At 40.6% G+C, this 121,896-nt stretch overlaps 7 protein-coding genes and 1 long non-coding RNA gene across 23 annotated transcripts in view; 3 read left to right on the forward strand and 5 right to left on the reverse strand.

The window, feature by feature from the left end:
- LOC308395826 (uncharacterized protein) overlaps positions 1-3,569 on the reverse strand; it is an 8,887-nt gene extending 5,318 nt beyond the window's left edge. Inside the window, exon 1 of the mRNA XM_080880814.1 lies at positions 3,463-3,569. The gene's annotated coding sequence lies outside the window, so the exon portion shown is untranslated. The remainder of the gene's footprint in view (positions 1-3,462) is intronic.
- Positions 3,570-4,317: 748 nt separating this feature from the next.
- On the forward strand, positions 4,318-6,344 carry LOC308395819. Its single transcript, XR_013971475.1, has 3 exons — positions 4,318-4,441; positions 5,361-5,453; positions 5,584-6,344. It is a non-coding gene; the product is annotated as an uncharacterized lncRNA (long non-coding RNA).
- A 31,932-nt stretch (positions 6,345-38,276) lies between these two features.
- Positions 38,277-40,442, reverse strand: LOC308394994 (uncharacterized protein). The gene is made up of 6 exons (XM_080879647.1): positions 40,220-40,442; positions 39,296-39,438; positions 39,118-39,179; positions 38,891-39,004; positions 38,645-38,743; positions 38,277-38,549 (listed from the first exon to the last, which is right to left on the reverse strand). Exons 1-6 carry the CDS (start codon positions 40,322-40,324, stop codon positions 38,422-38,424), a joined length of 651 nt encoding a protein of 216 aa, XP_080735773.1. The 5' UTR covers positions 40,325-40,442; the 3' UTR covers positions 38,277-38,421.
- A 1,301-nt stretch (positions 40,443-41,743) lies between these two features.
- LOC308395296 (uncharacterized protein) lies at positions 41,744-48,744 on the forward strand. 2 transcript variants are annotated; one of them, XM_080880087.1, is made up of 5 exons: positions 41,744-41,867; positions 46,610-46,706; positions 47,080-47,190; positions 47,639-47,805; positions 48,138-48,744. In XM_080880087.1, the coding sequence occupies exons 2-5, from the start codon at positions 46,617-46,619 to the stop codon at positions 48,727-48,729; spliced, it is 960 nt and encodes a 319-aa protein (XP_080736213.1). In that variant the 5' UTR covers positions 41,744-41,867; positions 46,610-46,616; the 3' UTR covers positions 48,730-48,744. The 2 variants fall into 2 exon arrangements, with proteins under 2 accessions (XP_080736213.1, XP_080736212.1); XM_080880086.1 differs by lacking the exon at positions 41,744-41,867 and having other exon boundaries at positions 46,350-46,706.
- A 5,262-nt stretch (positions 48,745-54,006) lies between these two features.
- On the reverse strand, positions 54,007-58,536 carry LOC308396327 (uncharacterized protein). Of its 3 annotated transcripts, none has more exons than XR_013971546.1 (11): positions 58,393-58,536; positions 56,783-56,808; positions 56,419-56,504; positions 56,238-56,270; positions 56,052-56,141; positions 55,569-55,640; positions 55,372-55,460; positions 55,157-55,245; positions 54,773-54,875; positions 54,641-54,693; positions 54,007-54,534 (listed from the first exon to the last, which is right to left on the reverse strand). XR_013971546.1 is itself a non-coding variant. In XM_080881537.1 (11 exons), exons 2-11 carry the CDS (start codon positions 56,787-56,789, stop codon positions 54,436-54,438), a joined length of 735 nt encoding a protein of 244 aa, XP_080737663.1. In that variant the 5' UTR covers positions 56,790-56,808; positions 58,393-58,536; the 3' UTR covers positions 54,007-54,435. The 3 variants fall into 3 exon arrangements, 2 of the variants coding, with proteins under 2 accessions (XP_080737663.1, XP_080737662.1); XM_080881537.1 differs by having other exon boundaries at positions 55,157-55,259; XM_080881536.1 differs by lacking the exons at positions 56,783-56,808; positions 58,393-58,536 and having other exon boundaries at positions 55,157-55,259; positions 56,419-56,775.
- A 466-nt stretch (positions 58,537-59,002) lies between these two features.
- fip1l1b (FIP1 like 1b) lies at positions 59,003-71,155 on the reverse strand. 6 transcript variants are annotated; one of them, XM_080879256.1, is made up of 16 exons: positions 70,879-71,155; positions 70,458-70,512; positions 68,502-68,568; positions 68,281-68,393; positions 67,520-67,584; positions 67,291-67,401; positions 66,239-66,369; positions 65,454-65,572; positions 64,981-65,034; positions 63,513-63,612; positions 62,629-62,785; positions 62,442-62,523; positions 61,813-61,865; positions 61,474-61,663; positions 61,015-61,161; positions 59,003-59,660 (listed from the first exon to the last, which is right to left on the reverse strand). In XM_080879256.1, the coding sequence occupies exons 1-16, from the start codon at positions 70,955-70,957 to the stop codon at positions 59,519-59,521; spliced, it is 1,665 nt and encodes a 554-aa protein (XP_080735382.1). In that variant the 5' UTR covers positions 70,958-71,155; the 3' UTR covers positions 59,003-59,518. The 6 variants fall into 6 exon arrangements, with proteins under 6 accessions (XP_080735382.1, XP_080735381.1, XP_080735379.1 ...); XM_080879255.1 differs by having other exon boundaries at positions 61,813-61,868; XM_080879253.1 differs by having other exon boundaries at positions 59,003-59,663; positions 61,813-61,868.
- A 12,032-nt stretch (positions 71,156-83,187) lies between these two features.
- On the forward strand, positions 83,188-102,765 carry kitb (KIT proto-oncogene, receptor tyrosine kinase b). 3 transcript variants are annotated; one of them, XM_080879999.1, is made up of 21 exons: positions 83,188-83,389; positions 86,145-86,420; positions 86,524-86,808; positions 88,542-88,681; positions 89,814-89,982; positions 90,144-90,333; positions 90,427-90,542; positions 90,812-90,926; positions 91,794-91,981; positions 92,433-92,539; positions 93,259-93,385; positions 93,484-93,588; positions 94,513-94,623; positions 95,198-95,336; positions 95,428-95,495; positions 95,637-95,728; positions 97,930-98,052; positions 98,441-98,552; positions 98,767-98,866; positions 99,509-99,614; positions 99,779-102,765. In XM_080879999.1, exons 1-21 carry the CDS (start codon positions 83,335-83,337, stop codon positions 99,920-99,922), a joined length of 2,868 nt encoding a protein of 955 aa, XP_080736125.1. In that variant the 5' UTR covers positions 83,188-83,334; the 3' UTR covers positions 99,923-102,765. The 3 variants fall into 3 exon arrangements, with proteins under 3 accessions (XP_080736125.1, XP_080736126.1, XP_080736127.1); XM_080880000.1 differs by having other exon boundaries at positions 95,431-95,495; XM_080880001.1 differs by having other exon boundaries at positions 99,762-99,917.
- A 2,503-nt stretch (positions 102,766-105,268) lies between these two features.
- On the reverse strand, positions 105,269-121,329 carry clockb (clock circadian regulator b). Of its 6 annotated transcripts, none has more exons than XM_080879925.1 (24): positions 121,101-121,329; positions 119,175-119,266; positions 118,694-118,835; positions 118,311-118,399; positions 117,708-117,767; positions 117,256-117,404; positions 116,539-116,630; positions 116,256-116,345; positions 115,946-116,066; positions 115,482-115,595; positions 115,084-115,202; positions 114,889-114,971; positions 113,890-113,996; positions 113,642-113,789; positions 113,365-113,440; positions 112,877-113,021; positions 112,611-112,714; positions 110,805-110,930; positions 110,426-110,584; positions 109,571-109,771; positions 108,677-108,882; positions 108,431-108,563; positions 107,714-107,848; positions 105,269-107,446 (listed from the first exon to the last, which is right to left on the reverse strand). In XM_080879925.1, exons 4-24 carry the CDS (start codon positions 118,325-118,327, stop codon positions 107,186-107,188), a joined length of 2,646 nt encoding a protein of 881 aa, XP_080736051.1. In that variant the 5' UTR covers positions 118,328-118,399; positions 118,694-118,835; positions 119,175-119,266; positions 121,101-121,329; the 3' UTR covers positions 105,269-107,185. The 6 variants fall into 6 exon arrangements, with proteins under 6 accessions (XP_080736051.1, XP_080736048.1, XP_080736049.1 ...); XM_080879922.1 differs by having other exon boundaries at positions 118,694-118,838; XM_080879923.1 differs by having other exon boundaries at positions 121,061-121,329.
- Between the last annotated feature and the right edge of the window lie 567 nt (positions 121,330-121,896).

A 121,896-nucleotide genomic window follows, 5' to 3' on the forward strand; every position in this document is an offset into this window, starting at 1 on the left:
CTTCAGATAATTCTTTTCACTCCCCTGTCTGAAAACTGGTGGGGAGCAGCTGGTTCTGGATGCTTTATGGTGAAATTATGTTCTGTCCTGCCCCAACAGTGCTCACTGGAACCTTCAGTAATTTAGAAATTCTGCTGTAACCAATGCCATCAATTTGTTTTGCAACAATAAGATTATGAAGGTCATGATATGTTTTTTGTGTGACACCTTCTTCTTCTTGTAAGTATTATTGGCAGTTGGCAAACAACTGCATGGTGCATTTCCACCACCACTGGTATGGAGTGTGGACAGGATTAAAAATAAATAAATAAAATTAAAAAAAATTTTTTTAAAAGCAACCTACTTCATATCCTTCCAAAGAATATTCCTTCTCTCAAAAACTGAAACAAAGCCTGATAACTTTTATTCCCCGACTCCTTTTGTAATAACTTAATAAGATCCAATTTCATGTTAATGTTACTGAGACTTCGAACCAGTTGTGTCCTCTCTACCTTCCGACACTGCAAAATAACATGCTCCAAAGTTTCCTCCTCTCCACAACAATCACATTTCCCTGAATTATGTTTCCCTATCAAGAATAGTATAGAATTCAATCCTGTATGTCCAAATCTCAGTCTTGACACCACCACCTCCTCTCGCCTACTCCTTCCTGTGGCTCTCCTTACTCCCACCCCCCTTTGAATTTTATATAACCACCTTCCCCACCTTTCTTCTTACCACTGTTTCTGCCATCTACCCCTCATTTCTAGCTTAATAATACTCTTAACTTCCACCTGACCAAAACTCACTGCCAGATCAACTATCCTATGATTAGTGGCTTCTTTTGCTAACCTATCCTCTGCTTCATTCCCCCTTACCCCATAGTGAGCTGGGACCCATACAAACACTACTGACAGACAGATATGTATTCTGAAAAGAGTTTGCTGAATCTCTATTAAAATATCTGATCTACCTTCCGAATGACCTTTCTGTAGACTGACCAAGGCTGCTCTTGAATCTGAACAAATAATTGCTTTCAACGGCCTCAACTCTTCCACCCATTGAACCGCTAATAGAATTGCTATCATTTCTCCTGTAAACACAGACAATCCATCATTAATCCTCTTCCTAATTACTACTGCTACCCCCACATGACTTAGCTGGATTCTTTGAAGCATCTGTATATACTTGCACATACCCACAATACTGTTCAGTGTAACCGTGAACTGAATTTGAGTGTAGACCGCCTGCCCTATCCTGACTCTTCTGGTGCAATAAAGCAAAATCTACAGTTGCTTCAGGAAGTATCCATGGAGTGATTGCAGGCCACGGCACTCGCTGGCATATGTCTAACTGATCTAATTTAAGTTCTCTAGCTCTTCCCCCACCACCCATCCAAAGCTCTTTAACTTCCTCCTGCCTTTCTCCCAGCAAGGTTTAAGTACTTCTAGTGTAGGGTGATCCTTCCGCTGACCCTGTAAGTTTGCCCAATAAATCAATCTAAGCTGTTCCCTCCTCAGCCCTAGTGTCATTTTCTCCATCTCCACCTGCAAAGTTATTTATTATTTATATAAATGATATTTGTAAGGCATCTGATATATTAAAATTAGTATTATTTGCAGATGACACAAATATTTTTTGTTCTGGGGGGAATCTAAAGGAGCTGCTGGATACAATTACTTCAGAAATGTGCAAAATTAAAAAATGGTTTAACAGGAACAAACTATCGCTAAATCTAAGTAAAACTAAAATTATCTTATTTGGGAATTCCCTTAGAAATGCACAAGTGCAGATTCATGTAGATGGTGTGGAAATTGAAAGAGTACTTGAACATAAGTTTCTTGGTGTGATTATAGATGATAAATTAAACTGGAAGTCTCATATAAATCATATACATAACAAAATTTCAAGAAGTGTCTCAATCTTGAGTAAAGTAAAACACATTCTGGACCACAAATCACTCCACATTCTCTATTGTTCCCTGATTGCACCGTATTTGAATTACTGTGCAGAGGTTTGGGGCAATACTTACAAATGTTCGCTATCATCAATCTTTATATTACAAAAAAGGGCCATAAGGATAATCCATAAAACTGGTTGCAGAGATCATACAAATCCACTATTCTTAAAATCAAAAATTCTAAAATTCACAGATCTGGTTCATTTTCTCACAGCACAAATTATATATAAAGCAATAAATAACCTGCTTCCTGACAATATTCTAAAAATGTTTTCTAAAAGGGAACGGGGATACAATTTGAGGGGGGAATTAAATTTAAAACATCCTCGTATCCGTACAACATTAAAAAGTTTTTGCATCTCTGTGTGTGGAGTGAAGCTGTGGAACAGACTAAGTAAAGATATGAAGCAATGTCCAAGCATGGCGCAGTTTAAAAAGCGGTTTAAGGATATGGTTTTTACAGGGTACAGGGAAAAGGTAGAGATTTGATAGGGTGTTCTTGTCTAATATTTTCATGTGTGTGCGCATGCACGGGTTTGTTGGTATGGGTATATATGTATGTGTATATGTATGTATGTATGTATATATATATATATATATATATAAATATATATATATATATATATATATGGGTATGTGTGTGTATGTATGTATGTATGTATGTATATATATATATATATGTGTATGTGTATATATATATATATATATATATATATATATATATATATATATATATATTAAATATATATAAAATTGTAGGTTGTGTATCCTTCAGGTGTTAATGGGGTTATTGAAAATGTGTATATGTGCGTATGTGTGTATATACGTAGGTATGGATAGATAGAAACATATATGTGTATATATTAAAAAAAAAAAAAAAAAAAAATTACACATAACATATAATGTAATTACAAGGAGGTATTTCTGTAGTCTATTGATACTAGATAGTGGAAAAGGGGTGGGATTAAATAAGCTTATGCTTCTTCCTGCTCCTTTTTTAACATGGACGTTATTTGGAGTTGTGGTTGCTCGTTTTCCTTTTGTTTGCTTTGTTCATTTGTCTCTTTTAATTCTATTTTTTTTTTATACTTTTTCAACATGTTCAAAATAAAGATTCAATCAATCAATCAATCAATCAAAGTTACAGTAGGAGTTTGTGTGACACCTTGGTAATGAGACATCTTTTTATAGGCCATCAGTTAGAATAGAACCAACTGATATTAATTTGCACTAGGGGGCAGGATTGCTTTCTAATTGCTGATAGATTTCAGCTGGTGTCATGACGTTCCATGCCTTTTTGCAACTTCCTTTCTTCATGTGTTCAATAGTTTTCCTTGTGTCATCTTATTATAACACATAGCTTAATTTATGGACATTGATGATTTTACTTCTTTGTATGTGTGGACTGGATGGGTGGTTACCCACATCTGGTGTAAATTTCATGTAAATTTGGTGACATGTTCAAAACTTATTTTACTCAGCGGAAAGTGATAAGTGAAAGGTGAGATAAGAGAGAGTCTGACCTGATTTCCGTGGATTTCACGAGGCTGGATTAGATTCTCACAGCTTGTCACAGGAGCTGAGTGTCCAAGAGACAGAAGACCGAGCACAGCTACAGCAACGTGAACAAACTCCATCATGGCTCATCTGCTGATAGTGTGGGTTCAGACTTTGAAGTGTGTTTTAGACATACGAGACTCAGCCCAGTTTAGGTGACGTATTGCTCAATTGTTTACTTATGTGTTGTAATCGTACTTAAAAGAACATAACAGACATATTTACTCTGTGGCAGTACAGTCAGGGGGGTTATTTAAATGTGTTGCGGCAATGCCACCTAAGGGATTTTCACCCCTAGGAAATAAAAAGATTGAAAATGTAACAAATTAAATTAAAAGCTACCTGGATTTGAAAACACATCCTGGCAAGAGAGATGGATTCAATGATAAAAAGAACACTTTATTGAAAGTAATACAATAAAAAGTTAAATGGAATGGAAAGACTGTCTTTCAGCCTAATAGTGTCCTCAAATCAGTGCCAAGAAATGTCTTGATGAATGCTCAATCATCCAGGTAAGTAAATCCCAAAACGTTGATTCTGTTCATCTGGACATGTTTTTATAAATAAAGGAACTGACCTCACAGCCCATTGCTCATTCAGTGGCACTCTAAAATGACACACTGATGTTGGTAGCATTATGTAAATGCTTCATGTTAAAACTAATGCCACCAATTGATTTTTAACTTTAAACACAAGTATGTTGTTTTGAATTTAATTAACAACATAATATTTCAATACAACAAAATGCAGTAAATTAAATCCAATGTAAAAAGTTCATTTAAAATGAAGAGCACTTTAATTTAAAGAGGATTGTCCTAATAGGCTCTCCGTACTTCTGAGTTTGCACATGTGCAGTGTGGAAGTTTGATCATCCGCCATTTTCAACTGAGACTTGCATATGCTTAGCATCCTGGATTGAATCCATCGCCATCTGAGGATTATTTGGTAAGTTCAACAATTTAAGGATGACAAATTTGATTAATGTATACTAACTGATACACATCTGACACTTTCGGGAATACTTTTGCATTTTTTTTTTTTTAAACAAATGATGCCTGGCAAATTTTTTAACACTCTAGCTTGTATACCTCTCTCACATGTTAGAAGTATGAAAACATTTAACAAATATTGTTGAACCTGCTTCGGTGTAATTTTCCAAAATCTTTTGCGATTCTTGTTAAGATGAGACTTACCTACTAAGACCGACAGTTTTAAAATTACTCCCAACATCTACCGCACCTGCTCCCTGACATCAGTAATGACCACTGGGAGCGCCAGCGATCCTGTAGTTTGAAGAATGAAATGAATGTGTAGTGTATTTTAGAAATGTGCATCAATTAAGTTGCTACATTGTTTGAAAGAATTCGACTCCATGTTGATTTCTGGTTTAGTGTCAGAAATCTTCACTGAAGAAGCTTCACTTTTCTTTCCAAGCTCCTTAGACTACGATGACCTGGGGATGACTGTGAACCTTCACAGACTTATTGTTATCCACAAAATGTCATGATAGGATTTTAAGTCCATATTGCCCAGTTCTAATCTTCTATTTAATTTTAATATTTTTAGGGGCACAATTATTAAATATATTGAACAATCTAGAATTGATTAAAGCAAAAATGAAAGCTTTCACGTAATGTCAAAATTGAAAAGCTTCGATTTTTGGGTTCATATATTTGTTAATCTGACACAGAGGAGTCAGTGCCTTACCAATCATGAACCTCACTGCACATCACTGATGTGAGTTATGAAACATTGCTTAATCACATATCTGCTATGTGTTAATATTTTTGACTTTGTTTTGTAAAGAGGTTGAAAGGAACCAAAATAGGAAACTTCTCTCATATTGAGTTCTTATCTCCACCAGAATCCCAGCGTTGATGTTTGACAGGAATGCATTCTGAAAGCTGTCTGTGTCTACTTAAATGAAAAGCCAGATGACCTGTTCAAGGAATTCTTGGTAATTTAAAAAAGGAAAACGATCAGTTATTTTCCTTTTTTAAATTTGGGATTGGAAATGGAAGGTGGACTTACTTGTCCATATGTATATGTACGCAATTAACTTATCTTTTTTTTATTTTTATTTAAAGGATGTGGATCTTGGTGCAAGCAGAGAAACAGAGCAGCTGACTTTGGGAGTCTATGTTGTCAGACATGAGAGCAAACTCTGCAGATACACCTGAGGACATTGGTGTCATCATAGAATGATGCACTGTGCTGCAAGCTCTTAGTGATGTGGCAAAGGGTTGTGCCCTCCTGCTTGGACTAATCTATAGTCTAAATCTGAGCTACCCAAAGCACCTGAAATACACATTTGAATTTCTTCAGAAGGTGCTGATGGAGTTGGATGGGAACAACCTATCCATGAAGGTGCAGGTTCTGAAAAACAAACTGCTTGAGTGAAACAGCCTGCAGTGAACTATAGAGGACACTGAACTTTAAGGTTCTCGAACCCTTCTCCTTGCACTTCATAAACTGTTCAGTTTGAATTGCCACAAGAACTTCTGCAAGGCCTTTCACTTTTCTGCGTTCTTTGTTCTTGAACCTTTACCAACATCCAACTACACTGAAAAAGACTGCTCCTAACTTTGGACTTCAGTTTAAGTTTTGAAGCAAAGGTTATTTTTCTAAATATGGACAAAAATGACACACAAGTCATTTCTACCTGCTGTTTGCAGGGCTGTATTGTGGGCTTTTCATTGTAGCCCAATCAAGTTTAAATTAAGTCATGTTAATGTTAAAAATGTTGGAATCACAACACTTTCCAGTTTTAATCATTTCAGTTTAACATGACATTCTGTATCTTGTCTTCCTGCACCTAAAATGCACTTGAATATATGTAAAGATTGTTTGGGGGGAAAAGATCTAGAAGCATTTGAATTGCTCAAAGTGTGCTTCAACAAGTTTTACACAAAGTGTTATTAAAGTTAGGTTAACTGAATAAACTTGTGTTCGATTTATTTAATTTACAAACTTAAATAGACTAAGTTGCAATTCTGTTAAAGTGATTTAATCCTATAGTTTCAGTAGAGCGTGTTTTGGGTGAGTAGATTTATCAGATTTACTTAAAATTTGTTGTTCAAATTAAATATATCATACATTTTATATTTCACTAACCCAGTTGTGTGGAACCGGTTGACATAACTGGGTGGAGTAAATACAACATGTTATTTCTCAAAGTAAGTACAGCTTGTTTTGGTTGAGTAGGTTTTATTTAGTCTTCTCAATTTAAATCAACAAGGTTAGTTATATCAACATTATGATATTCAGCTAATACAACATGATTCTTTTGATTTGCATTTAATTATCCAAATCTTATCAGATGTACTTAAAATTTCTTGTTCAAATTAAATGTATCATACATTTTATATTTCACTAACCCAGTTGTGTGAAACCGGTTGACATAACTGGGTGGAGTAAATACAACATTTTATTTCTTAGAGTGTAGTTTCATGCAAATGTGTTTATAAGCAGGGGTGCACATAAGTGGTCCGCAGGTGCGCATTCGCTGTCAAAATAAAAGACATGCACCAGATAAGAAGTTGCAACGTGCGTTTGCGTACATAAGATGTTCTGGAGGAGGACAGTCATTTGTTCAGAACTCTTAAAGATGTCGAAGAAGCAAGCTCCGTAAGCAATTACTTTGGTGTTACTCCACCAAAGTAATTGCAAAGTAATTGTGGTTCGAACTCATTCTGACATTTCTTTGGAGGTGGAGGAACACCAAGGAATAAGTCTGAATTAGTGGGCCTGCTGAAGCGCAGACCCAACATTATTTGGTCATTCGAGCCGGAGTCCAACAAATGGCTTTCCACCGAGGAGGGGGAGACGACACACCGAAATTGTGAAATTTGCACAAAGCAGATGAAAAAGTGAGTGTGAATGTGCCTGACGTCAGTGTGTGTGCGCGCTCCAGAGGAGTGTGAAAGTGTGTGAAGCAGTCTCCAGCTGGGAAGAGGGTGACTCTGCAGGTCACCAACTACCCTAGTGGACGCAAAAGAAATAAAATTTGTGTTGTTGATGAAAATAAGCAACAATAATATGAAGAGTGTTTGGTGTCTCTCAGCCTAAAAACAACTACCATCTCACTTTCAGTTCACTTTCAAACCAGAGAGAGGAGATGTGTGTTGTTTAAGTAGTGATGAGAATGTCCCTCAGACAGGTGAAGAGCAGACCTGGATCAATTTTCCACATGCAGCAGTTGGAAGAAAATTATAGGTTAAAAATCATTAGAAACACTCAGGCCGAGTTTTGGCCAAATTGTGTTAACAGCTTAACTCCCATGTGTTTGTCACCTGAGAAAGCAAGCTCCCTGAAGACAAGAAATGCAGTTGCAAAGAGCAACAACATGGCAGTCCAAGACACAACAGCAGAGTCCTGAGCAGAGAGACCCAGCAAGCAGCAGTATGTGCAAACGGCATCAGAGAGAGAAAAACCATCACTTTGACTGGATGGAGTGCGTTTCCAGCAAGCTGCAACTTCACTGTGTGTGAAGAGGACCTGTGAAAAGACTGTCTGAGTTGACATTTGCCACATTTGGAGTTAAATGGCAATGAAAGAGACAGTGGGAGAATACACAGGACGAAGCTGAAAAGAAGAACTACCATTGGACTGTTGAAGTGGGAGAGGAGAGCAGGTGAGGACATAGAGGAATGCTGTTGTTTAGAGTGGGAAATCAAATTTGGGTTAGCAAACCTGGGAAAAGGGAAACTGACTGCTGTAAGTGGGTAAACTGAGAAGGAGTCTGGACCACAAAATGAGAGAGGTACATAAAATCACACAAACAGAAAATGCATTAACCCTACTAACACATATATACCGGTACACATAGAATGAAACTCATGAAGACCAGACAACATCTTAAGCATGTGTTTCTGTTTATCATCTTGTCCAGTTCACTTAGTAAGATGAAAAGTGATACATAGACTAGTGGACTAGTATTGTTTTGGGGAAAGATGACTGCATTATAGCTGGGGGGAAAACAGAATGCTGATGAGAGATGAGATGAGATAGCCTTTATTTGTCAGTTGCAGGTCTTTTGCCCACAACCGAGATGACAGACCTTGCAGACCGTACATACAATACACAAACATCACATTGGGGAGACAGGTCAGGCTAGGTAGCGAGGAAAAAAACATTGAAATGTGTAACACAAAAGGATAATACAGGAATGCACAGATATCAACACACCATAGCACAATAAACACAGACAAGCAACATGGGAAAGAGTTCCAGTGTGTACATCTGATCTGGGACCGCTGCTATCTTTCGACTGCGCCTCCAGCTGACCCGATGTCCACATCAGAGGGGAGGTAAGCGTTGGAGGTGGCATTGGATCCGGGGTAGGGAGGGTGATGCGTCGGTGAGTGCTTATCAGTATCAGTATATGTATGTGTGTGCGTCTCCATAGTTCAGCTGAGACAGTGTCCTTCGCCCTGCCAGGCTAAGTAAACAGTCTTCCAGCCAACCCAGGTGGCCTTGCATGGAATGGGAAGGAACAGACTCAACAGTCATTATCAGGGTGTTGTTGTTCAGCTCCGGCCTTGCAGCTGGCGCCAAAGGGGTATCAGCATAAGTGATGGTATTTTTTACTTTAGTGCAAACAGCTCATATGAATTTCAAAGCAGTTCTACAGTCCAACACTGGTCTCTCAATCTCCCGTTGGAGAGCCGCGGGCTTCGCCATACTTGCGTTCTGTGATGTTGTCATTTCTTTTTTTTCTTTTTTTCTTTTTTTTTTTTTTTTGCCTGTCCCGTTTGGCTCTTTTGCCATCAGAATTGTTGTCTAAAGGCAAAGAAAGATGCCCTACGGATTTACTTTACCAAATTGACCATCCCAGCCTTGCCGTAATGGTCCATTTGATTCACCTTTTATTGTTTATTTTATTTTCACTTACTGAATACGGGACAGACTTGACTGGGGGAAAGAAGGGGAGAAAGTAGGAGGGAAAGAGAAACAGCTGAGAAGAGGGACGGGGGAGAAGGGCAAAAGACAAAAACCAACAGAATGGGCAGAGAAAAAAAATGCATATATCAATCACCTGGGTCACCTGCTGAGAAAGAAAAAAGAAAACAAGCAGAAGAGAACAAGAGTAATAGAATAAACAACATCACAATGATATATGGGAATATGACAGTAAATACTAAATATTAAACATTATTGTGCAGCACATAAGATCAACAGAACACAGTGTGCTTTGAGGTAGGAGCCAAAAAGGGTGTAGTTTGTGGGTGTGATCACCCGTGTGTACACCTGTGAGCATGGACGCGCTTGTTTTTTGTTTTTTAAAAGGTTCCTTCATGTAATAATCTGCTAGAGGGTGTGGGGGGGCCACAGCCCCGTCCTTCAGGGCATGAAGCAGGTATGGAGGAGATCAAAACTCCAGACATCCAGAGGCCCCCAGAACACAAGAGACCAAGAAAGACCAACAGAGGGGCAGCTGCGCCACTGTCCCAGAAAGAGCTGAGGAGAGTCCCAGATGAGGGCTCACCCAGCAGCCGCGGAGCAGAAGCCAGGGGGAGTTGCAGTGACGCGCCCGTGAGCTCCGCCGGCAGCCAGCCGCGCCTGAGTGACCGAGCCCCAGGCCGAGAGGCCGGGGGCACCCTACCTCCGAAGTGGCCCGAGCGAGCCCCAGGCTCCAGGCCCCGACAAGCGGCCGCCAAGGAGTGAGCCGGTGTGTACCTGGACGCCCACCCCCGGACACAAAGAACCACCAACGCACCGATGTCCGAGGGGGACCGCCACTGGCAGGGGAAGTGGTGGTAGGGGGAGATAGGCCTCCATACCTTGGAGGGCCTGAGATGTCCCCAGAGAGGTGGCGCCTGACACCCAACCTGACATATAGACACAGACATACAGGCACACACAGATACAAACATCCATTCCCACCCTCATGCTCTCATATGCACTTACTCCACACTCAACCAACGTGGAGACAGACATAAAGAGACGCTGTACACACGATCACACTCCCCAAGCGTACTCTACAAACCGGGTCTAGGTGCCCTTGCCCCTGGAGGGGGGAACTGCACCCAGACCCAGGTGGTGTTACCCTTTTCCCTACGGTGGGGGGAGGTAGACCGCCCCGACTCTGCAGCAGCAGGAAGGCCCCACACTCCAGACCGCAGTCGGACGGCCAACTCCTCCTCCTAGCCCCCCCGCTCCAGCAGGTCGCAGAGAATGGGGGTGAGAGAAGACTCCAAACCTCCCTCCACCCGCTCATTGTAGTGTTGATGCATGTGTGTTCTAAGGTGCATTTAAAACCCAGGAGGGCATGGAGCTACCTGCCAGAGAGCAGCAGGTAAGCGCATGGTCCCTCCTGCTAGCCCTCAATGTCTACGTGTATTTAAAATTGAGAGGTGGGCAACGATGCCAGGGGTGGGGTGTACACCCTGATGGTACTTTGGACTCCGTGTATTGTGCCCACCCCCAAGATCCTATATGTATGTGTAATGAGAGTGTGAGTAATGTGAATATCTAAGTTGTGGGATAAAATTGAGGCAGAGGCAGCCAGAAGGGGACAGAGGGGGGGGTAGCCTCCTCTGCACCCTGGTGACATACCCCTACTCCAAGGTCCTGCATGTGTGGGTGGTTGTGGTGGAGCGGGAAGAGGGAGGCAGCTGGAGATGGGGAGGGAAGGAAGGGAGGGGCAAGTGACCCTTCCCTGGGGCCAGCTCCCCCGCTGACCCCAGTAGGTACCCCCATACTCCGCGACCCGCCAGGGATAGGGGGCCCAGGCCCATCCAGACCGGGGCCCAGCGCAGCAGCGCCTCCCGGCCCCACAGAGCCCGGGACAGTCCTCCCAACCCCACCACAGAGAAAACTGCACCCACCCCACCATCCACTCATCTTCCAGACTACATAAGACAATAAACACCCAGGCTGAGATCTTCCTCCACCTCTCCTGTATCTCCCCCTCCTGCAGAGGGAGCTCCTGAAGAGAGGAAAGCTCCTCCACCAGTTGAAGAGCCCCCCAGGTGGCTCGATGCACCGGCGGCACCCCGCTCCAGGGCTGGGCCCCCATGCACCCACCCGCCCACAACCCCGGCAACACACCAACCAGGACCCAAGCCCCCGAGGCCCGGTCCGGGTCCCAGCCCAGAGACGGAGCGCCCCCAGAACCTCACGCCCATCCCGGACCCACCCAGGGGCAGCCAGGCTACCAGGTCAGTAACCCACGTCCGTCAGCACAGACCCTCCCCTAGCCCCGCTGCACGCAGCCGCGAGGAAACAGTCACCTGAGAGCCAACAGAGCCCCTAACCGGACATGACCGCTACCCCGGGTTGAGCCCCCCAAGGAAGATGCCTCCGGGGAACCCCCCGACGCCCTAAGCCTGTCCCTACCCCCACACCAATCACAACAGTGAAGGCGGGACCAGACTATGACCCCCCACCCCCACTAGGTGATGGAGCTGATCAAAGGAGCCCAGAGCAATTGATCTGATGTGGTGGTAGAGGCTGTATCAAGACTAATGTAATCTAATAGATAATTTCTATATTGGTTAGAATTAAGATTATTTTTATTTTTCCAGTTCATGAGGACTGTTTTCTTGGCTATGCATAGGGCAGTGAAAACCATATGGGCGATATTCTTTTTTGAAGTGACATTATCTAAACTGCCCAACAAACACACTAAGGGGGAAGTTGGAATGTTACATTTCAGACACTTCGATAAGTCTTCACATATCTCGCGCCAAAACTTCTGAACTGGTGGACAGAACCAAAGAGCGTGGATATAATTGTCCGGTGAATTGGTTTGGCAGTGTGAGCAGTTGTTGGTAGACGTAAAGCCCATCTTGAACATCCGATGACCTGTATAGTGCACTCTATGTAATATTTTGTATTGAATTAATTGAAGACTGGGATTTCTAATTAGATTAAAGGTTTTTAAGCAAACCTGAGACCAGAAGTTTTGGTCTAAGTTAACTGATAAATCCGCTTCCCATTTTGCAATAGGAAGTGATATTGATTCATCTGTTTTAGAAAGCATTCTGTATATTTTGGATAGTAATTTGGGGGTTTTAAGAGTAAGAAATTGAACCACACTTGGTGGTGTTTGTAGTTCAACTTGACCCAGTTTAAATTTCTTTTTTACTATGGATTTAATTTGTTGATATTCTAAAAATCTTTTCTTGTTGATCCCATATTGTGTAACTAGTCCGTCAAATGAAATAAATTCTGTTCCTTCTAGTATATGTTCTAAATATTTGATTCCTTTACCACTCCAATCTGAAAAGTTTATCATATTATTGTTTTGTAATATGTCAGGGTTGTTCCAGATAGGTGTACGTTTGCATGGGATTAATGAAGACGCTGTCAATTTTAGAAACTCCCACCATGCTGTCAGAGAAGCACTGATGTTGATGCTTTTAAAGCATTCATGTCGTTGGATGTTTGAGCTGATAAATGGTAGGTCTGAGATCTCTAGATTATTGCAAAGTGCTTGTTCTACATCTAGCCAAGGTTCATCTAAGAGGGTATGTTTTAGCCATCCTGAGCCCACAGGAGGAGGAGAGGAGGTAAGTGACGGAAGTGACGGACAACGTAAGCGACTCATGTTGTAACTGACGTCAGACGCCGGAGATTTTGGCGGAAAATTAAAGCAAATGGTAGTTTAGATTTGAACAAATTCATTTAAGCTTCAGCATTACCAAATACACTTATCAATTGTCTTATAACTAACACTATTTGTCTAAATAATCTCCAACACCCTGGAGAACAACGAGGAGAGTTTAGAGACTCTCCAAGATTATATTGATCAGTGCTTTCAGGATCTCGTGATGAAGAAGACCCCGTGTGCAGCTTCCCCGGCCAAACCTGAGACGCCGTCGTCGAAAAGACAACGCCCGGCAGATTCCCCCGGCTCAACATCGCCAGCCGGCAAAGATATTGCCGACATATTGGAGTCAATCGACAAGCGATTGTCCAGTTTCGACGCAAGGCTGTCCTTGGTGGAGATTCTTAACCGAGAATTTAAATGCTTGCGAGAATCCCTGGAGTACAGCCAGCAGCAGGTGGAAACGCTTGCTGCTGAAAATGCCACGCTAAGTGAGTCGGTGAAATGTCTCACAGATAATGTTACCCAGCTCAATAGAGAAAATAAAAAAATAAAAGAAACTGTTATCGATCTACAAGCTCGTAGCATGCGTGATAATCTTGTATTTTCTGGTATTCCAGAAGCCGCTGGAGAGGACGCGGAGACCACGGTAAAAAGCTTCATCAAAACCCACCTGAAGCTGCCGGAGGACACTGTGAAGAACATCGTCTTCGATCGGGTACATCGCCTCGGCCCCATTCGGGCTACGACAGGGAGACCACGTCCTATCGTGGCCAAATTTGGCTACTTCAAACAAAAGCAACACGTGAAAAGCCGCGGCAGGGAATTAAAAGGAACGGACTTCAGCGTGAACGACCAGTTCCCCAAAGAGATCTTGGAACGACGCAGGGTCCTCTTCCCAATCCGACGCGGCTTCATCCAGAAGGGCTCCCGCGCTGTCATCGCTGTGGACCGGCTGTACGTGGACGGACAGCTCCACCGTGACCCCAACATCACTCCGTGGCTGTATTAACCTCACACCAGATAAGAATCAGCTACACCATTTCCCTATCCACACACACTAACTTGCATTAACATCTGTTTAACTTACCAGTATCAAATCGCATCTTAAAGTGTGATTTCATAGCAGAATTAACACCGTCACTCTCCGTCAGTGATTTAATTGGAATGTTTACGTTTTGTTTTGTTTTTTTTCTTCTCGTTTTTTTTTCTCCTCTCTTCCCCCCCCCTCTTGGTTTTATGCTGCTCACCCCTGTCCTTGGTTTCTTTCTTTATTCCTTTCACTGCCTCGATCACCTGCTTCAACACTCATCCACAAACATTCTTTATTTCGACACATACGCACCATGCGCTCAACGGCAGCACATTTACATCAGTCAGACAGCGCACACAGTCGTTTAGGATACACACACTTAAGCCAAGCCTACTCATATTAGTAACTATGCATACACAAAGTCAGACCCACGGAGCATCTCGCCACACATTTTTTCTCTCTCTCCTTCTCTTTATGTATGAACAAGTGACGTATTCTCTCCACCTGGCTAAGCGACGCACACAGCATACATCCCTAGTTATACACAAACATCTATGGGTACACTGAGGTTCATTACATGGAATATAAATGGAGCTGGCTCCAGAGTAAAGAGGTTAAAAATATTTAACCAACTCAAAAAACTACAGGCAGATGTTGTCCTTTTACAAGAGACCCACAGACCTCTTAGAGGTTCGAATGAACTTAAAACACCTGAGTTTCCTAATGTGTTCTCAGCTTGTTATAATTCTAGACAAAGGGGAGTAGCAATTTTAATACATAAAAATATTAATTTCACAGTACTCGATACAGTTATAGATCCAGAGGGCAGATTCTTAATTATTAAACTATCTATACTTGATAAAAAGCTATGTATTGCAAGTGTATATGGTCCAAATGTTGATGATCCCTCATTCTTTCACGGTTTTTTCAGTGCACTCTCTGAACACTTAGATGGCACACTTGTTCTTGGAGGCGACCTCAACCTTGGACTAAATGAAGACATGGATAGGCTCAATACAGCGGGAACTCAGCGTAATTGGCAGTCCACAAATATAATCAAACAGTATATGAGCGACTTTGGTCTTTGCGATGCATGGCGCTCCCTTCACCCCACCAGTAAGGAATATACTTTTTTCTCACATGTCCATCACTCCTACTCTCGTCTGGATTATTTTTTGGTCAGCAGCTCACTGCTGAACGACATTTCAGACACTGAGATTCATCCTATAGTTGTCAGCGATCATGGTCCTGTATCTTTAACACTAATGCACAAGAATAATACTACGCCAAGAAAAAACTGGAGATTTAATATATCACTACTTAAAGATGAAGACTTTATTAAATATTTTAAAAAAGAGTGGACTTCATATTTGGACTATAATGACACTCCCGAAACATCAGCTTCTGTTCTATGGGAAGCAGGGAAAGCTGTGATGAGAGGTAAAATAATTTCTTTCTCATCACATAAAAAGAAAAAAGAAAACAAAAATATTCAGGAATTAGAAAAAAACATCAAATCACTAGAAGAAGCCTACGCGTCCCACCAAGATCAGGAAACATTGAACAAAATACGCAAAACAAAACTAGAATTAAATGAGATAATTGATAAAAAAAACAAAATTCTTAGTACAAAGACTACGCCTACAAAATTATGAACATGGTAATAAATCCGGTCAATTTCTAACAAACCAGCTAAAAATAAATAAAGAAAAAACAACTATATGTGCTGTTCAAGATTCATCTGGGAACACAATATATGATCCGATACAAATAAACAACATTTTCAGGGATTTCTATAAAACGTTGTATTCACCACAAATAAACCCATCTAAAAAAGAAATTGATCAGTTTTTGGACAACATAACTCTTCCAAAATTATTGGACACTCAAGCAATGGCACTGGATTCACCACTGACACCAGGTGAACTCCAAGAAGCCCTGATAAGTATGCCCAATAATAAGGCTCCAGGTCCAGACGGCTTTCCTGCAGAATTCTACAAAGAATTCTGGTCGATTCTAGCACCAGTTTTCTACAGAACGTTGTTGGAAATTAAAGAAAAGGGCAGACTTCCATCAAATATGAATTCTGCAAACATTAATCTCCTGCTAAAACCAGGCAAAGACCCTGTATATCCCTCAAGCTATCGTCCAATATCCCTTATAAACATAGACCTTAAAATAATCTGCAAAGCTCTCTCAAAGAGACTGGAGAAAATAACCCCCCTCTTAATTCATCCTGACCAAACTGGTTTCATAAAAGGTAGGCACTCATCAACAAATACACGTAGATTACTTAATTTGATAGACTACTCATACAGTAAAAACCTAGAAACTACAATATTCTCTTTAGACGCAGAAAAAGCATTCGACAGAGTTAACTGGAAATTTCTATTTGCAACTTTACACAAATTTGGTTTTGGATCCTCTTTCATAAACTGGTTAAAAATATTATATAATTCCCCAACAGCTTGTGTTAGAACAAATGACCAGACATCCTCCAGCTTCTGTCTCTTGAGGGGCACCAGGCAGGGATGCCCACTCTCCCCTTCACTGTTTGCAATTTTTATTGAACCACTAGCAGCAGCAATTAGACAGAATTCAGTAATTAAGGGCATAAAATGCAAGAACATGGAACATAAAATCAGCCTTTATGCGGATGATGTGTTACTCTTTCTCCAAAATTCACAAACCAATATCTCTGGGGTGATTGAATTGATAAACTCTTTTGCAAGAATATCAGATTACTCAATTAACTGGTCAAAATCTACAGTTCTACCGATTAATTGCTCCCTCCATAATTCCTCTTCTACACCACTGCAATCGGGAAATATAAAATATTTAGGTATTAATGTTTCTCCCAAGCTTGCAGATCTAACTAAATTAAACCATATCCCACTTTTAAAGAAGGTAGAAGATGATCTGGCTAGATGGAAATGTCTACCCATATCACTCATGGGAAGGGTTGCCGCTATAAAAATGATGGTCTTACCAAAAATAAATTATTTATTCTCAATGATCCCAACTAAACCGCCACAAGATTGGTTCAGATCTCTAGATTCATGTATGTCCAAATTCCTTTGGAAAAATAAACCCCCACGTATAAGCTTAAAAACACTACAAAAGACCAAGGATAAAGGAGGACTAGAACTGCCTAACTTTCAGCACTACTTCTTAGCCAACAGGCTTCAGTTTATCTCAGGATGTTGTCATTTCTTGTGCTCAAGGAGCCAATTTCTGAGAACTCACGGCAGTGTGCCTCCTCGAGATGTCATCCAATTTTGCGCCCAGAGATGTTATTCCAGGCTAACGCTTCCGAGATGTATCCAGTCTGCAGTCAGAGATCTTATTCTGAGTATTCACAGCAGCCGTAGCCTCTCCAAGATCTCATCCGTGCTGACTCAATGAGCCCATTTTGAGAAACTCACGCTTCTCCCATCGTTTCAATCCCAGCAGGCAGCCTTGTGGGGGTTTGAACAGCCGGTTCCGCTTTCTTAATTCTTCGATAAGTCAGGGCCAAGCCAGCTCCGATCCGCCAGAACCCTGTTACCATGGTTCCGAATAGGTAGATATCTTCAGCACTCAGGCTCACCCGAGCCCAAACTTCTCATTGAAAAGGGGTGTCAATTGCATTTAGGGACCAGTTGAGCCAATCCATAATTCCTCTTTTAGGTTTTAGAGAACAGAGTGTGAGAGAAGTTAATTTGCTTAAAATCACAAAAACAATCGATTAATAGTAACTTAAAGTTATTACAATACAATTGGATCATGCAAACATATGTAACACCGGTGAAATTGAATAAATATAATAACAGAATTCCAGATACATGTTTTAAATGTGGAGAAGCCCGTGGAACATTTTTCCACTGTATATGGGAATGCAGAATTGTCCGTGCATTTTGGCAGGAGGTGATGAACAAAATAAACCAAATTTTGAATAAAAAGATTGCTTTAGATGTAGAAATGTTGCTATTACAAGTGTATTCTAAAAATCTTAAACTAAGAGCCCATCAAATTAAGTTTATGGATTATTGTACATTACAGGCAAAACGTATGATTGCATTAAATTGGAAAACATCAGATCCTCCTGCTATTGGTGCTTGGATAAATTCTTTGGCACAGTGTATGGCAATGGAAAGGATAACGTACTTTCTCAAAAACAAGTTAACATATTTTGATGAAATTTGGAAGCCATTTAAAAACTTTATAAAAGAAGTAAACATCGGACAACTCCTGCAGGAGTGTGGATGAGGAGAAAATTGTTTAGTATGTGCTAGCTATTTCTATTGTCTACTTTTTTTCTCTCCTTTCTTTTTTGTTTCCTTGAATATGTATAAATGCCACATATTGTACAAATGTATACATATTCTATGTGGGGTTTTTTTTGTTTTTGTTTTTTTTGTTGTAGGTTTGGAAGAGAGCAGGGTGGGAGGTGAGGGCGGGGAAAAAGGGTTCCTATTACAGCAGCATATAATTGGGAAAACAAACCTTTGTATGTTGTTGCAAAAAGCAATAAAATTTATATTTAAAAAAAACTTACAGGATTTGTCTTCTAGGATGCAGGCTCCAGGTGGAGCTGGGAGTTAAACAAGCTTAACATTTAACCGCTGGCTGATGTTTTTTCTTTAACGCAGGGTTAAAGCCAAGCCAGCTCCGATCCGCCAGAACCCTGTTACCATGGTTCCGAATAGGTAGATATCTTCAGCACTCAGGCTCACCCGAGCCCAAACTTCTCGTTGAGAAAGGGGTGTCAATTGCATTTAGGGACCAGTTGAGCCAATCCATAATTCCTCTTTTAGGTTTTAGAGAACAGACTGTGAGAGAATGTTCCAGGGAAAATACAAAAAAAAAACACGAGACTAGACAAGGACATAAGCAGGGAAGATAAGGGAGAGGAGAAAAAGTGCGTCCGCCTCCTCCGACAGCCAAAGAAGAAGAGGGGTGAAATATGAGTCACTGTATTCCATTACAGTTACCGTTTAAAAAGGCAGGCCTCGAGCAGCAGAGTTCTGAATGAGCTGTAGTTGTCTGATTGATTTTTTAGGTAGACCTGTAAAGATGCTGTTACAGTAATCAAGCCTACTAAAGATGAATGCATGGACTAGTTTTTCCAGGTCCTGTTGAGACATCAGATCTTTTATCCTTGAAATATTCTTGAGGTGATAGTAAGCTGATTTTGTTATTGTCTTAATGTGTTTTTCTAAGTTTGGGTCTGCATCCATCACTACACCCAAATTTCTCGCCTGGTTTGTGGTTTTTAGGTGTTTAGATTGAAGTTCTCTGGTGACCTGTAATTGTTTTTCTTTGGCTTCAAATTACTTCAGTTTTGTTTTTGTTTAGCTGGAGAAAATTGTGGCACAACCAGTCATTAATTTTCTCAATGCATTTACCAAGAGCCTGTACAGGGCCTCGGTCTCCTGGTGACATTGTGATATATACTTGTGTGTCATCTGCATAGCTGTGGTAGTTTATTTTGTTGTTCTTTATAATCTGTGCCAGTGGGAGCATGTAAATGTTAAACAGAAGAGGTCCCAAGATGGAACCTTGGGGAACTCCACATGTGATACTTGTCTGCTCAGATGTGAAGTTACCTATTGATACAAAGTATTTCCTGTTTTCTAAGTATGTTTTGAACCAGTTTAGTACAGTTCCTGAGAGACCTGCCCAGTTTTCTAGAAGTTTGAGTAATATGTTGTGGTAAACTGTATCAAATGCTGCACTGAGATCCAGTAAAACTAAGACTGATATTTTTCCACTGTCTGTATTCAGACATATGTCATTAAACACTTTGGTCAGAGCGGTTTCAGTGCTGTGGTTCTGTCTAAAACCTGACTGGAAGGCATAATAACAGTTGTTCTGTGTTAAGAAGTAACTGAGCTGTTGAGAAACTGCTTTTTCAATTATCTTACTTAAAAATGGGAGATTTGAGATCGGCCTGTAGTTGTTCATTTGTGTCTTGTCAAGATTGTCCTTTTTCAGTATAGGTTTAAGTACAGCAGTTTTTAGTGGTTCTGGAAACACACCTGACATTAAACAATAGGTGACAATCCGTAACAGGTCTGACTCCAAAGTCTTTGAGACCTTTTTGAAAAAACTTGTTGGCAGGACATCTAAACAGCAAGAGGAGGAGTTCAGTTGACCTAAGATGTCCTCCAGGTCTTTGCTGTTAATAGGGTGAAACTGTTTCATGGTGTTTAAACAGTTTTTCAGTGGACATGGTACATATCCTGAATCTGCTGTTGATGTACCAATTGCTTGTCTAATCTTTTGGATTTTGTCTGTGAAGAATTTGGTAAAGTCGTTGCAGGCCATGGTCGAATGAAGTTCAGCTGCGACTGGCACAGGAGGGTTTGTTAGCCTGTCAACTGTAGCAAATAAGACCCGAGCATTATGACTGTTTTTGGTGATGATGTCAGAGAAGTAGGACCTCCTCAACAGGAGGATGACAGAGGCCAGAGTGAGAGACTTTACACATGAGTGTGTGGGCCCTGCAAATTTAACCTTTTAGCTGTAATTTTTCTGGGTTGCTGGGTTTATGCGTGCAGGAAACTGTGTTTACAGGCTATACAGGGAGTGCAGAATTATTAGGCAAGTTGTATTTTTGAGGAATAATTTTATTATTGAACAACAACCATGTTCTCAATGAACCCAAAAAACTCATTAATACCAAAGCTGAATGTTTTTGGAAGTAGTTTTTAGTTTGTTTTTAGTTTTAGCTATTTTAGGGGGATATCTGTGTGTGCAGGTGACTATTACTGTGCATAATTATTAGGCAACTTAACAAAAAACAAATATATACCCATTTCAATGATTTATTTTTACCAGTGACACCAATATAACATCTCCACATTCACAAATATACATTTCTGACATTCAAAAACAAAACAAAAACAAATCAGCGACCAATATAGCCACCTTTCTTTGCAAGGACACTCAAAAGCCTGCCATCCATGGATTCTGTCAGTGTTTTGATCTGTTCACCATCAACATTGCGTGCAGCAGCAACCACAGCCTCCCAGACACTGTTCAGAGAGGTGTACTGTTTTCCCTCCTTGTAAATCTCACATTTGATGATGGACCACAGGTTCTCAATGGGGTTCAGATCAGGTGAACAAGGAGGCCATGTCATTAGTTTTTCTTCTTTTATACCCTTTCTTGCCAGCCACGCTGTGGAGTACTTGGACACGTGTGATGGAGCATTGTCCTGCATGAAAATCATGTTTTTCTTGAAGGATGCAGACTTCTTCCTGTACCACTGCTTGAAGAAGGTGTCTTCCAGAAACTGGCAGTAGGACTGGGAGTTGAGCTTGACTCGATCCTCAACCTGAAAAGGCCCCACAAGCTCATCTTTGATGATACCAGCCCAAACCAGTACTCCACCTCCACCTTGCTGGCGTCTGAGTTGGGCTGGAGCTCTCTACCCTTACCAATCCAGCCACGGGCCCATCCATCTGGCCCATCAAGACTCACTCTCATTTCATCAGTCCATAAAACCTTAGAAAAATCAGTCTTGAGATATTTCTTGGCCCAGTCTTGACGTTTCAGCTTGTAGGTCTTGTTCAGTGGTGGTCGTCTTTCAGCCTTTCTTACCTTGGCCATGTCTCTGAGTATTGCACACCTTGTGCTTTTGGGCACTCCAGTGATGTTGCAGCTCTGAAATATGGCTAAACTGGTGGCAAGTGGCATCTTGGAAGCTGCACGCTTGACTTTTCTCAGTTCATGGGCAGTTATTTTGCGCCTTGGTTTTTCCACACGCTTCTTGCGACCCTGTTGACTATTTTGAATGAAACGCTTGATTGTTCGATGATCACGCTTCAGAAGCTTTGCAATTTTGAGACTGCTGCATCCCTCTGCAAGATATCTCACTATTTTTGACTTTTCTGTGCCTGTCAAGTCCTTCTTTTGACCCATTTTGCCAAAGGAAAGGAAGTTGCCTAATAATTATGCACACCTGATCAGAGGTGGGACCAAGTCATTGTTTTGCAAGTCTCAAGTAAGTCTCAAGTCTTTATCCTCAAGTCAAGTCTCAAATAATGTCAGGCAAGTCAGAGTCGAGTCTCAAGTCACTGGTGTAAAAGTCCGAGTAAAGTCACAAGTCTGAAATTTTGAATTTCAAGTCCTTTCGAGTCTTTAAAAAAAAAAAAACGAAAAAAGAATGTTGCAGTTATGCTAAATGTAAATATTAGACCATGTAATTTTTAAATCTGTGTTTTTCTCAACACATGACAAAATAGTGAACTTGCAGCTCAATTAAACCTAGCTCCAAGAATAATTTTCACCGACAGTTCTGAGATAAGCTGCATGTTATTCTTGGATGCGGTTGTAGGACCGGTGTTGTGCCAAAAAGTGATTGTCTGCCAAAAACTGATTTCCGGTATTTGCCAAAATTGATTGCTCGTATTTAAACTGCTATAAGTAACTTGTTGGGCTATAATACACTCAACAAAAATATAAACGCAACACCTTTGTTACTGCTCCCATTCCCCATGGGATGGACGTAGAGACCTAAAATTCATTCCAGATACACAATATAACCATCCCTCCCAAACAGTGGTCACAAATCAGTCCAAATGTGTGGTAGTGGGCACATCTGCTATATTGAGATAATCCATCCCACCTCACAGGTGTGCCACATCAGGATGCTGATCTGACATCATGAGTAGTGCACAGGTGTACCTCAGACTGCCCACAACAAAAGGCCACCCTGGAATGTGCAGTTTTGTCTCACAGCAAAATGCCACAGATGCCACAAGCAATGAGGGAGCGTGCAATTGGCATGCTGACAGCAGGAATGTCAACCAGATCTGTCGCCCGTGCATTGAATGTTCATTTCTCAACCATAAGCCGTCTCCACAGGCGTTTCAGAGAATATGGCAGCACATCCAACCGGCCTCACAACCGCAGACCTCGTGTAACCACACCAGCCCAGGACCTCCACATCCAGCAGGTTCACCTCCAAGATCGTCTGAGACCAGCCACCCAGACAGCTGCTGGAACAATTGGTTTGCACAACCAAACAATTTCTGCACAAACTGTCAGAAACCGTCTCAGGGACGCTCAACTGCATGCCCGTTGTCCTCATCGGGGTCTTGACCTGACTCCAGCTCGTCGCCGTAACAGACTTGTGTGGGCAAATGCTCACATTCGATGGCGTCTGGCACGTTGGAGAGGTGTGCGCTTCACGGATGAATCATGGTTCACATTGTTCAGGGCAGATGGCAGCTGAGAATGTCCCAGTTCTTGCATGGCCAGCATACTCATCAGACATGTCACCCATTGAGCATGTTCGGGATGTGCTTGACCGGCGTATACGACAGCGTGTACCAGTTCCCACGAATATCCAACAACCTCGCACAGCCATTGAAGTGGAGTGGACCAACATTCCACAGGCCACAATTGACAATCTGATAGACTCCATGCGACGATGTGTTGCACTGCATGAGGCAAATGGTGGTCACACCAGATACTGACCGGTTCTGGGTCCCCAGACCCCCAATAGCGCAAAAAACTGCACATTCCAGGGTGGCCTTTTGTTGTGGGCAGTCTGAGGTACACCTGTGCACTACTCATGATGTCAGATCAGCATCCTGATGTGGCACACCTGTGAGGTGGGATGGATTATCTCAATATAGCAGATGTTCCCACTACCACACAATTGGACTGATTTGTGACCACTGTTTGGGAGGGATGGTTATATTGTGTATCTGGAATGAATTTTAGGTCTCTACGTCCATCCCATGGGGAATGGGAGCAGTAACAAAGGTGTTGCGTTTATATTTTTGTTGAGTGTATATGAAACAGATGTCAAATGCATCCCTCGTGGATGACATATAGTCATCTTGAGCCACAAACAACATCCGTGTAACAAGGTAGAAGCCACAATCAGTTTTTGGTAGTGACTTTTATATAACCTTTATTTTTGCAGTTAAAAACAATCTCATTAACATTAAAAATGTCTTTTGTAAGAGTAAGTTGGCCAAGAGGACAGCAGAAATGGCAGCAAATATTACAATAGTTCTTTAAAAATATTTTAAGTAGGGATAAAGGACCGGATTGGTTATAATGTAAGTACAATAACACAGAGTTGTGAAGATACTTGAAAAACTGATAATTTTTTAATTCTCTATATAACCCCTTTGTAAACCCTGTTCACCGAAGTCTATTTACGAACATACATAAAGATATTACACATAAAAAAAATACACGGAAACATTGGAAATCACTTTTTGGCAGACACTCACTTTTTGGCACAACACCGGCTTTAAAATCGCATGACAAAAATATCATACACATAAAAAAAAAACTGCATCACCAACGTAGCCTGGACAACATTTGCTAGTTAGATGAAGTCAGCTATCTCATCGTAGCATGTTTATTTGCATATTTATAATTATACGGTTCTTGGAGTGAGTGCATACACTCATGAAGTTTAGTAACTTCAGGTCACTGCAACAAGCCCAGGTACAGTTTACCGACGGATGGGTGCAGGACCTTGAAATGCACCGTGTAGAAAGTAAAGACCATCGTACGTATCATAAGTTTACCAGTCTCACAAATCGTCTTCATAAATACACATTCGTTAACTGTTTATTAATAGGACCTTTGAGCTCAACGGTAATTAATTAGTAGTGGAAATAATTTCGGGTACGCATCACAGAAATGTAGCAGTGACAATAATATTGTATGTTGTAATCGCACTGGGCAATTAGTGATACAAAAAACCTGTTTTATCCTGTGAATAAAAGTATGTGTTTTTGTCAATGTACCATAATAACAGAAGCGAAACGCAATATTGTGTCAGGACAATTCACTGTTTATACACAATAAACAAAGGAGCATAGTGCGACAATTTCTGTTCAGCGCCAGACTTGCTTGTAACCTATATCACCAATTATGTTAAGAAAAATGACGCATTAACTACAACAGCAGACTGACCTTTGTGGAAATGCTTGGAGCAGACTAACATGTGAGCTGGAGTGTTCTGGGACGTTATATTTGGTCTTTGAATGGCTGCAATCCAGTCCATCCGTCACCTCTTTGTTACTTCGGAAACACGGCTTGAACAATTTCTTTTCAACGACGTAATCCGATAACAACCGATCTCTTTACCCGTCGGCTTCCCGTGGCTGTCATGCGACCGGCTATTGCAGTTAATAATACAACAGCTTCTTGCCATTTTTTGTGTTTCTTTTTATCGCTGTGTAACTGATTTCAATTGAAAGCCTGCGTGCGCTAGTACCTCTTGCCACGAGTTCCCAGAATCCTTTGCGGTTCTACCCCGGAATGACGTCACATTTTCAATCTCTATATAATATACATGTTAAATTTTATATTTGGGGTGAAATATCAAGTCTTTTCAAGTAAACAGGTTCAAGTCCAATTCAAGTCCCAAGTCTTAGAACGTTTTTTCAAGTCAAGTCTAAAGTCATAAAATTAATGACTCGAGTCTGACTCGAGTCCAAGTCATGTGACTCGAGTCCACACCTCTGCACCTGATATAGGGTGTTGATGTCATTAGACCACACCCCTTCTCATTACAGAGATGCACATCACCTAATATGCTTAATTGGTAGTAGGCTTTCGAGCCTATACAGCTTGGAGTAAGACAACATGCATGAAGAGGATGATGTGGACAAAATACTCATTTGCCTAATAATTCTGCACTCCCTGTATGTTGATTAGGCTATTACGCTGTGTTATTGGGAAAATGGTGAATATTACAGTGGGAAAATGAGCATACAGTGTGAGACACATATTGTGTTAAAACCAGTATTGCTTCTTTTACAGCAGAGTGTTAACTTTATGACCTTTTACAGCACCTCTGGAGTCTGTTGATCTAGGTTTGACCTCCAAGATGCTACTGCTAACATTTGTTTTCTCTCTAAGAGTGCTTGTAAAGGATTCAGCACAGACAGACAAGTGACAGAAGAAAAGCAAGAGATACAGTGATTACAGAATGGTTTAAAGTTGGGCTCATTATTTGACCACTATTGAGCTCATAGACATAAATTAAGTGGAGTGACAAACTTAAGGAAAGTCACTGATTACAATGTGGAATGAACACGTGGGATGATCCATGATTTGAGGCGAATTACGGTGATAGTAGTGGTTTAATGATTTGGAGAAAACTGCATTGATACTTGTCTCTATGGTGCTGAATACTTTATTACTCTTATGATACAGTTGTTTGCAAATGTGAAGTTTGTTTCAACTTACAGGATTTGTCTTCTAGGATACAGGCTCCAGGTGGAGCTGGGAGTTAAACAATCTTAACATTTAACCGCTGGCTGATGTTTTTTCTTTAACGCAGGGTTACAGGTTTGGAGTAGAGCTACTCTAAGGGACAAGCCCTGGGGAATTTTTAAAAGAGAATGTGCAACTTTCTCGTGCATGTCTCATTGAGTTTAGTTGACATATGGAAAGGACCATGTGGCAAAAGAGGGTTTTCTGGAGAGCTGTCATGTTTGAAATTGCAAGTGTCGTGAGGTGAAGTGACTGAGGAGATCGTCCACAAGATGGAAGCTGAGGCCAGGAGAGAGGTTTCAAGAGGACCAGTGAGGAGCAGAGATCACCTCCAGCACAGCTGACAACCCACAGAGGGCTGTGCCACTTGATCAAGACTGGATTGTGGACAACAGTGAAATCCAAAAGAAAGACATTGGACGTTGACGTTGAGGAAGACAAGTACGGTGTAAGACTTGCTCTGCCCGAAATCTTCAGCAGCGTTGGAACGGGAAACTGAAGGATGAAGGGCGTGTGCTAAGCTCCAATCGACAGTGCACAGAGGGATTTCAGCGATGGAATTGTGATTCTGTGAACAGCACAGACACCAGGAGACTGGGAATGACTGACAGGAGTTTCCGAAGGATGAATGACCACTTAATGTTGCGTCACTGTGACATGCGTACTTTGGCACTCTGAAGAGGGTCTTCCTGTGTTTCATTCGCATCATGAATACTTCTTCAAGCAGGCTGAAATTTTGAGCCATGGGCCTGCCATGACTCAACAGGAGGGAGAAGAGCATAACAGCCATAAAACAAAATAACTGGATCCAGTTTCCTTCTCAAAAAAGATTTTCTGCAGAGATGAAAGGAGGAGTTGTAAATGCAGATGATCTGCCAGGTGGCTTTGTTCCCCAAACAGGAAGAATGCTTGAAGTGAGAAGATTTGGGGGTTGATGGTTGATGGACCAGGGTCTGCTCCTGCACACCAAATCTGGAACTACTGTCCATCATGTGTCGTCCTTTTTATCTACCTCGGGAATTTACATCGGTCATTATAAGTGCCGTTTATATTCCACCACAAGCGGACACGGTCACCGCCTTATGCGAGCTGCATGAGGCACTCACACAGCACCAGACACAACACCGGGACGCTGCGCTTATTGTGACGGGGGACTTTAATAGCGCCAACCTCAAACGCGCAGCGCCGAACTTTTATCAACACATCACCTGCCCCACCAGAGGTGAAAGGACACTGGACCACTGCTACACTACGGTCAAGGACGGCTACAAGGCACAACCCCGCCCTCCGTTTGGCAAATCTGATCACGCTGCCATCTTCCTCATGCCAAAATACAAACAAAGGCTGAAACAGGAAGTTCCGGTTCAGAGGAAGATCGCGCGCTGGACGGATCAATCGGTGGCCGCGTTACAGGACGCACTCGATGACGCAGACTGGGGCATGTTCAGAAACAGCTCCGATGATGATGTCAACGTGTTTACGGAAGCGGTTGTGGGATTCATCGGGAAACTAGCGGATGATACCATGGAGACAAAGACTATCACAACGTTTCCCAACCAGAAGCCGTGGGTGGATAAAACCATCCGCGACGCTCTGAGATCCCGCACCGCTGCCTACAACACAGGACTCACGACGGGGGACATGGACCCGTACAAAGCCACGTCATATAACGTGCGGAGGGCGGTGAAAGAGGCGAAGCAGCGCTACGGGAGGAAACTAGAGTCACAACTCCAACAGAGTGACTCTAGGAGCCTGTGGCGGGGACTAAGGACAATAACGGACTATAAAGCACCAACAACCGGTATGACGAACGCGGCCGTGACTCTGGCAGACGAGCTGAACACTTTCTATGCTCGCTTCGAGGCTGCAGCTAAGGACTCCAACGATGCTAGTGCTAGCGGCGCTAACGGCTGCAGACAGGAAGATACTGCCAGCACCGGAAACGTGCTCGTCATCTCCGAGCATGAAGTAAGGAGAGCCTTCAAGAGAGTGAACACCAGGAAAGCAGCAGGACCAGACGGCATCCCAGGTCGTATCCTAAGAGACTGCGCATACCAGCTAGCTCCTGTGTTCACTGAGATATTCAACATCTCTTTATCTCAGTCGGTGATCCCCACATGCTTTAAAGAGTCCATCATTGTTCCTGTCCCGAAGAAACCCCACCCTGCTTCTCTCAATGACTATCGCCCTGTAGCCCTCACCTCAGTAGTGATGAAGTGCTTTGAACGCCTGGTCAGAGACTTCATCATTTCTTCACTACCAGACACACTGGACCCATTACAGTTTGCTTACCGTCCAAATCGTTCCACAGACGATGCCATCTCTCATCTCCTCCACACATCACTTACTCACTTGGACACTAGAAGGGGGAATTATGTTAAAATGCTCTTCATAGACTACAGCTCTGCATTTAATACCATAATTCCCTCCACACTCACCACCAAGCTGGAGCATCTGGGACTCAGCTCATCTATGTGTCAGTGGATCTCCACCTTCCTAACTGGCAGACCACAGGCAGTAAGGATGGGCGGACATGTCTCAGCCTCCACCACTCTCAGCACTGGAGCCCCCCAGGGGTGTGTTCTGAGCCCCCTGCTGTACTCTCTGTACACATATGACTGTGTGGCCACTACCAGCTCCACCACCATCATCAAGTTTGCTGACGACACCGTCGTGGTGGGCCTGATCTCTGATAACAACGAGACGGCCTACGTGAAGGAGATTAGGAATCTGGAGAACTGGTGCCAGAGGAACAACCTCCTTCTAAACGTCAGTAAGACAAAGGAGCTGATAGTGGACTTCAGCACTAAGCAGGAGAGGAACTACCAGACCCCTGTCATCAACGAGTGTTCACATCACGCAGGACCTGTCATGGTCCTGTCACATCAACACCGTGGTGAAAAAGGCCCGTCAGCGTCTCTACCACCTCAGACGCTTGAGAGACTTCCAACTGCCCTCCAAGGTGCTCAGGAACTTTTACTCGTGCACCATAGAGAGCATCCTGACGGGAAACATCTTAACCTGGTTCGGGAACAGCACCATGCAGGACAGACGAGCTCTACAGAGGGTTGTGCAATCAGCTGAGCGCACCATCCGCTCCGAGCTCCCTGACCTGCACTCAATCTACAGCCGGCGGTGCTGGACCAAGGCCAGGAAGATCGCGAAGGACCTCAGCCATCCCAACAACAGACTGTTCTCTCTGCTGAGGTCAGGAAAGCGATTCCGCTCCCTGAAGACCAACACAGAGAGACTGAGGAGGAGCTTCTTCCCGCAGGCGATACGGTCTCTCAATCACACCACCACACAGTACTGACCCACACATATAGTTCTTACACACACACTGGACATTCTGGACATTGTTTTTCACTTCATCACTTAAATCACTTTAAGCATATTTGCACTGCACAAGACATAATGTGGATTGCACAACACTGGTCACTATATTCTTCATTTCCAGTTAATACTTGTACAGCTGCTGTTATTGTGTATATATTTATTTATATTTCTTCATACATTCTTATATAGTTCTATATTGTGTATTGTGTATTTTGTTGTACAGTTATTTTATTTTCAACTTTAATTTATATATTTTATCTTATTCTTTCCCAGTTAAATTTACCCTTCATTCTAATTTGTGTTGTACAGTTATTTCATTTTTAACCTTAATTTATATTTTATCTTATTCATAGCCTTTTCCTTTTTTGTTTTCTTTAGGTCACGAGCAGTTGTCCAAGCATTTCACTACATATCGTACTGTGTATGACTGTGTACGTGACAAATAAAATTTGAATTTGAATTTGAATGGAGACCATAAAAAAAATGGGGCTGCTGATCAGGCCCAAAGCTTTGAAGATAGCCGGAAGCTGTATGGACAAACAACAAAACCAACTGGTGTGTTTGAATGCTCATTTCTACATACATTTAGACAAGGAAACATCTGGAAGAGACACTTATGGAGCACTGCTGGTCATGATGTCGGTTTGGTTATCTGGTGAGAGGGAAACATGAAGATGAAACCAGGAGATGTCCTTACTGAATCATCAGAGCTGAACAGGTGATGGAGAAACAAGTTTACCTTTTAGGTGACATGAATGAGTTAAAGGGAAGTTATGAACTGTTTATGAGAGACAAATAATACCAGGATGCTTTTCTAAGTAGCAGACAGCTGGTAACTGTGCAGGGGCGGGTCTAGCAGAGTGTTGCCAGGGGGCCAGGTAGGGCATTAACAGGGAAAGGTGGGCACAAAGAAATACTTTTCTTTCTTATTCTCATTTAAAATGTCTGGCTTTTAAAAAATAATTATCTGGATCTTAAAACAAATGATTGATAGATTGATAAATATATACCATCAAAACTATGTACATCACTGTCACAACAGCATTTGTTTTCATTCAAAGGCTTTATGATTTTTCCTATAATGGCGGGCCGGTCTATAGTCAAAATGCCTGGGCCGATTTTTTGTCCCAGTCCAGCCCTGTCGTTACTTACCCTGAACAGCGTTTCGTGGAGTGGAGCTAGCTGTGATAGCGTTAGCATTTGCTAACGTCAACACTGTGCGGTTGTGATGAGAACTTGGACCAGGATCCGCTTCATCTCCAGTACACTGCTGCAATACTCTCTCAAACTGAGGTGAAGACGTACAATCTAAGCGGTTAGCAAACTTGTCTCCTGCAGCCATGTCCTTCACAAGAATTGACACACCTGTAACGTTATTCGCGCCCAGTGTTTTGCATTTGTCGGTGCCTTAACTTTATTTTGAGCTGCATACTGCCACCGGCTGCATAGGAGACGCATTGCACCATTGAACCTAAATCGACACTTCATGAGCTATTACTTATGTCTGAGTAAAGGAGCAACCAATCACACAACTGGCTCCGCCCTGTCTCTCTTGATTGACAGACAAAGTCATTCTGCTGAAAAGTCGCATTATGAAATAAATAGACCATTGAGAAAAACGGGATTTTGAAATAAAGACTGACTTTGAAAAAAGGACATTTTGGAATAAAAACGGCTGGAAATAAATAAAATGCCTCAGCGATAATCTCTGTTATTGGGAAAGATAATGGCCATGAAATAATATTTCACAATAATAAGTAAATTTATAAAGCAGAACGTAATATATTTCACAATAATGAGCATTTTTTTCAAAATGTGTTCCATTATTTCACAATATCATTCTCACATTACATATCTGTGTCTTATTTATTCACATAGTTATTTATTTCATCATGACCTATTTATTTATTTAATTTTGAACACTTTGGAGTTCCATAGTTGATACCCTTTTCCAAGTCCATGATAGCAGGTGGTTGTAGGTTCAGACACTCTGCCTGCTTTGTAAACTCCTTCAGCTCAGCAGCAGACAACCTAACTCTCCTACCTGAGAGACAGAAAAAGTGTTAGCACTGGGGGCTCATGTGAGGGCACTACGATGGCACAGAAGTATTTAAGTTATCAAGAATAAAATTATATCGGGGACAATTTTCAAACGTTACTGCATCCATTTGTAATCAGCAATATTTTGTAAGGTATTTTAGTACAATTATGTACAGTGAAAAAATATTTGGCTTCTTTCTGATTTCTTAGTTTTTTGCATATTTGTCACATTTAAACGTTTCAGATCATCGACCGCATCTGAATATTAATCAAAGAAACATAATTACAAAATGCAAATACAAAATGCCGTTTTTAAATTATGGTTTTACTTTGTTAAGAGAAAAAGGCATGCACAGGTCCTGTGGGGAAAAAGCAATTCCAACCCAACTTTCTCACAGCAATGTACATCTTGATACTTTTTTTTTTTCTTTTCTCATTGAGTTTAAAATTTTGCCTTTTACTGTTATTTGGTTGTCCTCATCCTGACGACAGTATTTGGAACCTTCAGTTATTTATTTAATGGCCTGGAAAAGTGGAAACGACTGTTAATCATTGTTTTAATGTTGTTAATGTTGTTGTAATTTGGAAATTAGTCACCAGCATCTCTTTCAGCTTTCATAAATTAAATGCATGAAGTTGGACCATAAGAAAAATTACTGAGTACTTCAACATTACAGTATTTAGCTGTGTCATTGTTTTTACTCAGGAGCTGAAGAGCTCTGACTGTGGTTCTTCCGATGGTGTTATTTGAGTAGATAACAAGGCAGTCAGGGCAGCCAGTATTCAGCAGGACAGCAGAAATTTGGTAAGTGTGCACTGTGGACATGTGCAAATACACACCAATCGATATATACTGAAAGTGTTGTGGCAACGCTCGGCACCAAGTCTAAATCCGATCATCCAAATGTTTGTTCCCTCAGTAATACTCACCCAGAGTGAGAGTGTTGTTAACCAAAGTTATGTTGGTTTTCAATGTTAAGCACATGCCCATCCTTTTAGAAGATAAAATTAGAGAGATTTTTACATTATTATTTGAAAACAGTGTCAGTTCAGGCGAAACATGAATTACACATCCAGTCTTTCAGGAGGTCTCACCACTCGACCAGATCTGGTAATAGTCCCTGTTGGTCTGAGGTGGCTCCTATTTCTCCTCAGAAAACCCCTGTCTGTCTCTACCACATATGATCTGGGAGCACTGGCAGGTCCAACTACTGCTCCGGTAGTTCCTTCAGTGGTAATCCACACTTTCTGTCCTGACGATAGTTCCAGAAGCGGTCTGACTCTATGCCTGCGGTTGTAGTGTTTTGCCTGCTCACGCCTCCCCTCCTCATCTTTTTTGCGAAAAGCCTGTAGGTCAGGCCACTTTGGCACTAGCTTTGCCACAGCTTGTGGCAGCGTGGTCCGCAGGTGTCTCCCCATAAGCAACTGCGCCGGCGAGAGCCCATGTTCCAGTGGGGTGGCCCTGTACGCTAGCAGTGCTCTGGTGTAGTCACAGTCCTTTTTCCACAAGTCTTTAATAGTACGAACAGCGCGTTCTGCCTCCCCGTTGGCTTGGGGGTAGCTGGGGCTGCTCGTTTCATGTGTGAACTGGTACTCTTTGGCAAAGTGCTTCAACTGTTCTGATGAAAATTGCGGCCCGTTATCCGATACCACAGTCTCGGCAATACCATGTCTTGCAAAGGCTTCTTTTACAGCATTAATAGTGACCTCTGCAGTTGTGTGTCTCAGTTCAGCTATCTCAATGTACCTTGAGAAAAAATCAATAATCAGCAGGAAGTGTTTCTTTGAACAGATCCATGCCGACTTTTTGCCACGGGCGGTCGGGAACAGGAGTTGCCAGCATTGGTTCACGGCACTGTAACCTATGTTTTTGACATGTTTCGCACCTGTCTACCATTTGACGTATTTGGGTTCAGATGCCCGGACACCACACCGACTCTTTTGCTCTGGCCCTGCATTTTGAAACGCCCTGGTGGCCTTCATGCAAAACGTGACAAAACCTCCGCTCTCATTTGAGGTGGTATCACAAGTCTCTCCCCTTTCATGAGAAGACCATGGACTAGATTGAAGTCCATTCTGTATTCCCAGTACCCCTTTAACTCTGGATCTAGTTTACCTTTTTCTGGCCAGCCTGTCGCACATTGATTCACCACCCTTCTACACAGGTCATCCATTTCCTGCGCCAACTTAATCTCCTCCAGCCTTTTATCTGTTGCTGGGAGATGGGAAACTACACCGTCCACGAAAACCTCCACCTCTTTTTCCAGCTGAAGATCCCCAGCAGAAGGAGGCCCCGCCAGCGGTGCTCGTGAGAGAGCATCAGCAGTGACGAGGTTCTTCCCTGGAACATGGACAATGGTGAAAGTAAAGCGCAGCAGCCTGAGGCGGAATCTCAGGATGCGTGGAGGCAGGTCGTCCAGGCCTCTTGTGCTCAGAAGAGGGACCAGGAATTTGTGATCTGTGATTAGAGTGAACTGTAAGCCCATGAGGTAAGATGACAGTCGTTCACACGCCCACGTTACAGCGAGCACCTCCTTTTCTATCTGCGCGTAGCGTTTCTCTGTGTCTGTGAGACCTCTTGAGATATATGTGACCGGTCGCCAGGAGTTGTCAGACTGTTTCTGAGTGAGAACAGCCCCGATACCGTATGGCGATGCATCTGCAGCGACTCGTGTATCTGCTGAGTTGGAGTACTGAGTGAGCACTTCTGGAGAGCTTAATATCCCTTTTAGTCTCCTAAATGCTGTTTCCTGTGGCTCCGCCCATATCCACTCGTTTCTGTCTTTTAGCAGTTCCTTTAATGGTGTGATGATTGTGGCTAGTTGTGGCATAAACTTCGCAAGATAGTTGGCCATGCCCATGAGACGGCGCACATCTTCCACACTCTGAGGCTGCGGCAGCTGCTGGATTGCTGTTATCTTGTTGGGATCAGCCTCAATGCCTTTTGCTGACACTTTGCGTCCCACAAAGATTATTTGACTTTTAGCAAACTCACACTTCTCATTCAGAGCGAGACCCTCCTTCTGAAACATTTGGCGCACACAGTGCAACCTCTGGTCGTGCTCCTGCCTGTCTCTGCCATATACAAGCACATCATTGGCGTGACAAATCACCCCTTCAAAATCTTCCAGCATCTGTAACATTCGCCTTTGGAAATGTTCCGGCGCCGATGCAATGCCAAAAGGAAGGCGGTTGAACTGAAACCTTCCAAAAGGCGTGATGAAGGTAGTGAGTGGCCTTGACTCTGGCGTGAGTGGAATTTGCCAGAATCCAGACCAGGCGTCGAGCTTTGTGAACACTTTAGCATCTTTCATCATCGCTAGTGTTTGATCTACTGCTGGGAGGATGTGTCTTTCTCTTTTGACTACTGTGTTCAGGGGGGTGTGAGGTCCACACATATTCTGGGGGGCTTTCCTGCTGGTCTGGGGACCACTACCATGCCAGAACACCACTCTGTAGGCTCAGTGACTTTGGAGATAACACCCATTTCTTCCATTCTGTGCAGTTCATTTCTCACTGCATCTCTGAGGGGAAGAGGAACGCGTCTTGGGGCAGATAGGGCTATTGGTACAGCTCCTTGCTCTATCTCAATGTGATAAGGCTCCCTCAGCACGCCGAAATCTTTAAAAACGTCTGGGTATGCTGCCCTGAAATCTGTCACCGATTCCGTTACTGTGCTTACTCTGTACACAAGACCCAGAGCCTCACACGCTGGCCTGCTTAGCAGTGGCTGTACTAGACCTGACACAAGGTAGACGTCTTCAGAAACACTGCGCCCTTTCACTGCTAGCTGTGCCTCGAAGCAGCCTTTAACATTGAGTGGGTTACTGCCCAGCCCTAGTAACTTCTTTCTGGGTCTCTGCAGCTTACCATCCCTGTCTGGACTGTACAAACCCTCTGGAATAAATGTAACATCCGCCCCTGTGTCAAGTTTAAAATATACATTTTCCCCATTTAACTTGACCTTTTGCACCCAGGGCTGTGACCTCCCAGTCTCTACTTCACCCAAGAACACACAATCCTCGCTGTCTGTATCTTTCTGATTTTCTGTCACTTTGCGTAGCGCTGTAGCTTCGCTACTGCGACAGACCGCAGCAAAGTGCCCTTTTTTCTGACATTTTCGACACTGTACCTCTTTGGCTGGACATTCTGTCCATGAGTGTTTGTTCTTGCGACCACATTCCTTTACGCTTTGCTTGATTGGGTTTTGTTCTTTCTTCTGCCACGTCTGCGTTTTCCCGCGTGTTGTATTTGTCCGTATTGTGTCCATGTTCAGTGTTTTCTCCACTGCCGCGCTGCTGTGAAGTATTGATTGTTGTTTCTTTACCGTTTCGCTCTGCCTAACTTTCTCAATGGCTTTAGCAAGAGTCAACTCTGAGTCCATTTGCAGCAGCTCCCTTATGAGTTTGTCTTTGAGTGCTCCAAATGCACAGTTTTCTGCAAGGTTGTGCACAGCAGTGATGAACGACTCTGTACTTTCCCCATCCTGTTGCCGTCTGGAGTTAAACTGTGCTCTTTCAAAAATTACGTTGTGTTTTCCTACGTAATGTTTGTCAAATGCCTCTTTGACAGTAGCATATTTCTTTTTATCTGCATCGCACAGTGGTAAAACTGCCAAAACATCAGCAGCAGCGTCTCCCATAGCATACAGGAGTGCGTTAACTTGATACTCGTCTGATTTGTTATCAAGAGCGGTTGCAATGCGAAATCTTTCGAACCTTCTGATCCACTTTGGCCATTCGGCAGGATGAGAAAAGTCAAATGTTTCTGGGGGTGTTATTTGTACCGTGGTCGCCATCGTGACGTGTGGATCCCTGGCTTCCTCGCGTTCAGAATCCAAGCTTTCCGACCTCGTCTCCTCCCTCCGACATGTGAGGCTCGTGCTCGACCGCGCCCTGTTGCTAGCGCCGGTCACAGCCTCGGCTGCGCTTCACCTGCATGCCGGTCTTGTTCGGGTTACCGATGCGAAAACTTCTCTCGAAGTTAACTGCACCGTACTGTACTCGGGGGGAAAAAAAAAACTGTGGAGACCGCCGTTCGCACTTCTGACACCACGTATAAATGATGACACTGGACGCAGCGTGTTCGGGTGATGTTTTCCAACTTTTCTCGTAACCCCGGAAGCTCCCCCCACACACAGCCTTATGGGAACAGTAGTCTACCGCTACAATTCTCACAGCTTGTCACAGGAGCTGAGCACCCAAGAGGGAGAAGGCTGAGAACAGCGACAGCAACATGAATCATCTTGGCTCATCTGCTGATGGGTTCAGACTTTGAAGTGTGTTCTCTAGTTATGAGGCTCAGCCCAGTTTAGGTGATGTATTCGTCTGTTTTTGTGTCGTAATCTGAGGAAAGGAAGATGACAGAAAAACTGCATCAACCTAAGTAGTGAAAAAATGCTGAAGTATTGTGCCAGCAATCCATAATGACACTAGCCACCTCCCTTACACTATTTCTATTGAATTGAACTAAAATGCTTTCCTGGTAATTCAGTTTTTTTAATATAGTGCCAATTCACAGCAACAATTAACTAAAGGCGCTTTATATTGAAAGGTAAAGACCCTTACTTCCAGCAGAAACATGCTCATCAGGTAATAGTCATGTGCTGCGAACAGTTAGGTGTGAGGGGAAAAAAGCAAACAGCAGAGTGTGACAGGTCAAAGGCAAGGAGAAAGATCCAGATCCAAGAAGAACTACTACCTATCACTGCCTACTGCAGCATAATGGAGGGTTCAGGGTCATGTGATCCAGCCCTAACTATAAGCTTTATCCAAAATACAAATTTTAAGACTAATCTTAAAAGTAGAGAGAGTGTCTGTCCCTCAAATCCAAACTGGGAACTTTTTCCACAGAAGAGGGGCCTGCTTTGCATTCTAGGAACTCTGGGAACCACAAGTAAGCCTGCAGTCTGAAAGTGAAGTGCTCTCACAAGGAACTGTGAGGTCTTAAAGATATGAGAAGGCGGATTTTAAATTTGATTCTGAATTTAAAAGAAAGCAAATTGCTACAGCATTCTGGATTGACCAAAGGTTTTCCGAGGGGGTTTTAGAGCAACTTGATAATACTAATTCACAAAAATCATGTCCTTAACTTCTCTTAGCAAGGGGATGTCTACGTTATTTCAGACTGGATGACCCATAGAGTAAGATGATCTTTGGTATTTTGCTGGCACGGAGTAAAAATGGTCACTAGAAATTAATACATTTCTCCATATATGCTCATTAATACACGTCAGGCAGAAAAATTGTCTCACTTTCTAATTAAAGACTTTGATTTTAAAACCACTTACTGTGGACTGCAATATTGTATTCTGAATTCACTAAGAGGTACATTGATGTTACAGACTTCCTACAGATAGTTTTTAATCCAAGTGTCAAGTGACATGGTTTTCAAGGTTTTGTTCATCATAGCAAACCTTAGGTTTCATATGATGAACTGTCAGCAACTAAAAGAGAGACCAAAAATAAAAACAAGCAAAAATAAATAAATAAAACCAAAATAACATGTGAACAGGGAAAGAAAAGGAAAACAAAAAATAATGAACTATTAAAACAGACAAAATTTCATAATTTCCTCACTTTTAATGGTTGTTTTGACATAGTTTGTTTTCTGCTTTGTGTTCTAACACGTATAACTTGGTCTAAATATGTTTTACAGATGTGAAAAAAACTGGCCAATCTCTCAGATTTAAAGGGACATTTAGCAGAGATTAAAAGTGCTAAACTACCAGTTCACAAACACATCAAAAAGAACATCCAGGACTCTCGCAACTCGATGTGCCATCTTGTTTTCTAATAAGCTGTTGAGGATACTGAGCCCCTCTGAGGGCGGGAGGTTGTCAGGGCAGATTTCTGTGTATGCAAAGAATACAAATAAAAAAACAAACAAACAACTTTTATGACATAATAGTGACACAGTTTGTTGAGAAATGTGCTGAAACTCTCACCGTTGTTTGGGTCCATCATAATGGGTGATGACATCCGGAGACATTCTGCTTCTTTCTTTAACGTCTCCACAACGTCAGGAGAGACACTCATTTTCCTGCCTGGAAATAAAGAGCAAAAAAAAAAAGGGGGGGGGGGGGGGGGTAGCTAAAGGTTTTTCTACAGATTTTCATGCTTCAAAAAACAATAGTAAGAAGAAAAAAGAGTTCTGGATTCACACATGGCATAGTGGGATGTGTGTTTCTTACTGAATAGAAGAAGGCTGGTAAAAGTATCTTTCCCAGAGATGACTTCTTCATAAGCAAGCACACAGTCAGAGCAGCCAGTTGGCAGGTAGACCTCCTTTAGGTAAAAAGGCTCCTCTGTATAAAACAAACAAAAAAACAAACAGTTTCGTGAGATTGAAAATCACAAGAAACTACATGATTGCAGGTTTCCTCTGCATGTAAAACCTCCGTGGCCATTCTTTACTCACTGATTAACATTGTGCTGTTTTCAAAGACCACATCATACGTCATGCTCGAACAGTCACCATTTCTGTGAGGAAGAAAATAAAAGCATCAGAGCTCCAGAGATATCAAAATAAACATAGAAAATAAATATGTATAAATGACTTCAGCTATTGTGTTAAAATTGCTTAAGGGAGCATTTACATTCTCTGAGTCTGCAGGATATTGAGGACGTTACTGTTGGCAGTTGTAGTAATATTCACCCAGGCGCTGGTCAGCAGGAAGGCCAGGGAACGGCTTCCCGGGAGGTCAGAGCTTCCCCCAACATACATCCATTTTCCCAATATCTGGAGCACACAGGCACAAGTTGAATTAAGTATGTTTAAAATACAAAACCCTATATTTTATTCAGAACAAAACATCAAAAAACATCAAAAAACTTGTTTAAATTGATTGGGTATAGAAAGAGCATCTTAGGTAGAGTTTGAGAGACACAAAGATGGAACTGTGGAACTATTTCAGAATAAAGGTCTGCCTGCAGTCCAGAGCTTTCACCAGTTGGAAACATTTTGATGTCTACAAACTGTTGTTAAATGAAAGGGGGATGCTGCAGAGTGGTAAACAGGAGCTCGTCCCAACTTTTTTGAGATGTTTCTGCCAGAAAATTTGAAATGAGCCAATATGTTTCTTTAAATAGGACATTTATTCACTTTAAACATTTTATGTGTTTTCTGTGTTCTATTGTGAATAGCATCCCAGCAGTCACATCACAAAAGGTGGGGTAAACCCTGGAAAGGTGACCAGTTTGTCGCAGGGCTAATATAGAGAGACAACCGTTTATACCCACATGTACACCTACAGCCAATTTACAATCAGCACTGCATGTCTTTAGACTGTGGGAGGAAGCCGGAGTACTTCGAGAGCGCCCGTGTAAACACGTTGAGAACATGGAAACTCCACACAGACCAACCAGCCAGGTGCTGGATGCAATCCCAGGACTTCACTACCCCTAAATTTCAATATGAAGTCTTTAATTGTATTGTAATTCTGACAATGGATTGGTTTTTTTTCTAAATTTTCTCCCTCCAAGAGCCAATATCAGGACAAGTTTGCTCCAAAGCAACTTACCTCATCCGTGTTGACAGTTATTGGGTTTATCAGAGTGTCACAGCTGCTCACGGGAGCTGAGCGTCCCACCGAGAGCAGACTCAGCAACAGAACAACACACTTCATTTTTTAAATGTCTCCTTTGTGCTTTTCAAGATTTCCTCCTTCTTCTTTTGTTACTGCCTCCCTGTTTGCCTCCAAGCTCTATTTTGACTTCACAGCCTCACAGATTTCTCTGGATGCAGGATTTATTCACTTGTGCTGTTAACCTTTGCAGCAAAGGCAAACAGCAGGGGATGATCGAAGGAAGACTTTGACCTCTTTGAGGAATATCGATCCAATCACATGCAACAGGGAGCATTGTGTGGGCTGTAATAAAGTGCATTTGATGTTTTCTTTATTCACTGAGATAATCTTCCCCGATTAGTCACTGATACTCATGGATACATGAGATCACAAATTTATCCTTTTATGTTAGTAAAATTAGGACTATTGCAAGTGTTACTCGGGTATCTGTAACACCCTCTATTTGCATTCAACTGACTCTAAGGTAACTGAAAACAGGGAAGTTTATTGTTGTCAGAACTCATAGGGTAGTCATCTCTAATTGGACCCATAACAAATGACAAATTAAAGAAAAAAAATGTGACTCCTTCATCCAAATACAGACTCTATAAAAGCACAAACCTTTAGCAGTTTGCAGCATTCAGGACAAAAACACCAAAGAGGAAAGACATCAGCAATGATCTTAGAGATGCAACTGTTGATGCACATCGATCTAGGAAGGGTTATTCATTTCCAAACAATTTTAAGTATTCTACAAAAAACAAGATTATTCACAAAAAAGCAGTGGATATCCTGGCAAATTCAGTTAAGGGTCAGAGAAAATGCAAAAAACCCAAGAGCTACAGGCCTTAGCATACCAAATGTTAAAGTTCATATAGGTATAATTAGAAAATGGACAAACAAGTATGGCTTGTTTGAAATGGTTACCAGCAGAAAGCTTTTGTCTTAGGTTTGCAACAAACCAGAAGACTTCAGAGACAATGTGAGATAAGATCAAAGTAGAGAGGTTTGCAACCCAACAGTTTAAAAGTAAATTCAGAAAAAAAATGTCACATTTTGAAGAGTCGTTTTAAGATGCGGAAAATGCTTGGAAAGACAAAAAGAACACAATGTTTTCATTCAATATTTTAGCTCCTGGACACAAGATGCTTCCAACTTAACTGACAAGCCCAGTCTTAAATTGATAATGAGGGGATTTTAATATTTGAAGGCTTTCTGGTGTAAAACTCTGTACATATATTATTCTACACCACATCTCAAGGGTTGGTGTCCTTGATCTAACACAGCTGATTTAAATGGCTAAATGACCTCCTCAACATGTCTTGAAGTTCCTCAGAGGCCTGGTAATAAACGGACGATCTGATTTCCTCGTGTCAGCGTTGTTCCCACATCATCATAATTAATGTTGTTCCAGGTTCAACATTGCAAGTGACCAATCACCTTCTTGTGACGTCATTCCTTTGCGACTTCGAAATACCCGCCTTCGAGTATTTCGAAATACAAGTGAAGAAGCGAGAAACCGCCGCCTGTCCGCCGAATTTGAAGTCAATTCGCCTGTCCGCCGAATTTGAAGTCAATTTAGGATACTTTCCTTTAATAAACGGTAAGCATTATACATATGTTCCTCACTTGGCTTGCTGTTTGTTTGCTAGCGATAGGCTACTTGACGACAGCATTAGCTAACCAGTGTTCTCTAGACCAGCGTTCCCCAACTTTTTGGGTGTTTCGTGGCCCGGGGGTTGGGTCAGGCAAAATTGCAGTAGCTTCCCTGATCATTTTACAAACATAAGTGAAGAGAATCTGGACTAAAAGGCCTAGACTTATGGTTGTGTACGGTGGCCCCTAGAGAGAAAGCACGTACAAACTCCAAAACACATGCAAATTCCAAAACACATGCAAACTCCAAAACACTTGCAAACTAAAGAACACATGCAAACTCCAAAACACGTACAAACTCCAAAACACTTGCAAAATCCAAAACACTTGCAAATTCCAAAACACATGCACATTCCAAAACACGTACAAACTCCAAAACACTTGCAAAATCCAAAACACTTGCAAACTAAAAAACACATGCAAATTCCAAAACACGTACAAATTCCAAAACACTTGCAAAATCCAAAACACAACGGAAGTGCTCCAGGACGCTAGGGGCAGTGTTGAGCTCGATTTGCAAAATAAACGGCAAGTTTGTCTGTATGGGACGGTCTAGTCTCCGTCGCGCTTCCCAGGTTGCCTAGCAACCATGATACTAACCGCTGGAAACGTGTCATACAACTTGGTTTGACAGAAATGAAGGAGAACATATTTTGTTCATTTGTTTGTTTGTTTCTACAAGAGCTTTGTGTGATTTGATAAGTATCTGAGGCTGAGACCACAGGACAGTAAAACATGATTTTTGGGCTTCATTTCTGTACTGAACAGTTATTTCAAGATTAATTAGTAAATAAGAATTAGCTGATGTTGTTCATGAGACTAAAGTCATATCACTTTGGTAATGTAAATATAATATGGCCAATATTCTAGTTATTATATTAATCATTATTAGTTATTACAGCAGTGAACATGAACTCTGTGTCAAATACTGAGCTTCAGTACAGATTCAAGTTGCAGCTATTTATATGTCTTATCACCTTAAATCTTCACTCAAAGACAAGTATCTTTGACAGTGCATATATACGTGTATCATATATAAGAGACAAATGTTGTTCCTTCATGTTGGCATTACTAAATTTGGCTCATTGCTTACATATATTTATAAAAAGAAAATGTACAAGCTGTGATAACTGTTTCTGATAAAATGAAGAGTAGACTGATATATGAAATATTCCTTTATTGGGTGAGAAAATCAGACCATGTCATAACTGCTTTAAGTCATACAGAATAGATATCAGAGCCTTAAACAGGCTGACTTCTGCTAAATGGGTCAAACTGGGCAGAAAGTCTACAAACACATAACATCCTTATAGAATATGATGTAACACTATAGATCAACTTACCTCAGAATATATAACGCATATAAACAATTACAGCAATATGATGCAACAAACACAGCAGTGCTACTGATCCAAAATACTCAAAGCTTCATAGAACTGGAACAAACATTTATTTTTAGCTCCATTCTGCTGCTGATACAGACTTTAGGTTTCTGAACATCAAACTTGTTGCTGCCTTTCATAGTGTGTAACTTGAAGGCCCTGAGTACTTTCTCCCGCATTGAAAACACTGGAATGATAAAATTATTTGAACATTACCTAATAAGACTGATTCAGGACAGACAATTAGTTATTTTAAACTTTTCTAGCAGTCCTTCACAAACAGGGAACAGTCTGTCTATTCTCTCCATCTGTCAGCTGCTGCTGGTGGATCATCAGGGGTGCAAAGCCTCACAGATGATGTGCAGCAGTGGGTCCCTCAGTCTGTCCTCACTCTGGACACTTGCAGTTGTCACACATGGAAATCAAATGTGTGATAAGCTGCAGGATTCAAACACAAGTGTGACTTATAAACACATGTTCATACTTTTATTCCACAATCAGAGAGAAAGAAACAGAGAGAGAGTGCAGGACAGACAGATAGGTGACAGTCTCAGGTGTATACACTGCTACAAAACAGCACAAAAGAAGGAGGATTTAGTGTTTGTGTTATTACGAAACAAGAGGAGTTCCCAGATGGTACAGTGAACACATGTGTGACTCCTGCGATTAAAGCATCTTTCTTTCAGCTTAACAAGTGAACCGTCAGCTCGTTCAAACACACGTTAAAGTCCGTTTGGCTCGACACCACCGAACAGAGGCAGCAATATAACATAGCTAACATTAACAGTGCAGTGAATCTTCCTTGTGCTGTGATATTCAGGACTGCAAACCGAGCAGCATCACTGACTTTCAGCTTGTTGTGTTTGTGGATATATGACTGACTTTAATTATCCACAAAATCATCACAATCTCTGTAAGATTAAGGTCGACTATATATATATTTTTTAAAGTAAAGGCTTTAAAACCAAGTTAATTCTGAAAGTACAGACATGACTAATGTCACATAACTTTCCCGACATGTGGCCAACAATAATGGTTTAATGTTCTTCATTAAAAAAATATTTGCGCATAAATAAGTGACATAATATTCAGTACTTACTTCTGAAAGTTTACTCTTCCTCCGCTCCGCTTCCACCGTTTTTTTTCGGCAAAATTATCCACACCACCACCGCACTATGAAGTCTGGGATATGTTGGGCCATGAAGGCTACACCGACCCATCCTTAAAATTCAGGGAAATTATGGACGCATTTGAGGGCCGCATTTCGAGCAGCCTTTGAATTGGGAAAGCCTTCTCTTGTCGCTGTGACGTAATCGGCCTTAAAATGCGGCCTTTAAGGCTGCAAACCCCAAATCCGGTCATTGGTACTTCCTGGCTTGTGTAGTTACTAGGTAACAAAAGCTCAACACTGCCCCTAGCGTCCTGGAGCACTTCCGTTGTGTTTTGGAATTTGCATGTGTTTTTGAGTTCGCAAGTGTTTTGGAATTTGTACGTGTTTTGGAATTTGCACGTGTTTTGGAATTTGCACGTGTTTTTTAGTTTGCAAGTGTTTTGGAGTTTGTACGTGTTTTGGAGTTTGCATGTGTTTTTTAGTTTGCAAGTGTTTTGGAGTTTGCATGTGTTTTGGAATTTGCATGTGTTTTGGAGTTTGCAAGTGTTTTGGAGTTTGTACGTGCTTTGTCTCTAGGGGCCACCGTAGGGTCCATAGCTGTGACACTGGACACGAGTTCTTGATTCTATGGAGATTAACAGTAATCCAGAAATTTACAAATTTGTCCTGGTACATTGCGTAAATGTTGTCCCAGGGACATTGCGTAAATGTTGTCCCTGGGACATCGCGTAAATGTTGTCCCAGGGACATCGTGTAAATGTTGTCCCTGGGACATCGTGTAAATGTTGGCCCTGGGACATCGTGTAAATGTTGGCCCTGGGACATCATGTTAAAGTTGCCATATGAAAGTTTAGCTTCTTTTAGCCCCTGTTTGTTTTATATATATATATATTTTTTTTTTCTTTTTTTTTTTTTAATATTATATTTAATATTTACATTGTATTGCAAAAAACCCCAAAACAAGTTAAAATTAATTAATGAATATTGACTACTTAAACCTTCGTTATTTTTCCACCAGAAATGGACGATATAATTAGAAGAAGTGTTCTGAATGACGAAAAAAAAAGAACTGGAAAAGACACACAACTTTGTGTGCATGTGTCACAATGCCAGGAGGACCCATTCAGTGTTGTGTTAGAAAAATTGAACTCATTAACCCTTCATGGACATTATAAATGTTTAAATGTTGCCTCAGGTAAAGACAGGAAAAGAGACTATTACAAATTCAACTGCATCAGAGCTGGGGAAAAAAGTCGAAACAGCTACAGAGCAGTGGGCTGTAAGGCCTATGTTTCATTTAAAGTACTCAAATGTTGGAAAGACCACACAGTCATCGTGCAGCGTACATATGATAAGCATGATGGGCATGATCCTTCGGACCCAAAAGACGCACATTTCAACAATATTTCCAGTGATTTGAGGAGGAAGATTGAGGAACTGCTTTCCCTTGGAACTAAGCCAGCCATCATACTAACCGAATGTCATAAATGGGCCAAAGAACATGGACACAGAGATCTTCACAACAGAGAGCATTTTGTCACACCACGTGACATTGACAGTGTTAGAACCTGCATGATGAGGAAGAAGCACTTTAACTGTGGAGACAGTCAAAGTGTACATACCTTACTTAATGGAAAACATCAAGAACATGTTCTCTTCTATCAACCATACACATCTGACCAAGAACTAATGATTGTTTTGCAGACACCTGTAATGAAATCAAACATGGAGAACTATGCAAAACAGTTAGTATTTGTTGACACCACGCACTGCGTTAACCAGTATTCATTTACCTTATTCACACTTGTTGTAAGAGATGATCATGGGCATGGAGTCCCTGTGGCCTATGCTATTGTCAGCAACGAAAGTCAGAAAACCCTGGAAACTGTTCTTGGAATAGTTTGTGAGCATTTCCCAACTTCCCCGAGGTAAATAATACATTGACAGCTATTAATTTTGAAATAATTCCTTTTCAAAAAAGTTATAACATGCCAGAATCTAATGCTATAGCTGCAGCATGGGCTGCAAAAAACTTTCCTTTCCAGTTGTTAAAGTTATTCCTATAGGCTGTATGCAGTATTTTATATATCTACTTGTGAGTTGAAATGTTTAATTTGGCATTGAAGTGGTGCTTTGAGATAGCAAAAACATTTTCATACTGTTTAATCTCATTTAGTGTTTTCTTTTTTTCTGTAGAGCATTTATGGTTGACAAAGACTTTGCGGAAATAAATGCTTTGCAGAAGGTTTTTCCAGAGTCAGCTATCCTTCTATGCTGGTACCATGTCTTGCAGGTAAACCACATTGTTTTCTTTTCACGTTGTCTAAGATGCACCTGAAACACATTTTTACAACAGGGTCCTATTGTTATGATTTGCCTCATTGTGATATTCACCTACTCAGGTTAATGAATATAAAGGGATAAAATGTTGAGTAACTTTGTCCATTCATTTAAGACCACAGTGCACTCATCTTCTGGTGGCTGCTTCCCAAAGCTCTTTTTGACATTTAAAAATATGTTTGCCTGGTTGATTTCTGTAATGCACAGGTCCTCTTGTCCAGTGAGTGACAAAGTTATTTTTGGACGTCAGCTTTCTTTTATGCTTTTTGTACAGCTGCTCCTCTGTCTCTCTCTCCAGATTAACTTTTTTTCTCTTACATTCACAGGCTGTTAATCGATGGCTTTCAAAATCAGAGTCCGGGGTCCATGGGCTTTCTAACACCCAAAAGAGAAATGAAATCATTTCTTTCTTTTGTAAGCTGAAAGCTTGCACATCTGTAAGTGTAATTTGTCTATTTCACATTTTGATTTCTTGATTACACTAAGAGCATAATAACTTTCAGTTGCTAAAAAAAGTTACAGAGAGATACAAAATAGATTTTTGAAACAATTTCTAAAACTGGCTTCTTATCTTGCTTATCAAAACAAGTACTTAAGCTGTGCAGACCATCATTGTGTCACCCACTGTGCAGTAGAACTTGTGAGTGGGATTCTTTCACAGACAGATGCTGAAACCAAATATGCTTATAGGTTTAGTGTTCCTTCTTAGCCATTGTAAGGGAAGAAATAATTGCTTCTTAATACAAAAACACGACCTATTATTAATAACTTAAAATTCTTAATGTTATTCAATAAAAGGAAAAGGGCTTCAATACATAATATTAAAGATTTCAATAGGTCTGTTAAATGGATTGAAATATATTCTGTTGCATCCAATTCTCTTAGGAGGACGACTTTAAAGCCACATCAGCAGAGTTCTGCCAGACATTTAAGCAATACCCTTTGGTGTGCCAGTATTTTCAGAAGCACTGGGAAGGCATTGGCCACATGTGGTGTGACTATGGCCGTCGCTTCAGTCACGCTCGTTCTGAAACAAACAATGTGATTGAAAGGTATGATTTATTATTTTGACCTCATTCGATTGTATTGCTGAAAAAAAGATATTATGCTTTAATCCAAGAGGCTAAACTGAGTAGGTTCTTCATGTCATTGCCAGAACAGGTTTTAGGCAAATCCTTTAAATTCTAGCAGCGTTTTTTATGTTATCACAACAAAAAACAGAGTAGGTGGATTTGCCTAAATCAGCTAAACCGGCACAGAGCATTCCTTTATAAAAGACGTGTGCAATAGGTATTCCAATTTTTTAAAAAATAATACAGTCTTGATTAAAACTTTAAATTCCTTCAATTACAGTTACTAATCATTTCAAATAACTGTTTTTCAGATTTTTCCACCGCCTGAAATACCAGTTTTTATCTGGCTACAAGAATAGGCGTCTGGATGATCTGATTGAAGTGCTCCTAGGGAAGGCCGACGACTACTTCTCAGTCATAAAAACCCTGCAAGATGTGGGCCGCATGAAAAACAGGTTTGCTGACACCTTGTCTCAAGTTTCAGACTCTGCTTCAAGACTGATGGAAAGTGGTTGGGCTCTTAAAATTACAGTCAAGAACAGCCATGGAGTTAATGCATATCAAGTCCCATCTGAGTCAAGAGAAGACATAGTGTATGAAGTCTGCCCTGTTGAGTCCTACTGCAACTGTACATATGGCTTACGAGGACTTCTTTGCAAGCATCTAGTGTTACTTGCAAAATTAGCAGAGGTTGACAATGACATCTATCCAAACATGGAAACAGACATTTCTACCTTGGCAAGAATTGCAGTGAAAGAAAGGCATTACTTTGTACACTGTGAGGACTTGAAAGTGATAAAAATGCCAAGTTTGTTTGGAAATCTGTGTTTTTTTGCATCGGCTGAAACACTTCAGTGCACTTGTTGTACGTTCTCTCACTATAACACATGTGCTTGCTTGTAGCCATTTTAAACAAATGAAAAACTCTCTGAAAAGTCCTCTATCAACTTTGAATGACACTCCTGTAGTTGAAAGCACAGACAAAAAATGCACAGAAGATGCGGTTGGAAAACTAAACGCTGTTTTAGACACAGTTAAACAGTGGGCATTCATTCCAGAGGGTATTACTGCAATAATAGATGAACTGCATACAAATGTCTTAAAAACAAAACAAGTAGGCAAAAGTATATGCCAGTACGAAATAAAGACGACAGATAATGCACGCAAAATTAGGCCATTGTATTCTAGCAAGAAACGTTCGGCCAGCATCGACATTCCAACAGTCTGTGAAAATGAATGTGAACAGTCGATAACCACTGAAAGAGAGACATCCTCTGGAGAAAATGAAAACCTTTTGGAATACAAAACAAAAAAGAGAAGAGTTAAAGCAAAGTATATGCACAAGTAGACTTTTGTGTGACATTTCAAAGGGACTGCATCCATTACTTCTGTTTATTGAAACCTAAAGCTGAATAGCTGTCTTAACTTTCTGCCAAGGAACAGATGAAAAGAAATTGTTTGCTCTCTCAAGCAGTTGTTATTTATGTGTGTTATTCATTACTTTGGCTTGGTTGCTGTTTTTGATACAAATTCATCTGTGCCCATTGTAATATTTTCATATGTTACTATTTTTATATTGCTATGCATTATAAATAAAGGATTACTTATTACTATTAAAGGTCTGCATTTGTAATTGTTGGTATTATTTATAAAATATGCGCTCTTAAGTTTTTTCCTCCATAAAACGATACCTGTCACTTTTTGGACATAGAGTATCAGCTGTTGAGAACCCCCGGCTCATACAAAATAGAAGTAAGAGGTTTCAACATCCAGCCTTTTTATGATTAAATACAAAGTGTAATAACAGAGTTATTGGGGTGTGATTTTGTCTTAAGTATAAGTTTAATAGTAATGAGTAAGAAAATATAGCCAGAATAATGGAATGAGACTAACACCTGACCTCACACTGAGATTTGGTATGAAGTGGCATGTTTGTGCTAATCAGAGGAGGAGCCAGACATTTGAAACACCCGGGGCTTAGCCCTAAAGGGTAGTATGCATGTGGGATTTTTTTATTTTTTTTTATTTTTTTGGGGGGGGGGGGGGGGGTGTAGAAATGACTGAAAGATTAATAGGCTCTGTTTTGAGTTTTGTTCAAAAAAGAATGACTTCATATAGGGAAATATATATATCACACATGCAGGACACCTTAAACTAGTTTTTTAATTAAGCAGCAAGACAGAACGAAGTCGGGGCTGTATCAAGACACAGGGACTAAACCCCAATTCAACCAGACGCAGAACTGATCCAGAATTAAAACAGGACTACAACAGTTCAAAAGCAGGACTACTGAGGACTTAACCAAGACATAACCACAATCAGAACTAGATGATAGTAGCACTAAAAATCATCATAGACCTGCACTACACTTATTTATTTAATTCTACCAAAGTACAATATTTAGATTGAGAAAAGTTTATATAATTATTTAGCCTTGTTGTGCAAACAAGCCTGCAGAACTTAATAAATATAGAATTTGAAAAATAGCAAACCTAAAAAGAAACACTAGGTACGAGATACATGAGTACCTATGATACAGTGATACTTTTAGTAAGCAACCATTTGACTAACATGTGTGTCTCACCTGCTCTTGTTCATCTCTGTTCTGTCCTCATTCTCCATCTCAATCTCTGCTCCTCTCTCTCTGTTCCTCTCTCTCTCTCTTTGTGCTGACAATCATCAAATATACAGTTGAAACCAGATATTTACAAACTCTTCAGATCAAAACACAAACACTTTTTTAATTGTAACATCAAATCAGACTAAATGTTTATTTTTTTAGATTGATAAATATAAAAACATATTTGTTAACTTTAAGAGTAAAGAGAGAAACTGTCTGTGTTTTTTAATTGCAAATGGCACCAAATTGTATTCAAACTGAGCCACACTTATGGAGCTCCACGATTCTTTTCCTGGTGTTTTGGTTGACATCTCTTGATTTTCCCATGTCACAGAAACAGGCTCTGTGTTTTGCCTTATATGCATCCACAGCTGTGCCACCAATTTACTCACATGGACTCTACTAACCTATCAGAAGCTTCTTCAGCTCAGAATGGAATCCTCTGGAGTTTTCTTATTAATTAACAATAAACTTAGTGTATATGTACTCCTAAATTTAATGAAAGTGATAAAAAATAGACAGCTCTGTCTCTCTTTATTCTGACATTTAACTAATTCAAAAGATATTTCAATATTTATCTAAAACAAAAGTTTACTCTAAATTGATGTTGTACAGTAAAAATGTTTTATGTTTTCTCCCTAAAGTGTATGTAAATATCTGGTTACAAATGTGAATATCCTGCTGTGTACTGAAATCCCTCTTGTTTTGCATAGAAATATACTGAACAACATACAAAGCACAATATATAAAATAACATTTACCTGAGTTTTTTCTTTGAAAGAAGCCTCTAATGTCCATTCTTATATTTCAGTACATAACTGAAACCGATTTAGTCGGGGAGGGTAAGAACTGAAAATATGAAATAAACACACGTAAGCTAAGAATCTCTAAAAAATAGCATTTGTTCGGCTTTTCATTTCGCCATTTGTTGATTCACTTGAAGAGCAAGTAAAATAATATTGGTCAAGTGATCAGTTTCATATCAATCTTTCGTGATGCACCGTCATATTTACATTATTTGTACGGTACGAATGATTTGCTTTGGTACCTGCTCAAACTTAAGCTCTCCTTAGTATGGCTGGCTCCGTCTCTCCAACAGCGCACTCACGGGCAGCAGCTCTCCCCGCCCCCTCGCTCAGTCGCTTAGTGCCTGAGCTTGGATCATACCAATATCAGGGGGGGATTCACGCACAGTCGTAAATTCCCACAGTGTGCACTATGTGCTTCGAATATTGTGTGTACTTTTTGTTTTATACAGTTGTCAGCCAGGCATCTAACTATGAAAAAATTACACTCCAAAATACCCCGGGCTTCTGACAAAACAACCCGGGCTTAAGCCCCGTAAGCCACCCCCACGCTCCGCCCCTGGTGCTAATGCTGACATTGGAGCTCAGAGTTCCTCCGTGTGTATATATTTGTGAACGTTAACTTGGCTAATGTCCAAGGGTTTGACTGCTTTCCTGTTGGATTGTATCACAAAGAACAGGGATAAGAGCACCAGTGGCCGTGCGCACCCTCATCTCTCTCCTTCACCCGATCATTAGTGTTGGAAACCGGCATTAGCTCAGAGTAGATTAGACTTCAGTATAGTGCAAGTGATTTGATTTTATGATTATTTGATTCAGTTTTTTCTGTGTTCAAGCTCATTTACTTTAATAAAATATGTTGAATTCAAACAAATAAACTGTGGACATTACCCTTTTAAACCTTTCTGAAACAAGACAGGTAAAAACCAGCGTATAAAAGTTTACATAGGTATAAATAGCTCTAACACTTTACTCCAGCCTGGCGTCCACACATGTGGACATCACATTTTGGGTTATTTAGACCAAAATACTAAATCTTGATCAACAAGTGCCTGATATACAGTTACGAGGACATTATACTGCAACTGTTCTATCGAAATTTCAAATGAATGTCCTCATATGTGGCTCTCATTTTTCTCAGAAACAAAAATTAGGTAAAAAAAAAAACCAAAAAAAAAAAAACCTGGTAATTCTTTCTTTTTACATTCATCGGGTTCCAATCGGCCCAAATATCAAAGAGAAATTAAAAATGCATGCCATGGAAGATTTCGGGTCTTAGGGGGTTAAAATGACCAGACCCCTCTGGCCTGTTTTCCAGGCCACTAAATTAAACCCAGTCAATTACACAGAATAAAAACCTACGAGGTCCACTAATAGTCCAAAAGTCCAAATCTTTAATAGAAAAGACAGGCAGAACTCAAACAAACAATAATCCAAACGAGGAGCATATACACACACTGGAAAGTAAATAATTATAAGTTATTAAATCAGACTAATTAAATACAGTAAAACTAATAAGGGAAGACGAACACACGGGAAATAAAAATAACAGTGTAAACATACCAAAACTCAAAATAAAACAGGAAAGCTACTACAAACCGAGTGTGACACAATTACATTCATATTGAAACATATGTGATAATTTTCTTTCTTTGTAGCATTTTTAAGATATGTGCTAGAACAGTCATTATGCTGTTTGGATTAGGAACCAATCATTTTTGCCAAATAGTTAACACAAACTTAGAACAACAATGAACAATTTTCAAGATTCTGATTTACAGAACAAACAAAAGTCACAAAAGGTTTCATTATTTAAGAGACAAGATCAAGTTTTTCCACACAGGAATGAAATGACAGAATCCAGTGCAGCGGGGCCAAAGGTGTGTGTCAGCAAACTGAAGGTTGAGGAATCAGTCAGCTCATGTTTAAGATTGTGTTGGATTTTGAGAAGAGTCTGTCTGTTATTAGAAAGTAAGATTAACAATGTTACACCAATAACCCAAATACGGGGAAATGACAAATAATACCAAAAAAGATACAACTTTCATATTGTTTTACTAACTTAGTCATATCAGCACTTGAATGGTCGATGCCTTTACAGACCATGTCTGTTGTGACATCGCAGGCCAATCTTCCGGCAAACCCGAGGGCTAGCTCCCCAGCCTCCTCTTCACTCAGAACACTAAACACTGTTACTTTAGTTTTGGCCTTCTTAGGCCTGTCAAGAATCATTGCGGGCAGTTTGGCTTTACGGCCCTAAAAAAGAAAAAGTGCAAACACCAAAAGAGCAGAGAGAGACACACACACACACACGCGCACAAAGTTAAATGCTTTTGTTTACATGGTGTAATTGTGTATATGTTGCAGCAAATGCACAATTTCCAGCCACATTGTCACTTCATTGATACGAGTAACCCGGATTTATTTCAGGTGACATCAAAATCACGAAATGTATACCTACCCCAATCAAACCTCTGAAAACATGAACTGACATGTTCTCTGCGTTGATTCTGCGCTTGATCTCGTCTTCTGTTATTGTGTAGGTTTTCTTTTTTGAGCTTGGTACAGATAAGCGACCATGCACTCTGTAAACTGTACTAGTTCCTTCTGAATCAGTTTGGAATTCTGTATCTGCATCGATCCTGTCAACATCATCAGCAGCAGCATTATCTGTACTCAGACTTGTGCCGTATACTTCTGCTTCTTTTTCGTTGTCTTCAGTCTGTGTACCTTCATCTCTTTCAGTCTGTGTACCTTCATCTCTTTCAGTCTGTGTACCTTCATCTCTGACTGTCAGTCTTCCTATCTCACTGTTACTTGTCGATTTGCTGCAGATGTTCTCTCCCTTAGGAACTTTTCCTTTGTCATTCGCTGCCTGATGCTTTCCCTGATGACATTCTTCACTGGCTACTTCTATTGCTCCTCCTGTATAGCCACCTACTATGGTGCACAACTCCTTTCCCTCTGCTGTGCTGCACTGTGCTGTTACATAAAGAAGAATGATATAAACAGCACTATATCAATTTAATTGTGAAGAGAAATCCCCACAATACGACACAGTTATGTCTAAAATAGTTTTGTGTAAAAAATGGATCTTGAAACGTCCACTTTAATTACACAGTCCTGGTGTGCAAAGGCAAAATTATGAAAAAAAATTTCACTTTAAACATTTTTGGACATTGTTTAGTTATATTGTGACTTACTCTCACAGAAGATACAGATGCCACAAACAGACTTTGAACAATGCATGTGCTTGTATGCACCACATTTCTGGCACTGCACCTGTGAATTAAAAAAAAAAAAGAAGAAGAAATAAACAAACAAAAAACAAATGAACAAAGTCCATTATATAAACAATCTATATGGCTAAGGACATGTCATAGTGTACCCGGTCTTTGGCTGCAATCACACACCAGCACTGACTGCACTTCCTAGTTCGATCTGCAAAATATAATTTGTTTAAGTACAAGTTACATTTTCCAATGTTAGAGAAAAAGAAGGCAGCTAATTGTATCTTTACCTATTGAGGAAAATAAGTAGTGGCAAAGTCGGGACCTGAGCTTTGTGATTTCAGTGTTGTACTCCTCCACTTGTGTTTTACCGTCAATGACAGATTGGGCAAACTAATAATTGACGAAGAAGAAGAAAAAAAAAAAAAAAAAAAAAAAAAAAGAACAAAAAGAATTAGATTAACAAAGAAATGTTTGTTTGTTTTTAACCCCCCCGAGGAGAAAAAAACAAAAACAAAAAAAAAACAGAGCAACCAAAGCAAAGCATTACTGCTGAAATGGTTCAATCTACAAAAAAAATTGAGATTTTACCATCCTGCCTCTAAGGCTTTAAAAACTGAATAGGCAAAAATGTAAACATTACTTATATAGGTTAAAGCTATAGTTTTCAGTACCATTATGACATGCACTCCACATGAGTTCCCATCCTGTTGATGTGGGTGGCTCACATGTGACAAGGTCCACTCTCCAGCGCAGCCTCTTGCTGAAGCAAATGAGCTGAGAGATCGCAGTTATTACAAATAAAAAGCATATAGAGAAATCAATAACCACGTTCGGTAATGATTTCAATTAAATTAAATATGTTATGTTAAATATGTTAATTAATTACCTCCAGTTTTTCAACACCGCACTTTTTCTGACCTCCGACTCGCCAAATGAATTCATATAGACTATGGTCCTCTTGGGTATGTCACAAAACTGTTTTGTAAAAAGATGGATATGGTAGGCTTGGGCCTTGAGCTTTCCTAATGAGGGACACTGAAAAGTATCATGCACTAGAGAGAGTGCAAAATCTGTGCAACTTACAAACAAGGTCCAGTGGCTGCCGTTTTCCAGACAGGCTCCAATCAATTTCTCATACATCTGAAAGATGTTTTTCTGGAAATAAAAAGAATGTGACAAGTATGTTTTTCTGTCAAGAATGACACTGCAAAACTGCGAAAGCTTGTCAGGTGAGACTTGTAATTAATTCTGCAGATACACAAACATATAGAAAGTGTCATTTTTTGTTTACATTAATTAATTTCTATAGTGTGTACAAAACAAATCAAGACCACAGACTCAACACGCACCACTCAATTTTTGGTGTTCTTTATCAGTTGGCCAAGACAGAAATGTTTTAATCTGTGTGCATTGCTTTTGAGCAAGTCTTTACACAGAAAAGGTTTCAGAAAGGTATTTTTCAGGTTCTTCTGACAAGGCTTCAATTTTGGAAAATGCTGTTTGTTTATAGTGGCAACTTATAAACCCTTTGTGATAAGAACATAGTTACCACAGTCCAAGTCATACCTTCAAAAAGTATGCACTTTGTGCTCTTGTGGACCCATCCAAAATTTTTCCAGTGATTTGGCTTGGTATTGGATAAATGTGAGGGAAATTCTATAAAAATAACATAAATACACCTATGTTTTCAAATACATTACAAAAAACGTAAACATGCTATGTCATTATGATCAAACAAGCTTTTCAACATACCTCACACTGCAAATAGATTAGGCCATCTATTACCTTATAAAACAAATAAATAAATACATATAAATAAAAACAGAACTAAGGAATACGATTCATTAAGTAAATTGTACAATAAAGTGTATTTAAAGCAGAATTTAACATTAGTTTTATGACAACATAAAAGGATTTTTATGTCAAGAGGTACCTCATCTGAAATGTTAGTCTGGTCAAACAGGGATTTCAAACTTGAAATACCAATAGAGTTTGGTCCAGCTACTCCCACAAGGTAATCTGTGAGAAAGCATATGCTGTAGTCAACAGATATCATTTTCTTTTTGCATGCTGCAACCATCATCCATTTCAGTCTTCTAGGAGCTTTGTCTGGTTGTAGTTCTTTTTTCTCCTCCTCTCCCCTCATCTATTAATTAAATTGTTTTCTGACCTTCCTAACTGTTTCCGACCTGTCTTCCCAATGTGATGTTTAAGCAATATATGTATGGTCAGAATCACATTGCATGTGATAATAAAAGGCTTGATTGGTTGATTATTCAACATGAGTTGACATTTACCTGACATTGTGAAGGAGTCACAGTTTCTGTAAGGGTGTAAGAACATAACATGTGGATTTGTTACACTTCTTTTTCACAAGTTAATAACAATCAATAATTTTCATTCCATTATTAACAAGCTATCACGCGATGTCGTCCCAGGGACAACATCTACGCGATGTCGTCCCAGGGACAACATCTACGCGATGTCGTCCCAGGGACAACATCTACGCGATGTCGTCCCAGGGACAACATCTACGCGATGTCGTCCCAGGGACAACATCTACGCGATGTCGTCCCAGGGACAACATCTACGCGATGTCGTCCCAGGGACAACATCTACGCGATGTACCAGGACAAATTTGTAAATTTCTGGATTACTGTTAATCTCCATAGAATCAAGAACTCGTGTCCAGTTTCACAGCTATGGACCAGTTAATTATGTCTGTGAAGGTTCTCAGTCATCCAGGTCATCGTAGTCAAAGGAGCTTGCAAAGAAAAGCGTCTGGACTTCTTTAAGTTGCTTGAAGACGTTTCACCTCTCATCCGAGAAGCTTCTTCAGTTCTAAGGTCAAATGGTGGAGAGTCTCAGATGTAAACCTAGTGGGAGTGACCCCCCACAGAGGGACAAAAGGACCCCCTGATGATCCTCTAATCGCCTGAGCCAAGGTGGGAAACTGGGCGTGGGTCCCAATCAGCCAGAGTTTCGGGTGTGTTCATTGTGAAACCTGGCCTCACCTATTCATGCGAATTCCTGAGGTCAGATGGCCCAGGATGTGAGTGGGCGTTGAGGCGTCTGGGAAGGGATCTCAAAACTGGATTATAGATGGCAGAGAGTTGGTGTCGTAAACCCCCGCCTCTGTTCAAAGATGGTCGCTCACAGTGGACATAGATGGCTTCTTTCACTCCTCTTTCAAACCATCTGTCCTACAGCGAGGAATGCTCAGACCTCTACATTGGAGAGACCAAACAGCCACTTCACAAGCGCATGGCACAACACAGAAGAGCCACCTCCACAGGACAAGACTCAGCAGTCCATCTGCATCTTAAGGATAAAGGACACTCTTTCGAGGATGCCAATGTTCACATTTTGGACAGATGGTTTGAAAGAGGAGTGAAAGAAGCCATCTATGTCCACTGTGAGCGACCATCTTTGAACAGAGGCGGAGGTTTACGACACCAACTGTCTGCCATCTATAATCCAGTTTTGAGATCCCTTCCCAGACTCCCACTAGGTTTATATCTGGGACTCTCCACCATTTGACCTTAGAACTGAAGAAGCTTCTCGGATGAGAGGTGAAACGTCTTCAAGCAACTTAAAGAAGTCCAGACGCTTTTCTTTGCAAGCTCCTTTGACCAGTTAATTATGTTTCCAGGTGATAGTTTGATTCATAGATTCAGCACACAACCATAAGTCTAGGCCTTTTAGTCCAGATTCTCTTCACTTGTGTTTGTAAAATGATCAGGGAAGCTACTGCAATTTTGCCTGACCCAACCCCCGGGCCACGAAACACCCAAAAAGTTGGGGAACGCTGGTCTAGAGAACACTGGTTAGCTAATGCTGTCGTCAAGTAGCCTATCGCTAGCAAACAAACAGCAAGCCAAGTGAGGAACATATGTATAATGCTTACCGTTTATTAAAGGAAGGTATCCTAAATTGACTTCAAATTCGGCGGACAGGCGAATTGACTTCAAATTTGGCGGACAGGCGGCGGTTTCTCGCTTCTTCACTTGTATTTCGAAATACTCGAAGGCGGGTATTTCGAAGTCGCAAAGGAATGACGTCACAAGAAGGTGATTGGTCACTTGCAATGTTGAACCTGGAACAACATTAATTATGATGATGTGGGAACAACGCTGACACGAGGAAATCAGATCGTCCGTAATGGACTAATCACTTGATTCAGGTGTGTTGACCCAGGACATTTATGATGCAGTCCGTCAGAAGAAAGATGTCTAAAGGCCCAAGTCTGGATTCAGGTGATGGATGAACTGAGGGACTACTCCAAAGTTCATCGTTACATAAATAAGCATTATTTTTAGACTGAATCACGCAAAGTTTTTTATATAAAAAAAAAGTCCAGGAATAAAAATATAGAAAAGTGTGTATGAAGTCCTCTTTAATTAATCTGAAAAGAACCATACATATTTTCTACTTCATAAATTTGTGAGCTAAAGATGCATAATGGGGAGACTATAAAATTAAAAATGACAAACATTATTAGGCTCTGGAGAAATGAAAACAGTAGACAAGTATTTATTCCAAGAAAGTCACAAAAAGACATCTTATCAAAAAGTGTTTAATTGAACTTAACTGACAGCTTTCTAAGGAAGTCTTCATTGGGGACAAGAACAAATGGACAACATACAAACAACAGAAGAAGAGCAAATTCTGCTGATCATAGCGACTATACAGTGAAATCTTTGAGCCTGATTTACAGCAGTGCTCTGAAAGAAGGGGCAGAGAGAAAAATGAGGTGGTTAAAGACCAAATGATGTTTTGCCTGATCAGATGGAAAAGATGGGTTAGGAGAATGACCATTCCTCCTTCACCTCCTCCTTTGCTCCATTTATTCTGAAGTGATGGTGAGGGTGAATGACAGCAGGGTGGAGGAGAATGGAGACTGATGGAGAGGAGAGTGACAGGTCCATCTGTCACTCAGCCACTTTCTGGTTTTCTTGGTCTCTCGTTCATTTTCTCCCTTTCTGGTCAGCATGGAGACAAATGAAGGGATGAAAGATGGGAAGTGGTCATCGCTACTCCATGGCTTCCTGATTCTCTTGGTCTGCGCTGATCTCCTCGCTGGCCTCTTTGCCCTCCTTGCTCCTCTTGCTCTTCTTGTGTTTGTGCCGTCTGTGGCTGTCCCCCTCCTCACTGTCGTGCCTCCTCCTGCTACTGCTGCTAATGAAAGGTGAAGAGAACAGGAGAGAGAAAAAATGATCGGAAGAGAAGGGCAGGTGTAAGGAGATGGGAAGGAAGAGGAGGTGAAAAAGAGACACGGACAAAAAAAGGTTGAGATCAATACAGATGAAAGGTGAGAAGAAGAGAAATAGAGAAGAGAGGGCAAAGACAACGGAGAATGAAGAGAGGAACCGTGGGTTAGACAGGGCGGAGAGGTGGAAAGAAAATAAAGTATTAAAAACCTTCATATTTTCAGGGTTTGTCAGTTGAGCAATTTTGTTCCTCTGATATTTCGATCCTCATATCACACATATGACATTTTTAATGACGTCAGTAAATTGTCTGAAAATTCTTGGGGGGGATTGTTGTTGCTGTAAACTGTGACTTCAGTTTACAACTGACTTTTTAATTGTTTAAAAACACTGAATCTCAACGTTTTAGAAGGACAGATCTCGATAAAACTAACACTTCGTGAGCTGCTACTGCTTTTAGTTTAAACTCTACTTTCATATGGAACAACTGAAAATTCGTAAAAGCTAAAATATTTCTGTTTAACTCACATGTTTACATTTCATTTCACAGCATAAGCTTAGCTCTAGAACACCAACGCTACGTGATTAAAAGTCCAATCATCTTGGAACCCTGTGTGTGTTGTCTACGCAATAACAGCCAATATTTTAGGGCTTCTGGTTTAGTTCAAGTTCAAGTTCCTTTATTTGTCACATGCATAGTTATACAAGTATAACACACAGTGAAATGTAGCCTGACACGCTCCTCGACATGTGCAAAAATTGGGGGGGGGGGGGGGGGGGGGGGGTGTAGAGGAAGAACATTATATATATACAGACATATAGTGTATATACACTGGGTGAATGTGCAGTAGTAGCAGCAAGCAGGTGAATTCTGTACATTAATATGAATAGACATCTGACTTGTTGGTGTGTATCAGGACTAATACTTCCTGTTCCTCCCAGTGATCAGTGTTTAAGGATACAGATATTATTCATTAGTTCTAAAAATAAAAAATTGCAATAGAGTTTATTTAATGCAATCCCTTTTTTGCCTGCTCATATATGATTGCCCTGAACAGGAAACCACAGAACCTCCAGAATCAAAATTTGTTGTCTGCAGAAATGCATGAATATTTACATAAAGTATCCATTTATAGTATTCACAGGAGTTAAACTAAGCCCAATAAATAAAACAGAGAGCAACTTTCATCAGCGTTAACTATGTGACAGGCTTTCACTTTTAAAAGACCAGAAAACTAACCAAATAAATAAAATGTTCCAGTTTGGCAAATAAACTAGTTACACAACAGGGGTGAAAGAAAAACTCTGTGTTCATTTACCTGCGTGAGGATTTGTGGCGCCCCTCTTCTTTCTCTCTGTGCCGCCTCTCTCTGTGTCTTTCCTCTTTCTCCCGGCTTGCACGGTCACGGTGGCGTTCTGCGTAACCACGCTCTTGATAATCACGGTACCGATACCGCTCCTCGTCGCTGTAGAAGACGAAAAGGAAAGAAGAATTTACTTCATTTACATATAAAACAACTCAGTCTCTGTTTAAAGCAGCGTCTTAACATCGATTGTTCACTTTTCTTTTATTACTCTTAATTTGCTCGCGGTAACATTTGTGATGAGTTTGACGACCGCGTGACGACTATATGTATGATCACTGATACACCAATACCCACGAACAGCTGAAAAGAAACTGCTCAAATTATTTGTTTATCCCTTTCTGTGGCTTTACAGATGCCATTCAAATCCCCCAGCAGCCCATTCACTACTCTGTTTTTGTCCCGCTGGTGTACCTGGTGTAGCTCATAGCTGAAGGGCTGTGCTCCCTCTCTCGTTCCCGCTCATGTGTCCTCTCTCTGGGTCTTTCTCTGTCCTTGTCTCTTTTGTCATCTCGGCGGGAATAATAGTCCCAAGGTTTGGAGTTATCTATCATCGGAGGCCAAGGAGGAGGCACACCTCCAACCATGGGGGGAGGGTAAGCACCTGAAAACAAATAAGAGGGAAAGCTGGAGTTCATTTAAATAAAAATATGTAACGACAAATGGTGATGGTGCAAATGTATGCATCAACATGCATTTTCGTAACGTTTGCCACATCTGTCACTGACAGCACCAGATTACATTGGTCTGTACCTTGAGGAAACGGATACGGAGGAACAGAGCGTCCATCATAACCTCCTGGATGGCTGCTTCGAAAACACACAGAAACGAAACATTACTTCAGTGTGTATGTGTGTGCGCGTGTTGTCCTTTTCACTGACGCAACGATTACTGTTCATATAGTCATATAGCATCCAATGGCATTGTTATGTTTCATTATATAGTCATCATACCTTTTCTCAAGTTTTAGAACTGAATGAAAACACATTAAAAAACATGAGGCTGTGTTTCCTTAGACATTAACCCAAGGTTGCACAGCTTGAATAACTATGTGTGTGTGTTTAAACTTTGCACCAAAAAAAGAAAAAAAAGAAAGAAAAAGGCCAAAACAAACCTTTTATATAATACCTATACAGTGTCACTGAATTGCAGGTCAGTGCCCCAGTGCACGTTTGGGGTAGTACAAAGAAGTAAATGGACTTAAAGTGTGTGCACAGGTGTAAAATGCAGCTGAAAACACTTGTGAATACATGTCTATATTTATGTTATGTCAAGTTGTTTTCAAGCTATACATTATGATGTTGCACTAGCTTTAAAAACATCCATATTTAAAGTGCTAGAGTTGAACTGCAACTGTGTGTATGTGTGTACAGACGCATTACCTGTCCATAGTGGGGATGATAGAAGGAGGAGGCCCACTAGTTGGTGGAGGAAAACTAGGAGGAGGGACAGTAATGGGCAACCCTACAAAGAAACAGAAGGAGTGAAGAGAGTAAACATGCTGAAAATATTGCATAACAATAATAATGATAATAATGATAATAACGATAAACAGTAAACTGAACTTACTGGGTGGGGGGATGAGTGGAGGTGCAGTACTGACGTTTGGTGGCGGAGGGAGAAATGGCGGTGGGGGAATGTTTGGAGGAAGTGGTCCGGGAGGGAAGAATGTGGGAATCTTAGCAGGAGCAGGTTCAGCCTCTGATGTCGAGTGCTCAGAGATCACCTGCACAACAACAGAGAGGTGAGGAGGAACACAGAGAGAGCAAACATCACACAGTTTTAATGTCTGTCGACATACTAAAAACAGCTGACTGATGCTATCAGAAGTTGAGTTTGCCATACTGTGTAACCACAAAGCCTTCTAAAATCCTGAGGCGTAACCCAGTGTACACCTCACTAGAAACATGTCAGGTGGACAAAGTGCCGAACTACTGTCAGTACTGTCGATTCCTCCCCTTTGCATTTCCAGTTACTTTTTCCCTGCTGTTTTTGAGTTCATCAGTGAGAGAATAACAATCACTGCTCAGTATAAGGAATACGATTCATAGAAGGACTCACAAATGTCAGCAAATTCCTAGAGGGAGATTGCTGAAACCATCCTAATGGATGTGAGGGAACATACAAAGAAGAAAAAATGTTTGCCTCTAAAAATGAAAAACAAAACCCACAACAAAGAGTGGGAATCCATGAAGGAAAAAAAGTCCAAGCATTTTATTTGTTTCTATCGGCTGGGTGTGCATATAAAACACTGGGGCGCGACCACAAGATAATTAACACACCAGCACGAGCATAAATGCCAACAACAATGCTGGCCACTTATGTAGGTTACATCATAAGCTACAAAAAGACTCCCCACAGAAATCTAAATCAGGCCTTATGTTCACTGTGAAAGACGCATAAACAAACTATAACTGGAGGTTTTTCTTGCGAGTTTCTGTTTTTGCTTGTACCTGAATATTGTTGCCCTCTAGATTATGTCGGCGACGACCCTCAACTCTGCTGATAGTTGCCAACTGTCCACCAATCACATCGATTGTGCCGCTCGATTTCCTAAAAAAAAATAATAATAAATTAAAAAAAAAAAAAAAAAAAAAGGACAATTTTTTAAAAATTTACATTATGGTACCGAGCAGGATCCAAAGAAAATGGGCTCCAGCTACTTTCAAATGTACTACAGTCAAAAATAATGAGCAAATAAATTACAAGCCAAATTCACCAAAAAGTGTCAGTTTCTGTCTGGTAATTTAGTAAACCAGGGGTACGTATGGTTATTTATGCTGTTTTACCAGCATACATAACGACAGTACTCATTAACTATGGCAAAAACAACAACACTGAGATAAAGGCTACTTACCATGAATACTCACACTTTCTTCTTAAATTTAGAGATAAACACTATTAATTTAATTTTTACGTTAAATTATAAGTAAATTTGAATTTGCCAAGAAGTGATGTAGGACTTTTAGAGCATTACAACACAACAAAATTTGGCACAATTATTGTTTTATTTCGATTATCTTGTTTTGATAAATCAGCAGAAGCCATCACTCTAACTGAAATTAAAATTCAATTAGCTGCAGAGCCACCATGACACCATCATATCTGCAACAATCAGCCAAAGTTTAGATCTAAAACAATTTGTAACTTTCTTTTTACGCTTGGTTAAATCAGCCTTTTGGGTCTCAGATAAAAACTATAACACCATTAAAGAACACACTTAAGAAAATAGCGGTTTAAAAAGAGAAGCCATCTTTAAATGGATTTTCCACCTATTTGTGTTGAAAGTATTTGTCATTTTTATTAGCTTTAACCTCCTAAGACCCGAACTCTTCCATGCATGCATTTTCAATTTCTCTTTGCTATTTGGGCTGATTGGGACCCGATGAATGTAAAACAAAGAATTACCTGATTTTTGTTTATGACAAAAATGAGATCCACAAATGAGGACACTTGTTTTAAATTTTGATAGAACAGTGGCAAGATAATGTCCCCGTAAGTGGATATCAGGCCCTTGTAGAGCACAATTTAGTATTTTTGTCTAGACAACCCAAAATGTGATGTCCACATACACCAGGTCCTAGGAGGTTTAGTTTAATTTTATATTTTAAAGTTAGTTTCTGATACTGTTACAATACAACTAAAATAAATATCATTATTAATGAAACTAATAACTTTTTTAATATGATATGAGAACCTCACATAGTTAACTGGCCTGCTGTTAGCATTTCTTCTCTTTTGCTTAAGCTGTAAAGCTGCAAAGACACATGCAAGTCAACTACACAAACAGAAAGAAACAAGAATGAAAATCAAGCTGTCTTTGAGGCTTCAAAAGCACCCAGAGAAGCCCATTCCTTAAACATCTATGCATTTCCCATCAGGCCCCCTTAACCTCGGAGGGACAAGGCCATGCCCACTTACGTATAATAAGACATGTCCTGAGGAGGCGGGCCAGTCCACTGAGGGGGAGAGATCCTACCATTTTGAGACAAAGGACAGGGGTAATGAGAGTAACACACATAATAAAAACCATGGGAAGGCGCCTCATTTTAACCACAGGCACACTGGTGATTATTCTGGAAGTGGCCCAGTGTGTTTGTGTCTCCTTATGACCCAAGATGGTGCCTGCGAATGTTGGATTTAAAAACTGTTAACACAATAAACTGATGAAATTTTTACTTTCTTGTACCAAAACCATCAACAATTTACTCCTCGTCCTTCCGTTAAAGATGGCCAGTTAACTGTATGTGGTTGTTTTAAGCATCTTCATCCAACCCTCCCTAGCCTCATAACTGGATTATGTATTTCACTGTGCGCTTAACCTCTACTGAAAAACTGTAAGTGTGTTTCTCTACCAAATATTAAACATGTGAATGTAGAGGCAGGAGTCTTACCTGGTGACCTGACTGACAGCAGACTTATACAAGCTGACAGGAGATGTGAAGTCTGGCTTTGAGGTGTGAACTGGCAAACTGGGTATGTCTTTTTCATTACCAGTTCTGCCCTGCTGAACCTGGAAAAGAGCCACACAAAAAAATTCATGCATCTTCTGAAGGAGAACAAGGGTGCTGATTTTAAAGTAGATACGGTCAAGCAATGGTCATGCAGCAGTACACGAAATTCTAAATTTGTCATCGTGGTTTTGAAGTCACTGTGTAGCTGCATGTTTTTGGAAACACATTGGCTATATTTTTTACAATTAAAATTCAGATGCTGGTAGATTTCCAGGAAAATACCTAGATACAAAAATAACATGACATAAATGTCTTTATTCTTTCCCCTGTAGGTCAACTGACATCAAAGCATGTCACTGACTCTGGTTGCTACCACATTGCTAATCGCTTCCTGTGTGAACACCCTGTAGAACCTGCCTCCTAAAAATGCAAGCCTTTACTCATTTAGCCACATTACCACATGCTCTGTGTTGGTGGTTAACTGAAGACAAAAGCTAAAACATGTAGTGAGGTCAGACAGCTTTCCCCTTTAAGTTACGTAGCCCTGTGACCTGTATGGAACAGCTATGAAACATTTAGCCGTTAGATCTGCTAACGTTTAGGCATTTACACGTTGTATAAAGTCAAATAAAATGCTCAAAAAGAAACTGAGGGTTGGTGGAAGCAGGAGCTGAAGTACAAAAACAAACAAAGACAGAGCCAGCAGTGGTGCAGTGATATCTTACAGTGATCTTGCTTGTCACTGAGCCAACTGTAGAGACCTCCAGGCCCATACGCAGCCTCTTCTGTTTTTCACAGTAAGCCTTCCATGTGTCTTCATTGAAGCCATAGTTGAAGTAGTCTGACAGATCGGCTCCTACATAGAAAAAAAACAAAAAAACCAAAAACATGCACATTTTATGAAATTCTGTAAAAAAAATCAGATGTGCTCTGATTTTCTTTTCTTCTTTTTTTACTGAGGAGCAAATATGGATTTACAGATTTAGCTAAGACTGGATCCATGATGTCAACCTTGCAATTTTCAAAAAGGAAGGAATAGCAACCAGTTTAAAAAATTAATACCATATTTCTGTTGACTAACAATTATGGACTATGGAATGGAATTAGAGACACATGGTCATATTTGTGTACTAAACAGCAAACATCCTGCAACTTGCACACTGTGGTGTCTAAAATATTAAGAAAATCTCTACTACAGACTTGATGCAAAAGATAAAAGGAGCAGTGACTTCTGCTTGTCACAGACCGTGACATTAAGCAGATACAAAATGTAGACAATGGTCTGCAGAGCTGTGCATAGGACTAATGCACAACCACGCTAGTCATTTTAGGCTCTGAGTGCCTCCACCATGTAGCGTTTTGTTAAGGCTGGCAATACTTGGAAGACCAACCATGAGTCGTACAGCTACAGAAAGTGGAAAGATGATGGCTCCATAGACAAACACCACAGCAGGCTACTGTTTACAATCTTTTCATAGATTCACCTACGGAAATCTTGCAAGTTTTAATTCTTCTACCTAGATCTCGTAGACTCAATAGAAGATTTTTTGGGAAGGGGGAACACTAGAGTAAAAAAAAAAAAAATTGTGTGTTTGATTTCTAACACAATAAAAAGCATTTAAAAAGAGAGAGATCGGTAGTAAAAATGAAATTTGTAAGACATTTATTTTTTCTCCATATGATATAAAATGCTTATTTACTCACTTTTGGAGGCAGCCTCTGGCTTTTAAATATTTTGTCTATAAAAGCAAAGACACAGACACAAGCACACACGCACCTGGTTTCCTCCATGGTTTCTCTTCAAAAGACTCCATGTCCACCTCTAGCACTGGAACACCGTTAATGTTTCCAGGTGCATCGAGATCCACTCCCTTCAGCTTTGCGGAAACTGAAAATAAACAATACAACAAGTTACAAGATGACATTACAGTAATGAAACAGGCAAACTGTCTTTATTGTATGTTTTTATTCAGGAAAAAAGAGATTAAGCCAGTAGAGAACGACACCTTGTCCATAAGGTCTGGAGCCTGTTGATTTGATGTTGAGGTTGACAGGTGGGGCTCCATAAGTTCTGGGAGGAAAGCAACAGTATTAAGACTCTGAATGAAACATCCCAACATAAACTTCAAATTACAATTACCATATTCACATTACCCTTTCAGTTTTTCAGCAAATTCATTTATTTAGCTGTTGATAGCTCACTTGAACTTATGTGTTCACTGAAGCATCCTGTTTTATAAGTGGATCAAAAAGTCCATTAACTCCGTCATGTCAAAGCATTAAGAAGCTTGTAGTACAAACAGCTAGTGTTGACTCACTCATTAGGATCCCATATCAAGTCATTATGACATTTGAGATTCTTCCTGGCAGATCCTCTCAGGAGGAGCTTACAGATCTCTTCACAAATGTTCAATTGGGATCTCTGTTTATTTCAGAGACTCAAGGACAGTCAGAATTTTCCTGAAGCGACTCCACGTTCGTAGTTTCCTTACATTTACTGTGGCACTGATAGTCTAAAGTTGCTGCATTGTGAGGTTTGCTTCGAGGTTCTTTTTGAAATATTTATTTGTTAAATTCTAAATAGTTTTCCTGCTCCTGAGAAGCACCCCACAGAGCACGATGCTGACACCACCACGCTACATCACAAGGAAGGTACAAGCAAGGTGATGAGCCATCTCCGAATCAGAAACCTCACCCAGCAGCTTTTATATAAACCAGCCACAAACTGTAAAAATATGTACAACAACACAATTTGCCTCAAACGTACGTGTACTGTGGCGCTCCGGTTTTTATGTCTCCAATCGTGACACGGACATCATCGTCGTCATCATCGCTGTCGCTGTCGCTCTCCACATCCTCGCCTGCAGCCTCACCTGTGGCCTGAAAATCCAGAAGTAAAAACAACACAAGAAACATTCATTGAGTTGGAAATAAGTTTGTAATAAAAACAAACAAAAATTATTGAAACTGTGCATGTAAGCTACACACCTCAGAGGCAACTCCATTTCCTGTAGTGTGCGCAGCAGCATCATCTGTTGAAGCATCAGCAGGGGCACTGAAAAAAAACATTAGACACAACAGACCAAATATAAAATTTATTCTCAGTCCAAAGTTTCTGGGTCCAAAATCTCACAAAGTTTTTCACCTGGGTGGAGATCTGGTGACTGTGAAGGCCACAACACCTGATTTACATCATTTTCATACTCTTTAAACTATTCAGTCATCAGAGTACTGACATCCTAACAGAGGCCATTCTAATAAGGAAGAAATTTTTAATCAAAGGATAACTTATTATCACTATACTATACACTATATTTACTTGCAGTGACCCTTATCTTAAAGAAAACAAGTATTAGAAAAACAAAACATGCCACCAAAATGTCACTTAAAACAAAGCTGCCACAGCATGACCTCACTGTAGAGTTCAAGGTGTTACATTTTGTCCTATTATCTATCTGTATGTAAAAAAGAAAAAAAAAATAGGAGAAAATTGTTTCAAAAGACTATTCGTTTGTTTTTAAGTCTCCCTTAGTAGCTTTTAATTAAACTAGATATGTACACATACTCATGTGATCTGCTGCCTTTTTGTTTTGGTTTTTTTTAATATGTTTAACCACTTTTGTTATTCAAATTTAAGCACATAATGTAACTGTAAGATGTCTGTATGTTAGGTGGAGCCCAAGTGATGATATAGCAGTAAGCCAAAATTATTTTTGGCCTGTCACAGATATGTTCGATAAATCTGTCTAAGGCTGGGTATAATTTAATAATGGTGTCATTATAAAGCATTCACTATGAGCCAGAGGTACCTTTACTAAACAAGATTAGATTAAATTACACTAATTTTATTCTTTGTGCTGCTGCTGTAACAGAGTTTCCCCCTGTAGGATCAATGAATCTATGACAGCAGCAATAGTGCCATCAGCATCTGCAGCACATGTAGCAGAGTATAAATGAAGAGATGATGTGTAGCTTTAACGACTGACAAACAACATCCTCATAATTTTCTCTTTTCAATAATATTCTAACATACTAGATGTAAAGCAATCTAATCAGCCAATCACATAGCAGTAAATGCATCTAGCATGTGATTTTAGTTTGGGAGCATGACATGGCTGATTTCAGAAATCCACTGGGATTTTCCCATACAACCATTTCTAGGGTTTACAGAGAATGGACTTGGGAAAATAAAGAAAGAAAAACTATCCAGTTCTCTCAATGCCAAAGGTCAAAGGTAAATGGTCAGGTTGATTCAAGCTGAGGACAGCAGCAGTAGATCATATAACCAAATAACCAACCAAAGAATTGGTTTCTGCTGCAACATTCAGATGGTAGGCACGAATATCATGACAGCATTGACAAATCCTGCCTTGTAGCTGCCACTTAGCATTGTTAGTGATGTAATGGAGTGGGAGATATTTTTAGTTTGGCTCCCATAACACCAACTGAGCATTATTTAAACACCATATCCTACCTGAGGTTCTCAGGTAGGATACAGCCTACCTATATCTCATCAGATTCTCATGGATGTACAGCGATTCATCAGTAACAACTGTGTGATGTCATGAAGTCAACATGGACCAAAATCTCAGATGAAATCATCCATCACTTTGCTGAATCTACGCCACAAAGAATTAAAGCAGTTCTGACAGCAAAAGGCGGTCCAACCCAGTTACTTGCAAGGTGCAGCTAATAAAGTGACCTCTGAGTGTCTATTAATAGTGCCTTTTGTCCCTCCCCAGGGATACAGCATCAGCTGAAATCCACCTCAATAAATCTAAAAATTATTAAAAATTTAAATACTCCTAGAGTTCGTGAGAAGTGATAGCTGTACTGAACTATATTACCTTTGCTAGTTACTTTGCCAACGCTCGTTGACCCTGAAATGTGTTACACACAGAGGGTTTTTGTTTTAAATCCAGGCTAAGATTGAATTATAGTTACCTGACAGCAGCGTTCAGCTTGGCTTCCTCATCCTCGTCTTTGCTCTCCGACTCATCTGGAATAGAAATTAAAAGCAACTGAGTTCATTTATCGTTATCTAATATATATTTAACTAAAGTTTTGTTTTAAAACTAACAAGGTGAGCTGCAGAAAATACATACGCCACTTCATAGTCCAGTTAAAAGTTATAACAAGCCAGAGTAACACTCAAATGATTTGACTCGAGCGGTGCAGCCACAACAGGCCGACCAAAAACCCGCTGCTAGCTTAGCTTCCAGGCTAACGCTCGTGATTAACGGGATAGCGCACAGTGATATCTGTTGGTTAGCAGTTAATTAGGAACATAGCGAGAGAGATCGTGTTCCACGTCTCTGTCGGTTCGAAGGAACCGTTTCTGCGGACGTCAGGTGGTTGTTTTTACCTCCATACAGCCATTCCTCCTCCTCGTCTCCGGCGCTGGCATCAGTGGTGGCTGTTTTGTCCGCTTCCTCCGCAGACATGTTCAACTTACACGGAGAGCTAAACCAGCAGCGGCTTCAACAGCTACAAGCTTCAATAAAGCTCACAGGTCCAAAAATAACAGTACAACTTCTCCCTTTATCGGGGAAACGTGGTTATGTACATAAATTATGTCTTCATAGGTTCATTTCCAACCTTTGCGAGTCGGAGTGAACCCGGAAGAGATTGGTGGCACCCCGCTAATGTCAAGAGTGATAGGAGAAAACACAGCGCCCCCAGCGGGCAGAATAAAGGCTCCTTTTTTTTATGTCGCTTTTTTTTTAAATACGTGAACAGTGAAAGAAAATCTAAAATTCAGTAACAGGAATGATGGCGGTTTAACTTTCAGGAGAATTAAATAAAACGTTATTTTGTGCTGTGACAATTAGTTCGATTATTTTTCAAAGTAACCACCAAATGTATGACCAAAAGTGCTTCTTCAATCTCTTTTCCAGCTCTGCTTTTCTTTTAGGAGAAAGTAAAACTTTGCTATGATAAACTTTATTACTCAGTACAACCTGAAGGGCATTTAAAGCTCTTCTGCAGATGTTGGCTGCCTTTTTATTCTGTTCTCCGAGGTTTGGGTTCTGGGGAGGCCAATCCATGACTGATCATGATCCTTCTGTGTTTTTGAATCCAGGTATACTGTTACTGCGTTGGCACTGTACTTGGGAGCATCGTTATTATGAGAAATGAAGCCGATGCCAGTCAGACAGACAGAGCCTCCATCATGTTTTATAGTTGGCCCTAGAGACTCACTGCTGTACGCTCTCTCCTGACCTCCTCTGTACATAGTGAGAATTCCAATCAAAATTTTCAAATTTGGATTCATCACTCCAAAAGATCTGTTGCCACTAATTTTCAGTCCAGTTCTCATGTAATCTGGCATACCCCAGCCTTTTGTCCCTGTTTCTCTTCCCTTCCTTCACTAAGAAAGGCTTCTTGCTATCCGCCCTTCCACTGAGAACATTTCTGAAGAGGCCAGATGCAACTCTTAGCTCCTGGGTCTGTTCTTTGTGAGATTTTCTTCTAGTTCTTAAGGACATGGCGTTCGGATACTGTTCATCTGCTGTAGAGAGTTTTTTAGGCCTGCCACTTATTCCACTTATTATTTTTTTACTGTTTTATTCCAGTTTCCTCAAATGGTTTTAATGGATACCCTGCACATATCCTGAGTTATGTCAAGTTTTTCGCTCCACAGTCTAGACTCTCGTGGTGGTGAAGATAAGATGGAGGCTTGGATGAGTGGTTTGCATAAGGCGGAATTGGGGAGGAGGTGGGTTGCATGAAGGAGTCTGCAAGGAAGAATGAAAGATGCCCAGTGCGATGTAAAGTACATAGAGTGGAGGCTGATTGGTAGAAAGATGACTGGACTAAAGCAATGATGTCAGCATTGAGTTTTACAGCGTGGGAAAATGGAAGTGATGTAAAGAATAGACTGACAGCCAACCACGTAGGAAAGCAGACAGATGAGTCAATACTAATCTTCCTTATTGAACTTACATACTTGCGCTTCATAAATGGGAACAAATTTTGTGGTTTTTGACAGGCTTCAAGTTACCAAAGTGCCAAAGCATACGGCTTATTATCTGATCTTAGCTTCTCTGTGAAGATTTCGTTATGTGTTGACAACACATTTACCTGATAAAGGTCAGACACAAAGACTGGACTGAATATTGGTGAAAAAGCAGCCAATGTCCACAGAACCCCCCCCCCCCCCCCCCCCCCCCCCCCCCGGAAAGCGCAGTGGTGAACAAAAATATTGAACAACACCACTTTAAAGAATAAGAAGAAAGTCTGGCACCTTGGAAGCAAACATTTACAAAACTTGGGTTGGCATAAGACTTGTGCAATGTGCTTTACATTTTTCATCTTATTAAAGAAAGTATAAGTGTTGTTATTGATTGAAACCCTGGTAGCAAATTTTCTCATATTCCTATCTCCACAAGCATTGGGGAAAATGAAGCCCCTCGGGGCCTCACCACATGCGAAGCATAGCAGAGCAGGATAAGCACATGTCCAGATGATTTAAAAAAAAACACTGTGTACTCCATTTAGCTGAGCGAGTTTCAAGCTCCTTGTCCTGCACGAAGGCTCAGTGTCACGTCTTACCATGGTGCTTTCATCGTTCATTAAATTAGCTCCCCCCTGCACTTATGCTGTAAATGATCAAAGTGCCTGATCTGTTTAAGAAAGTTGTGTCTGAGTCTGAAGGCAGTACAGCCAATGGCCTGGGGCACACACTGTACCTGATGTAAAAGGCCATGTAGACGCTTCAGCCTCCCATTTGTTTGCATTACCGCCTGGTAAATTGACATAAATAAATCTGCTTTTGTTTTTAGTATATCATGGGATGCCACACTTAATATAGTGTAATGTGTTTTCAGCTGAACTATTCAGTCCTTCGAAATGTTTTGATGTTTCTCATAATCTGTTGGCTTCTGTCTATCCATGGAAAAATGTGTAGCCAGAGGTAAAGGTGGTACTGGCTTCCACTGAAATATGTTTAGACCTTTATTATTTTGAAGATTTGAATATATAAGCCAACTAATGTATTACACAGTTTTATTATAAATAAAGTTATACACTTCTAAGGATACCTTTTACCTACAAAAAGCCAGGTAAGCACCCCTGAATATATTTTACAAAAGTGCATGGACATGTAGATATTCTTTGTGAAGATGAGCACTCTTCCATTTGTAGAACAGCCTCCACTCTTTTGGAAATGTTTCTGCAAGACTGTAGAATCTCACTGCAGGAGTTTGCTTCCATTCAGACATTCAGCAAGGCTGAATGTTCAGCTTATACTACTTGGATATGCTGCAAAAATGAATAAAGATAGCAGCTATACCAAAGTATTTCAAAGACTATTCTGGACAGTAAGTTGTTCATGCATTTCCCTGCATCTAGCTGGCTTTGATAGAAGTGAAACTTCACTGGACAAGGTAATCATAAAAAACTAAAACACAAAGAAGTTGTGAGGGCAAAATTGCAGCTTTTCCAAGGACAATGCTAGTTTTACAGCTAAGCCATCTCTGGAACAGCAGTAGAAGCAACTAAGTACATTTCCTTATGCAGACTACTTCAATAAAGCACAATTTTAACGTTATTATTTCTTAGTTTTGGACTATTTTATCTGTATTCTTTATTTTTTGGTTTATAGCAAGTAAGTTGTTACTAATGCAAATTATAAGCAATAAATAAATGATGTTAAACAATGTTATGTGTAAGCCAGAGGTTCTAAAAACACAAGAGCTATTCACCAAAGCCAATGTACTATATTGTAATTTTAAGAAAAGTAAACCAGATTCACAACAAAATTTATTGAGGTATTTCTCTGGTCGCTATCCACTTCTCCACCAGGTTTCATGAAGTTCAGCTGGGTGGTTTTTGTGTAATCTTGCCGACAAACAAATGTCACTAGAAACATACCTCCACATCAGCTCCTTCCTTAGAAAAGGAATAAAGACTTAAACTTTGCCTCTCTCAAAGAGCTTTTATAAGTTTATAACCTCAAGAAGCAGCTGCAGACTCATCAGCAGCAAAATGACTTCTCATGATTGCTGTTGTGGTTGTTTGCACAAGAAGTTGCCTGCTAATGCAAAGAAAACTCTTAATGCATTTATGGCCTCTGACCAGTTAAGTGGAGCCACTTTAGCTTTGTCAGTAAAGGACAAGGAAATCTGTGGATTCTCTCACTCTCCCTCAGTTTTTACAGTGGAAATTACACAGAGGCGTGGCCTGAGTTCTGACACTCACTGGTTTATCTGAGGCTGAAATGAAATTAATTTTTATGTAGTGCGTGCTCTCTCTCACAGGGAGAGTGAAAAATGGGATGGTAACACTATAGTTGTGATTATATTGATTTTTTTCCCCCCATACCGTATGTGAGAACCACACAGGGGTTCATATCACGGGAATCTACTGTATCACATCATATGTGTGGGCTTTTGTGTGGCTCCCCCAAGTTTACGGTGTATTCACACACACACCACACAAACACACACACACACACGTACAGGGACTAATGGTCTCAAACTTAAACTGATCATGGAAATTGCATTTATTTCATTCACTCTCTCTCCCTCTCATGCGTCTCTCTTCCAGTCTGTTACTCCTCTGTGTTTTCTGATCACATTCCCTCCCTTTGTTTCCTTTATACCCCCACCTACTTTTCACGCTCTTTTCTCCCTTTTCTCTTTTCCCTTCCATTTACTCAAGAGCTATTTCAAGTCAAATTTACTTAACTGAGATGACCGTAATTAGATAAAGTCTTGCAAAGCATCTTTTGAGACGAAAAGACAACAAAGCAGCTTTTAAACTAGAAAAGCACATCTTCCCCGAGGTTCAGTGCCAGGGTCCTGTTTCTTGAGAGAAAGGATACAGATCTAACAGTCTGCTCCTCTGCCATCTGTTCATTAACTTTAGCTTAGTGGTTTTTGTGTAATCTTGCTGATAGACAGTGTTAATCACATACCACCAACTTAATTCTCACCTTGCCACTCTCAAGGTAAACCCTGCTTCAGCATTTACAGGTGCCATCAAAGACCTGGGCCTTTTTTTCTTACAGACTTACAAACTTATTCTGGTAACCGGGCATGGATCTCTGTGTTTTTCTGCTTAAGTAGCTGCCCCTGTGACCCGATAAACTTACAAACTGGACTTTATTATGCAGCCAGAGGAGGAGGAGTCAGCACTTAGACACTTTGCATTTCAGCTTCTACCTACAGTCTGTGCATACAGCAACCATGCACAGAGATCTGCAGAATATAATGAAAATTAAAGACAAAAAATTTTTTTTGCAAACAGAGCAGGAACGTGATTTAAAATAAAATGTGGTTGAACTCTCGGATGCAATGGCAAAGGTCAAAACCACAGTGGAAGGAGATAAAAGCGGTTTGGAGGGAGTTCAGTTTGCTGTGTTGTTGCCTGTTTTTCCTGCGGGCAGTGATCTGCTTTGACACACTGTGCAGCTTCTCTTCGCCTGTTTTTTTCTCTGCCTTCTCTCTCCTCTCTCTCTGTCTTGTTCCTGTCTGCTTTTCATCCTCTTGCACCTTGTTTATCTTTATTTCCCTTTCTCCCCTTCACCCTATGTGCCACCCTGTCTCTCTCTGAGTTTCCTCCCTCCCTGCATCCATACCTCTCTCCTTACGGTGGATTAGAGAGGCTTACAGCCTAGTCGATCCTAATCGGGTTTATCCAAGCAGAGGGCGATCGTTGGGCTATCAGTAATTACACACGCTGATATTAGCTTCCCCTGATATGCACCCTGGCACATTTTCAATCCACATCATCTCTTTGGATCAAACAAATGGTTATATCAACAGTATGATGCAATGCCAGCTTAACATGGCATTTTTTCCTTCTTTGTTTTGCAATACAAAGATCCATCTGTTCTTTAATTACGGACATTTCATTCAAGCCAAGGCCTTGCAAAATAAAAGATCTGAGATTGTTTTAAACTGTTTTAAAGCCATTGCGGGGGGGAGGGGGGCGGTATGAGAAGGGGAAAAAAACGCTTGGACACTGCTAGCACACAAATGCAAAGCAGGAGATGAAGCATACACTGTTCCAAAATAGAGTAATGTCAAACTATCTTACTGTATATTTTACAGTTTTGTACTGTCTTTCTAGAATATCATGAAATTTACATAAGTAGACTGTGATTTTACATGTCAAAGGTAAAATTACATAACATCACTGTACATATAGTAAAACACAATTTACTTGTTTTTTAAATATATTTTTTTGTACATATGCATATTTAGATTGTAAAAATACATTCAGAAATGTATCATAATTTCACAAATATTTGTCTGTTATGTGAGGGAATGATCTGTTAAATCCAAATGTAATATTATGGAAAAATATATAAAATGATCGAAAATTAATGAGAACAATCAATAATTAAAGAAGTATTTGAATTATAATTGTGCTGAAAATTTCATGTCATCTAGGTCTGATTCAATAATTCATAGGTAACAAGTGAAAATATAATTAATAGGAATAAAAACTAAAAAAAAAAAACAACATTGCACGGCCACGCTGTGCTAATTATATATTTTAAAAAATAAATGTAGAGGTAGGAATTGCAATTAATATAAATCTCAAAGTATTCACAACATTCCTGAACAGAAATAGGCCTCTGCACCTGGGTGAGGGTGTGGCCATGAAAACAATGTGACATGCCATTGGATGTTGGGACACATAATAACATGACGCTAAGCATCGGCCAATGAATGTGAACTAACAACCACAAGGTCGCGGGTATGGCAGCACTGTAGGAAAAAATCCTAATATAAAAGTATTTTACTGTGCATTTTACAGTTTTGTTCTTCTAGAATATCATTAAAGTTACGTAAATAGACTGTGATTTCACATTTCAAATGTAAATTAACATTAAATCACTGTAATGTAATAAAACATAATTTTCATGATTATTAAATGTATCTGTCTGTACATATGCATATTTAGATTGTTAAAATACATTGACAAATGTATCATGATTGAAAGATTGAACTGTTGAATTCAAATTTGATGCTATGGAAAAGTATATAACGTGATTCCTATAAGCTTGTGTTACATCACATAAGTATTATTATCATTGCTATTTAGAGCGATCGTGGCTCAAGAGTTGGCAATTCGCCTTGTGATCAGAAGGTTGCCAGTTCGAGCCCCGGCTCGGACACTCTCGGTATTGTGTCCGTGGTCAAGACTCTTCACCTACTGGTGATGGCCAGAGGGGCCAATGGTGCGATATGGCATGCAATCCATTATTATTTAACTGTATATTTCTGTACATTTCCGTATTATGATTCATATTGCCACATTCATTGACCTTGTTTATAGGTAATTTCATTGTTTGATCACGTTAAAATGTTCCTAATTTAATGTCTAAAAGCACTTGGAAAAGGCAGAATCCCATGTAAAATTAGTGCAACAAACTCTATTTTCATTACTGGAAATGACTGTATTTTCATGAGAAAGTTATTTTCTGTTATTTTACGGTAGTATTTTGGCGCCCCAGCTGCCGGAATATTACCGTTTTTTTAAGATGTTTTTTGTAACAGTGTAGCTGAATATGTTTCCAAACCAACTTCATTCTAAGCCAAAGACGAGAAAATATGGTGAAGCATATCTGCCCTTTGGTTTCACCTGCACAAGTGCCAAGGTAGGTCTCCCCTGACGCAGGGAAATTGTTTTTCCCTGCGTCAGGAGCACGCGCTGGGCTCTTGGTTTTTAGTTCACAAACACTTGTTGTAATGACTAACTACTCCTGACATTTTGGAGATGTTAGGTCTTTATACAGTAAAGTTACAGTGGGATACAAATAACATCAGGCTGTTCCTGCCACGATTTGTTCCCCCAGTTCAAATCACAGACTAACAGTATCCTACAGTTGTTTATGTTTTTGAACCCATTTTGCACAGAGAGGCAAGACTAAGAAGTCTATGCTGCAGTTCTAGTGATTGTTCCAGTATTTATTTGGAAGATATTTGGCACTAATTGTTGTTTAGAATGTTGTCATTATCTATCTTTGAGACAGAGTACGGTTGTCCACCAGTGCACTGTGCACTGATGGAATGATACAGAACTTTGCTACTCAAACTTAGCAGTCAAAGTGCTTTTTACTACAAGCCACATTCATTAGTGCTTTCTAACAAACAGAGAATAAAGTTGCACTGCAATGGATGGATTGTGGGCACTTTGGAGTTCACTATCTTGTCCAAGGCCAAGGAGGAACCAGGGATCAAACCACCAATTTTCTGATTGGTAGATGCCTACCTCTATCTCCTGAACCACAGCACCACAATGCATACAGCAAGATTGCTTTGATTTTAGTCACTATATAATGAACAAATGCACAGACTAAAAATTCAAACATTAATTAAAGACACGATGTATGTGCAGAAAACTGGGAGTGACTGACTTCGTATATAGTCCAGACCAATACACAACCTCTCCTATTTTTCCACACACACAACAGATATGGCTATGATATCAATTGCATTCAAGGATTTAAGGGTTGTACTGCCGTGCAGAGATGCTCTCTGACAGCTGCACACACCAAGGACAAGTGGTTCTTCACATTACCCCAGCAGCATGTTTTCTGTCTTAGTGAGTACAAAAAGGTCCACGAGTGTTTCAGTGCACATTTCTTTATGCAGCCACAACTACAAGGGCACCCACTGAGCATGCTTCCTCCAAGCTGTCTCCATGTGAACTAGAAAGCAGTAAAACAAAAACAAGTGAGTATAATCCTGGTCTTGTGCTACTCTCTGCATGGAGAACTCGTGTGTAATTTTAGTGCAGTGGCTGTGCAGACAAATATATGGTGACCATAAAATTCAGGGTACACAAACATCCTCGTGAACAACCTCTGAAGACAAAACTTATTTAGATGGACAAAGTTTAACAAAGGCTTAATTCACCACCAAAATACTTTTTTAAAAACATGATGCTACCTATTCATAGTTATAGTGTTTACTCAATGTCATAACCAAGGAAAATCATCTAAACTGTAAAATACATCAGTGTATCCAATCAGTTATATGAAAATAAATCTAAGACAGTGTTTTCTTCTTAAAAGTGTTTTTTAAATACTCTTAAATGTGTCTTTTTGATTATTTTTTTACTTAGCTTTTTGTCTGATCTGTTCAGTGGTCATAATTGATATACAAAACACCACAATTGAACCATGGATGGACACTTAACAACCACACAGAGGGGGTAAAAACAAAATGGACACAGATATCAGGTTTATAATGCCCAGTCAGCAGACAGAGAAGAGTGTTGGATTGCATTGGAAAAAAAGATTATACTGAGCTTTTAGTCCATCATCAGAAGGAGAAATGATGAGGTATTCTTTGGGCTTAAATGTCTGCGTGTGTGTGTGTGTGTGTGTGTGTGTGTGTGTGTGTGTGTGTGTGTGTGTGTGTGTGTGTGTGTGTGTGTGTGTGTGTGTGTGTGTGTGTGCCCGTTTGCCTGTTTGTGCCAACAGGCAAAGGTGTACATAGACACCTGCCTGAGGGCGTGAAGATAGCTCCATTTGTAGGTGATTGAGTTTGGGCGAAGGTGTGTGTTTGTGTATGTGTGTGTGTGCGCACCATGTTTGCATATATTTGTGGGGACCAAAAATTGGAAGTTTACTATACTTGTGGGGACCAGCAGCCCTTATGGGGACAAAATGCCCATCCCCATGAGTTTGAAGGCATTTTTGAGACTCAAAATGTGGTTTTAGTGTCAGGGTTACAATTAGTGGGAAAGCATTATGTCAATGAAGGTCCTCACTAAGATAGCTGAACGTGTGTGTGTGTGTGTGTGTGTGTGTGTGTGTGTGTGTGTGTGTGTGTGTGTGTGTGTGTGTGTGTGTGTGTGTGTGTGTGTGTGTGTGTTCACTAAAAAGAAGAGAGAGAGAGCGAGAGAGAGGCAGGGGGAAAGGTGAAAGAGAAAGAAGGAGGAGAGAGAAGAATGTATCACGTAATCTAATCTAAGTGGCTATTTTTCTTGTATAAAACCTGGGCTGCCCTCAATGAGACCGCTGTCCTCATCTGTCTAAAAGCAGTGAGTGAGTCATGCTGTAGGGCTATACACACTCACAACACACACACACATACACGCCAAGTCACAGTGAGTCAGCCCAGATCTGCTATAGATGCTCACCTCAATAATGAATAATGAAATAGGGAAAGGCATATAAACTGCTCAAATAACATGTGAACACAGTGGATAGTAGACATATGGATGATCCTGATGGACGCACACACAGGCACACAGTGACATCTTCACAGAGCACATGAGCAGCTGGACTATGGGCAGGTGAACAGGTGGATTGTACACCAGCACCTTGAGGTTTGTGTTTGTCCACAGGTGGAGAACATTCAACCGAAGGTCGTCACTGCAAGCTGGATGGAGTCGTCTCGAAAACAAAGGTTTTGTCAGCATTTCAGGGGATTTCAGTTTCCAGTTTCTAGTCAATGAATCAAAAGTTCCGGCCAACAGTTGGATAGCTTAGCTTCTAACAGAGCCTAGAATTAGCAGGACTATAGATAACCAAATGCATCCATTTCCGACTGCTGCTGGTCTACTGCCCATTCCCATTCTCCCACTCCATCCCCACTCCCCACAGGCTGCAGGTCTCAGACTGATCATTCATCGTCCCAGATTTGAACTACCCCCTAACCCCATCTGACACAACAAATGTATGACTGCTGCTGGTCTTCTGCTCTGGCCCTTCTTCATACATGTCAGGAAAGGCTGCACAACCAAATGGATTTGCCCTGCAGTGATTTTTCTGCCTTAATAATATTCAACTGATACCACCATCACTAGTCGCATTTTCCAGAAACATATAACACAAACAGATAAATCATTTCTTTAAAAAGTCTATAAAAAGCAATGTTATGCCTCTGTTCCAGTTTGTTTAGCCTCATCCCGCCATCATGTGCTATAAAAGGCACAAACAGCTGCAGGGAGATGCAGTGAGGTTAGAGATAATCATGTGTATAAGAATTTAACACAAACAATCCCAGTGTCTTCTCAAATATTACACCAGGAAACACGCACACGTACAGAAAAAAACATAATATTCAATAATTTCCCTTGTGGGATCAATAAAGTATCTATCTATTGATTTAAGAGGCACGTGAAACCAACACATAACCACACACACTTAAACACGCAGAGCTAGCCGAAAGGCATAAAACAAATTAAACACCTATTTATGGTCTCTCAGCCACCAGGAGGCCCTAAAAACAAATTAGAAGGGCAAATTTCTTTTCAGCATTCCCTGCTAAATGTTTTGTGATACCATTGAATAAAATGAGCCTCATTTACCCTTTTAGGCTTTGTTCTTGCAAAAAACTCACATTTATTTATGATGAGCGTAGATACATTTAATGTCCAGATGTGAGGAGCAAGATTTCCAGGACTTTCACTGTTTTAGATGATGCTTTTGGGGTTTAGGGGGTTTGTGTTTACACGTTGTTTTTTAAAATGAAACCCAAAATGAAGACCACACGATTCCAGGAAAAGCTCAAATTTCATTCCCCCCCCCCCCCCCCCCCCCCAAAAAAAGCGCACACAGAACAAACTGTTCAGGTGGAAGCAATAAAACCCAATAATTGTGCTTGAAAGTGTGAAAGTGGGGGGAAAGACAAAGATAGGCAGCAAAACTACAAAAGGCACACAGAGAAAGTAAGAGAGGAAGCGACTAGAAGCGAGGCTTAACGGGGAGTAAGAACAGGAGCAGAAACTGCGCCAAAATCCAAAAACCACGACCATGACTTGAACATCTGTCAATAAGACTTCTTCTGCACAAGAAAGGCACATTTTAAGGTGCATCGTGCAAATCTCAGATTATAACAAAACGAAGTGAATGCACTTGATGATGTCTACAAACTTAAAGAGATTTTCTAAGAATAAGGTCACATTTTATAAATCTGTGTTAGAATAGTCAGGAGACCACACGAGCCTTCAAGCAATTCATGCTTGCTGTAATCATTCCTGCTGTTCTCGAGCATTAAAAGATCAGTTATTTCTAATGATGTTGGTGGTAAACAGTGTGTATAATTACAGCGCCCATTAACTCAGACCTGTGTCTGTGTTCCTACTGGCATCTAAAGATCTAATGTGGAAAAGTGACCATGTCAACCTCCGTCATATTCTGGTTAAAAACGTTTGCCTGACCTTGCACATTGCCAAATTAAGATTGTTTATTGGCTCTTTCTGGGCTATAGAGTTGATTAAATCTGGGAAAAGTGAAACCGCCATAATGCTGATTAGAGTTGGGAAATGTGACACTATGAAGTGCATCACAAACTGAAAGAGCTCCTGCGGGGAAACTCCTGCCAAGCGAGAGCTGTCATCACAACAGGACACGCTGGCCCAGTCGAAGTGTGAGGACAGGCTGCCGCCATAATAATACTTTATTACAATGTCTGTAATATAAAAAAGAATCACGTTATTTAACAGAACAGTTGATCCTCTGTATCCCTGCACCACCAGGACTTTTATTGATGGAAAATTTACTTATTCTTCCAAACGACTGAGTGAAGATGATTTTTATGGTTTGTTTGTTTTTTCAGTAATAACAGACTCATCACCTTGGCCAGACTCCAACCAATGCGGGACAGCAAGGAGTGGCAATGATCCAGAGCAGGGGGGAGGGAGAGAGGCGATGCACTGTGTCTTTAAGCTCCAATGAAATCCATCAGGGGGAGCCAGGCTGCTGGATCATTGTGTCCGTGCGCTCATTACGTTGGAGGAACCTGTGCCGCGTTATCACGCTGGACGAGGTCTCGTTGTTTTAGACACAGGATGGTTTTGTCTGCGCTTGAAACGCATGGGGTAGAGTGAAAGACTTGAAAATCACCCGACAATGAGGTTCCGCTGGGTTCTTTGTGCCTCGTATTTTATTTTGCTGCCACTAACCGGTAAGAAAACCACTTGCGATGTTATTTCAGCGCGGCGTGTGGATATCTTTTTTTTTCTTAGTGTTGACTTTATTGCTTTGTTGTGTTTTTTTTCTCCCAACTCTTTGAGTGGGTAGTTTCAAATATTCTTACGTTTTATTGCTGTTATAGTGGTGGAATTTCTATGACGGCATCCTTAATGCTTTTCACCCTATGGTAATAATTCAAATCATTTATTTCTGTACTTTGTTCGTGCATTATTTTAGAGTCAGTGCTTCTTCGGGTCTTATTCCGTCTCCCACTTGTGCGACATGTGCTGCTGTCACCATTAAAGAGTCTTTTTTTGCCTATATCTTAGAGTATAGACGTAAACAGCCGAGGAAAAACAGCGTGTATCTTTGCGCATGTTTAGCGCAACCTCCTGTCCGTTTTCTGTTTTTCCGGACTGTTTCAAGTCAGTCATTTAGTGCTAAAGGTAAATGTAAAGCTCTTGCCAACCCGCCAGCTTAAGTCTACAAATCATTTGTATGCATAACTGTTTAGTGGTGCGCTGGAAATACCTTTGGCGGGCAACAAGTGTGTGTGTGTTTGTGTGTTTGTGTGTCCCTGTGTGTGCCTGAGTGTTTTGTTTGAAGAGAATTAATTATTTATTCTACCCAAACGAAGAGGATAAGGTTGAGCATCCTACCAGAACAGCAAAAGAAACAAAGAAGAAGAAAGAGGAGAAGAAGAAGAAGGGGGAAAAAAAGATACGCATCTTCTACCACAAAGCACCCGCAGCATCTTGACATCTAACAGCTCTGGATGTTAGGATCAAAGCTTCGTGTTTAGTCACATAACTGCCTCGGGTTTTGTTTTGTTTTTTTGTTTTTTACTACTGAAACCGTTCGCTTGTTCAAATAGTTCAAATCACTGGTTGCCAAACTCATATTCTGAGAGATGCAGCATTAAAAACATGCCCTCACACCCCGCGCAAACACAGATGTGGATATTTTGGAAGGGAGGGGGGATTCACATCCTTCTCCTTTTTGCTTTCTGAGCTCTGCTTCAGCCTGGAGGCACAACAGTCACATGAAAATCCTGTTTTTGAAATGGCTCTTATCATGTGCAAATCTAAATGGGGGAAAAGGAGAGAAAGAAAGTGGGAGGAAGACTGGTGGAGCTTAAACTAAAATGTCAGCTGGGTTTACTCATCTTAAGGGAATAGGTTTAGGGACCTTGATGCATGATTACTCAGCGGCTGTATAACTCATAATTATTGATTCTCCAATTGAGCTGTCGTGGTTAGATAGCACTCTCTCTTCAGGGAGTCTCTGTCAATCATGCCATCCTGTTTAACCACCACACTGGGCACTCTGATCTTAAACGATCAATCAACAGAAAAATAACAGCAATTATTTTGATATTTTCAGTCCTAGTCAAGCCAGGATACTGTGCTGCTTTCTTACAGCATTTCAGCTATGAGGAATTGTTTGCTTTTTAGTCTCATGTGGTAGTATTTTTAGATCTCTGGAGTGGCAGTCTGCTAACACAACAAACAGAAAATGCTGTTTTTTGTTACAACATGTACTTCAGGATTTCTGACTCCTGGTAGCTATTTTCACAATTTTCTGACCCTTTAGAAACCAAGCTACGAATGGAATAATCAGAAAAATAAAATCTACATCAGCTTTAATCTGTACACCTGCTCACCTGCTTGTTAATGCAGATACCTAATTAAGTAATCACTTGGCAGCAGCTCACTGCATTTTGCCGTGTAGCAGCGATTGAGACAATCTACTTAATTTGAAACAGAGTATGAGAATGGGGAAGGACAGCGGTGTAAGTGATTTGGACCTGGCGTGGTTGTTGGTGCCAGGCGGTCTGGTCTGAGTGTTTCAGAAACTGCTGATCTACTGGAATTTTCTCTGCGAATGCCTTGTTGATGCCAGAGGTCAGATGAAAATGGCCAGACTGCTTTGAGCTAAGGGAACAGTAAGTCACATAACTGTTTGTTAGAACTCTCGTATGCAGAAGATCGTCTCCGATTGCATAAGATATTAAACCTTGAAGCAGAGGGACTACAGCAGAAGACCACGCCGGGTGCCATTGCTGTCAGCTAAGAACAGGAAACTGTGGCTACAATCCACAGGCTAATTAAACTTGACATTAGAAGATTAGTAAAATGTTGTTGGGTCCGATCAGTATAAATGTCTGCAGCAAAATTCAGATTGCAGAATTTTACATAAAACAGCATGAATGCATACATCCATCCCGCCTTGTATCAATAGTTATGACAGCAGTGCACCCGTCTTCTAATTGCTGCTCCTATAAAGCTAAAGCAATCTCAAACTGTTCACTGTTCACTGTACTTAAATGGCCTCCATAGTCACCAGATAGCAATCCAATAGAGCACCTTTGGGATTTGGTGGAACAGCAAATTTATACCATGCATGTGTAGCTGACAAATCTGTGATGCTATCATTTCAACATGGACCAGAATCTCTGAGGAACGCTTCCAGCGCCTTGCTGAATCTGTACCAAAAGCAATGAAAGCAGTTTTAAATGAGGCTATATGTTGAAAAAAATGTTTCGATTAAGAACAACATCTCCGCTATGTCTTCACTGGGTTTTTTTCTTCAGAGGTTGTATTTAATTATATTATTATTATATTAATACACCAGAAAGCAGCAGCATTTCTTTCCCTTCTGGTGTGGATTTTTATCCAAGCCGAACCCATTCAAAATTAGCAACAGGTCCAACATCCATCATCCTTAATGTTCTTCCTCTCTACCAGTGTGGTCAGAGCCACTCATCTCCCCCGGTGGGCCTCACATCGTAGTTCCCAAGAAGGGGAAGCTAGAGCTGCGCTGCTATGACAATGCCACAACGTCTGGCGCCCCGCCCAGGTTAAGGTGGTACAGGGACAAGTCTCGCAAGCTGGATGGAGAGGTGCAGGAGGGCAACGTGGCTTTCGTCAGGCTATCAGCCGCCCAGCTTAACCACATGGGTCGCTATATATGTGTGAATAACATCACACTGGAACAGAGCTCTATCTACGTATACGTGAAAGGTGGGTGTTTAACGGGGGGGGGGGGGGGGGGGGGGGGGGGGGCATTTGGATGTTTGTCTTCACAACATTAATCCAAATCTTTACCTGTCTGTCATCTCCCTAGACCCCTACAATGCTTTCCTGCACATCATGATAAACATCAAACTGGTGCGAGAAGGCGATAGCTGCACCATTCCCTGCCTTGTTACTGACCCCGAGGTCACCCACCTGGGTTTGGAGACCTGTGATGGACGACCTCTGCCCTCTGGTATGAGTTATAAGAGTGACCTTCAGGAAGGCATCACCATCAACAACATTCAGAAGGAATACGATGGCTGCTACGTATGTGTGGGACTTCTTCACGGAGTCAAAGTGATGTCAAGTAAATACAATCTGGAAGTACGACTCGGTAAGTAAAAGTCAAAAAGCGATATGTATTATTCGTGTTTCTTGAAATTACCATTCATGTTAATGAGAGATTAGTCACTTTTGTCCAGAGTAATTAATTACTGGTGATATATTTCCTTCAGTGTGCATATATAGAAAATATAAGGTCTTGTTACAGAACAGAGCAGGCATCAGTGACAACAGGCAGGAGCCTAATTAAGTCAGACACAGCTTGAACAAGAGGACTGAGGAAGGAAGTGGGATTCAGAGCAGCTGGAAGATGTCCAGCAGCTGCCTGATGTATGGAAGAGTACCAGCTGAGCCATCAGCTGATGTGGGCTGGCACTCAGATGTTGTTGTTGTTATCACCTAATCTATCCGGGTTGTGATCGGAGCTTGATTTTTGCAGCGTGACTAAATGAACACCATGTTTAAGTTGTTTCATGGGTGTTAATGAAGCTAAATGTGGAGGAAGAAAACAATGGGTTTACTGCCACATTCATATTTCTCTTCATACCTGAAATACAAAAACATCCATCTATGAGCAGCTGCTGAGAGCACAGAAGCATCTTTAGAGGAACTGTTTGAATTAGGAAAAGGGAAAACTGCAAAGTCACTAGCAGGCGAGGCGATGGTGAAGTGGAAAAACGTCCATACTTTACCCGTAATTAGTAATTGGAAGTTAAAACCACAGCATTTGCTTTCACTGATGCCTCTAAAAGCATAATGGCATGTCATTAGTTCTGCAGGAATTTGGTTTGATGCAAAATGAAGGATTTTAATTTATGAAATTCATAGCTGCCTAGACTTTGGCAGCTATTGACATTTTGCTCAATATCACCAATAAGCGAAATTGTAGCATCGTAAAAAGCCAAAGCATGAGCAGATGCAATATGCATTCATCCTATGGGAAATCCATCCAGTCTTGGTTAAGACTGGAACATGATAGCGGACCAACACTGGCAAATGCAGAGCAGCTAGCATGGCTAATAATAGACAGTCCAAAAGCCTTCTGTTCACTTTCTTTTTTAGCCACAAAGAGATATTACATTTTTACGAGCTACGTGCATCTTAATAAAATAAAATCGATCATAGATACAATTTAAGTTTGTGCTTCTGTCCTCTGCATTACATCAGCACTCTTTATGCGGACCAGCTGAGGGGCAGTACGGCATGGTGTCCTTTTGAATGATGGGAAGAGGGAGAAAGCGAGAAGTACGTTGAGGAAGGGAGGAGCCGAGGGATTTGATTCCCCCAGTGAACAAAGCTCTGTAACAGAGCATGAAGGCTGTGTTTGGGTTAAATAGAATTAGTCCAGCACAAACACAGCAACCGAAGCGGCGTCTGCAGGCATTTAATGCTGGAAATTAATCGTCCTGCCTACGTGGGGACAAGTGTCTGCATTTGGTCATGCTGCTCACGTCAGTATAAAGCTGCACAGTACAAACCGCATTGGGGTATTTTATTATGGCGTTTAAATAAGCAATTTACTTATTTTTATTACATTTTAGCACAAAACCACCACATTTTTTGTTTCAGGTCAGATGAAAAGCCGCCGTTTGGGATTCATGATTTCAGATCATACCAGTCCAGAGTTATTACAGTGCAGCAGAATGATTTCAGGCTCACATATGTCGTGCTGTTAGAAGTGTCTGTGTGACAATGCACAGGTGAAAAAAATGATATGATGCTGGTTTAGATGAACTCACAAATACAGCAGTTTGCTACAGTTGCTTTTTGAATCCCTTGATTCAGTGCCAGAGTTACGCCCAGTGATCACGCTGTCCCAGAAAGACAAAGTCATCTTGAGGACAGGAGAGCAGTTCGAGCTTACCTGCAGCTCCTCCAATGTCAACGCAGACGTCATTCTCAAGTGGGACTTCCCGTCAACAGCGGTGAGAATGATTAAGGGATTTATTTGCAGTTCTTTGTCAGGGATGTTTGGCTGCCTACTTGTCAAACAGTTTGCAACGTCCTTTAGAAATGATTTAATTTTGCACAAAGCTAACATGGAGAAAAGTGAGCTCATATCCCAAGTAATGCTTTAGAGACTTTTTCGTTCAAGAAACATGTTTCCAAAAGATTTGTGATGCTGTTTAACATGTAAACAAAAAGCAGAACTATATTTTCTGTGAAAAATTATACCCAATATTTTAATATTGAAAAAAAAGTTTGAAAAAAGACAAAAAAAAAGGAGAGAAATTCGTAAAAGTTTTGGAAACAGGTTGTAACTTCGCCTACTTTCAAGGTGCACGGTGAAGGGCAAACATGTGAAGAGGCTGATGGTCCAGCAACATTTGAAGCATGAAGAGCAACTTTCTGGTTCTGCCAGCATATTTCAGCAGCCTGTTCCCGTCATCACTGACAAAGGGTATAGGCTGAAGTAACAAAGTTGCTCTTCATACTGCAAGTGTTGCTGGAGGTTTGACCTTTGACGTGCAGAGGAGTGTCCAGACGGGGGGCTGGGGTGGCAGCTTGTGAATAGCAAATAGTTACATTGTGCTTTTTATTCATATTTGGCACAAATTCCACACTTTGGTTGTTACTTACAATTTCTTAGTTACCAGTATAGACATTTTATATACTAGTATGTGCCACTGCTACAGTATTGTTTGATCTGTGATTTTAACCCATTGTTAGGTGGTTGCTAGGCAACATGATGGCATCATGATGTGCTAAATGCAAAATTGAGCCTTGTGGATATAAATGAGATGCTACTGTCATTAAATTAAAATGATACTATTATTTGAAGTGTTGCAGGCGCATAAATGTTACACATAGGTCATTTTAACTCCTTGGTAGGTGATGTCATAACATCTGATCTAGATAAGAAACTTAAGAAGGCTAAGACGTCACTGTGTACTGAGCTTGGTCGCTCAACTTTTGATCATAGGGAGGAGGTGCTGACAGCCAGACTTTGTATGTTACAGTAAGACTACAGTTGCTGGATTATGTAGAAAACAACAGATCTGTGTCATGTTACACCTGTAAAGCATGCTTCTTTGCCTCCTCTTTGCCACTTTGCAGCATCCTTTTGAAACACAAACCTCACACATCCTGTCCGGGGGTTTGGGTTACGAGCGTTCAACCTCACTCTTGATCCCAGCTGTTAACCAATCAGACTCAGGGACTTACCGTTGCCATGCTCACAACGAAAGAGGCCGCAGTGACGAAGCGATGGAGCTCAAAGTTTACGGTAAGAATTGGGGGCTTTGTATTTATACTCAAAAATATATTTTCAAGTTGCCCCAGTAATGTTATAGTTATTTCTGAGGCCACACATACCTGGATGTGTGCAGAATGTTATCAACCTTTTGTTCATAAAACATATTAAACTTACACATTTCTGCTCTTCAGATCAGGGGTTCATTAAAATGTTAGTAAGTCAAAGTCCAGTCCAGGAAGAGGTTAAAGAGGGAGAGAGCCTGAGCCTAAAAGTTGAATTCGATGCCTATCCTGCACCAAGCTTCATGTCCTGGTCTTACAATGGGAAGATTCTCCACAACACCACAGAGCACGTCATCACTCTCCACCGAAACAAATACAGGTACAGTTAGTTAAAAGTGAGTACTTCAAGTAACCAGTACGCTAGTATGTCACTGTGGGTTAAAGGATTTTACAAATACACTTGTTCTATCAGATACAGCAGCAAGCTGAGACTAGTGAGGGTTCTTGGCTCCGAGGGCGGGATCTACAACTTCTCAGCCAGTCACAAAGACGCATCTGTCGATCACTCGTTTCATGTGTATGTCAACAGTAAGTAGCTCTCACATTTGTTCCTTTGGGTTGTATACTTAGAACACAGTTAGTAGCTGAAATAACAATCTGTACAGAAGAGTAGCTAGATAAATCAGAGTTTTACAAACTTTTCGCCTGCATTGATTTTAGTTAAAGGAAACCTCATTTTGATCAGCTGGTACTTTTCTGTAGTAATACCACAGGTAGCCAGTATACTGGGAGTCAACAGGAGATGCTTTGTACATGTGCTGTATGCTTCATATACGACTTTCTTTTTTCTCCGTAAGGTAAGCCTGTCATTACAGCTCAGGAAGGGCCTGTTGATGGACAAGTGCGGTGCATTGCTGCAGGATACCCCGTCCCTAAGATCAGCTGGTACTTCTGTGAGCTGCCGCGCACAAGGTATCCCGAAAACGCAGCTTATATCAAGATCTTACAAAAGAGGATTAGGCCCACTGAAATTAAAATCATAATTCTGAAAAAATGATCATGAAACAGGAAATCAGTTTGCCTTTGAAATTTGATTTATTAGTAACATATTATTAAGTAAATATCTAACCAAGCCTTCAAGTACATTGTGCTTTATTAAGCACTAAAACTTTATGCCTTTTAATAAAAGTTTTAAAGCTTTTCCTATCCTAACAAACCATATGCACACTATATTTCACATATTTCCGTTCTCAGGTTAGCGACTAAGATACAAATAGTGATTTGGCCCCACTGACGAGAAGCAGCTGTATTAAAGGTCCACATGAAGATATGTATATGTAAAAAAAAAAAAAAAGAAAGAAAGAAAAGAAAACAACAACAATTGGCTACAAATATAAATGGCTAGGTTTTAGGATCGTAGGAACAGAAAGGATCATTTTATTCTATTAGAACAGAAGTAATGGAGACGATTGCTAGAAGGAGCTGCAGAAACAGCACCCGGTTTCCACTGGGTGATCTACATCAGCGACACCACCTCTGATGTGTTTGTTGGCTGGTTCATCTGTAACTCAGATGCAGAACTGTGCTCTAGTTTCACATCTATTAGACTTAAAATTGCTTTAATTTTTCCATCTTTTTAAATTTGTTTTAGACAATTTAGCAATTGATGGAAAAGCTTTTAACGCACTTACAGTAAGGAGCTGTAAGTTTAGTATGTCTTATTTTTCCTACCTCTCCTACTGGAGTGGATCCAAAGGCACTGAATCAATAAATTGATTTGTAAAGGCTGAAACCTGCTCTTGCACGGAGTGATCGTAAGCAACCTTAATGTCTCAACAGGTGCTCACAATTGCCCAATGCCACCCAGTGGGAGACCTCAGAGGTCACTGTCCTTTCAGAGTCAACCTTTGGTAGGAGTCAAGTGGAAAGCCGACTGAATGTCAGCAAAGAGTTCACTCAGTACCACACACTGGAGTGTGTCGCTTCTACAGAGGAGGCAGAGGCCTACACCCTGTTCTCCATCAGTGGTAAGACACTGTACGGACCGCAAATAGAGCTGCAAGGAGAGTAACACAGGTGAAGCGTCAGTGTCTGCGTGGTGGGGATTTGTCTTATATAGCGCGCCACAAATACGTTGTGCAAGAATTCAAAAAGACACACAAACCCATTGACCCTTTGTCTGCACAGGCCAGGTGTGTGGTTACTGGGTACAGATTGAATGAGATTAGTGTATGCTGACTATGCAAGCTGGGATTATATGGCGCAGACTCACTAATCCTTGTCACACAAACAAACACCACTGCTGCAGCTGTCTGTTTTAACGGTAGAGGATGTCACTCCGTGTGTGTGTGTGTGTGTGTGTGTGTGTGTGTGTGTGTGTGTGTGTGTGTGTGTGTGTGTGTGTGTAACTACCAAAACTTGGCTACTTCAATGCTCCATGAGATTTCTCACTCTGGGTTTGTTGGTGTTCATTCTCAGAGCGTGTGGTCCCCCATAAACTCTTCACGCCTCTTCTAACCGGCATGGTGGCTACTGGGGTCTTACTCAGCCTCGTGTTAGTGGTGCTGCTTTATAAGTACTTGCAGGTAAGGAAAAAGGAAATAAACTGTGCATGCCTTATGATTATTGTGATTTTAAGCCCGGGTTTAAGTAGGGTCACAGATTTGACGTAAATCACAAAACTCTTTGGCCATCAGCCCCTTTCAAACCCATGAATCAGTTTCAAAGATTATAAACATCAATCTCAAATCAGGATCATCAAGCAGCATTGACATACACTTTGCATCCCAGGAAAGTAAATGGCTTTGGGAGTTTCTGGCAAAGGGCCCATTCTCATTTACTAATGACTCATGCCTCCATCGTGTTTAGAGTACGTTAAAGTTAGAAGCATCTTTCTTTCGTTCTGCATTTGGCAGTGATGTTTTGCACGCAAGAGTGACGGTAAATTCTTTTAATCAACATGAATGTGTCCTAATGAATTTCAGTTGAATCAGTCAACCATTTGAAGTGCAGACATGCTGTAGTTAAAGGATTTTTGACACTGCGATCACGCCTCCAGCCATTAATTTGCCCCCCTGAGCATGCTGTGCTTATTGCTCTCAGATGAGTCAGACTCCTTGAGAAGTAGCTCACGCATCTGCAGTGGGATCGTCAGGGGGAAAGTCTAGACTCGGGCTGACAACTAAAGTGCATCTTTGTAAAAGAGCAACGTGAAAGGGAATATGAGCTATACAGTCGAACACAACAAACAGTCCCGGGAAGCTGATCTGACGTCACTTTTTCTCTCCCCTCCAAACTTTAACAGAAACCAAAGTTCCAGATTCAGTGGAAGGTCATCGAGACTGTCCATGGAAACAACCATATATATATTGACCCCACCCAGCTGCCATATGACTCCAAATGGGAGTTCCCCAGGCAGAAACTGCGCTTTGGTAGGACAGTGTGTGTAAGAGTGCAAATGTACAGCGACTGTTATCATTTTTAGAGCATGAATGAAGTGTTAAAGTTTGTTTTTTGTGTTTATTTGAAGGTAAGACCCTGGGCTCTGGGGCGTTTGGAAAGGTAGTGAGGGCCACGGCATACGGATTGTGTTCTGCAGACGCTGTGACAACCGTCGCTGTTAAGATGCTGAAACGTAAGTCTATATTTTCCCCATCACCGTCTCTGTGTTGTAACAATATTATATAAAGTGGTACAAAGTACTCAGTACTGTACTTAAAGAGTGAAAACACCAAAATTCAAAGTGTTTGACTGCAATCCCATGTTTAAAATTGAATGAAAAATGATGAAAAATAAATCTAACCTGGAAGTGACAGAAATTGCAGTTCCTTAAGTGGCTCCGAAAGCAAGTCAGTGCACACAGACTCTGTGTTAATGAATACAGTGGGGCCTTTTGTTTTTTATTTTTAATAACTCATTTTGATACTTGCAAGAAGTAAAGTTAGTTATATGGAAGTTGCCTGCTCGTCCTAACCTTCGCTAATTAAAATCAGTAAACTAGATCGCTCACTTTTGGTCTTTTGGAGCATTTTAAAGGAATTACATGACAAATATTACGGCTTGCTGCTTGGTACAGCTTGTATAAGAAGACTGTGGCTCTGTTTTTACTCCACACTAATTAGGAGGCATGTGTGTCCGAGCTACTCACCCCTACAGTCTATGGGGCCTGCTTGCTGACAGAGCTTGCTTGGGTTAGCTGATAACTTAGCACTCCAACCAATTGTCCAAATATTCTGACTCGAAAAAAACAAACACTCAAACAATAACAACAACATAAACAAGTTTCAGAGTAGAGACGAATATGAAGTTGTTTTTTCTCTTTTTACAATTCTTTTAATCCCCCACATTTATGTTAGATTGGAAAACACTGGGCTGAAAACCAAATAACTGTTACACCGCCACTAGTGTCACTACTGGTACTGTTTCTTCTGTATTTCTGATTGCCGTTAGGCTTTTAAATATGAGAATACGCCAGTCACAAAGGAATACTTTCACTTTACGGCCTTTGATTTTGTGCTTATACGTCTTCCACTTTAATGTTGTGATGATGTCATCTCAGCCAACGCTCACTCCACGGAGAAGGAGGCGCTGATGTCTGAGCTGAAGGTTCTCATTTACCTTGGAAACCACGTTAACATCGTTAACCTGCTGGGAGCCTGCACCGTCGGAGGTGAGAGGAGTCACTACGAGCACAATTAGTTCACTCAGAATCAGATTTGCATGTGAGATATTTTTGGATTGGTTTTGTCGTGTCGGGGGCACATAAACCTTACACATCTGCACTCTTGTTTTATTGTTGACTGTCATGATTTATGATTATGAATATTGTCTGGGAGACACATTTGCCATATCCTCATGTGGTGACTCACTGCTGTACCCGGCCATTATCAGCATCTGCCTTCGATATGAAGACGTGATTCATTTTACCTTGCCACAAATCTGCTGTGTGTGTGTTCAATATTATTTAGCTGTCTAGACCTCAGTATTGATTATAATTTAGTTTGGTGTTTTTTTCCACAGATGTATGCATAAGCACTTATTGTGAGAGAAACAAGGAATAGTGACATTGTTTCCTCTGTTTAAACATGATCAGCTTTTAAACACCCTTGTTGTCAAGCCTCATCACTGTGTCAGAACTGCTTGCCGTTTCTTCTCATTTTCATTGTGCTGTCATGGTTTAAAAATCAGTGACTGATGGTTGTCGTTTTTGTATTGTTTTGGTTTTTGTCCCTGTATTCTGCCAGGACCAATTTTGGTAATTACAGAGTACTGTTGCTATGGGGACCTCCTCAACTTCCTCAGAAGGAAAAGAGAGTCCTTCCTAAACTCCAGAGCTGGGGATGGTTACTACCACAATGTCTCGAACCCAACAGAGTCCACAAGGTGCGTATGTGCAGGAATGCTTCATGGCGATGATAGCTGAAAGTGGCTAGTTTCTCTACTTACGTGTTTGTATCTGTGTGTATTTCTTTAGCAGTGAGGCTACTGGTGCAGGATATATGCCCATGCGTCCCTCTGAGAAAGAAAGGTCCTCTGAGTCAGGTACAACGTCGCTCTCTCTTTACATTTCTAATTACAATACACTGCATAACCAATAGCATGCCTCCACAAAGGATGAAAATTCCCTACAAATGAATCAAAACTGGAATTCTCGCATATAACTGAAGTGCATTGTGTGCCTAGATGACATAGATGAGCTGTCCTTGGATGCTGAAGATCTCCTCAGCTTTTCCTACCAGGTGGCCAAAGGAATGGAGTACATTACTTCCAGGAATGTAAGGCTTTTACAGACTGTTAATAAACAGTATATAGACTCGTCATGGGAGAGATTTAAAAGTGCTGTTCCTAGTTCATAAATCATGGCATGGCTCAGGGCCAATATTCGTGCAGAACTTTTTCTTTCAGCTAATGGCATCATTATAGTAGGAAACCACGGCATTGCTGCATTTCAAACGTATACTGCACACAAGCAGATTAAACAATTAGGCGTCTCTATTTAATGCTGTCAATTCAGCAATGAAAAAAATGCCAAATGTAACGATGAAGTTACAGAGAATTTGTTCAGTTATCACATAACTGCATCTTCCCCCAGGCTGTGTGGAGCATTTTAGCCATTAAGGCACTGCTTTGTTTTATGCCATATTTAGATTCAACGCACAAAGTCGACTAGGCGTATAAATCAAGTCGAGATAATGTCACATATCTGGATTGCATCTCAGGACCAGTGTTGTCTTTACAAACTTCTGTATTTGCTGACACACCCATACAACCATAAAACACTCAAGCTGCAAGCTGCACAATCCAAACATTGATGTTTTGCACACTGCATTAGTGCTTGCTGATTTACAGCATTTCTCACAGCGACTTTCAAACAATCAGGTAGAAGCAGAACTCTTACATGCGCTACCTTGTCAATGCTAGTTACCAAAAACAACGAAGTGCACTTGGTAGTTGTAGGACTACACAAACGTAGACGCAGCAGAAATTAAATCCTACAAGAGTGATCCGGTGGACAGGAACATGATTCCAAATGAAAGGAAATTAAATGAATTAAAGTTTGAAGAAGCTCCACCTTAGTTACATACAAACAGTCAGCCTTAAACCGCTTCAATTGCTCAGACTGTACTTTTATTTATTTATTTAATTTATGCATAGTTTGTTGGCTTATTTCTACTAATTTATCCATTTGGATTGCATTCCCTACCATATTTTTTCATGATTTCAGTAGAAACATGGCTTCTGTGCCCAGGTTACCTGAACAGTTAAAAGAAAATATGACATGAATTACAAAAAAGTCCAAAAAAGTTGGGCACCGTTTTGCCCCCAGTACCATCCGAGGCTTTTGAATTGAGTGCTGGATGATTCCTCTCTTCTTTAGTCCACAGGACTTGGCGTCCAAGTTTTCCAAAGAGAATTTCAAATTTCGATTCATCTGCCCTCAGATCAGTTTCCCCCTTTGCCTCAGTCCACTTTAAACGAGCTTTGGCCCAGAGAAGACAGCAGGGTCTCTGTATCATGTGCATGATAGAGCTTTAACCTGTATTTGTGGAGTGCACGGTGAACTGTGTTCACAGTGCTCACGAGCCCATGGAGGGATTTCCATGACAGGATCATGCCTGTTTTAAATGTAGTGCTGCCTGAGTTTCATATGATTTTCAGCCTTGTCCATTGCGCATACAGATTTCTCCACATTCTGTGGAATTGAAGATCATTACTCTGAAATTGTTCCACAGTTTGCAGATTCATTTTTTTGCCGATTGGTGAACCACTCCCCATCTTTACTTCATGTTACTGATCTGTTGCAATCAAATTCGAAATGAGCTAGATTTTTCTTAAATGCATTTTCTTTGTTTAAACGTTTGATGTTTTTCCTATATTGTGTTGTCATTCAAATATGGACTCAAGAGATTTGCAAATGCATGCATTTTGTTTTTACATAGCAGCCCAGCTTTTTTAAAATTATGATCGTAATAACACAATTCCCCTTTTGTTGTGTAAAGAAACTGTGCTCAAACACAGCTTTAACGGTGTCTTTCGCCACAGCTGATTCGTTTCTCACAGACACAAACTGGTGGCAGGCCAACAGAGAGCCCAAGCTGGTGACACTTTTTCTTTGTAACATAAAGATGAAAAAAAGTGTTTTACTTCCCTCTACGATGCAATCTTAAAACCGTTTTATTAACCAGTTACACTCTTAAAAAAGACAAAAGTAACTGTTTAGAATGATCGTGTAAAACGTGGCACCCGTTTACCCACACATGCTTTCTTGAATTTTGTTTGGTCATATTGAGTCATTGTTTCTCCTTCTTCTACTTCTTCTTCTTTTGTAAACACGTCAGTTCGCCTTTTGTGTTTGCCACAAGCTTTACCGGCCTCGCCTCCTTTGTAAGCGTGCCCTGTCATTCACTGCAGAAACCGGTTGCTGTGTCAATGCTCATCGCTGTGTTTGTTTCTGCTGCCGCGTTTGTGTGCGCAGTGCATCCACAGGGATCTTGCAGCTAGAAACATTCTGCTGACTCACGGCAGGGTGGCGAAGATCTGCGACTTTGGCTTGGCACGAGACATCACCACCGATGCCAGCTATGTGCTCCGTGGAAACGTGAGTCTGTCTTTCCGTCTGTCAGTCTTTCGCTCCCTCCTCCTTTGTTCTTTGTTCCCGCTCCGTCTCCGCAAACCAAGACAGGAAAACTCCCACGCTCGCTTCTCTTTACTGAGTCTGAACTGCTCTATGAAACAATACATGTAGAATTTTTGTGAAGAAAGTTGGACAGCAAGCTAAAAAGGAAAAGATGAAAAGTTTGCAGTTACACTGGCCAAACAAGAAGAAAGTTCTGTTCATTTTGTACACGAAGGCATTATTTATTGAATTGTATTTTATAAAACTTTCATATAACTTTTTTCACACTGAAAATTTAGATTCTTTTTGATGGGCTATATTATATTCTTATAAATGAGGACACGAGTTCATGGCTCTCTCCCTCCTTCAGGCTCGTCTGCCGGTCAAGTGGATGTCACCTGAGAGTATTTTTGACTGCGTCTACACGATTGAGAGTGACGTGTGGTCCTACGGCATCCTGCTCTGGGAAATATTCTCCCTCGGTAACATTTCCATTTTATGCTTTACTTTCCTTTTACTGTTTCAAATCATCATTGTCATCCATTTGACTGGGGGTTTTAGTACAGGCTTATTAATGCTCACAAGCAGCAACATAGCTTAGGGCACGCACGCAAAGTGGTATTGATTGAGAAGCCAACAGTACCGTGCAAATCAATATTTTTTTCCTTTAAAAATGATGTAAAGTTGTTGTTGCAGGTAACAGCCCGTACCCTGGGATGCAGGTGGGATCTGCATTTTATAGGATGATTCAGGAAGGCCACAGGATGAGCAGGCCTGAGTATGCCCCCACTGAGATGTAAGTGCATGTTTGTGAGAATGAGTCTGTTTCATATACTGCCATCACAAAGGTTGCAGGAAGTCGTGTGTTTGTTTTTTTTTACTATCAGGTGATAAACAGATTATTTTTTCAATTAATAAAATATGTGTTTTAGGCCTTGGTCAAGCACTTACTTCATCCCAACCTTTTTCTTTGATGATATAAGCAGGGCAGAACCAACAACGCCAACAGTGTAGAAGCTAAAAGCAGAGAACTGTTTTATTCAAAACAAATTATCACTCTGTTTTGTGGTGATCAATTAATAATTCTTTGTTTTTTTTTTATAACCTGGACTTCTTTTATTATAATTTTACATGATCAGTTATTTAAATAAATTATTTGGATCTAATTTATATGTTGTTTTCCATCAGTGGGTACTTGAACTAAATCAGCAGCAGTTAAGGTGTAAAAGCCAAATATGTTATTATTTGTTCGATGCTGCCTTATATCCATGACTAAAGTCATTTTCTACAACGTGACTGATGCAATATGAGCTGTTACAGGCTATGAACCTGTCAGCCTGTAGTTTAGATGTATAAAATAGCTAGATTGTTTTTGTGTTCTGGCTGTTTCTCTGTATCCCAGACATATAAACTAATGCCAGTGTGACCTGCGTTGTAGGTATGACATGATGCTGTCCTGCTGGAACCACGATCCTCTGAAAAGGCCTTCCTTCAAAAAGCTGGTGGAGAAAACAGAGCTGCTGCTGTCAGAAAATACCAAGAATGTGAGTGCAAGAACGACTCTTAGTCTTACTTTTGTAATCTGTCTTTTTTGTTTTTCACTCATTTCCCTACATTTTATCTCCAAAGCACAAAAATTATGTTGTTTTTTTTTCTTTTTTTCTTTCTTTCTTTCTTTCGTAAAACACAAGTCTGTGTTACTCCTCAGGTGTACCTGACCCTGAGTAATGCTTCAGGTCCTCCAGAGCAGCAGAGGGCGCCATCACGGAGACTGAGCTCAGTCTGCAGCACAACAGCCCCCAACCAACCTTTACTGCAGAACACAGCTGACGTCTTCCTGGACTATGTCTGACACACCAATTGGACACATACATAAATCCCCACCTTCCTGACCTTCCTCACCTCATACCACACAAACTACACTCCACTCTACTACAACTAACAGCTGATCATTTTAAACAAACTCTCAAATGCTGGCCTTCCTGCATCTTCCATACACACACACACTCACACATACAGAAACACACACACATATAGATATTGTACATATTGAGGGCTGCACTTGGCTCTCAGCCGCTATCTACTCTTGCCCTTTCAATATTGATCTCCATGGTAGGTATTTCAGGTGCACGTCTAAATAAAGCAGACCTCAGCACTAACCAGCCATCAGATACATCACCCATCAGCAGTGGGAAGAGTCTTGGCTCACATTCAGCCTTAGATTACATCTTAAGATGCTTTGGAGAAAACAAAAGGCTGCCAGTACATGTACATACCTGCACAGGGGAGATGATAGTGAACTGATAAATAAATAAACAGAGTTGATGCTGTGACTAGAGGACCTCTTTGTATCAGACTTGTCTGCCATTTCATAGAAATATTTTTGACATTTTGGGACTTTCTTGTTGAGAGATAGATGAGAAGAATTATACCATCCTCGTGTCGCCGCATGCAAATGAGGAAGTAAAGCTTAAAAACTGTAGTTTCTAGTTTAGGAGACACAATACACAGGTAATCAGCTTGTCTGGCTTGGTCCAATGGTAACAAAATCTGCACACCAGCATTTCTAAAGCTTGGACACTTGTGCAGTTGCTAAACATTGAGTAAAAGATATGTAAGATAGTAGAATAGCCCCTGAGCTGCATGCCTGTGGTAGTTTTGCCTTTTTAGAGTGTACAGCTTTGAGTTGTGCTTACGTAACTGTCACCATGCTGCTGTTGTAGGTGTTGAATGGTGTGGTTCATACAAAATTATCAGTCTGTGCAGTCTTTAACTCGTCTCCATATGTTCTTTATTGCTGTCTATCAGTATTTACCAGTGAAAGCCGATAAAACCAATCAGTTGAACTACAAGTTTGTCTTAAAGACGTTAAGGCCTGTAAGAGTTTGGCCCAAGAAACAAGGCATCTAACCAGATACTTGCTTTGGATGGCATCACTTTGGCCTTCATTATTAATGTGAAGATCTAAGATAGATATTTTAACACAGACATTGAAGAAATGTTTAGGAGTGCCTTCTCTAATCTGCACAAGATTGTCAAAGTTAGGAGACCCTGCCTTAGAGGGATGCTGAAAAACTAGTCCACACATTTGCTAATTCTAGTCTGGACTGATATATAATTGTGATATATGCCTAAAAAAAAGCATCCATTTGATCAGAATTCCTGGAGGAAGGAACTTAAAACAAGATCCTACTATGTGTTTGGTTGGCTGACGCCATCTCTGCCATTAAGATTAGACTAAAATGATAGAGCTTATATTAAAGGCTACCATTAGAAGTGCCTTCTCATTCTCTGTGACTCCAATGCTATGTGAGCAAAGATGATGGCACTGCAGCACTCATTAGAAGTTGCCATGGTAGTTAATGAAGTCTCAGTAATGGATTTTTGCACATTAGAGGCACCAGATTGTACAGAAGCTATTCGGTGGCTTCTAGCTGGTATTCAGTGGTGACTTGGGGCAGATCCTTCTTATGAGACATGGTAGCTGCACTGTGATGGCGCTTGAAGAGCTTAATCTTGTGGAGGAATGTTGGGATTGAAGAAGATTTTTGACAAAATCCTGCTGGACTTCGGTGAGGGAAAGATTCTTGTTTTTCTAGAGGAGGTTGATTCTGCTGTTGAACTCACTGGGGAGAGATGAGGTCATTCAGAGCAACACTGCCAACCCAGAGTGGCTCGGTGCCTGAAGACCTCTGACAAAGATCCTTCCAGGAGTTTTTGCTGCTTGTGCGTGAGCATCATTTGTATCCTTCCTGAAGTTCCTACATACCCTCTGCCTCTCCGGAAATACCTCTGCATTACCGAGTAATGTAGGAATCATGTGATTTAGAAACCAGGACACTGCCATTGTTTAAGGTATTCCATCAATCACATGCTGCCCCATCCGCTGGCTACACACGTGCCGAGCCCGTCTGACCCATTTCCTTTCCTTCTTTCACAAACCCAAGAATAGGTCTCAGGGTTCTTCCATGGTTGACAGTGCATCACTGACGTCATGAAATCGCCCGTGGTGGCGCTGGAGGGTTGAAATGGGGAACATGTCATGTGTCGCTGCTGTGTTTAGGAGGCATAGCCTTTCAATCCAGACATCTTGCTTAAAAAATTCTGCCTAAGAGGGCAGACTGGATGTTGGAAAGGTTAATTGTTCTTATGTCACTCAGCAAAAATATTTTCCCAAAATGTCAAATCCTAAAACCTTAAAACTTGTTTTCAGCAGGCCTTTAAATGAACACGTTTCTCTAAGGTAGTACAAAGTGTCTTTGAAGAGGAAACAAAAAGAAGAAGAGAAGCCATAGCAGAGTGGCATGCAAGCGATAATTCCTAATGAAAAAGATAAAGCCATAAAAGTTACATAAACACGAATTTCCACCTGTGCGTTGTAGCTTTGAAAACTGTGACTTATAAACAACAATTGCTGTATGTTTTTATGGATAACTTTAGTCTCTTTAGCAAAGCCAGTGTGGCCAAGGATTTAGGACTGATTGTGTGCTTTTTACTGTATGTCAAACCTGTATGCAATGTAAATATCTTAGAGATGTGCCTTTAGACTTTTTTTTTTTTAAGTGAATGCATTTGTTTGTGACAGTTATTGGTGAGAGAGCAGAAAAATGTTTCTGCACTCTGGCTTTCGGGTTCTTGCAGTTTTGATACAGTTGGTTGACTTGTAATAATAAAGAATGTACCTGTGATGGTCAAACTAACTGCAATAAGTCTTTTATTGTTTTCTGTGAAACAACATGGAGTCGTAAAAGAAACTCTTGTGAAATGTTGCCTCAGGTTGCCAACATGGTCCAACCATCATGTGTCGCATGATGCTTCTTGATGAAAGGTTGCCATCCCTGTTCCATGGATGCATTTTAATGGCAGTAATTACTGTAGGAGTAATAGCACTTTTCAGTCAAACTTCTAATGTGAACCTCAGATGGGCACTAGGATTGCCAGCCAGATACACTATGTTGTCAAAAGTATTCACTCACCCATACTGACTTCAGGTGTTTCAGTCACTCGCATGGCCACAAGTGTAAAGAATTAAGCACCTAGGCATGCAGACAACTTTTACAAACATTTGTGAATGAATGGGTCACCTTAGGAGCTCAGTGAATTCCAGCAACTCTGTGCAACAACTCCAGTGGTGAAATTTTCTCACTACTAAATATTCCAGCTATTAGTGGTGATATAGCAAAGTGGAAGCGATCGGGAACAAGACCAACTCAGCTATGAAGTGGTAGATCGCATAAAATCACAGTATAGCACGGCGCCACTGAACTCTAAACAAGTGCAGACGTGCTCTCTGGGGGATTCATGCTTCTCCATCTAGTAATCTGATGACCAAGTCTGGGCTTGGCAGTTGCCAGGAGAATGGTACTTGTCTCAGTGCAATTTGCCAATTGTGGGTAGGGATGGGGGTTTTTGGAGGAGGAGGGGGGGGGGGGGGGGGGGGGGGGTTAGGAGTTGGGCTCAACCCCTTGGTTTCAGTGAAATGAACTCTTAATGCTTGAGAATACCAAGATACCAAGAAATTTTGGACATCTTGGTCCCAACTTTGTGGGAACAGCTTGGGAGTGACCCCTTCCTATTCCAACATGACTGCACAGCTTTGCACAAAGCAGAGGTCTATATAGACATGGATGTGTGAGTTTGGTGTGAAAGAACTTGACTGGCCTGAGTCCTGACCTCAACTCTATAGATCACCTTTGGGATGAATTAGAACAGACTGTGAGCCAGGTCTTCTCGTTCAACATTCATTTTCTGACCTCACAAATGCGCTTCTGAAAGAAAGGCCAAAAATTCCCATAGACGAACTCCTAAACCTTGTAAAAAGCCTTTCCAGAAGACATAAAGCTATTAGAGCTGCAAAGGGTGGGCTGACATCATATTTAAACCTTATGGATTAAGAAGTTCATATGCATGTGAAGGTAAACGACCGGCAATAAGTGTACTTTACTGTGGGTCAAAAGGAAGGCCATCACTGGCTTAAAAACTGAGTACAACACACATGTCACATTTAATATTTGCAACTGTTTTTATTTTCAAATTGACCAAGATGGGAGAAGAGGGGATTATAATAATAATGTTAGCAAACATTTTGCTTCAAAATATTGATTACATCTGACTTTGGGGTAGATAAAGGAGCACAGTTCAAGAGCAGAAGAAGGGATAGAAATACATACAGTACAGGTTAGCATAGCACCGTTTTTACACTGAATACTGGTGTTTTTAACTTTGTGTATGTGTACAGTATTATACTAGATCTAGAACTGTTTAGAACCAAACGGTGTAGTGGAAAGGTGACCTGTGTATCTGTGTGGAAGGGGGAGCTCGCCGTCTTGTCAATGGCGTCCCGTATCAAATATCCTAGACCTCAACTTTGAAGAGATTTTGAACCCTTTTCCCAACCAAGATGTTGTCAGAAACATATTGCTGCAAACCAATAAAGTCTGTAATGGTGAAACATTCAGAGGTTCTTTTACGATAGACTGAAATTCAGATTGTAAGTTCTGGATTCTTGCAGTGAATTGTGAGTTTCGTTCACACCCCTCCATTTCCTTCATCATAAAGCCTGTCAAACAGGCGCACAGTTACAACATCCATTAGTCTCTTTAAAACACCATTACATTCTTTGGGCTGGGTATCAGTGACACAAACTATAAACATTTCATTACCCTTTAGAGATGCCTTAAAACGCACGCACGCACACACAAACACACTAATCTATACAGGACAAACAATTAATGTGAGACGAGTGGAAGACCTGATTCAAATATTAAAGCCCTCACTGTGTAATCTCGCCACTATTCCTTATTTGTATGGGGGAAAACAAGAAATGAGGTTTTATCCCCGCTAACAGCAATTTAGTCTAAGTTAAGCTTATGTCCAAGGGTTAACATTTGAGACTTGTCAGATAGTACTAGAGTCACTGTGAGCAGTCTGTTATTGCAGAACAATAATAGTACCCATCTTCTTTAGCCTGGCAGGTGACCAGTGCTCTGCAATGCCTAATAACCACTTTCCAGTCACACTTCTGTGCATGAAAATATACTGGGATAAAGCGACAGCTAACATGCACACAGACTCATTCACACAAACATATTCAAGTTGAGCCGTCCCACACACGGGCTCGCACAATATTGCGCCCAACGAGAGCAGACGTTCCTTGAAAATTACAATTCCTTTATACTGCAACGCAAGAACTGATTGGCTATCGCCAGGGGAAAGAAATACTGACCCCCAAGTGATATAAGAAGTAGGATCAAGGACAGGAGATGTTATATTCACACAAACCCACAAGCACACTTTTACTACACTCTGAGACAAAACACATTCTAAATGCTCCTTTGCCAACATTTCACTTCCTCCAAACCAAGGCTTTTCTGTATGATATGGCTTAATCACTGAAGTACACAGGCTGAGCCCAAACCATTTAAAGTGGAGCGGGACCCTGTCCTGGTTTTTGACTGCTATTTGAGAACCGAGAGTCAAGTGAACTGGACTGCATGAGGTTTTCTGAGGCCTAGGAAGAAGGACGAAACACTGATGATACAGGAGACCTTAAGATAGTCAGCTGAAATTCAGATGCTTGGGTAGCGTGAGGTTAGCGTATTCCAATAAGAGTGACAACAGAAGGATTTCTCTGCAATTCTGCTCTACTGCGTCTCAACATCTACCCCCACAAAAACAACAAAAAAAACCCACCAGCATATTTTTATATGCTTTGATAAATAAACAACGAAGGCTCTAAAGAAATCTGGGGCAAATTTGATTCAGTCACCACTTCCTTTATGAATCTTCTTCCTATGGTCTTTGCAGCATCACTGTCTAATCCTTCTGGTCTGGTTCCAGACTGAGGCAGAAGCAAAAACTTTCCACATTCCTGAGAATACAAGTACCATCCAACAACTTCAAACCCTTTACTAAGTCAATTATTGTAAGACACAAGGGGCAACACACACACACACCAGCCACAGACACTCTTGTTCACTCATTCACACAAAGATTGTTTTCTCAGAAACACTCATTAGCTCAAAGAATCACACAACAGATTACAAACAACAGGGTCGACAGTGATTTATCGTACACAACCACGTTAAGTGCTAAAGTTGAGGAGCTTGAGGATATACTGTTTTGTTACATATAGGGCTCTTTAACTTTTAAAAAATAATCCCTACTATATACACACGCATTAATTTTAATAGGGGTAATATCTTGTTGGAAAATATATGCCTTTGAATAGTCTGTTTGAAATTTAAAGTAAAAAAAATTTTTGACTATGTTATTGGCACTTGGAATCACTAAACCCGTCATATGTACAGTAATTATCCTGTAAATAATACAGTTAAACTGTAATCTAGTTTCTTGCCAAACATGATCTGTAATTAGAAAGAGAGCCTTTTTTTGTCTCAGAGACACAGTGTTCAAAAAACAACTTCCACAAAAAACACCCAAGCCCAGCCATTTTTTAAAACACTCAGAACTTTAAAACCTTGTTCTGGACTTAATTTTTTTTTTCCTGGGAGGGGTGGTGGTGGTGGTGGTGGTGGTAGGGCGGGGAGGTCTAAGAGGAGTCAGTGCTCCATCTTTGACCACACTTGACCAAAGTAAAAAGTTATGTTGTTTTTTTTTGTTTTTTTTAAAGCAACTAATAAAAGCTTACACAGTTATTTTTTCCATGCAATCATATAAAATACTACATTTCTGTTTTCTGTTAGGCTATGGTGGATATTTACAAGTTTTTGTTTGTATCATACAGTAAATCTGTACAAGGCCAGTTCGCTTTGACACGCTTCTCAGAAAAAAAAAACAAAAAACAAAAAAAGTGACCATAAAGTGATTAATTCAGGTTTTCACGGAAACTGAAGCTTCCCTCACAACACCGCTTCTCATGAGAGGAAATGGGGATTTGAATCCATCCTGTTGCCATGGTGACAGTCTTTTGGTGAGTTCCTTGTGGACTCATTTTCCTCTTTCCTATGATTTGTTTCTTTCAGATGAAGGAACGATTTCGGGGGGGGGGGGGGGGGGGGGAAAACAAACAAACAAAAAAAACAAACGTATGCAACAATCCCTTAAGAGTTCCAATTCCCCACATGTTCTCGCTGTACACACTCCCCTCCTCGCTTCACTGCTGTTGGCTGCTGACAGCGTCAGTCCTGTGCGATGACGGGGCTTTCTGCTGTTTCTGGGGCTGTGGTTTAAGCTGCTGCTGGTGCCTCTGGTGGTGAGATTGTTGTTGCTGCTGTTGCTGCGGTTGTTGTTGCTGCTGCAGTTGCTGTTGCTGCTGTGGATGTGTTGCCTGGGTGAAGGTTCCCTGCTGTTGGAGTGGGAAAGCTGCCTGCAGGATCAGCTGCGTAGACTGGTTGTTGTGGAGAAGACGAGGGCCCTGGCAGCAAGACAATGCAATGATATTAGACAATGAAGGAAATTCTTCTCCCTCTGCTCATTCTCTAGTGTCACTGAAAGTCTTAAACATTTTCAAGTGTAAATGACACTCCGTACACTTAAGACACACTTTATATAATTTCATAATTATTCGCAATATCATAAAAATGAAATATCTGTACAGTAAAATTAAACATGAATGCTATCCTATCATACCATGCCTCTACAATATTTTAAATCAATGACATCTTCTGCCCTCTAGTGATACCTGTAGGAATTGCTGTTGTTGCTGCTGCCCCTGCTGGTTGCTTTGTGCCACTACAGCTGTCTGGTTTTGGCCGTCTGGTTGTCCTTGAGGTGCTTGGGCCGGCTGCAGAGTCAGCGTTTGGGTCTGCCCCCCTTGCTGAAGTGGTACAGAGGGTTAACAAAGGGAATATGTTGAGGTAAAGGAATAAAAATGAATTAAAAAGTTCACTCACTCACTGCTTTCAGGGTGAATGAGCAGCTACTCTTAGTTTTATCGTTATCAATTATTAAGATGTGTGCCATTTTTTCACTATTTAAGTAATTACCCAACAACCTGCAAGTCTTTGATTTTTCAAGCGTGCTTTTGGGTTTCATTTAATTATTAAAAGGGTTATGCTGTTTTTTTTTAAACCCAAAATACTTTTTCTATCATCCTGAATCTCTTCGTTAACTACTTCCAGAACCACACTGTTGCATTAACTAGTCTTTTTTCCCCCTCCCCTTTTCATTTCAGTTACAAACACCTAGAAAATTATTGCTAACGAGCATTTTCAAAGCTACTGTGCCAGAATCATTACACCAAGCGTTAAAGAACACACATTTTACTATGCCAGGAGCAGTTTGTCAGCCCTGAGTGGCTCAGATATAATCATTTAAATGGGCTTCACTCCAAATAGTTTTGATCTTAGACAGAGAGAGGCAAAACAAAAGAAGCAGACATCATTCAAACTGCGTTTACCTGCTGGCTCCCAAATGGGTTGTATGCGGTAACCACCTGCCCCATAAACATAGAAGTGGGAACCATGACTGCACCACATGCATGCATTGGAGCTGTCACAAGCTTGGTCACAAGCTGCTGCCCTGCTGGGAAGCTGGAGAAAGAACTAGATATATTTATCCATCATAGTAAATATCAGCTTTTCAAATGTACAAACTGTCAGATTGTCATTATAATGGGAATCAGGTTCGATTGTTCTGCACTAACCGGATCTGTCGGTCCTGGGTGAAAGTGGCCACAGCTGTGCCTTGCTGGGTGTTATTCTGCGGCAGGCTGGTGCTGATCTGCAGCACATTTGGCTGTCCTGGCTGGGAAATCATCATTGTGTTGTATAAAGGAGCAGATACAGAGCCCTGGGTCTGGGGTTGAGGTTGGGGCTGAGGCTGAGAAGCTTGCTGAGTCTGACGCTGGGGCTACAGAGGAGCAACAGCAAAGGCCATGACATTGTCTTTTAAATTAACGAAGCATTAACAAGATTATTTAAAGATTTTCTGTGGATTCGTTCTCCAGTTTCACTTTCCCCACTTTTACGCTGTCATGTGTGAAATTTACACATAACACAAAATAAATCAGCATGTAAGTCAAAGTGGTTTTTCGTAAGTTTTCTGTCTTCTAACTTTGAGACACAAAAATGAAATCGGTGAAATGTCTTGCTGCTGTCACACTCACCATTTTGAGCTGACTTCAAAATTGCATGAGATAATCAATAATTCACAACATGGAAATTTAAACTGTGTCTATTCAGAGGAAAGGCGGGGTTTAATGAAAGCCTCCACTATCACTGAGTGACCCCTAAAGTGTCACATTATTAAAAATGCAAACAGCATGAGATTTTAACATTTTATCCTCACAGCATAGCACTGTAATATCTGCATAAAAGTGACTAATACTGTCCCAAATTTAGGTAAGATTATTGTTCACAGAGAAAGCTGAAAGAAGACTACATGCACACACAGGCAACTTCTGAGATTAAAAGGAAATGACAAAATCATGGACATGCAAAGGAAACAGACAAACATTTTCATCTGATCTGAACTTTCAAAACCATTTTCATAGTATTTCCATAGCCTGTCTGCTTGCGTGTGTCTGCCGGTATCGCACCTGCATAAGGGTGTTGGTCTGCTGTTGTAAGCTCTGTTGAGTGGGAGGAGCCTGCTGCTGGATGGTGAGCTGCTGTGTTCCCGAATGGACGGGGTTAATTGTTGTTTGCTGGACCTGATTGGTCAACGTAGTTGTCTGCTGGACTGATCCTACTTGAGGAAGCTGTACATTCATGGGTCCACCCTGCTGCTGCAGCAACATCTGTTAGAATGGACACATGAAACGTCAGGCCACATTCAGATAGTAAGGAGATTTACAATGTGTGCGTGTTACTTTTACCAGATCTGTGCGTGACAACAGAATAATCAACAGAAATAAATTATCTTTACACAATCAGGAGATGGCAGTTTACTGTTTTCTATGAATAGAAGAAATATATAATGCATGCAGGATTCCAGTCCTGATCTAGGTCAAGCAAAACCAGGTACAGGACAATTCACCTACTTGGTCTGAACAGAGGTCACATTTCTTGTTCGATTAAGTGATTTTTTTTTTTCCACATGTGGAAAATATTACATCAACACTACTTCTTGGCTCTATCTGTATCCTGTGAACAGAATCCACCCTGTTGGTTTATTTTTATAATTAATTTTATTTTGCTGTAAACACTAGGTGCAGTCATACACACCATTTTCTCAATATACAGATGTTAACTTCGACATGAAGACAGAGAAAGAGTTATGAATAGAGAGAAATAAAGCAAAGTAATAGAGGATGACACAAGGTAAGTTACACTAGAGATATAAATAGACACTGAGTAAAGTGGATTTAAACACACCTACTGTAAGAAAAGGCTTTTATGTCATAAAGCAGTGCTGACCTAAAAGTAATCTTGCATACGCATCTACAGCCTACCTGTATACCCTGCCCCTGGACTCTCTGCAGCTGCTCCTGGATGTGTCTGAGCTCCTCCTGCTGCCGCTGAATGTTAGCCTGGATCATTCTGGTCCTCTGCTCCAGCTGCTCCTTTAAGTGCTGCATGGCATTCACCTGCGCTGAGAACTCCATCACTGGCTGCAGACGGAGAGAAAAAGAACAAGCTGTGCAATGTGTATGCAATTAGGATACACTGGCTAATCGAACTCCATAGTTGGGTTGCACAGTTAATTAAATGCCACAAGGTCCAAGACCTCAGAGTCCACATTATACAAGCATTTGAAAAAAAAACGTTTGTCACCAATTAACCTGTTGTCAACAAACCATTTGAGCTCTTCTCCACATAATTATGTCTCACCTGCACATTTGTCTGGAGCTGCTGCTGTTGTTGTTGTTGCTGTTGCTGTTGCTGTTGTTGTTGTTGTTGTTGCTGATTGATCATACCAGGAGCTACACTCTGCCCTGTAGTCTGAGAGCTCATAGACTGCAAATATAATGAAAACAAAAACTATGATTACAGGCATGAATTTTTCATTGTATTACACCACTTTATATGCACATGTTCAAGACTTAAAACTGAAATACACTTGCATTTATATAGTGTTTTTCTAATTTTACAGATACATACATCTACACAGGAAAATTTAGAATAACAGTTAACCTAGTATTCATGTTTTTGGACTGTGAGAGGAAGCCAGACTACCCGGAGGAAACCCACACAGGAACAGAGAAAATATGCACACTCCACACAGAAAGTCCCTAGCTGAGGTTTAAACCAGGAACTTTCTTGCTGTGAGGCAACAGTGCGACGCACATCTCTGAGTTTTGACGCCGCTTAACGCCCATTCAAAGCACAACAACTTTAGTACGTAAGTTGAAAAACACAGATTTTATGGTAATTATGTATTTTTGATTGAAAGATTGTTGAATCAGAATCAGAATACTTTATTGATCCCTGGGGGAAATTATTTTTTGTTACAGTGAAGTGAAGATGCAAAACAATGAACCTCTCACCATCCCAGCTAACACTGCAGTACTGTCTTGATGCTAACCGCTGGCCTACTGAAACCTCATCAGCATATTAACCTTGCCCGTTGCTCTCCATTGAAGTTTGAAATCAAAACTGTAGCTGAGAAATTTGATTACATGTATTGAAAATTATGGTGGTAAAATCAGGTCACATTCAACATAATGTGATATAATGGAAATTTTAACTCGCGTACAGGTTTTATGTACAGCCCAGACTTTAAGCAGCTGAAAAGATGCTTTATAATTTCCCCAGTGATGCTCTTTCAGGCCTTCACTGTAACTCTGGTTTAGCTCTCTGTCTTTAACAAGTGTTTTTGTGACAGCAATTTTTTTTTTGAATTTTTGCCTGAAGAGTCATTTAGTTTTAGTTATAATTTAGGGATCTAAGTTTAGGGTCAACTACATATCACAAGATTATCAAAACCTAAATGTGAAGTTGATTTATTTGCCTAAAATATAAAGTGTAAAAGTTTGTGTTTTTACTCCACAAGGTTTGCAAAGCATCTTATTTTCCCAGACTTAAAAAGCGAAATATGTCCATATGTCTGCTCTAAATTTTGTCATGTTTTCATGAGAAACAGAGGCATGGGAGCTTCCTCCACACCCTGTTTGCTGAGGGCAGATCAAATTCTGTGCATCCAACCTTGATGTACACAGAGAATACTGACAGGATCACTTCCAAAACTCGCACCGCCTCTCAGAACATTTTCATCTTGTTTTTATTCGTTGGTACAAGTGTCCGTAGATTTCATCGCAGTTTTTATCCTCATGCATTCGTTTTTATTTTAGTGATTTTGTTTTCGTCAGGGAGAAACAGGTTGTTGACAAAAACTATGATGAAAATTATTAAAATAGTAAATGGCCTGCATTTGTATAGCACTTTACTTATTATTTATTAGTCAGCAGAATTAACACTGTTCTTGAAGTCGGAAGCGTTTGTCTGCGCTTAGTGCTCAGATTACGTAAGAAAGCTTCAGGAAATAGTCAAGCACAAAAGTTCCACCAGGAACCAGATATGCCAATCCATAAAACAAAAAAGAAAACAGTGTTTTCTTGACCAATTTCTGTGTTAGTTATGGCCAGAAGTAGTTTTGTAAGGATTTTCTATGCATTAGCCAGCTGTGTCCTGTCTCACCTGGCTGCTGATAGATGACCGGCGCTGTGATGTCATCTCCATGGTAGATGCTAATGATTGCCGAGGGGGCGTGGCCGTGTCCATGTGTAACTTGGGAGCTGTCGCTGCAGAGAAAGTAATTGGTGGTCAATGGTTATTTTTAGATGATATCATTTTACTACAGGAGTTAGCCACTGAATTTTAATACAGAGAGGATATGTCACCACCTCCCCTTAACAGTATGTCAGTGTATGTCACATTACTTGTGCAACTGTGGGTGTCCTTACAAGTGCAGGTGTTGTCAGACACATGCGATGAGGACTTGCGGGAACTCCGCGAGGAAGTCGAAGGTGTTCTACTGTGGTCAAATCGCTCCAGTGCCTCCTTCAGGCTGGACGTATTGAGCTGTGACTCTGAGCCAGAGTCTTGACTCTGGAAAAATAAGAAAATACCAAAGATTTAAAAAACAAGAAAGCCTATCCATTGTATCTAATGGAGTGCATACAAGTGGAAATTACAGGCCTAAAAGGTAATTGAGGTACCAGCAGAAAATCTGAAGCATAAATTTCATAATCTAACATTGTAACAGCTCCTAATGAAGCTGAATATTGTACTTCAACATGTAATATATTTCTGGTATTTTTGCTTTCATCTGTTTCAGTTAGTCTTACACAACAACTTCTACCACAACATTGTTTTTAGACTCAATTTTACTCCTGTGCTTGACATGTTTGTAATTATAAGGACCGTGCTACATGTTTTATTTATTTCTCACCTTATCTGCAGTGACTTCTGGATTTGCCTCCTCGATGCCGAGCTCTCTGCGCTGTTCTGCCCTCACCTCTGCATAGCTGCATTTTAGACCAAAAACAAAAACAAACAAAAAAAAAAAAAAAAGGGGGGGGGGTTTGAGAAGATGGTTGACCAATAAAAACATTATAAAAATAGAGACATAAAGAGTCTTTTGTTAACACAAACTCAACATCGTTCCTGAAAAAGTCCAGTGATCAGCAATCTTCTGGAAAAGGGGAATAAAATAAACATACTTGTACCTGACTACTGTGTGCGTGCAGACAATAAACTCAGGTCGAGAGTTCCATTGATGGTAGGTGATGTAGTAGTGTGTCTGCAGCCAGATCCACTGTTGACCTTTCGTCAGGAAACGGTAGTAGCATGACTTCCCTTTACCATATTGCATTACTGAACAGAAGCGGGGCAGAAACAGCCAAAGATGTTACCAAAAACACTCAGAAAAAGGCTTTTACAAAAGATTTTTGCTAGTTTGACTTAAAGTGCTCACAGTGTTCGTGACATTTCGCTAGCGTCTCCAGGTCGTCCACATGGTAATAGTCGTACCCTGATGTCCCCAAAACCTCAAAAGGCAGGTAGCCTATAATTGGTGGCGCTCTGTAAAAGGTAAAAGAATTTTCTTACTCTGATGTAAAATTGCTGAACGGATACTTTTTCTAGAGAAATGCTTTATTTTCATGTACATTTATTTATTTTATTTATCCATCCATTCGCTTCCGCTTATCCTTTCCAGGGTCGCGGAGGGTGCTGGAGCCTATCCCAGCTTTCATAGGGCAAGAGGCGGGGTACACCCTGGACAGGTCGCCAGTCTGTCGCAGGGCTAACACATAGAGACACAGACAACCAGTCGCATTCACATTCACTCACAGATTCACACCTATGGGCAATTTAGATTGACCAATTAACCTATCCCCACTAACTGCATGTTTTTGGACTGTGGGAGGAAGCCAGAGTACCCGGAGAGAACCCACGCAAACACGAGGAGGACATGCAAACTCCACACAGAAAGACCCCGGCCTGATGGTGGAATTGAACTCAGGACCTTCTTGCTGTGCAGCAACGCTGCTAACCACCGTGCCGCCCTCATTTATTTTATTTATGATTTGTTTATTTATTTTCTATGATTTCTTAACTTCTGGTGTCCTGAAAAGTGAAACTAGAAGTGTGGAGGAAAATCTCAATGGAGAAATAAATTGAAGAACAAGAACACAGTTTGTGAAGAACTGAAATGAAACATATTTGAACTATGACCTGGAAAAAGACCGTACTATCCTCTAGTTCACATTTAAATTTGTCAATAATGAATGAAGACAGAACTTAAGAGGTTAGATGCATGAATAAAGTCTCACATTTGCTAAACTGACCAATCATAACGTGTGTGAATGTGTGTTTCAGCCATCTATATAAGACAGCAGCCATGTGGGTGCAACTCAACCACCCAACAACCCGTTGTGATTGAGTATACAGGAGAAGAACTAGATCTGCCTACCGATGGTCTAAAAAGAGGAATTTCCATTCTAGACTGTGTCTTGATGTGAACTCTTCATTGGGCTCCTCCACCGTACACATTTCCTATGAAAATAAAATTGTGAAAATTAGATGTTTTGAGAGATAATTAATAGCTAATTGACAAATAAATACTTGACAGTCTAATGAGTAAAGTCAGTTCATGTCTGAATAATACCTTGATAAACTGAGGCTTAGCTAGCCGGACCGTGGCTACAAAGCACACCTGGTCATCAAAGGCAGGTTGTAGCGACCGCTGTAACACCCCTGCCAGACCGTTCCTAGTCACATTGGGAACTGCACAACAGTGTTACTTACTCAGCATGTCAAAGAATATAAAATGTGGTTCACAGAGCAGTACACAGAATAATATCTTTCTAGGCTAGTAAATGATATCTTAAAATTATGCTTATTTTCCACTTTTTGACTTTAACATTTAATGGGTTTAACACACAAGTTTAATGCTAGTTTGTATCTATACATGCAAGCTTGTTTGGAAAATAGTATTTAAAAAAAAAAAAAAAAAAAAAAAAAAACATCTTCTGAAATTCCTCACATGCAGTGCGAGGGACATACCGTTATTGAGAGACTTGAAGTTGCCGATGAACTTAACATATTCATAAACAGGGGATTCTTTGGGGTCAATGGCCCCTCGCAGCATATGACAGCAGAACTCCATGTGATTCTTAGCTGGAGACAAAAAAGAAAAAGAGATTATAATTACCAAGGAAAAAAAATACAACTGCTTGTAAAAACATGCTGTTCATGTGCTCCACAAAGGTCATGTCCAGTCCAGCAGCTTCACTCTGACAAGCCGTGTGTTCACACTATGGTGACGTTTTTGAAATTTGAATCCTTTTTAACATTATTTATTTATCAATTTATTTGAGAAATACTTTTACTTGTGAGCATTTTTAATCTGATAATAAATAATCCTGTTTAATCATCAGACATACAAAAAAAAAAAAAAAAAAAAATTGTAAACCATATCATTTCAAATAAGCAGGTTTTATGGTACAAGATGACGGTGTGTTACTCACACTTTAGGTAATCAGTGCTAAGGTTCTCTAGCTCAGAGGGGTGTGTGGACAGAGCCTTGTACACTTCGGAGTGTTCCCCAACCGGCAGGAAGTTTAACAGGTTCTGGTCCACCAAATCCGCCTGATAAAACACCCACACACAGGCACACACACACATTCAAGAGGAATACAAATGAAGACAAGCCCTTTTCAATACACACTGGTCAGCCTGACATGTTTAATCTGAACCACACAAAAGATCCTATGAAAGCTTTTGTTATAATAAAGTGTATGACTAATACAGACACGGTTGCAGGGGGAGGTGATTTACCGGGAGGTGTTCTAGTAGTGAAGTGACACTCTCAGACACGTAGAGGATGTTGCCATCAGTCATTATTGCTATAAAGAACCCATCAAGAGCCTGTTAAAAAAAAAAAAAAAAAACAGTGTCAAATCCCATAAGGACAAACTTAAAATTGTAAATTTAACTTCAGATATAACTATACTGTACAAAATGAGGTGACACTGACCACTGCAGTAATACAACTGTGGGTCAAGTGCCTGTGTTTTTACACAACAAACAAGATTACAGAACGAAACCTAAGATTTCTGACCTCCAGCATGAGCTGGGTGAATTCCTCATTGCTAAGAAATGGAGGCTTCCAGTCTTGCCTGATCTCACTCGACTCAGACTGAGCTGCAATCTCTGGTGAAGGACAGAGAATTCAGTCAGAACTTAATACAGACATAGTGGAAAACGTCGAGGAAGAATAAGAGCACGAGAGGTGAGGGCATGTAAAAAGACAACAAAAACAGCATAAAGTTAACAGTAAACAACTGGGTGGAAAAATGTTTTGAGACTGCTATGTCCAGTATGAAAACAAGACAGTTAAAAACATACTAGGCGGAAGCTGGTATTTTATTATCTTGCAAGTCAATGACACTAGATAAAAACAAAAGGATCACTGACCTATAAACAGTGATGAAATAATTTAACATAAACACAATATCAGTATTCATAAAAAGTTAAAACTGCTGAAACCCTTATAATTATTAAAAGACATAAAGGTAGATTTACTTTAAGAATAACTTGTTAGGTCAAAAATACACAACTGGTTCAAATAGTTACCATTTTGTAATGTAAAATTACAGCACCAATGTCTCATAAAAAGGCAATAAAAACATACTTTCGCTTTCTAGTGATGAAGGTAAGCAAACCCTGATAAGTGTGGCTAAATCGGAATGATCAAGCTAAATATACAAAAAACATCCACCCTGTGAGGTGTTTAGCAAAAACAGGAAGTGAGACGAGCACGGCAGAAAGCTCTGACCTTTGTGTTTACACAGGAAGTCGATGCTTTTCTGCAGGATGGTGGACTTGTCCATCTTTCTAGTGTTGCCAGGCAACATTGTGCCGAGTTCCTTGATGAGGACATTGAACTGGTCTCGCCGTCTCTTCTCAGACTTGTTACGGGACACGCTGCAAGCAAAAATAGTTTTGAAATAGAAGGTTTAAGACATTTTATTTGGTTCTGTTTTCATCCAGTGTTTTGACTGGGCTTTAAAAACACAACCTTTAAAAAAACAGTAATGTAACTTTATCATAAGTGACCCTGGTTATGTGAAAGTCAAGGCAGAATGACTGTTGTGTGAATGGCATTAGGACAAAGTCAGCTCTGACACTGTGTATTAACAAAAATGTACTAACTCATGTTTAATCAATATTCTATGACTTTTTTAAGTCCATACTAGACTAATCTCCTCTCCAGCATGTTTATCTTACCGTTTTGCTTTGTCCTTTTCATCTTCTTCCATCAACCCATCAAAGATGCTACAATCATCCCTAAAGAAGGAAGAAAGCAAACATATTTACAGCCATTCACAGCTTTCAAGACTTACTTGTTTACGTTTTCCTGCATGTGCGGTGGCCTTGAAGGCAGGTATGCATTGTTAATAATAACCAATGACTGATGTTGGCTAATGAGAGAATTCCTATTGTACATGCCAGCAGCAGGTTTATTTTTGGGTCACACAGAAAACGGGTGAGAGAGAGAGAGAGAGCGAGAGAGAAAGAGAGAGAGAGAGCAGTAGAAGGAATGTGTTTTGTTTGCCAAGAAGATTAAGCGCATTTGTGTACTACGTTTCAATTAATATAGGTCAAAAAAAATCATTTGATGGGGACTCATAGATGCTATCCATAACTTTCTTTCTTTAAATGAAAAAATATTCTTTCAAAAGTAAAGAAATATAAAGAGTTAAAATAATGAGTTTTAATTTTTGAGCCAGATGTTACATACATATATTTTGTGATTTTGTACATGTGACTATGAACATATTCTGTATACAGCAGACACAACATTTTGAGGTGTTGTGTGCAGCATTATACCCCATGCTTGATGTCATGGTGGCTGCTAATCAGGGCTGTGGCTGCAGTGATTTGTTCTTTAGGCGTGAGGTAGGCATTTGGAAGACCACCTGTTGAGACAAAAAGAGCAGGTAGTTTATTAGTTTAACTCCTAGTTATTTTTCATATTGTATATGAAGGCACTAAATGGGGCTTTGAAATGAAAGCCTGAAAGGGTAGTCCCTTTTCTAACCATAACATTTGCAGATCATATCTTTTCTCTTAACTAGTTCCTTTCTTTTTAAAAAACACAGTTACATCTCCATACATGCATGCACACACTAAATAATAAAAATTTCTGACATTTAATAAACACTTTTCCATGCACCAGATTAAATCTGTGTGTCTGTGTATTAACTTCTCACCTCACTGCAGCCTATGCACGTGCTCAGTTAACGTATTTTCTCAGGGGGTTGTAGAAGGGGTTTGGGGTCAAAAGTGGAGCTGATGTCATTGGGGTCATGAGAGGGCACCAGGCCACAGGAAGGACATGGTGGTCAAGCAAACCTGCTGGAGAAATCAGAGCAGAAACTAATGGTCATGGGGAGACCAACCAGAGAGTTTGGAAACATAATAACCATCTCCTAGTGCACTGTCTGCCATTTCTTAAACCAAGATTTATTTTTATTTATTCTTTTTTCCCCCTTTAAAATCAGTTTCTTCCTTTTAATTTTGGTACAATATACATTATGGACATAAATGTATTTTATGAATTAAGATTATTAAATTACAGTATAACATGCGGCAGCATCTTCAAAGTGTGAATAACATAAATCAATACAAAAAAAATACCCTGAAATGAAATTTACTTCTGCACTTACAATAGTTTTACATCATGTAACTTACATTCTGGAATGTCACTTGTTGGTATAATTAGCTGTTTGAGATCGCAGCCTTTGAGTTGCTGACAAATCTTGTGTGTGCAAACCACACCTCACCTGCAACACAAACATACACCCACTGTTTACCATGCACAGAAATTCTAGAAGTCACCCGAAAAATGCAGATGTTAGTTGCTGCAAAGTACAAAACAGGAAACCTGAGCTGCAAGTAATCAGCTTTTACACATAGATTTGTCATACCACTAAAACGCCAAAAACAAGTATGCTCTGTCTAAGAAACGGTTAAAAGTAAAAGGGATTTAATACTACTTTCATATAAAAAAATTAACAACAAATACCCCATTATCTCAGCAACAGTCCAATCATTTTACAGAGATATATGATCACAATTGAGGTGCTGGACCCAATATAACCTTGGCATTTTGCCATGAAAAATGACTGGTGATGACTTAGAGTAGTTGCTGATTGTTTTCCTGTTAATCAACAGTTCTGTTGTTTTGATTCTCAAACTGTTATGACCAATCTAGTCTTCGCATCAATGCTCAGTGTGCGTTTTCTTTTTTTTATTAAAAACAACAGTCTAAAGATTTACTCTTTACATTAACACCAACCAGCACCACAACTGAACAGCAATAACTTGTGAGTGTTAGTGCTTTTTTCAACAAGCAAACTCATGCACAAGAGTCGAATAATCAATTTCAGCATTTGCTAAAGGCTTAAAAGATTAGTCTATAGGAGTCGCTTCCAAACTCGTCAAGTAGTCCCACCGGCACAGGGACAACAGACCACCACTTAATCAACGCCTTCTAAGAGGATTTTGCTGTATATAAGTGTGGGCAGAGAGGTCACGAAGACTACACTAACAACTGTGGACAGCATACTAGAGGAGATGCCCTCTCATATCTCCCTCATGTGTATAAAACCATCATAAGGAGATCACACTGGTGGTCCCAAGGCTATATTTCGGGATGCTGACCTGCACTTGGTGTTCTCTTCATGGCCAATAAGTGAAGCCTCGTTAAACTGAGCTTCTTCATTGGACGAAGACGTTGTAAACCATTCCCAATGAATTAACTCTCATATGAGCAACATGACCGAATGTTTTTCCGTCTCCCAAAACAGCAACGAGCCATAAGATAAGGCAATCTAGCGTTTAACATATACAATTTAATGCCACAGGTGTTAGTTATACAACCTAAAAGAGAGCAACCCATATAGCTAGCTAGCAGGCTAACTAAGCTTGCTACCGAAAACTGCCAATTTAACTCAGAGATTTAATGCTCTTACTGCCCCAGTTTCCTCATGCTCACACTCCGAAAACACTGAATGACACTCACGGGTAAAGCATTTCACATTTGTCAAAAATAAACAAGAGGAAAAATATGTCTATCATAGCAAGCTGGCGCCGAGCCCGAAGCTGTCACGCAACAACTGACACTGAAGATGAAATAATCTAAAATATTACCGTCGGGTCCTCAAACGCCGCGCATGAACATCCGCGCGGGGCAAGGTCCTCGCGTAAGCCGACAAAAACATGCCTATCCACCGCGGAGACACATCTATAAAACCAACGACGGTGGAAACATTTTCGCGGCAGATGTACATACACACATACATACACTGTTCCCGGGCACACGCGCGCGGGCTCACACACACACACTGGCAAGGATACGCGCACGCGCTCGCCCACTCTTACACATAGACACTGGCTGCTCCAAATGTGGGTCACTGGGCCTTGCTCTCCCTCAAGCGTGCGGAAACAGTCCCGAAGCCTGCTCTGCAGTCCGACCGCTTCCGCACGCCGAAAACACCGTCTACAAACCACGGCTGCCGTGCTATTTCACGATCGGTAACCGCCACCAGCTTCGCGTATGCATTAAAAACCCTTACCTTGACGAATAATCGAGAGCAGCCTCCGTGTTTTGCTTACTTGTGAGCGTTGCAGCGAGGTGGTGGGGGCCAGGAGGACTTCGGGTTGGGGAGAAAAACAGGAGGCCTACTTCATATTACGACGTACAGTCATGCGCAATAGAGACAGCAGGGCGCACTATTTTGCAAGTACAGTAGCCGAGGGAAAACTGAGGGAATCGCTGAGTGATCTTCGAAAGGGGAAATGACTCCGCGTTTTTTATGTGGCTTTTCCACACAAACTACTCCACTGTCCGAGCGACCGAGGTAGCGATTAAAAATTAAGGCATTTAAAATGTTTAAAAATGGCTGACGCCAGTCTGGATAATAGTGATATATAAAAATAGATACACAGTTTACTCGCGTTTTAAAAGCACCTCAATAGCAATATTTAAATAATATATTTAGATAAACTAATAATATCTCTACTGGCTGTAATTTGGGTTGCACGGTATTAACTGTGAATGTGACATTGGACGGTCGCCACAGGGGTGTAGAAGCAGGTTAAAGACAGCCCTCCTGATGACAAGGGGTTCCCCTTTTATCGACATTCAATCGCAGGCATTCACGGCCATGACGTTGTCCGTATTTTGTGTCGAGGTTCCCCCTAACTTTTTCTAAAGGTGCTTTTAGGCTTTAGAGATTCTTTTTATGAGGCATAATCTGGAATTCTACATCAATTTCATGTGTTTGCAGTGATAGATATCTACACTATACTGGTTACTGTCTTTATGGACAAGATGCTATCAAGACAGTACAAATCATATAAAAGTGTCACACCATAAATTGAACAATATCACCAAACTGGGAGACATTTT

The sequence above is a fragment of the Rhamphochromis sp. 'chilingali' genome, assembly GCF_963969265.1.
Source record: "Rhamphochromis sp. 'chilingali' genome assembly, chromosome: 4".
NCBI lineage: Eukaryota > Metazoa > Chordata > Actinopteri > Cichliformes > Cichlidae > Rhamphochromis > Rhamphochromis sp. 'chilingali'.

Bases quoted from the DNA above. Each gene is read 5' to 3' on its own strand.
- LOC308394994 (XM_080879647.1), bottom strand. From the start codon at position 40,324: ATGAAGTGTGTTGTTCTGTTGCTGAGTCTGCTCTCGGTGGGACGCTCA. The intron at 39,005-39,117 runs GTGAGTAAAGAA...TGTTTTATACAG, and splicing joins AAACAGCACAATGTTAATCA to AGGAGCCTTTTTACCTAAAG. The intron at 38,550-38,644 runs GTGAGAGTTTCA...TTGCATACACAG, and splicing joins TATGATGGACCCAAACAACG to AAATCTGCCCTGACAACCTC.
- LOC308395296 (XM_080880087.1), top strand. From the start codon at position 46,617: ATGGTTGACAAAGACTTTGCGGAAATAAATGCTTTGCAGAAGGTTTTT. The intron at 46,707-47,079 runs GTAAACCACATT...TTACATTCACAG, and splicing joins GCTGGTACCATGTCTTGCAG to GCTGTTAATCGATGGCTTTC. The intron at 47,806-48,137 runs GTATGATTTATT...ACTGTTTTTCAG, and splicing joins ACAAACAATGTGATTGAAAG to ATTTTTCCACCGCCTGAAAT.
- LOC308396327 (XM_080881536.1), bottom strand. From the start codon at position 56,631: ATGAGGGGAGAGGAGGAGAAAAAAGAACTACAACCAGACAAAGCTCCT. The intron at 56,271-56,418 runs GTACCTCTTGAC...TTGTTTTATAAG, and splicing joins AGACTAACATTTCAGATGAG to GTAATAGATGGCCTAATCTA. The intron at 54,876-55,156 runs GTACTGAAAACT...GTCAATTATTAG, and splicing joins GTGGAGTGCATGTCATAATG to TTTGCCCAATCTGTCATTGA.
- fip1l1b (XM_080879253.1), bottom strand. From the start codon at position 70,957: ATGTCTGCGGAGGAAGCGGACAAAACAGCCACCACTGATGCCAGCGCC. The intron at 65,035-65,453 runs GTAAGACTCCTG...TCAAAATGGTAG, and splicing joins GCTGTCAGTCAGGTCACCAG to GATCTCTCCCCCTCAGTGGA. The intron at 63,613-64,980 runs GTAAGTGGGCAT...ATTTTTTTTTAG, and splicing joins CAGGACATGTCTTATTATAC to GAAATCGAGCGGCACAATCG.
- kitb (XM_080879999.1), top strand. From the start codon at position 83,335: ATGAGGTTCCGCTGGGTTCTTTGTGCCTCGTATTTTATTTTGCTGCCA. The intron at 95,729-97,929 runs GTAAGGCTTTTA...TTGTGTGCGCAG, and splicing joins AGTACATTACTTCCAGGAAT to TGCATCCACAGGGATCTTGC. The intron at 99,615-99,778 runs GTGAGTGCAAGA...GTTACTCCTCAG, and splicing joins TGTCAGAAAATACCAAGAAT to GTGTACCTGACCCTGAGTAA.
- clockb (XM_080879925.1), bottom strand. The intron at 112,715-112,876 runs GTAAGGACACCC...CTTTCTCTGCAG, and splicing joins GTCTGACAACACCTGCACTT to CGACAGCTCCCAAGTTACAC. The intron at 107,849-108,430 runs GTAAACGCAGTT...GTACCACTTCAG, and splicing joins ACCCATTTGGGAGCCAGCAG to CAAGGGGGGCAGACCCAAAC.